Source organism: Musca vetustissima, unplaced genomic scaffold (genome assembly GCF_032173495.1).
Source record: "Musca vetustissima isolate MV318-11 ecotype Yass unplaced genomic scaffold, APGP_CSIRO_Mvet_v1 utg12896, whole genome shotgun sequence".
Lineage (NCBI taxonomy): Eukaryota > Metazoa > Arthropoda > Insecta > Diptera > Muscidae > Musca > Musca vetustissima.
Window position 1 is genome coordinate 44,747 of NW_026881031.1, and position 119,376 is coordinate 164,122.

Sequence of the window (119,376 nt, forward strand, 5' to 3'; positions counted from 1 at the left end):
CCAATATTTCGCGGCGTTACAAACTTTTGGGGCTGCACAAAGCTATAATACCCTGACAACATAGTTGTGTAGGGTATAACTATCGTACTCATAAGTATTTATGCACTTGTGGTACACTGTGGTACAGGATATTTGTAACAGGCAAAGGGAAACGAGATATACACATGGTACCTTTTGAAAATAAGCATAGAATCATTTTTTAAGCCGATTAATGCATGTCCGTCCGTCTATCTGTCCATTTTAAATTGTAAACAAAGTACAGGTCGCAATTATGATCCGAATTGGATGAAATTTGTCACAGGCCACTTATTCCGCCTAAGGACGAACCCTATTAAAATTGGGAGAAATCGGTTTAGATTTATATATAGCTCGCATATATATATTTGGCCAATTTAATGTAAACGGCCCCTATATATCTTTCGATTTGCACGAAATTTGGTACATCATAATGATTTAGTATAGAATGATGTGTGTTAAGTTTCCCGAAAATCGGTTCAGATTTAGATAAAGCTCCCATATATATATTCGTCCGATTTAATGTAATTGGTGTACCAAAGTCCATATATATCTTTCGATTTGCACGAAATTTTGTATATCGTACTGAATAAAGTCTAGAATGATGTGTGTTAAATTTCCTGAAAATTGGTTCAGATTTAAATATAGCTTCTATATATATTTTTGTCCGATTTAAGGTAAATGGTGCACCAAAGTCACTATATATCTCTCGATTTGCACGAAATTTGGCACAGCGTAATGAATTAGGTTTAGAATGATGTGTGTTAAGTTTCCTGAAAATCGGTTCATATTTAGATATAGCTCCCATATATATTTTCGCCCGATTTAATGTAAATGGTGCACCAAAGTCCATATCTATCTTTCGATTTGCATGAAATTTGACATAGCGTAATGAATTAGGTATAGAATGATGTCTGTTAAGTTTCCTGAAAATCGGTTCGGATTTAGATATAGCTCCCATATATATGTTCGTCCGATTTGAGGAATATGTTGTACCAAAGTTCCTTAATACCTTTTAGTTTGCAAGAAATTTGGCACTGCGTAATGAATTGCAGAATGACATGTTTATGGATCCAGTTTCATTTTACTGGTCCTTTAAAAATGCGCCGTCTGTTAGGATTCATCTGTTGAATATACACAAAGTGGTGAAGGGTATCATATAGTCGGCTCCGTCCGACTTTACTACTTTCCTTACTGGTTTTTTTCATTAAAAAGAAATCTTCGAACATTTTCTATAGAATTGGAGACTCTAGTTTTTGTTTCTGTAGAAAAATATTCCGCAGACTTCAGTTCTACAACTAATGTTAATTTTTTATGTAGATAAGAATTCGAAAGACATCAGTTGTACAATTCAGGGTAATTGTGTGTTATAGAAAGAAATTTCTCAGGCCTTAGTTCTGAACGCAACTTTTTCTATAGAAAAAAATTCGGCTGACTTCAGTTGCACGGAGGAATTTTTTTTCTATTGAAAAAAAGTCGGCAGACCTCAACAATTTGAGATCAATATTTTCTATATATTCGACAAACCACAGTTCTACAACATAGGCCGATATTTACAAATGATGGATTTTTTCAATAGAAAACTAGATTCGCCATTTACCACTGAGATCAATTTTTATAGTAAAAAATCGTCATACCTGTTTTACAAATTAAACAAATTTTTCTATATAGAAGAGCATATTGAGACCTCAGTTACTACGGATGCAATTGTTTATGAAAAAATGTTTGACCCCAATATCCCTGCGTATATTCATAAATAAAGCAATTATTATAAGTAAATATTCTATATTTTCGTATTTATAAAGCAGTTGACAATAACAAAACAATTCCTCCATTACGAATAGTAAAATTATTCACATTTCAAATCAAATAACAAACATAATTGTTGTTTGTCACAACACTTGCTGGCAAATAGAAAATCTCGTTTCAGGAGTGAGGGAAGGCAATGAATATAGAATGCAAATAAAACCTAAATCAATTGCCAATAGCCATGAATCGTAAAACTACAACAACTACAATAAATTCAATAAAATTCCAATTTCTGATACAATGTCCTTTACCATCGTTTCTCCCTTTTGATTCATATACCCGTTAAGCGAATAATCTACTCGACGACATAACAACAACCCCTGGTATTAACATACAACAACAACTAAATCTAACACCAACAAAACCAAAATCGTTGCGTTCTTAATGCAAAACCACAGTTAGCTCTGAACAACATTCCAAATCGAAATTCAGTTACAGTTAGTTACATGGTGTTGTTGTAACAAAAACATGTTACAGTGGTTGCGTTCACTGATTGCCAGCGATAGAGGGGAGTGAGGGTGAAAGTGATTCGTGTGTTTCATTGTTGTTGTATTTTTTTATAACCAAGTTGTTGTTTTTTCTTTTTTTCAAAACTGATAACGAGCCATCAAATCGTTTAACAGCAAACCCATAACAAAATTTAGATAGGGGAGGAGGGTAGGGGGTTGTAAAGGGATTTGTTGGCCACTCTTGATGGAAAACTCAAGGACAGCAAAACACACACGAGATGATGACATACAAATGGCATTGTCTGATTGCTGGCTGGCTGGATGGGTTGGATAACTGCCTGACTGCGTGATGGCTGCGATGAAGAGGGTTTTACTTTGTCAAAGGACTTAATCAAAAACACTCACACCGTTTTTGTTGCTGTCGTGGTGGTTGTTGTTTATATTATGACATTTGTTGCAGTTCCCTTAACTCGGCTAACAACTGCTGGGTTTTACTGCTGCTGCTGTTGTTGTTTTTTGTAATTGTGGTTTGTCATAAAAATCACCTACCCTTCTTGTTGTTAACATAATTCGTTGGGATGTGTGCAAAAAAAAAAATATGGTGATACGAAAATTAATGATTACTCGATGGGACATTTGCTTTCATTACCACGGAGGACCATTGTCGCCGTGCCAATAAAACAACAAAAATATTCTGCATTGACATTTTTATCATTACGAGTATGTTTTTGTGCTCTGCAGAAAAAAACTGGCAATGAATTTATTTCAGTTTCAATGGAAAAATATTAACGAGAAAAAATAGCCACGTTAACATCTGTTTTTATTAACAGAAAAAATTGTTGTTGTTCTTTGTATTGAAGGAGATTAAAAGTTTAAACATAGAAAGCCTTTATTGAGGTTAGAAGTTACAGAAATAGACACAATTTAAAAAAAAAATTAGGCGATGTTGCCGACAGATATATAACCGCGCCCTCTAACATATGCAGTTTAGGCGTATTCTGATTTGTGTATTTTATATTGGTATGAGAAGGTCAACTCAGTCTAGTGTCTAGAGTCTTATACATATACACATTTCTTCGACTCAGCAAATGGTTAATATAAATATTAAGGTGCCTCATATTTATACCTCACATGATTCACTTTTGATTCTGAGATGACATACGTGTTGAGGCACCAGAAGAAGTGGACTATATAGACCCCATCTTCGGATTAAACGAAGGTAAATTAATATTGTTTTATATTGAATGGAACATAAGGGATACACCTGGGTTCGGTCTTGATCTTATTTAATTTATAGAATTTTGAAAAGTCGACACTTTGTGATGAGGGATCCCATCTTCAGACTTCATATAGATTTCGTAAAAATATTTCAATGAGCATTCAGTGGATCAAATCGAATACTCAGTTCACTTCGTATGAAATTTATAACATTTTAAAATGTTGGCCCTCAAAAATATTGATATTGGATTTACAAATTTTCAAAATGTTGACACTGTGTGGGAGAGTAAGGGAGGAATGGTCCAATGGGTCTCTCCTCGGACTTGATATAGGCTTGGTAAACATATTAATATGTGTTTTGTCCAAATTGGATAATCCATCCTCTTGATAATGGATTCAGAAATTTAGAAACATTTTTGCACATTGTGGAGGAGTAACAAGAAGGAGTGGACCGATGGGTTCCCTTTTCGGTCTTGATCTATGTTTGGGAAAAATGTTACGACGTGCAATTTTGGGATTACACGTATAAAGTGTATATATGAGATTAACGCATATTCCCTCATTACCCACAAAGCTGAGGGTATAAAATTGATCTCAATGTGGTAACTGAGGTCTGACGATTTTTTATTCTAGAGAATATATTGCCCTGAATGTGGTAAAAATCTGACAACTTCAGAAAAATAAAAATAATGAGAAAAATTCTATTAAAAAACCTGTAGAAATTTTTTTTTGTATAGAAAAATTGGCCTCAGTTTGGTAACTAAGGCCTTACAAAAGGGGCCCTATAGAAAAAAATTGACCTTATTGTGGTAACTGAAAAATGTTAGTTTCAGTATAGCAGATAACTAAGGTATAGCGATGTTTTAATAGAATACAAAATTGTGGTAACAGATTGACATCATTGTGATAGTAGAGATCTGATGATATTTTGTATACCCTTCACCACACTGTGGTACAGGGTATTATGTCTTTGTGCATATGTTTGTATCAGGCAAAAGGAAACGAGATTCCTTTTGAGAATATGCATAGAATCACTTTTTAAGTCGATTTATGCATGTCCGTCCGTCGTCCGTCTGTCCCTCCGTCTGTCTGTCCATGTTAAATTGTAAACAAAGTACAGGCCGCATTTATGATCCGAATTCGATAAAATTTGGCATAGGTCACTTATTTGGCCCAAGGACGAACCCTATTGAAATTGGGAAAAATCGGTTCAGATTTAGATATAGCTCCAATATATATTTTCGTCCGATTTAATGTAAATGGTGTACCAAAGTCCCTATCTTTCGATTTGCACGATATTTGACACAGCGTAATGAATTAGGTCTAGAATAATGTGTGTTAAATTTCCTGAAAATCGGTCCAGATTTAGATATAGCTCCCATATATATTTTCGTCCGATTTAATGTAAATGGTGCACCAAAGTCCCAATATATCTTTCGATTTGCACGAAATTTGGCACGGCGTAATGAATTAGATCTAGAATGATGTGTGTTAAATTTTGTGAAAATCGGTTCAGATTTAGATATAGCTTCTATATCTGACCAAATGAAAAATTGAGTATCGGTTGCAGAATGACATGTCTATGGATCCAATTTCATTTTACTGATCCTTTAAAATGCGACGTCTGTTAGGATTCATCTGTTGAATATACCTAAAGTGGTGAATGGTATCATATAGTCGACCCCGTCCGACTTTACTACTTTCCTTACTTGTTTTTTTCTATAGAAATCATTGGTCTCAATGTTATAACTGAGGTCCGACTAATAGTTTTCAATAAAAAAACACAAATTAGTTTTCTTTAAAATTTTCCACAAATTTGTTCCTTTAAAAAATTACCTTCTCTGTTCTTAAAAGGTTTATATTTTTTCCTGTAGAAAAAATTGCCAAATTAACTGACAAATATTTTTCATTAGAAAACAAAATAAAAACAAAAATGCGCTCTCTGTTTTAAACAGGCTTGTAGAATTTTTTTTTTCTGTAAAAAAATGGTCACAGTGTGGTAGTACAGAGGTCGATGATTTTTTTTCTATAGAATAAAATTAAATGTGATGGAACTGAGGTTTGACGATTTTTTCTATAGATAAAAATATGTCAACTCTATTATCATTATTTATTGATGAGAAAAACATTTTTCAATATTGCCTAAAAGTTTGTGAATTGCTCACTTTCCATCCTTACAATGATGTTTAACATTTAGCAACACTGTTACACCACTTGCCACATCATGCATATTTTATAGAGTTTAGTCATCAATTTTATTTATTGATTTTTTTTTTTGTATTATACTCCCTGTCTAGACTTATTTTGTGTCTTTATTATTTATAGCAGAAGCACACACACTCTCACACTTGTTCAACGGCATGAGATGAATGAATTTTTAAACATGGTTTTTATTACTTTCTTATCCTTAAAGAATTAGTATCAACTGCCAATTTTGAGGCGACTTATGATGCAGATGCTGCCACCACACCACTACATATCATAAAACGCTCGAGATTTTATGATTGCAACGAAATAATGTTTTTTTACATATATACATATAAAATTGTAGACATAAATAATGTCGATAAAGCATTTCTTTAATATTTTAAGATGTAAACACTTTTATTGGTGACCTATGGAAAGGAGGTCTTTGGTAGATTTTCTGTGGGCTGGACATTTTTAGTTACACTTCCATTGGAAGTAGACCACTTCAATTGGTCTACTTCCATTGGTCTAGTATGGATTGGTAATCATTAAAAGTTTACTTTTTAAATAGAAAGCCTTCTGTAAATCTTCTGTAGACTCCTTTTACAATAAATAGAATACCCTCTGACTTCAGTTTTCTATTTTTTACATATATCCTACACTGGAAAAATTTAATTAATTCGATTTCAAAAAATCTTTTTTTTACTTTTTATTATGAACCTACAACTTCTCAGGAATCTCTCATTTAAATTTCAAGTGGAAATCTGAACTATTCTTGTATATATAGCCGAGTTATTGTGTCAGCAATAAGTGACGCCAAGAGTGCTTCTCAAACTTTAAAGGCGTATTTCTCGAAATAGTGTGTTGATTGGCGGTACTATAACTCAAAAATTAATTACCCAATCGGCGAAGATCTTCCCAATTTCCCAGCTTGGGTTTTGGTAAAAAATAATAGGCGGTTTTTCAACAAATAATTTTCCTAGGTCCGCCATTTTGCATATTTTTGAGTGAAGTCGATAATCCTAGTTCAAACCAGAGCCAGATATGTTCTCGAGAATGGTTGGGTTCTCTAACATCTTTGAATGATGATGAAACATCATTCTACAGTGAAAATGAGTTTAATGAATTATAGGCTCATACGCATCTAATACCCTCTGACTTTTATTTTTCGACATTTGGTAGACATTTCACCTGCTGGTATATTCCCCAATACATCATATGCGTGACTTTTGTCACCAGACTACTTATCCAAAAAAACATAAATTTTAAAAAATAAATTCTCTGACACATTTTCCAAACTCCAGCGGGACACCAAAATAAAAAAGAACGTGCCCAAATAGCTAATTATAAAGATTTAGATTTTCCCGCACATCTATCTTCCCTAAAATAAGCCAGATAAATGACCAATGCCTATTACCAAAAAATTGAGATTTCAAAAATACCCACCCTTCTCATATCCAGCACTGAAAAGTCATTGTGGACGTGAGCTATCTTAAAATTTAAAAACACACACACACCCCAAACATAATCCCGAAAAATTATAAATCTATAAACAGCCACGTGACAATGGTGGTGTTGGTGATAATTTTTCTAATGCCATTATTTATTGTAATAATAATTTTGAGGTTAGAATGAAAAGGAAAAAAAAACAACATCTATCATCATCCCCTAACACTGTTGTTATCCTATTATACCATAACTTCAATAATAGTTATATGTATTTCGAATATGAAAATGCAGTCGGTTGGCATCAGTGGCAAACCACAGTAATGTCTATCATGACCCCACGGCTTCTGCACAATTCAATTTTCCAAATCTTAAACCAAAAAATTACAATTTATCACGTTTGTAAATTTTCCCCCTCTCACCTTCCTTCTCTGTGGGTAATAACACCGCTCACCGTTCGTTACAACCCTCCAAAAACTGGAAATAGTTTTTCCCTTAGAAAGAAGTCAAAACCTAAAATCACACAATTCATGTCTAAAAGCCATAAAGTAGTTGTTTTTCCTTTCATACGTATTTGTCCCCTTTCCACTGTGAAAAACTTCCTTCCCTCCTTCAGATTCCTATTTTTGCTTCTTTGTGCATCCATAATCTCGATAACATTCATACTCATAAATTGTCGGAATTGTTATATTTACCAACTGTTATTGGGTGGTTTGGTAAGTACTTCTCCCACTTGGCATTGTGGAGTGTTACCAATTTTTCAAAAAATATTCGCCACAATAAAGGGATTTTGATAATCTCAACCCTCCCGCCTTCATCCTTTCAAATGTTCCTTATATTTTTGGAATTTCGTAGGTAGTTGTTTTCGTTTACCACAAACGAGTCCTTTATAAAAAAGAAAAACAAAATTGAATTCTTGTGCCAAGAATTATTGTTTGTTGAAATGGAAAAATTATACACAATTTACGTTATGATTTCCTCGACCGCACTCCCCTTGTTTTCCCTTTTCAAGGATATATGGCATTTTCCAAACGGATATTCAATTTTCAATAACAGTTTTTTTGTGGTTGTTGATGACGATGCTACCGCTACTGCCATTGAAGTTTGTTTTGAGTAGGCGTTTAAGATTACCATCAAAGGGGATTGGAGGGGGAATATTCATCAATTCAAAGTGATTTGTTTTGGCTTTGTCGCCGACACGCATACTTATATTTCGTGTGCCGGACTGCCGACCATTTTGTGATCGGGGGGTTTGGATTTCAGCGACTTAACGAATTTAAGATGACATTCAGCGGCAAATAGTGTATGCAAATGTCGGGCTTATTGTGTGTAAATGTATGTGAGTTAGTGTGCGGGTGTGTTTGTGTGGGCTCTTAAATATATTATCATAATTTTGCAATTATGATTTTTAATTGGTGACTATAACGCTACCAACCATGATGAAATGTATGTCACAATTGAATTACTCGCATTTAGATGTTGACGGAATAATTCATGGCATTCTTTGATGTATTTATGTTGGATTTTCGAATTGAATTGGAAGATTCTATGGTGAAATTGGGCACAAGGTTTTCGGGTTGGATTAAGACGTTTTAGGGTATTAAAGCAGAACATTTGTCGCTTTGAAGAAGAAAACCTTCGAAGGTCTATAAAAGATCATCTATGGATTATAGACATATATATGGACTTTTACTCATTGGAGACCTCTGGAAGGACTTCTACTTATTGGAAAGACCTGATAAAGATCTACTATCTACAGACAAATGATAAGAGGTGTTTAGGTATGTAAGTCCGACCTATAGAAAATATTTTATCTATAGAAGACATTATATTTAAAGAAAGTGCCAGACCCACTTTTTAGTATGCCGATGTAGATCAATCACGGATGTAGATCAATCGTCACAAAATTTTGCATGTAGATCGGGTTCTGACCAAAGAATACTCTTATTATTGGTAATGATCGGTTAATAATATTAACCAAAAACTGATCGCTCTAGAGGATACAATTATAACAACATTTTACACGAAAAAGGCAATATGGACAAAGAAAAATCATGAATGTTTTGATTAAGGTCAGTCAATACTTAGCGGGTCAATACACCTAATCCGTATATATTTACTCCTGGATGACATACATCCGAGAAATTGATAGTAAATCCAAGAGGAGTGGTAGACCTTTAAATTGATACCAATTATACGTAAATATTACAGAAGTCTACATATTCTGATATTGTTTAGTATTACCACTTACTTGAGGCAGGAAATATAGCGTTGATATTGTTTGTATTACCATTACCACACTTGAGTGCGAAAATATAGAGCTGACAGCGAGGAAATTTTTCATAAAGTTCTGGTTATGGTCGAGAACGTCGCCTATTATTTTCGATGATGATCAGATGATTTTTCGGGGATGAAATGGACAGATAACATTGTTTTTTCTGGGCAAAGTCGATTTTACCAACTAATCCGAATGGCTATCTTGACGTTCAATATTTAGGTGGTCAAATGAACAAAAACTTTTTTGTGTAACATAGTGCTAGTTTTGTAGGGTATCATATGGTCTGGTTCGTCCGACTAAATGGCTCCGCTCAAAAATAAATTCTCTAACAACCTCTGGCGACCAAAAGAGGAGATAATACAATTTCTATAAAAAATCATTTTCTTTGTGACTATTTTCTTTAGAAAGAAATCAAGAATAGTTTTTCTATAAAAGGACTGTTATAAAAAGTACTGTTACACATAACGGATTTTTTTCTGTAGAATAAAATCACCTCTATAGAATAAAATCACCGTCCCACAGGACAGGGTTTTTCTATAGAAAAAAAAAAATACGTTGTCCCACAGTACTGATTTTTTCTTTAGAAAAATCCACTGTCTCACTGGACCGATTTAATTATATAGAAATAAAACAATTTATTTATTTTTTTTGTCTAGATTCCTATAATCTGACATAACCAGATACTGATATTTTTTATAAAAAAAACACATACCTAATCCAAATAAACAGATAATGTCCGTACCTTAACACTGATATTTTCGATAAAAAAAATTGTGTTAAGTTTTTTTTATAGAACAAACAATTTAAAAGGCTGGCCAACATTTTTTTGTAAATACCTAAAATCGATCGGTATATCTGATATTGGTGCTAGGCCATGCCCTATTTTTGGTAAGACAATTCGATACCCAATGGGAGATACCATTATGTGCGTGCTATCCTTAAAAGTAGACCCAACTAAAACACACAGTAACCAAATTACAGACAATTTGGTTGAAAACGTGCCCAAAATACCGAATATGTTGGAGGTATCGGTTTTCGCATTTTCGTGTACCGATAATCGCATTTTCAGTGCCAAACATCCTAGAATTAGTAGTAATGTGTGTCTGCAAAAATTATAATCTACACCTTAAGTATTTGTGATATCTATTGTAAGTCCAACGCAACGTGGATATAGAATTTTATTCTGATCGAGAATATACTCTATGGGCTCTACATCGACAATTTTGAAACGTTGCAAACTTTATAGGGGAGAATATAAAAATATTTAAACACCTTATCCTGTGTAAAAGTAAAAGTTGCATATTTTTTTCTTTTGGGCATGAAGCGTTGCACACCATTTGTATATGACACAGTAACACCAACCCAAACAAAACTGGAACTTATTTCAGTACATGTGATCAATTTTATATATTTGGGTTAGCAATTTTATTTTCTATGCCCTGTGTGTTTTTTCTATTTTTTTTTTCTTTTTTGCATTTTATGTTTTTCACAAATTTTGTGTGTAGTATCAAGTAAATTTTACGTGTTACAATTGTGGTGCATGTTATTTGCAATATGTGGCTGTATACGTATATATGTACGTGTGTGTATTTTTTAAAGTTATTGCACTGCGGTAAATGTTGCAGAACACTGCAAAAAAGTGGAGGTTGTATAAAAATTAAGGTAGACATTTTTATCTATTCGTTTACTTTACAAAAAAAAATCAGTGAAAACCCAAGGCCGTGTGACAAAAATTAGGACAGACCCGCCCTTTGGGTATGCGAATTTTTTATAGAAAAAAAATCAGTACTGAGGTTTTGCAATTTTTTTTCTATAAAAAAAAAACAGTTCTGAGGCTCTGTGATTTGTTTTTATAGGAAATAAGCAGTTCTGCGATTTTTCAATAGAAAAAAAACAGTCCTTAAGTTATGTAATTTTTTCTGAGAGTCTGCGATTTTTTTTATAGAAAAAAACAGTACTGAGGTTTTGCAAATTTTTTTTCTATAAAAAAAAACAGTTCTGAGGCTCTGCGATTTTTTTATAGAAAAAAGCAGTTCTGCGATTTTTCTATAGAACAAAAACAATCCTTAAGTTCTGTAATTTTTTCTGCGGGTCTGCGATTTTTTTATAGAAAAAAGCAGTACTGAGGTTTTGCAATTTTTTTTTCTATCAAAAGAAAACAGTTCTGAGGCTCTGTAATTTTTTCTATAGAGAAGCAAACAGTCCTGTCGGTCTGCGAATTTGTTCTATAGAATAATACAATCCTGTTTACTGTGAATAGAAAACAGTACTGTGAGCCTGTTTATTTTGTTATTTATTTCTATAAAAAAAGGCTGTAGGAAAAAAACAGACCTGTCGGCCTTTTCTATATAAAAAGAGGACAGTCCTGTGAATCTATTTATTTCGTTCTAAAAAACTCACAGGAGCCTATGTACCCTCAGGAATAGGCAGTCTTTTAGGTCTGTGAGTTTTTTTATGAAAAAAGGCTGTCCGGTGGGCTTGTGATTTTTTTTCTATTGAAAAAGGCAACCCTGTTGGTCAGTGATTTTTTTTCAGTAAAAAAAGTTTTGCGGGCCTATGATTTTGTTTTTCTATAGGAAAAAGTCATTCCTGTGGATTTGTGAATTTTTCTGTAGAAAAAAGACAATCCTGTTGATCTGTTTATTCTTAAATTAGTCCCTTCTGGTAATTATCGACCCTACCTTCCTATATCTGCCACACAAATTTTATTGCTTACACAACTAATGGTTATTTCTCCCCCCAAGGGAAGTGGTTAACATAATTTTTTCAACTACAATTTCTTCCTCGTGAAGGGAGGGAGGGAGAGAGTAAGGAGGATATTTTGTGGTAACAACAGTTGTAAGAGGCAAACAAAAAATAGAGAGGGGCCCAGGGCTGGCTGGCTTACACACTTCTTTAACTGTTCCTGGTGTAATAACACTACCACTACAAGTACAAATTGTGTTGTGTGTTGTTTGTTATTGTGTTAGGTGACACTATCTCTGTTACATTAGCTGCAAACAAAAGGACATCTCAACGAATTTGTTTAGTGCTAACACTTCTGCCCTGCCACATCCTAGTTCCTTGTCATTGTTGTTGTTCTGATACGACCGGAAGAAAACATACAATAACGAAAAAATCAAAAATTGTTCACCACAAGAAATGTTGCAAAACTAAATAGGTTCGTGCCATAAAAATGGGTTAAAATACATTCCAACAACCACAACAACAATGGAAAATACCAAACACTTCACCACACAACAACAAACAATTGCATGGATGTAAGGCACCAGAACATTAAAGTGGTAAATTTTCTTCGTCTTGTTCGGCTGCTTCATATTGACGAAAAATAACCATCCATCTATACACGACCCACCTCACCTCAGACACCAAGATCCTGCAGCTGAGGATAATGGCGATGATGATATTGAGAACAGTTTTGGTCCTGTTTTTTATGGCAGAACTTTTATTTTGGCTGATGTTTATATTGTTGTCATCGTCGTTGTCAATGCTTGGATGAATGCTACCTAGGCCTCCCTCCCTTGCTTTTGGCTGGTCATGGTATGCTGGTTGCTTGCCTTGTCGTCTGCCTGCTTCACTTCAAAATCCAAACCACTTCTTAGTTTTTCATTTGAAAATGTTTTCAATTCGTAGTTGTTGTTTTTTAGGATGAGATGGCTTTTTCTTCCCATCTTTGCCATTCATATCCTTTTTACACAAGGTACATAAAGGAATTGTAAGATTGTTAGTGACACTAAGTGCTGCCCTAAAAAACAGCAACAACACCGACAGCACAACAGCTGTTAGGCAGCAAATGTAAAACAAAAAACAACAAACCATAAACAATATAAAATCGAGAACAACTTAAAACTGCTTTTAACAACAAAAAAAATTATAACAACTTGAGAGTATTTTTTCTTCAGCTTTTATTCTTCTGTTTCACAAAAATCACTTATGTTGTGGTTGTAATGGGAGAGTGACAGCCCGTGCGTACATTATCAATGTTTTAAAATAACAAAATTTTTAAAATCTGGAACACATTTTCGATAAAAAAATTGCTCGCGAACTGAATATTATTTTCCGAATGAAATAATCACATCCGGGACCTGTGCTTTTTTTGTATGGAGAATGTTAATCGATAGAAAATATAATTTTTTACTGAAAAAAAAAACCTACACACCTGAGAGTCTGAGAATTTTTTGCTGTTGAAAAAATATAGTCCTGAGGATCTGTGATTTTTTCCTATAGAAAAAAGACAGATCTGAGGGTCTGTGAATTTTTTTCTATAGAAAAAAGACAGATGTGAGGGTCTGGGAATTTTTTTCTATAGAAAAAAACCGACCTGAGTGGTGGATTTTTCAAAGAATATTTTCTAAGGCCTACTTTAAGGTGTGGATTTTTCAAAGAATATTTTCTAAGGCCTACTATAAGGCGTGGATTTTTGAAAGAATATTTTCTAAGGCCTACTATAAGGCGTGGATTTTTGAAAGAATATTTTCTAAAGCCTACTATAAGGCGTGGATTTTTGAAAGAATATTTTCTAAGGCCTACTATAAGGCGTGGATTTTTGAAAGAATATTTTCTAAGGCCTACTATAAGGCGTGGATTTTTGAAAGAATATTTTCTAAGGCCTACTATAAGGCGTGGAGTTTTGAAAGAATACTTTCTAAGGCCTACTGTAAGGCGTGGATTTTTTAAAGAATATTTTTCTAAGGCCTACTATAAGGCTTGGGTTTTTAAAAAAATATTTTCTAAGGCCTACTTTAAGGTGTGGATTTTTGAAAGAATATTTTCTAAGGCCTACTATAAGGTGTGGATTTTTGAAAGAATATTTTCTAAGGCCTACTATAAGGCGTGGATTTTTGAAAGAATATTTTCTAAGGCCTACTATAAGGCGTGGATTTTTGAAGAATAATTTTTCAAGGACTACTATAAGGCGTGGATTTTTTAAAGAATATTTTTCTAAGGCCTACTATTAAGGCCTACTTTAAGGTGTGGATTTTTGAAAGAATATTTTCTAAGGCCTACTATAAGGTGTGGATTTTTGAAAGAATATTTTCTAAGGCCTACTATAAGGCGTGGATTTTTTAAAGAATATTTTCTAAGGCCTTCTATAAGGCGTGGATTTTTTAAAGAATATTTTCTAAGGCCTACTATAAGGCGTGGATTTTTAAAGAATATTTTCTAAGGCCTACTATAAGGCGTGGATTTTTAAAGAATATTTTCTAAGGCCTACTATAAGGCGTGGATTTTTGAATGAATATTTTCTAAGGCCTGCGTGTTATGCCCGATATTTATTATTTGTTGTGATATGAATATTATTAAAGGAAGGTGGTTTGGGTAGGGTTGACTTCAATATATTACTCTTGTGGAGTCATGCATAAAATTACTAAAATAACGTTACGGTTGATTTCATTGTTATGTTAACGCCAAAACAGCTGCTACTCTATTCTTATTATTGGAGTGTGGTGGGGTGGTATGGGTAATAGGTTTTTCCTTTCACTTGTATAGCATAAAAATAATGCATAACATTATGTTTGCTTCTTCTTCATCGTCGTCGATGTCGTATTCTTTTTCTGATTACAATGTAAATGATACTTTTAGAAGGCTTCTCATCGTTGTTGTGGCTGTTGTCGTCGTTTCATTTGCAATACAAAATGCATTTTATGTCTTTTTAAAAGGTAAGCTCAAGAAGTTGAAAGCAGCGTACCACCACTCTTGGCTTGAGGAAACCGAAAACGATAAAGTGTGGCAGACCCTGTTTTTTGTGGCAAACAATTTTAGGGTGAGGTAGTAGCGTTCCATTTTGAATTTTAAGTAGCTGCCAAAGAATACCAGAATTTCAGTAGGGAAGGAGGATGATGATGAGGGTGATGAGTGAACGGGTAAGTGAGTAAGTGACACATGGCTGCTGAACATTGATGGCTAGGCACTAGAACTACTGAGTAAATGCACTTACCATTTAGTTCAGGTTCACAACATATGGTTTCCTTTATGATGATAATGTAAGCGTACCCATTTCTCTGGAGTACATGGGAACATACATAATTGATTGGGGAATGAATGACATGCAGCAGCAAATGAAAAAAGGGGTATTGTCTTTCATCAGCATTATTGGGTGCTGTCATCATCATTAAAACATTAGCAACTGCATCAGAGAAGATGGGGCTCCTGGTTTTATATTTAATTTCAAAAACCTTTTAAAAGTGTATGGCTGCCGGTTTTCGGCAATTTTTGTAATGGATATTGCCGTAGCATTTTAGATGTTGCATGGAGTTTATGAGTGTTGTGGATGTAAGGATTATTTTCTAAGTGGTGTTGAGATGGCAATATGTGGTTTTGGAGGAAAATGAAATTTTATGAAAATTGGATACCAACAAAAATAATAATTAAATATGATAATAATGATATTAAAAAGTAGTTGAAACAGAGGAAATGTTTTAATTTCCTGTTTTGAGTACTAATAATGGAAACAAATAATTGTTTTTATGACCCCAAAATTACTTGAGAAATATAGGTTCTCCTGGAGGATCACTTCAGAAGATTCAAATGTATCCGAACTATAAGACCTACAGGCAGCAAACAATTGAGAACTATATTTAACCCTAAAAATATATATTTTTTAATTTCCAATAACTATGTTACTTTGTTGCCTAGTGTAATTAATAATTTTAATACATATTTATGTATATCAACATACATACTGTCTCTTATTGAAATTAAATATTTTATGAAACCTAATATCCTCTTTTTTGCGACCCCTTCCAGTTGTGAACTTATTATTGTTACCAAGCCAACCAAGCAACTAACATTTGCAAAACAAGTCCTATTTACGTATGTGTGTGTGTGTGTGTGAGAATATATTTAATGCAGGTTATGTCGTAAGGACATACATATTCTGTTAATATTTATTATATTCAAAGACAATAGTATACACAGACTGCTGTTATGTTGTAGAGACCTTATACTTGAATTATTTGCAAATAATTTAAGTCACAACATTATTTTAATTAATTCTACTAGAATAAAAAGGATCATGGAGGGAACAAACAGCAGGCAAACAACTACATACATCAGGTGAACATTTTGTTTCTGAAGAAAATAACAAAATAATAATTTAAGGAATTAATATTATGGATATCAGAATGTTACAGAAACAACTAAAACGGCTTAAAGTTCTTCCCATCAACGGCTTAAAGTTCCCATCACTAGGTGTTGATGCGAACACAGGGTCTACCCCGAAACTTGATCCAATGTTGATAATTTTTGGTAGGTAGATTTTATACCCAATTTTAATTCAAAATATATAGGTAGAAAGATTTTTTATTCAATAAGATTCCAATATATTAAATACCAGCCTATTTGGTTGACTAAATATCGAAATTTAGGAGGTTTCATGTTTTAAGTTGGTTATCCTAACATATGGTCTGATTTGGATACTTATTGGAATTTTTATGGCGAGAAAATCGAAGGATAACGACAAACTCACAGTCTAAAAAACTAATTTTTTATACGACTATAGCAAAAATTCGGAAGCTTACAGCACAGGTTTTGTTGTCATAGAAAAATTTTAGATATGTGTTTGTTTCTACAAAAAAAAAAAAAAAAAAAACATTAACATTCCCATAGTATCTAAGTACCACACCAAAAAAATAATATTTAAAGCACCTAAGCTTAATGTTTAGGCTCTGATAAATAATCGCATTAAAAATATTAAAAAAATGCACGCCTTTCTAGAGAAATAAATAAATTCGCTTTCTATAAATCCACACATTATAGTAAAACTTGAAAAATATTCTTTATAACATCCACACTTTATAGTAGGGGTTGAAAAATATTCTTTACAAAATTCACGCCTTTAGGTGGACAAAAATATACTTAAACCAGTAAGGAAAGTAGTAAAGTCGGACGGGGCCGACTATATGATACTCTTCACCACTTTGGGTATATTCAACAGATGAATCCTAACAGACGTCACATTTTTGAAGCACCAGTAAAATGAAATTGGATCCATAAGCATGTGATTCTGAACCGATGATTGAAACATTTAGTTCAATTGGTCAGATATAGAAGGTATATCTAAATCTTAACGAATTTCAGGAAACTTACCGCACATCATTCTAGACCTAATTCATTACGCTGTGCTAAATTTCGTGCAAACCGAAGGATATCAAGGGACTTTGGTACACAATTTACCTTAAATCGGACGAAAATATATATGGAAGCTATATCTAAATCGAAACCGATTTTCAGGAAACTTACCACACATCATTCTAGACCTAATTCATTACGCTGTGCCAAATTTCGTGCAAATCGAAAGATATTAAGGGACTTTGGTACACAATTTACCTTAAATCGGACGAAAATATATATGGGAGCTATATCTAAATCGAAACCGATTTTCAGGAAACTTAACATACATCATTCTTGACCGAATTCATTACGCTGTGCGAAATTTCGTGCAAATCGAGAGATATAGAGGGACTTTGGTTCACCATTTACCTTAAATCGGACGAAAATGTATATGGGAACTATATCTAAATTTGAACCGATTGTTCCCAATTCAATAGGGTTCGTCCTTGAGCCAAATAAGTGACCTATGCTAAATTTCATCTAAATTGGATCAAAAATTCGACCTGTACTTTGTTCAGAAAAGTACATAGACGGCCAGACGGACGGACATGCGTAAATTTACTTAGAATGTGATTCTATGCATATTCCCAAAAGGAACCATGTGCCTATCTCCTTTCCTTTTCCCTGTTACAAACATATGCACAAAGACATAATACCCTGTAATACAGTGTGGTGAAGGGTATAAAAATGCAGATTTAATAATAGGCCTTTAAAAATATTCTCTAATAATAGACCTTGTAAAATAATCTTTAAATAAAAATCCACACCTAAAATCAGGCCTCGAAAAGAATCCGCATGTACAATTAGGTCTTAAATAATAATCTTTAACAAATCCCGGCCTAAAATTAGGTTTTGAAAATTAATCTTTAAAAAATCCACGCCTAAAGTCAGGCCTTGAAAATAATCTTTAAAAAATTCGCACATACAATTAGGTCTTGAATAATAATCTTTAACAAATCCAGGCCTAAAATTAGGTCTTGAAAAATAATCTTTAACAAATAATCTTTTAAAAAATCCACGCCTTATACTAGGCCTTTGAAAATATTCTTTGAAAATCCACGTCATAAAAACAGTTTTTCATTTATAATATGCCTTAGAAAATAGTATTTAAAAAATCCACGCCCTGTAAGAGGCCTTAGAAAATATTCTTTAAAAAATTCACGCCCTGTAGCAGGCCTTATAAAATATTCTTCAAAAATTCTAGGCCTTATTGAAGGTCTAAGAAAATATTCCTTAAAAAATATAGGCCTTATTGAAGGCCACAGCAAATATTCTTTAATAAAATCTATTCTTAGAAAATATTCCTTAAAAAATATAGGCCTTAGAAAATATTCTTTAAAAATTCCACGCCTTATAGTACGTCTTAGAAAATATTCTTTAAAAAATCCACACCCTGCAACAGATTTTGAAAGACTGCTTTCTGTCTTTCCGAGCATTTTTATACCCTACACAACTATGCTTTGTGCAGCCCCAAATGTTTGTAACGCCGCGAAATATTGGTCCTCTCGACTAGCTGAGTCGAGCCTATCTCGACTAGCTGAGTCGATCTAGACATGTGTGTCCGTCCGTCCGTCCGTCCGTCCGTCTGTCCATTATAATTTGTAAACACGATACAGGCCACAGTTATGGACCAATCTTCACGAAATTTTGCATGTAGGATGGGTTCTGGCCAATGAAGACCCCTATTGTTTTTGGAAAAGATCGGTTAATATTTAGGGGATGAAATGGACCAAATACTAAATTTTTGTCGGATTTTCTGGTCGCTCCAGAGGCCGCAATTATGGCCCAAACACCGCGAATTTTTGCATGGAGAAAGGGATCGGGCCAGAGAATAAGCATGCATGTTTTGATAAAGATCGGTCAATATTTAGCGGGTCAAATGGACCCTGACTTTTGTGTGAAAAATTACAAAATTTGTATTCTATGGCATATATATTTACTCCTGGAGGATGTAGACCCCAGGAGTTGATAGCATATCCAAGAGGAGTGGTTGGCCTTTAAATTGATACCAAATATAGTGATGTATCTACTCAGATGTGGGAGTTACAGTCAAATATTTACAGGTGCTTACGTATTCAGATATTATTCAGTAACCCATTACCACATTAGAGGGAGAAATATCGCGCTGATGGCTTTGAAATTTTTCATGAAGTTCCAGTTATGGTCAAGAACAACGCCTATAATTTTCGGTGATGATCAGATTAAAATTTTGGGATGAAATTTTGAAATGTCTACAACGAAAAATAAAATGTTTTACTCGTAATTAACCTTAGTATACGAATAAACCTCCTGATGACAGTAAATTTAATCGAAACCTAAACTGGCCTTTATAATTGAACAATTTTCTTTAGAATGGTCTAAAAAGAGAAAACCCTTCAATGGAATGAATGAAATGAAATCCGCAGAAATTAGATTTCCGTGATAGTTGTGTAGGGTATCGTATGGTCGGCCCCGTCCGACTATACTGCTCCGCTCACTGGTTTTATTTTAAATTTTTGTTGTTCATTTTTATGTTTTATTTAACATGTCTACAAAATGTTTATTTGTATCATAAAACGTAAAGTGTTTCCAAATACAAAATAAAAATAATTTGAATTTTATGTAAAAAAATTGCGGACCAATTGTTTATTTCTTAATGAACTACTTTTATTTGTTGTTGTTATTTTTCTTCTTTTTTGCAGATGGTCAACAGCTACAACCGCCACGTTTTACCACACAGCCATCATCGTCTGGGTCCATAGTCAGTGAAGGACGAACGAAAATTCTACAGTGTCATGCCTTAGGTAAGTCTGAGTGTGTTCTTTTATTTATTTCATTTTTTGTTTGTTTTTTTTTTCTGGAGATTTTTTTCCGAAAGGTTTGTTGGGCATACATTTCCATAGTCCGCAACAAAGGTATTGATTTGATATTATTTTGGCATTTTTTGGTTTTATGACTCTTGGGAGGCATAGAAAGCCAAGGAAAAAAGGCACCGGCCCAAATATTCATTGATTTGAAAAGTGATACTGAGAATGTGCCTGCATTCAGTACACCAGTAAATCCTCAAATTCCATTGCTTGATAATGAACTGGAAAAAATAATACGACCTTTTTGATGTCGCCTATGTTTTTTCCTACTTCTTTGGAAATTTCATGTTTTTTTCATGGGTATTTTTTGTAGAAAATAACTACCTTATTTCCCTTGTGTAGATGCCTTTTTTCGTTGTTGTTTGTTTGTTATTCTGTTTTTTGTTATTATTGGAGGTTTGATTTTCATACCTTTGGAGAGTTCGGGTGGATGATTTTTCCCATTTGAGGTTTTTATAAGGATCACAATTTGTGATATATGGGCTATAAGATTTCATACAGTCTTAGCCCTCTTTATTATACCGATAGATGGCGCCCATTCCTTTTAATATTGATTTTTTTTTCATATTCCACCCAGTAAAATCTTACTTTAATTAAAACCGAAGAAAGAAATCAACCAAAGAGGTAAACAACAGCAAAAGTCATCATCGACGTTAAAAAAGGCCAGTCAGCCGTAGTATTTTTATTTACAACTTCTCGATGCATTGCCTTAAGGTCCTTTCATTACTCTGCCATATATATCCACATTTCTCATAGAAGTCCTGTTTCATTCCCTTAATGAAATTTTCTTTCATTCATGTTTTCATTTCTTCTTCGTTGCACTTCTTTATTTACTTTTTCATCAATTTGTCCCCTTTGCCTCGTCGCCATTCCAAAAGAAGCCAAACATCGAACAGAAAAAATATTTCAATCATAAACTTTGTATTGGAAATTTCCTTTTAATTAGAAATGTCTTAGAAATGTTGAAACCTAAAGGACATTAGTCGTATTTTCATTTTGTAAGGCGACAAAATCTCTTATTAAATGACATAGACGAACTCTATGCCAATGGAACTTCTACTTGATGAAGGTCGTTGTAGTCGTGTGGGTGCAAAGGAGAAAGCTAAATGCAATGCTGATGACCCTTGGGCAGTGCTAATTCAATTAAATGTAATTTTATATGCCAGCTTTTTGGAATGACTTTTAATGTAATTAAATTTCGTTAGAGATTATTTATGGTTGTTGCAAATTTGGTTCTTTTTATGAGGCCTTAGAAAATATTCTTTTAAAAATCCACGCCTTGTTATGAGGCCTTAGAAAATATTCTTTTAAAAATCCACGCCTTGTTAAGAGGCCCTGAAAAAATATTCTTTTAAAAAATCCATGCCTTGTTAAGAGGCCTTAAAAATATTCTTTTAAACCAGTGAGCGGAGCAGAATAGTCGGACGGAGCCGACCATACGATACCCTACACAACTTCCATGAAAATCTAACTTTCGGTGGTTCTATATTCTGAGATTGGGCAATATTTCGCGATATTTGCACACTTTTGACTGACTAGAGGTCAGCAAATGTTACTAATAACACTGTGCAGCACTAAAATCTTGAACCAATCGAGACCCCCAAAATCTTGAAGCTTGTGATGGTGAAAGAAAATCCCTAGCTGGGTTTTGCATTATTAGCTAAGGTTTTCTTTTAAATTAATTTTTAAAATATTCGACTGGAGGTGGATTTTAACACAATTTTCGAATAATACGTACTTATTATTGAGTCTATATCTCGTGAACTATTCGAAATATTGCTTTTCTCTCTTAAGCAATATTCATCCTCTTAATTAGAACTGAAAATTTGTTCTTGAGATAAAATCAATAAAACATCACCATCATACTGAAAATAGCACAACTGCAAAAAAAAAATTAAAATTTCGACATACTTTTTCCATGTTTTTTCACACTTATTTCAGAAACTGCTACTGACTCGACCAAACAATATATGACAAACTTTGTTTACAATTTAACATGGACAGACAGACGGACGGACATGCATAAATCGACTTAGAAAGTGATTCTATGCATATTCTAAAAAGGACCCATGTGTCTATCTCGTTCCCTTTTGCCTGCTACAAACATATGCACAAAGACATAATACCCTGTACCACAGTGTGGTGAAGGGTATAAATATAAGTGACATATTGTTGCCACCGCTGCATATTACCCTGTGCATATATGGCAGCGACATGTCTTCGAAAAAAACCAAAGGCCCAAACATTTTAATTTTTACTTTAATTTTGTACCTATTTATTGAAAAAGCATAGCAATTTTTATTTCTATAAACATACAATTGGGAGTGAATTTCTTTGGTTCATTTTGATGAATTTGTGAGGCTATAACTATGTGAAGGAGTCAACCAATGAAATCGGGGTTTTAAGAAGAGTTGTTTGATTTGCTATTGGCTATCTTCTTGTCATGTATTGTTTGATCGAGTCAGTAGCAGTTTCTGAAATAAGTGTGAAAAAAACATGGAAAAAGTATGTAATTAATTTTAATTTTTTTTTATTGATTTTATCTCAAGAAAAAAAATTTAGATCTAATTAAGAGGAAGAATATTGCTTATGAGAGAAAAGCAATATTTCGAATAGTTCACGAGATATAGACTCAATAATAAGTACGTATTATTCGAAAATTGTGTTAAAATCCACCTCCAGTCGAATATTTTAAAAATTAATTTAAAAGAAAACCTTAGCTAATAATGCAAAACCCAGCTAGGGATTTTCTTCCACCATCACAAGCTTCAAGATTTTGGGGGTCTCGATTGGTTCAAGATTTTAAAGTTGAAAAATGTGTCACTGTGTAATAATCAGTACAGCCCCTCTAATTATATGTCCAGATTTCCTTCACCGTGGGTTGTGTTGTGATGTTCGGCTTTCGATACGAAAAGTACAAATAATTAAGTCCACTTCATCCGAAAAATTATTATCTGATCATCCCCTAAAATTTTAGGCGTTGTCCTTGACCATGACTGGAACCTCATGGAACATTTCAAAGCGATCCGAGCTATATTTCCGCCCTCCAGTGTGGTAATAGCTTACTAAATAATATATGAATACGTAAGTACCTGTAAATATGTAAGTGTAACTCCCGCATCCGAGTACCTACGACTATATAATTGGTATCAATTTAAAGGTCAACCACTCCTCTTGGATATACTATCAACTTCTCGGGTCTATGTCCTTCAGTGGTAAATATATACGCTATAGAATACAAATTTTGTCATTTTTCACACAAAAGTTAGGGTCCATTTGACCCGCTAAATATTGACCGATCTTCATCAAAACAGGCATGCTTATTCTTTGGCCCGATCCCCTTCCCCATGCAAAAATACGCGGTGATTGGGCCATAACTGAGGCCTCTGGAGCGACCAGAAAAACCGACAAAAATAAAGTTTTTGGTCCATTTCATTCCTTAAATATTAACCGATCTTTTCCAAAAACAATAGGGGTCTTCATTGGCCAGATCCTATCCTACATGCAAAATTTCGTGAAGATTGGTCCATAACTGTGGCCTGTTTTGTGTTTACAAATTATAATGGACAGACGGACGGACACACATGTTTAGATCGACTCAGCTAGTCGAGATACGACGATCGGTATACTTAAAGGTGGGTCCAGGATCAATATTTCGAGGCGTTACAAACTTTTGGGGCTGCACAAAGCTATAATACCCTGACAACATAGTTGTGTAGGGTATAAAAATCCATGCCTTGTTAAGAGGCCTTGAAAAAATATTCTTTTAAAAAATCCACGCCTTGTTAGGAGGCCTTGAAAAAATATTCTTATAAAAAATCCACGCCTTGTTAAGAGGCCTTAGAAAATATTCTTTTAAAAATCCACGCCTTGTTAAGAGGCCTAAAAGATATTTTAAAATCCACGCCTTGTTAAGAGGTCTTGAAAAAATATTCTTTTAGAAAATTCACGTCTTGTTAAGAGGCCTTGAAAAAATATTCTTTTAAGAATCCACGCCTTGTTAAGAGGCCTTAGAAAACATTATTTAAAAAATATCACACCTTATATTTTTTAATCCGCGCTTGTAGCTCTTGATTCAGACAATTAGTTTTGTTGATGTTTTTTTTTTTAATCCTAGCTTGTAAATTATTTTCTCAATTTACGAATAAAATACCAATCATAATGGAAATTCCATTTAATACCTAACCTAAGCAACAACTTCATTACACATATTACAAATACCAATTTCAATTACCGTAATTTGTGGCATATCACAAACATACACCGCCACACACACACATATGTACATATTTGCCATGATAAATAAATATTTTTAATTGCAGGATGTAAAATATAACAAATATTCGAATTTAATTGTAGCAACTAGTTTTAGAGATAGAGCAAAAAAAAATGGAAATGCAATTTTTTTAATCCGACAATTATCACACGTTAAACACATGTTTGTCCACAATATGGACACCTGGTTTGAGCGATTTTTTTATAGTGCAAAAGGATGTTGTGTATTCAATGACAGGAAGTTATTTGAAAAATTACTTTAAAAAATATATAAAAAGTGAAATGTACCGGATTTAACATATTTAGGCCTACAGTATCAGAAAATTGAGATTTGGTTAATGTTTATTTATATTATTTAATTTTATATTATATTATATTTATTTATTATTTTGAAAAAAATTTTAAATATTTTGACATAGAACATTTCAGCCCATATGTTACACACACATATACAAAATAGCTCTGGCTTTCCATTATAAACTCAATTTATAAATTGTTTCCAGTTAAATAAATAAATGTTGTTTCTGATTTTCTCCAATGGCCGATAAATCCACATTGAAGCCACAAATGAGGTTTAAATGAAATACCTCCGACTCTCCTCTCTCTCTCTCTCTCTCTCTCTCTCTCTTCGCATCAGTGTAATTGTGTTATAACAAATTTCTATAATTAAGTCAACATTAAATCAATGTACAATTGTAAACTGTATTTATCATCTCGACACTATTATTTGTGGAATTTTTCACATAAAAACACATACACATGTGTGGTTGGAGCATTCGCTCTGCCGGAAAACTTAACAGGTGGTAGCGCAACAAATTCGATGTGTGTCTGTGAAATATACAATTTTTCAAAAATAATAGGTCTGATGTGGACAAAAAATGGGAACTCAATTATTATGATGAAAATGTGTCAATGGAATAAACCAGCATTCTACTGCTTTGTTGCTTCGGTCCGCTTTTACTTTAATATCGGGATTTTATTGTTTTGGAATTCAGGCGCTTCGGATGATAGCATAAATGACAGAAGTTGTCGACAATATTTTCTTCACAATTATTGTCAACATAATACAAGAATAGAAAACAGTAAAACACTTTTTGTTGGTGTTATCATTGTAAACAGAAAATATTTTCTTTGCAACAGAAATGACAGGAGGTGGATGGAATAATATAGAATTCGTTAAAAATAATTTTTAAGACCCATTCTAAGGCATTAATGTTTATATCATATAAAGCGTAGAATTTTTTAAAAATATTTTTTTAATTTCACTCCTTATAATAGGCACTGAAAACATTCTTTAAAAAATCTACGCCTTATAGTAGGCCATAAATAAAACTATTCTTTAAAAAATCCACGCGTTGTAATAAGCCTGGAAAAAAATTATAAAAATATGACCTTAAAAATATTCTTTAGAAAATGCAAGCCTTGTGGTAGGCCTTGAAATAATACCCTTTAAAAATCTAAGCCTTGTAACGGCCATTAGTAATTTTTTAAAAGACCTGATTTAAGGGGACCTTCCCCATTCTCGGGGTCAAAATTTTTGTTGAAATAATTCGAATCTACACTGATTAAAGAATGTCTCTACAAAATTTCAAGTGAAAATCTCAAGAACTCTTGAAGATATAGCCGATTTATTGTGTCAGCATCAAGTGACGGCTGAAGGGCTTCTCAAACTTTAAACGTGTTTTTCTCTAAACATTTTTTTGCGAATGGCGGGCACGATAACTCAAAAACTAATAATCCAATCGGCTCCAAATTTTGCAACGTTTCTCTGGGAGTATATAGCTCTCGTATGAACTAGGATAAAGCCAATCGGTGAAGATCTTCCTTATTTTTTAACTTGGCTTTTGGTAAAAAATCGGCGATTTTCCAAAAATATTTTTTCAAAGGTCCACCATTTTGTTAATTTTAGAGCGAAGTCAATAATCCTAGTTCATACGAGAGCCAGACATGTACTCTTTCTAACACCGTTGGAATTTTCGGATTCCGATGTTCAGTGAGGAGTTATCATGCCCGCCATCAAAAATAAGGACTTTTTTTTAATTACAAAAAACAACAACAAAACAAAAAATAACAAAATTGTTTGTAAATTATTTTTTTTCTCTTTTAAGTCTTCAATTATATATGTGCAAAGTTACAAACCTTAACAAGCATTTGTATTCATTTACCAGCCCTTTGAAAATCTTGAAAAATTAAAATCGAGAATGGGTGGGGTTCCCTTAAGGCCTGGATTTTTAAAGAATATTTTTCAAGGCCTATTATAAGTCGTAGATTTTTTAAAAAAAATATTTTTCAAGGCCTAGATTTTTTGAAGAAAAATTTTCATAGCCTTTTATAAGGCGTAGATTTTTTAAAGAATATTTTTCAAGGGCTATTATAAGGCGTAGATTTTTTAATGAATATTTTCCAAGGTCTATCACAAGGCGTAGATTTTTTAATGAATATTTTCCAAGGTCTATCACAAGGCGTAGATTTTTTAATGAATATTTTCCAAGGTCTATCACAAAGCGTAGATTTTTTGTAGAATATTTTTCAAGGGCTATTATAAGGCGCAGATTTTTTAAAGAATATTTTTCAAGGGCTATTATAAGGCGCAGATTTTTTAATGAATATGTACAAGTTCCGATACAGGCGTATACACAAAGACGAACAACAATAAATATGAATATTAGACAACACAACAAGTATACAGGCGATACTTACGTGTTGCTAATTAGGAACTGGTGGTGGTTTGTAAAAATAAAACACTTATTTAAATATTTAGACGCTGGCGGTCTGAATTATGTTTTCTTTATTTAAACAACAATTCTTTATTGTGTTTGCGGCAAAGTATTTTATTTTCTGCTTCTTCTTTCTTAGCTATTGGTATTCTCTGATGACTTGAATTGATAGTTGAGGTATCGATTATTGGTTTACCGCTGGCATTATCGATGGAACCTCAACAGAATATTTTCCAAGGTCTATCACAAAGCGTAGATTTTTTAAAGAATATTTTTCAAGGGCTATTATAAGGCGTAGATTTTTTAATGAATATTTTCCAAGGTCTATCACAAGGCGTAGATTTTTAATGTATATTTTCCAAGGTCTATCACAAGGCGTAGATTTTTTAAAGAATATTTTTCAAGGGCTATTATAAGACGTAGATTTTTTAATGAATATTTTCCAAGGTCTAGCACAAGGCGTAGATTTTTTAATGAATATTTTCCAAGGTCTATTTTCCAAGGTAGATTTTTTAATGAATATTTTCCAAGGCCTATTACAATGCGTAGAATGAATACTTTTAAAGCCAATTATAAATCATAGATTTTTTAATGAATATTTTCAAAGCCTATTTATAAGGCGCGGATTTTTAAAAGTTTTAAATAGTTTTCAATGCCTATATTAAGACGAACATTTTTAAAAGAATACTTTTCAATGCCTATATTTAGGCGTGTATTTTTAAAAGAATACTTTTCAATGCCTATGTTTAGGCGTGCATTTTTAAAAGAATATTTTTCAGTGCCTATGTTTAGGCGTGTATTTTTAAAATAATACTTTTCAATGCCTATGTTTAGGCATGTATTTTTAAGAGAAAAATTTTCAATGTCTATTTTTAACAATATTTTGTAGGGCTATTTTTAGACTGTATTTTTAAAAGAATATTTCTTCAATTCCTTGATGTTTTTAAGATTTTTCTTTTTGTTTTTTGTTTGCAATTCCTACCGCAATGCATTAATTTTTTAAATGCCTAATTAATGTCAATTATTAGGCATTGTTGTTTTAAAGAATACTTTTTTGAAGTAATAGTTTTCATGCTATAAGCCATATAATTTTTAAGTAACATTTTTCAAGACCTTCTTTTTAGTATTATAACCAGGGCGTTTTATTTTTATTAACTATCCTTTACACCCTAATGTTTATGTTTTTTATATACAAATTTAATTTTTCAATAAAATATTTATTTTAAAATAGTTTAAATATCAACACAGTTTTAAATCCATAGATTATAGTTTTACAACATTACAAAACTTTACAAACGAAGGACACACACAAAATCTTATTATTATTTTTTTTTAAGAAATAAATGAATAAATTCTCAATAAACATTCTTAAATTCCAACAGATATCCTTTGTGAATAAAATTTAAATGTATATGTGTATGTCTGTGTTGCAATAATTGTTTATAAACTTATTTCTTTGTGTAAGAATTGTGTGTCCCTCCCTTTCCTTGGGATACAAATATAGACACATAGTGTCAACATTTGTAGCTTAGAACACCAACTGGAAAATACGATATGCAAAGCCATTGCCTTGGATGAGTCTTCAAGGAATTGTGCAATCTTGTATTTAATATGCTTACATCAAAACTTTTTGCTTCTACTCAGCATGAAAATGATTTGAGATAGTAGTTACCTCTGGGGAGGGAGAAGGATAACTGCCACTTCCTCTTCCGTTTTTTCGATTTTTTTCAATTTTTTTCAATTTTGTTTTCTACCCTTTGAAAATGATCAAATAGTGAATGTCAAATAACAAATCCAATAGCTTCTCGGGCACATTAAATTTAAAATAATTTTCCTCTCTTCTCTTCATCCTTTTTTAACCTTCAACACATTTTCTCGATTTCAATTGATTTAAGGATCTCGTTTTAAGTTACCAACACATTTCAATATCTTGGGAACTATTCTGATGCAATATAAACTTTTACTTTGAGGACATTTGATACACACATTCACATCTAGTATTTCGGCTAGTGTGTCCCTATGTGTGTTGCAGTTGAAGCACTCGGTTCAGCACACATGATGCTTGCATCATCAAATTCATAAAGTTATTTTCTTCTTAAGTTTAGTTTGGCAACATTTGTCATGGGAATAACTTAAAAATAAGTTAATACTCTTGCATAGATAATTCGAATTTATTTACTACTTTATATGCAGAAGAAATTCTTTGGGGAAGAATGTACGTTAAGTAGGTCGATTTGGAAAAAAATTAGGAAAACAAAAACACGGATGTTTTCCAATGATTTTTAAAAAAAATATATATCTTAAAGCGTATACGCAAGGCGCGGAAGTGGATTTGTTAAAGAATATTTTTTTTTCAAAGCCTACTATAAGGCATGATTTTTTTTTTTCAAAATATTTTTTCAAGTCCTATCATAAGGCGTCGTTTTTTAGGAATAGTTTTTCAAGGCCTAATTTACGACGTGGATTTTTAGGGAATATTTTCATGTCTATTACAAAGCGCTGATTTCTTAGCGAATATTTTTCAAGGCATACCCTAAGGCGTGTATGTTTTTTTTAAATATTTTTTCAGGGACTACCGTAACACGAGCATTTTTTAAGAATATTTTTATGGCCTATACTAGGACGTGGATTTTTTAAAGAATATTTTATTGTCAATCCTACGGCGTGGATTTTTAAAGAATATTTGTATTGCCAATCTTAAGGCGTGGATTTTAAAAACAATATTTGTATTGCCTATCCTTAGGCGTGAATTTTTTAAAGAATACTTTTTAAGGCCTACCCTATGACGTGGATTTTAAAAGAATATTTTTCAAGTCCTACCCTAAGGCTTGGATTTTAAAAGAATATTGTTCAAGGCCTACACTAAGGCGTGGATTTTAAAAGAATATTTTCAAGGCCTACCCTAAGGCTTGGATTAAAAAAAATATTTCAAGGCCTACCCTAAGGCGTCGATTTTAAAATAGTATTTTTCAAGGCCTACCCTAGGGCTTAGATTTTAAAAGAATATTTTTCAAGGCCTACACTAAGGCGTGGATTTTACAAAAAATATTTTTCAAGGCCTACCCTAAGGTTTAGATTTTAAAGAAATATTTTTCAAGGCCCACACTAAGTCGTGGATTTTAAAAAAATATTTTCCAAGGCCTACCCTAAGGCGTGGATTTTAAAATAGCATTTTTCAAGGCCTACCCTAAGGCATGGATTTTAAAAGAATGTTTTTCAAGACCTACCCTAAGGCGTGACTTTAAAAAAATGTTTTTCAAAGTCTACCCTAAGGCAAAATCCACGTCTTAGGGTAGACTCTGAAAAGAATGTTTTTAATTTCTACTTTAAGAAGTGGATTTTAAAAGAATATTTTTCAATGCATACTATAAGCTGTAGATTTTGAAAATTTTTAGGGCCTTCTATATGACACGAATTTTTTAAAGCTTACCAGAAGACTCGGATTTTAATAAAATATTTTTTAGTTCAGTATGGCGAAATTTTTTTTACAAATATTTCTTTAAAAAATATTTTTGCCTCTTTCCTTATTGCATTAATAGTTTTCTTTTGACACATCAATAATTCAATTTCCAAAAATTATTTTTTAACTTACACTTGAATGAGTTATACACAAATTCTCGTAGCTGTCATCATTTCAAACATTTTGTTTTTATGTTACCTACCTCAAATATTTTCGCCTTGCGAAAAAATGGAGGTTTGTTTTTTCACGAGCAATGTTGATAAACAACTTTAGATTGCCAACAAATTTCAAAGAATGACAGTTTTTATGTTATTCAAATTTTCGAGATTTTCATTTTGTTGTTCACAATCAAGCCAAAAAAAAAATAAATTCCTCCTGTATTTCCATGAAAAATGCAAGTGTTAAAATCCAACAAAGTCATACCACGAATGGTGTTGATTTGACAGACACCTGTCTATGTGCATGTTATTTAAAAAAATAAAAATTGCACAGATTTTTCTATGCAATTCTAATAAATCACCAACACCAAAAAACTAAAAGAAATTCTATTCACATTTTATTAAGTTTTTGTCGGGTTTAACATGCATGCATTTTTTTCGCTTTCAATTTCCTCTTTTTCCTTTCGATTTGGATTTTTTCCAATCACTGCACTACACAAAGTAACCTGTCTGTAGATCACAAAAAATGAAAATCAACAACAAATATTCAATCCTAACACCTTTCAACATGGCATCGAAATCGAATCGAACCGATTGTTGAGAAAAAATCGTTGTCGTACCAAGCCAGCGGCAAATTTTATAAAGAATACCAGCAGCAGCAATGGCAAAGGATTTAGTGAAAATGTGTCACTACTTTGTTATTGTTATCCTTTTAACAATTTATTTTCCTCTTTTTTCTCCCGGTGTGAAAGTGTTGTACTAGACAAAAAAATCCAGCTTGTTTTCATGGAGACAATTCGTGATTTCATTTTCTATTCCAACAGATATTGGATACATTACTAAATGCATGACAAATATTGATTTAATACTCGATACCTTTTTCTCACAGGGTTCATAGTCTGGCAAAAAGTAAGACAAAATACTTCACAATTTTTTAGAGAAAATTAAAAAAAATCCACACCTTATAAGAGGCCTAAGAAGATATTCTTTTTAAAATCCACACCTTATAAGAGGCCTAAGAAGATATTCTTTTAAAAATTCACACCTTATAAGAGGCCTAAGAAGATATTCTTTTAAAAATCGATGCCTTATAAGAGGCCTAAGAAGATATTCTTTTAAAAATCGATGCCTTATAAGAGGCCTAAGAAGATATTCTTTTAAAAATCGATGCCTTATAAGAGGCCTAAGAAGATATTCTTTTAAAAATCGATGCCTTATAAGAGGCCTAAGAAAATATTCTTTAAAAAATCCACGTCTTATGGTAGGCCTTAGAAAACATTCTTTAAAAAATCCACGCCTTATCGTAGGCCTTAGAAAATATTCTTTAAAAAATCCACGCCTTATGGTAGGCCTTAGAAAATATTCTTTAAAAAATCCACGCCTTATGGTAGGCCTTAGAAAATATTCTTTAAAAAATCCACGCCTTATGGTAGGCCTTAGAAAATATTCTTTAAAAAATCCACGCCTTATGGTAGGCCTTAGAAAATATTCTTTAAAAAATCCACGCCTTATGGTAGGCCTTAGAAAATATTCTTTAAAAAATCCACGCCTTATGGTAGGCCTTAGAAAATATTCTTTAACAAATCCACGCCTTATGGTAGGCCTTAGAAAATATTCTTTAAAAAATCCATGCCTTATAAGAGGCCTAAGAAAATATTCTTTAAAAAATCCAAGCCTTATGGTAGGCTTTAGAAAATATTCTTTAAAAAATCCACGCCTTATGGTAGGCTTTAGAAAATATTCTTTAAAAAATCCATGCCTTAAAAGAGGCCTAAGAAAATATTCTTTAAAAAATCCACGCCTTATGGTAGGCCTTAGAAAATATTCTTTAAAAAATCCACGCCTTAATGTAGGCCTTAGAAAATATTCTTTAAAAATCCACGCCTTAGAAAATATTTTTTAAAAATCAACGCCGTATTTAAAAAAATGTCAGTCTTGTCCAGCAGTGCATTTTTATTCTCAGACTCCTCCAGGACTTTAGGATTTCCTTACGACATTTTCTTGCATAGGATTTAAATTGTCTGTTATCTTGACATTTTTTCTTAGTTTCTTTATTACAAAAGCAATAAAAATGGGAACAAAATCTAATATGCCAGTAATAACTCTCATCTAAAAGTTCAACTTTAACATTTTGTTTCCGGTCCTGAACTCGGCATATGTGAATGCATGCATGTGTGGGTGAGTATTAAAATAAAAAGCATACCGCTTCCAGTTTTAAAATGAAAATGTTAAAATAAGAAAGTTTTATTGCAAACTTTCATACAGTATTACCAGGGCGCATCATATTATGCAAACGAATGGTAAAAATGTGGAAGCTGCTGGCTTTGGTGAATAGTGCATCCTGAGCCAACATCCTATCCCAAAAAAATAGGTAGAAAAAAAATCAACTGCATGAAGAAAAGTAAAATTGTGCCACTGAAACACATTTTAGTAATTCCAGGCAAAGATGTAGGAGATGAGCAGCAGAGATCTACCTTCCAGCATAGATTCTTGTCTCCCGACCATATCACTTGTAGTTTTGTTGTTGCAAAGCGACACTCAGTTAGTTATTCATTCCTTCGACTTAGGCAAGTCTCATTTTTTATTCATACCTTCATTAGGCGACTACAATAATATATTCCCACAAGTGCGGGCACTCCACCTCCCCTCCCCCGCGAACAAACAAAAAAGGATAACGTTTTCTTTAAAAAGGAAATCCCCATGGTTTATTATTCGTGTAAATGAATAGAAACAACCGCACACATAGACACATATGTTGATACGAATGCAACCCAAGATTGAATTTTTTGCTTGCACGGTATGCCGATGCTTCTGTGTGTGTGTGTGTGTGTGTGTGTGTGTGTGTGTGTGAGTTGAGTTTGTGCAAGGATAAAGAGGAAGTTATCGTGTGAAAAACTTCACTTCAGGTTTGTGTGTCTAACTAAATGCGTGAAAACTATTTATTTTCTTTTTCCACACGTTACATAGGAACTAACATGCAAGCAGATAGAGCTGGGTAGGTAGGGGTAACGATGACGTGGCTTTCATGCATTGCCTGCTCCTATTCCGCCCTCTCACCATTTCTTGTCGTGTGCGGTATGCTTATCTTTCTCTTATACATTTGCCCTAGAGTTTGGCAGCATACCCTTCCTTTTATGCATTGATGCTCTGGCACAGTGAGAGCGAGAGGAGGAATCCCTACCATTCATTGAATAAAAAATGAACACCCAACCAAGCCAAATGGGTAGTTGAACTCTTGATGGAGTGGAACGAAATTATTTCGTGTAAAGAAAAAGAAAAAATGTGCAAGGAGGATTTGAGGGGCCAGTCAGTGGGTTAGCACAATAGCTTCCAGCTTCATATAAAAAGCGAGAGTTCAGAGCACTCAAAACGTGTTAAATAGATGAAATGAAAATAAGCAGCAACAAAAACAACAAAAAATGAAATTGAATGCACTGCTGGGTGCAACATTTCAATGGTTGTTATCAGAGATTTATGTTTGCGTATTTCGCACTCACAAGCATACCCATAGGCTTCTTGGGGAATTAACTAATGGCAAAATGAAGTAACCATTTTTTGGCAGAGTGTAAAGAAAATTTCCAATTAAGTGATTTTAAATCAAAACCTTGTTAATATTAATGACTACATGACACTTTTCAAATGAGGTCTTAATTAAAGTCGTGTGCGTGGAGAAAAAAATTACTGAGGAACACATTTATACCAAAACGAGGCTTTATATAACGCATGGATTTGTTAAAAGGCGTGGATTTTTAACAAATATTTTCTAAGGCCTACCATAAAACGCGGATTTATTAACAAGTATTTCTAAGGCCTACTATAAGGCGTGGATTTAAAAAAATCCAAAGGGTACTATAAGTCGTGGATCTAAAAAAATAATTTCTAAAACTTACTATAAGGAGTGGATTTTTTTTAAAAATAATTTTCTAAGGCCTACCACAAGGCATGGATTTTTTAGATAATATTTTCTAAGGCCTACCACAAGGCATGGATTTTTTAGATAATATTTTCTAAGGCCTACCATGGCCTACTATTAGGCCTGAATTTTTTAAAGAATATTCTTCTTTTTCCTCCTTTCAACTTTAAACATTTTAAGTAATTCCTTCACATGCCATTATATTTATAGAATATTTTCTAAGGCCTACCATAAGGCGTGGATTGTTTAAAGAATATTTTCTTAGGCCTACCATGAGGCGTGGATTTTTTAGAGAATTTTTTCTATGGCCTACTATAAGGCCTGAATTTTTTAAATAATATTCTTCTTTTTCCTCCTTTCAACTTTAAGCATTTTAAGTAATTCCTTCACATGCCATTATTGAATCTGCCACAATGTTGTTGTTGATCTTCCACCAAGATTTCTTGTTTTACTGCATTTAACCTGTCATTGGAATAAAAACAGACTAAAGTGCATTCGACACTCAAGTCGTAGATGAAAACACACGCACGCACACTGAGACACTCACACACCATCCAATAAAACTGTAATTCTTATAGCTTCTGTTTCTTGTGGCTTCTATGGATTTTTATCTTCACATTCATGATGGGATATTCTTTGAACCCGCTTAATAGAATTGACATAGACACTCTGTATGGCTGGCTGTGTGTTTGTTTTTCGCTTAGTTGTTTTTTTGTATAGCAAAGCAAAGTTGATTACCACAAAGCGATAAACGGTTAAAACTGCAACATAACATCCTCTTAAATGAAAATCGTCTTAGATGGTGATTGTTGCATCTTCTCCTCCGCCGAAGACAAGCGGCATTTCTAAGATAGTTGGCATCCTTCATAACAATTATTGTTTATATTTTTTTTAACATTATTTAAATGATAATAATAGACATTAATAATAGAAGATAGGGATATACAATTTCCTACGAATTTTCTGAATTTCTATGCATTCATTCTTCATATGAATATTAACCCTTTAGCCACTATAGGTCATAACATCCAAGGAGATCCTTGCAACTATTAATTTTTGCTATTTTCTAACAGTTCAATATTTCACCTAATTTTCAAAAGCAATTTCGATTTCAAATCCCCATATATAAATTTCCATTTCATTTACGAAATCCTTCAATATTAATTTTCAACTGAAATGGGTTTCCCCAAATATTGTTATTAAAATTGAAAATACATTTTCCTGATCATTGGACCAAAAATATTCACATGAAGCTAATCAACCTTTCTCGTAAGTTTTCTCATTTGCCCTTTTTTCATGAAGTTTCATTTCCTTATGTCAAACAACAACTAAACAGGACAACTTACATTTATCAAATAAACTCATTTGAACTTTATGACCGGAATTAAAATGAAGTTTATAACAGACATATCCTTAAAGGGTTTGTTGGTGACTAGGGGAGGGAGATCCTGATTGTTAGTTTAACGATATAACTAACTGACCATCATAGCCTACTCCAATCCAGTCCCCTGCCTATTTGATGTTTTTCTCATTTTTTCTTCTTCCTTTGCATGCCTTTTAATACAAAAAGGATATTTTTTTTTTTTTTGTCACATCTGTCTTCTTTCGTTGTGCCGGCTGAATATCCATTTTACATAAATACGGGTAGTTATTTTCCAATAGTACTTTATGTCAGTCCTTGTTGTAGTTTTTTCCAGTATGGAGGGTAATACTGATTTTGTGTGGTACAGATGAAAAGATACTGATACTCTGAAATAATATCCGCATTGCATGAATGAATGAATTAGATTGTGGATATATGAATGTAGCTCTGTATATATGGGAAACAACCCAGTGAAGCATTTTAGAGCAATTACGTCTCCGCTTTCAGAGAATTTGTTGCTATTGGAAAAATAGTCCTGTGAAGGACTGTGCATCTATTTTATAGGAAACTGTTTTCCTATAGGGACTATACTAAATAAAAAAAATCACAGGCCACTAGGACTGTCTTTTTTCCTATAGACAAAAACAGTCCTATGGGACTTTGATTTTTTTTTTATAGAAAAAATACGGTCCTGTAGGATTTGAATTTTTCTATAGGAAAAATATATTCCTGAGATGGACTGTGATTTTTTTCCTATAAAAACGTCCTTTGATGGACTGTGATTTTTTTCTATAGAGAAAAAACAGTCCAGTGGGGGACTATAGAAACAAAGACAGCCCTTGGGGATCTGTGAATGTTTTTCTATGAATATAAAACATTCCTGTGGGGGATTGTGTAAATTTTTGTGCAGAATACAACAACAGCCATATAGCGGACTGTGATTTTTTTCTATTGGAAAAAGACAGTCTTAGGCGAATATGTGTGAATTTTGTTTTTCTATAGAAAAAAAAAGAAAGTCCTGGGGTCTGTTAATTCTGTTAATTAAACCTGTGGGGTTATGTGATTTTTTCTATAGTCCCACAAAAAGACCGTCTTGGGGTCTGTAATTTTTTTTGTCTGTGAATTTTTTTTTTCTATAGAAAAAGTACTATCCTGGAATCTGTGAAAAGAGTCCTGTAGGTCTGTGAATTTTTACTATAGAAAAAAACATAGTACTGGGTCTTTAAATTATTTCTATATAAGACATTCCGGAGGGTGTGGGATTTTTTTTCTATAGAAAAAAAATACTCAGTCCCGAGGGTCTGCGAATTTTTTTTCTATAGGAAAAAAAACAGTCCTGAGGGTTTGGGATTTTTTTCTCTATAGAAAAAAACACAGTCCTGGAGATCTGTACATTTTCTAGAAAAAGAAAAACAGTCCAGGAATGAGAATTTTCTCTATAAAAAGGCACGAGGCCTGTATTTTTTTCTATAAAAAAATACTTGGGTTCAGTCAATTCTTCTATAGAAAAAAAGAGTCCTGGTGGTCTGTGAGGGGGACAGTGAGTTTTTTCTTCAGAAAAAATAGTGTATCAATTTTCTTTAGAATAAGGCTGTTACTGTGGGTTTGTTAATTTTTGTTTTATAGCAAAAATACATTTTTTAGGAGATTGTGATTTTTATGATTTAAGACAATCCTCCTGTGGGATTGTGATTTTTTTCTATTTTTTCATAGAAAATGTTTGTTGTACTTCTAAACTCTCTCCCTTCTTTGTATTTTATCATATGAAAACATCGAAGGAGAAAAAAAACTATTCTGCATACGCTGTCAGTTTTTTTTTCGTCTCCCTTTTCTATTTCTTCTATTTTCTAATAGTGTTTAACTTTACAGGAAACATACTCCAATTGAGTATGTGTGTGTGTGTGTGAAGAGGGAAAGAAAGGACAGCTACAGGAAAGGACTTTTCATATCGGGTACGCCTGTTTTGAATGGTTTTGTTGTTCGAAACGATACATGGTTTCAAGAAGGAGACATCCTCATTGTATGCGCAGCAACAAGGTTCTTCCTGCCTGACTGCCGGCCTGCATTACTGCCGATTTGATGACTTGGCACACAATTTGCAAAAGTGTTGGTCACACTTACATACATATGAGAGTGTCTGATTCAAATGTCCTTAACTGTGGCTCCTCGTTCTTTTAGTTTTTGTTTTGTACTCTGTCTAATGGGACATTGCTTTTGTGGTTATTGTATGCATGTTGTTGTTGATGTCCTTTTGAATTAGAATAACATAAACTTACATGAGTATGTATAGGTGTTCGTATTTTTCTTCTGTTTTGAAAACAAAAGGACAACAAGTTGGAATAGGGCTGTTGCTGTTTTTTTTTACTTCGTATAGTATTCTAGGATTCATTTAATTGATACTATCGATTTGTTGGCAGGAGAAAGTATCCTTATCCTTGTGTGAATATTAATGGCCAGTAATGATTGCCTGCAGTAATTCCGATACAATTGTAAATCGAAACAATATCAGTTAATAAATATGCATATGCAGCATTCAATATGTTCAATACTTTTTTCATTCCTGAAGAAACACTTGAATTTCGGAATTAATGAAATTTAATTTGTTTTATTTTTGTTTCCAATATCCTTTCACATCCTTTTATCGCATAATTCTCAATTTGCTATTTTTTAATATATTTTTTTAATATATATTTTTTTTCATTCTGTCTTTCTCTTCCCCAGGTTATCCCCAGCCCACATATCGTTGGATAAAAAATGGTATACCAGTTGGTGATTTTTCACCCAGTCAGTATATGCGTATCCTGAATACTCAGCGCGATGATGCTGGCAGTTATAAATGTATTGCAAAAAACGAAGCTGGCTCAATATTTAGTGAAACGATTGACGTTGTCGTTGCCTGTGAGTATAAAATCCCAAACGAATTAAATCATTTTTCAAAAAACTGTCGAATTTTTCCTTTTTTTTTTTTTATTTGAAATTGAACAAAAATATTCATAACCAAAAATTCGCATGGACACACACACATTCATACATAAATATGAAAACGACAATGATGATGATGACGACAACGACAGTATTTAAATGTGAATGGGTCCAGTATTTTTTTCATTTTTTTATCTGCAACTGCAGAGTGAGTCCGTTTATAAAGTTTCACATTCTGTGCACTATCTGTAAATGTGAAATACTTCAGATATATATTTTTTGGAATTGTGGAGAAGTATTTTTTTTTTTTTTTTGAATAATTTACATATTAAAATATTTGTGAGAAATTTTTTATTGTTTTTGGTTGCTGGTGGAATCCTAACAGATGGTTACCATGGACTTTTTTTTACAAAATAGGATTAATACTTTTTTTGATATTCACGAAATATGGCAATTGTAGTGAAAGTGACAGAAGGAGGGAGTCTCGAGGGGGGACGAAAATTTGGGTCAATAGCAGACAAGGCTACTGTGGTAGTTATTTAATGGAGAGGAAATTATTTACTGAATTCAAGTGAGTTCGACTTACATTTCCTACAGAAAAAATCTACAGACCCACAGGACTGTGTTTTTTCTATAGAGAATATTACAAACCCACAAGAATGTCAATTTTCTGTAGAAACAAATCACAGACCCACAGTACTGTGTTTTTTCTATAAAAAAAATCACAGCTCCCCAGGACTGTGTTTTACTATGGAAACAAATTCACTGATCCACAGGACTCCATTTGTCCCATAAACAATTCACAATCCCCGCAGGACTGTCTTTAAACCCTTTACCACACTATGGTACAGGGTATTATGCTTTTGTGCATATGTTTGTAACAGGCAAAAGGAAACGAGATAGGCACATGGTTCCTTTTGAGAATATGCATAGAATCATTTTCTAAGTCGATTTATGCATGTCCGTCCGTCCGTAGATGTTAAGTTGTAAACAAAGTACAGATCGCACTTATGATCCAATTTGGATGAACTTTGGCACAGCTCATTTGTTTGGCCCAACGACGTACTCTATTGAAATTGGAAAAAATCGGGTTAGATTTAGATATAGCTCCCATATATATTTTCGTCCGATTTTAGGTAAAAAGTGCACCAAAGTCCCTACATATTCTTCGGTTTTCACGAAATTTGGCATAGCGCAAAGTAAGTTCCGAGAAAATCGGTTCAGATTTCGATGTAGCTCCCATATATATTTTCGTCCGATTTAATGTAAATAGTGGACCAAAGTCCCTATATATATTTCGATTTGCACGAAATTTGGCATAGTGTTCTAAATTGAGCCTGGAATGGTGTGTGCAAAGTTCCGTGAAAATTGGTTCAGATTTAGATATAGCTCTCATACATATTTTCGTCCGATTTAATGTAAAAGACGCACCAAAGTCCCTATATATCTTCCGATTGATACGAAATTTGGCATAGCGTACTGAATTGCACCTGAAATGATGTGTAAAAATTTCGTGAAAATCGGTTCAGATTTAGATAAAGCTCCCCATATATATTTTCGTCCGATGTAATGTAAATGGTGCACTAAAGTCCCTATGTATCTTTCGATTTGCCGAAATTTGAAACGGCGTACTGAAGTGAGTTTGGAATGATGTGTGCTGAGTGAAAATCGGTTCAGAACTATATATATATATATTCTTATTGTGCATAGCATACAGAATTTAGTCTAGAATGATGTAGTTGATGTTTCTTAGTTCGACAGGACTCATTTTTGTACCCTTTACCACACTGTGGTACAGGGAATTATTTTCTATAGGATGATTTGTTTTTTTTTTTTTTTTTTTTTTGCCGAATAATTTTAAAACATCCCCCAATATTCCCATAGGATATGGATCAATATCTTTAGTTACAATCCCATTTAATTAGGCAGACTTAAGTTCTGTTGAATTTCGGATGTTTCAGAATTATGGGAATTAGTTACATGCCACCATCGAACTCTCTCACTCACTTCCACTTGCCTCCCAGCATCCATCATCGTTTCATCGTATTTATTTGTTCTGTTTGACCAGATCTTGAATTTATTAATCAATTTGATGCAGTCGTTAAATGACACTTAATTAAAGCATTTAAACATTTCTTAGCTCTTGCTTATGACCAAGACATAACACACTAAGACGAAAACCCTCTGCTCCACTTTGATTAGCCACCCACCCATTCTGTTTTTAAAAAGCTTAACGCAGTTACTTTTTCTGCGTCAAGCCATAAAACACCAACAAAAACAACACAATGACTGACTGACTTTATTAAGTATTACGATGGAGATGCGGAATTTAATACCCACACTAATTAAACGGAATTAACAGGGAATGGGCCATGGTGAATTTTAGTACACCCTGCGTAACTAATTGTAAATTAGTAAAGAATTGGAATATATATATATATATATAAACCCCAACTATTCTCTAATATTTTCCATATTGTTACATGAAGGCTTCCATTTTATGTTCCAATAAAAATTACAAACTAAATTATCTCTCATTGTGTCACATATCCTCCTTTGAATAAATAACTCTTTTAAATACCCCTTTGAGATTTCCTTTTTCTTCTTATCGCTATTATTTTTTCTCTTTTGTGTGTCATAAGGAATAATTAAATGTCATATGTCCCCAACCAGAAAAAAAAGAAATAAGGTCGCTCTAGGTCTTGTACGAATGTAAGAAAGACATTTTTTGTTCTACTTCAACGTCTTCGAATCGAGCGCGATGGCGATGAAGATAACAGTGACTCATTGACTTCAACGAGTAACAATTAAGTGGCAGTTAGTTAAATTAATTGGCTACTCTTTGGCTTCGTATTCTGCTATTCTTCTTCACTATATTACTTTGTGCGTATCAACTTGAACAAAAGTGGGCAGATATACTGAGAAAAATTAAAACAGGTTTTAAGAACAAATTATTCTGTGAAAAAAACACGCCTGAAAGTAGGCCTTGAAAAATTATTCTGTAAGCAAATCCATGCCTGAAAGTATGTCTTGAAAAATTATTCTGTAAAAAATCCACACCTAAAAGTAGGCATTGAAAAATGATTCTGTAAAAAATCCACACCTAAAAGTAGGCCTTGAAAAAATATTCCGTAAAAAAATCACACAAATATCCACGCTTAAAAGTAGGCATTGAAAAATGATTCTGTAAAAAATCAACGTCTAAAAGTTGTCCTTAAAAAATTATTCAGTAAAAAATTCACGCCTAAAAGTAGGCCTGGAAAAAAATCCACGCCTAAAAGTAGGCATTGAAAAATGATTCTGTAAAAATCAACGCTTAAAAGTAGCCCTTGAAAAGTTATTCTTTAAAAAAAATCCACGTCTAATAGTTGTCCTTGAAAAATTATTCTTTAAAAAATCCGCACCTAAAAGTTGGCTTTGAAAAATTATTCTTTAAAAAATCTACGCCTAAAAGTAGGCCTTGGAGTATTATTCTATAAAAAATCCAACGCTAAAAGTAGGGCTTGAAAAAGTAGTCTTTAAAAAATTCAGGCCCAAAATCATTGCTTAATATTTTGTTTAATTATACACGCCTAAAAGTAGACCTAAAATGTGTTCTTGATATTTTAAGAAGGTCTTGACGTGTTTTCTTTTGTTTAAAAAAACACGCCTAAAAGTTGGCCTTGAAAGAAGTAGTAGGCCTTGACATTTCTACTTAAAAAAATCACGCCTAAAAGTAGGCCTTGATTTTTTCTTTACAAAATCCACTCCTAAAAGTAGGACTTCATTTTTTAAAAATCCACGCCTAAAAGTATGCCTTGAAAAATATTCTCTAAACGTTTACCACAAGACTGATTTTTCAGTAGAAAAAATAAATTACTTCAGGACGGATTTCTAAATAGAAAAAATTACAGTCCCTACACAAATTTCTCCCAGTTTCTTTTATATAGGTTGCTTACATCAATGCGTAAAGAATGATAGTTGTAGGTGTGAGTGTGTGTGTGTGTGGGTGTGTGTGGGTGCGTGCATGTCTTCATTTATGTGGCCATATTTTGCGTTGAGCATTGCGTGAGTATTCGCAATGCCATGCAATTTTTTTTGTTATTTTTGTGCAAGCACAGCACGTCCAATGAATTGTTGGACTCGAATGGTCTGAATGATGGTTTTTAATCTTTGACTCTTTCCGGACATGAATGACTTAACGAAGTAGAATGAAGTAACAATAAAAGCGACATAACCAGAACAACACAGAGACGGGATACGAAAGTCAGCCAGTCATTATTTACTGGACAAATGGTGGCAACTAAGAAGGGATAATGCGAAACACAAAATGCAAACGCCTCCGCCATGACATACCAGTCCACACTGTGGACTAGAAATCATGCAATTCATTCATTGACATGGAAATAACAAATAAATGGTTCATAATTTGTTAATTTTATTCCGCCACAAATGAATTTTTATTTGAATGAATTAATTTTGGTTGTTTGTTCTGCCAGTCATTGTTATGCAGCCTAATTGTTATTGTTTGACATTCATTGATTCTTGGTTTCCCTTTCTTTTTGTTCCAGATATGGGCACATTCAACAACGTCACCGAGGGCCGTTTAAATGTCATATCAGGCCATCCGGCCATATTGGATTTGCCCGATATCGATTCAGTTCCTGCGCCATCGGTCATCTGGCAAACTGTCGATGGACCGCTCAATTATGACATCAAATACGCATTCACCAAATCGAATCAATTGATTATCCTCAACACCGACGAAGTGGATCGTCAGGCATATCGGGCACGTGCCATCAACACCCAGCTGGGCAAGGAGGAGACCAGCAGTTTTATACACGTGAATGTGAGCGGTGATCCGTACATTGAAGTGCCACCGGAAATTATTGTCCATCCGCAGGATATGAAATTGAAACGTGGCGAACAAGTTGCCGAACTGCAATGCATTGCCAATGCACGACCATTGCATGAGCTGGAAACACTGTGGTTCAAGGATGGCATTCCCATTGAAAATGCTGAAATTGCCCACACGCTAAATGATCCATGGAATCGTTCGCTGGCTTTGTTGTCGGTAAATTTAACACATTCCGGTGAATATTCGTGTCAGGTGCGTCTGCGCAGTGGTGGCCATCCGACACTGATAGCGAAGGCGAAAATTGAAATACTCGAACCGCCAACATTTTTTACACCAATGCGTCAGGAAACTTTCGGGGATTTGGGCGTGTTGGTATCACTGCCCTGTGATGTGGTGGGAGATCCACAGCCAACGGTGACATGGTTTCGTAATGCCGAACCTATCGATTTGAATAATGAAAAGTAAGTATTTCAGAAACACTTTTTAAAATCTGGGGATTTTTTAAAGAATATTTTTTAAAGGCTACCACAATGCAAGTTTTTTAATGAAAATTTTTTTTAAAGTCTACTTCTAGTCTTCTATATTTTAATGCATATTCAAGTCCTATCACAAGGCATAGATTTTTAAAGAATATTTTTGAAGGCCTATTATTAGGCGTGGACTTTGAACAAAATATTTTTCAATGGCTACTATTAGGCGTGGACTTTTTAAAAATTATTTTTCAATGGCTACTATTAGGCGTGGACTTTTTAAAAATTATTTTTCAATGCCTACTATTAGGCGTGGACTTTTTAAAAGTTATTTTTCATAAATATAAACAATTAATTTTGTTATTCCCTTTTAGATATTCAATTGCTGAAGATAATGCCTTGCATATTAAGAAATTGGAACTGGAGGATTCCGCCATGTATCAATGTTTGGCCATTAATGAAGCTGGTGAAAAATCTGCCTACACTTGGCTGAGAGTGAAAAGTAAGTCAAATCCTATATCTACTCTATAATCCTCGTTTAAATGCAATATATTTATAAGTACATGTAGTATACATACTCATCTAAAAACTACATATATGTATGCAGTTGATAATATTAATATTAAATCCCATCTTTTTTGAAATTTTCCATTTTCCAATACAAAAAAATTGCGGTTATGCCATTCACAGCTATTAAATTACCATACAATAGTGGTGGTTTGGTGGAATACAGTGCTTCAGCTACTACAACTACTACTAATAACCATAAAATATCAGCTACTAATTACAAACATAAAACCACAAAATTCATTAACCATCGTTTTAATATACCTTATAATGGCGGTGGTGACGCTCAAAGAACAACTGCTGCTGCTGGCTCAGCATTAACGCCAGCGCCTATAGTTACAACAATCAATGATGGTATCGATAATGTCATAACAACCTCCTCCTACAACGCCTTTTTGGGCGCGACGGCGCCGCCATCATCAAACCGTAATCGTCATGAGAGTCAGAACCATCGACACAGTCATCGTCATCATTCTCCTCATAGATTTAATAACAATCACTTGAAGAAGGTGTATGCAAAATCGAATGTAGATCTAACTAACGTTACTGCTAATGCTAACAACTACAACAACAATAATGCTTCATCTGCAATTTCCCCATCCATCGTCATCATTAATACCACAACTACTACTAGATGTGCTGCTCAACAGGCCACCACCACCACCACCTCAAACACCAAAACAAAACATCCTTCTAGTACCACAACTAGCAGTAGTCGTGGTACTATTATGGATATCCTTGGTGCTGGTGTAGGTGTTGGTGGTGCTGATTTCGCTGTTGGTGCTGGTACTGGTAATTGTGCATTCGTTAGTGATTTATTAAAACGCATTAAGCGTTTGGCTCAACCGCGCATTTTACGTGTTAAATCTTCGCATGCTGGTGCCACCACAACGGGTTCAGGACACAATAACAATAGACGCAAGGACTTTCGCTTTGGTAATAAATACTTTATCATCATTATGATTGTTAACTTAGTTTTGTTTCTTCCGTAAAACAATGAAAATAAATCTTAGTTTGTGGTTTAGTTTCTTTTGTTATCCGCAAATTCATTTCATTTATCTCAACGCACTACCACACACACAAATGCACATTTTGCACGTAGAGCTTTAGTATATTTTATGCAAAGCTTAAAGTTTAGAATTTTGTTACACATTTTATCCAAATTTTAGTTATTTTTAAACCACCTATAGTTGTAGCCGAGAACACTGTAGTAATTGCATAGCTGATTATTTAGATACATTTTTATATTTTATTTAATATTAATTTTTTTAAAAAATTTTTTATTATTTATTGGTCAATTTATATAGTTATTTTATTAAAAAATAAAAAAGATAATTTTTTTATACAAATTATCTAAAAATTTTCAGATGATATCTTATCTAACGTCATTATTTACGTATATTGATTAGTGATATTCAAAAAAAAATTATCTGAGTTATCCACTCTGTAAATCAACGATGGAGATATTTTATTTGAATTACTTTAAAACCGATATTCACTTCAATTAATAATTTCGGATCTGAACCATTTAATCCAGTGTAAAGTGGATTTAATCCAGTTAATATGGATAAATTGTCTGTTGCCTAATCGATGGTCTAAATATTGAGCTAAATGTATCTGTGCAATCTAATCGATTTTAAACCGATATCCACAGCAGTTACTGGGGTTAGATAACTTATCTGATCATTTTACAATCACCTTATCCTTTTGTGTGTTTGGATAATTTGGATATCTATGTTATCTTATTTCTATAAATACAACATTCAATATATTTTCGATGTAGATAATTTATCTGCGTTATTAAATTTAAAAAAATGTATATTTTATATAAGATTTAGATGCATTTTATGTGGTATCAATGTTATGCAAAAATATGGATAATTTATCTGAATTATCTATTTTGTGATGTGTATGTTAACGACGCAGATAACTTTTCTGAGTCACTAAATTTATTAAAAATTTGTTTTTTTAAATATGGATAATATTTCGATAATTTATCTGAGTTATCTATATCTAAAAAATGCTACCTTCGCATAATTTTAATGTACAAAATGTATCTGCCCTATTAAATTAAATCTAAAATTATGTATTGTTATCTATAAAATTTAGATACATTAAGATATAAATTATAAGATAAAATATTCAAAAATATGGATAATTTATCTTAGATATCTATTGGATATAAAAGCGAAGTTCGGGTTATATAACCAATTCCCATAATTTGCTATAACTTCTATGATAATAATTTATCTGAATTATATAATTTCTATAAATGCAACCTTCAAAATATATTTGTAATGTAGGTAATTTATCTGAGCTATTTAATTATTTTGATACATTGTCTGAGGTATCGATGTTATCCAAAAATATGGACAATTTATTTATGTTATTTAAATAACGCGGATAACTTTTCTGAGTCAGTAAAAATAAGATTTTAATGATTTTTTTTTTAAATACGGATAACTTATCTGAGTTATCTATTGGTTATAAGTGTAATATTTATATTATCTAGATGACGCAGATAACTTTTCTGAGTCACTAAATTTATTACAAAATGGTTTTAATGTTGTTTTTTTCAATATGGATAACTTATCTGAGTTAACTATTGAACTAACACAGATAACTTATCTAAGTTATTTAAAGCTATTTTAATGTTATCTAAAAATATGGATAATTTATCTGAGTTGTCTATTGGGTATAAAGGCGAAGTTTGGTTTATCTAAATAACGCGCATATTTTTCTGCAAGTCCTAGAAATTGGTGTTGATTGATATATTGCTCCAAGTTTTGTCCGCATATAGCCTCGGTATCCCCTCCGTATCCGTATTTTGGGCAAGATTTTCAACGACATGGGCTGTAATTTGATATTTTGGGTAACACCAAACTACCAAAAATGTTCAATATTGGTTCACTTTTTAGTATCTCTCAAATTTTCGGCATTTTGAGAAGTTTGGGCACGACTTTCAATCGAATTGATTGTAATTTAGTATTTCTCATTGGGTATACAATATCTCTACCAAAAATTACCAGTATAGGTCCAAATTTCAGGTTTATTTTCATATAACATTCCCTCCCATTATTCGGTATTTTGAGCACGTTTTAACTTGGTTCTCTCATTTGGGTAGATAATCTTACTGCACTCCATTATCAATATTGACCAAAATTTCAGGGTACAGTCCGTATAAGGATACATCCAATTATTTTGTATTTTAGGCACATTTTTCAACCATATTGGCAGGTAACTTGGTATTTTTGGTTCTCATTGAGTAGCAAATCCTCTTACCAAAAATTTTCAATATTGGCTTTAGTTTCGGGATATGTCCAATATAACGGAACCTTCAATATTTAATATGTTAGAGTCTCATAGAGTAGAAAATCTTCCTACCAAAAGTTATCAATTATGGCTAAAATTTCACATTAGACTCCTTATAATACCTCACATTATTGTGTTCAAAATCCTCATAGAACACGCTTAATTTTCTTTATTTTGGGTCCTTGTTCGATGCCATTTTTTCGATACCTACAAAAAATGATAAATATCGCATTTCAATTTCTGGGTCGCTTGAAAATCTTTCCAAAAAAATTGCATTGTATTCTCATCTTTATATTTCAGGTTTTTATATATTTCATTGTCTTTTGGTATTATCATTCAGTGGGACGTCCTTGAAGATTTTGATTTAATTTTTTTTGCTAGTTCCAATTTTTAGGATGTATTTCCTGAATGTAACATTTTTTGAGATTTTCATATACCGCTGCACAAGAATATATACATTATTTTAATTTCCTCCTCATAAATCGAATGTTTACTTTAAATTCTTTAAACCTCCCCTCCTTCCAGTTGCCTCGCTGTACTACCACATAAACCAAATATTATTTTTTGGGGGATTATTCCTTCTAATATTAATTATTATTATGATCATACATGCATATCAGCTTATTATGGTATATGGCTCATAATGTAAATTTCCATCCAAAACATGTTTGAAGTACAAAAACCAACAAAAGCCACAACAACCTCGAAAAAAGTAAAAGTAATTTTCTTGTATGTTAATTACAACGATAACTATGTAAGAAGGTTCACTTAAATTTTACATATTACAGAAAGGACATGTAGCTGAAGATGTGTGCGAGTGTGTGTTTGAGTATGGAGAGTGTTCAAGTGTTGAATCAATGTTTTATAGGTTCGTGTTACACGTTCGTTTCACTATGCTTGTTGAACACTACTAACCCATAGACCCCGTAAGGCAGCAACAACAACGACGATACAGAAGTAAAGTTGTCGATTTCGTGTCGACATGTGAAAAGGAGCAGTCCTTCCTTTCTTCCTGCCAGCCAGTCATTCATTCATACATATCATTAACTTTATTGCACTTAAAAGAAACGTATACGAGCAACCGTGAAGAACACACACTCCCACGAAACTAAAACACACACACACACATACAGCTATATGAACAGCCAAAATTATAGTTCTGTCACCATTAAGGTATCAGAACGTTGCTGGCTCCACCGTCAACTAGGTTTACCATTTGTAGTAGCTGCCTTCTAGGCTACTAGCTGCTTGCTGTTCACCGTGTTTTACTCCAAGTACAGGTGCTCCTGTTGTTGCTTCGTGTTATTAATACAACAACACGACGAAGCATATGTTGAAAAGTGGCTTCGTTACGAGACGTGGCAGTTAGGCACGATAACGCTGAAATATATGCAATGGCGCTATAACTTTAATGTTGCATTTTCTTCCGAGCCTGTTTTGTATGCCAGTAGTCCTTTCAGGTTGTTGTGTTGTTCCTGTTTCTTTTTTGGCAACGACAACTACATCGAAATTTTTTATTATTTAAAATAGTTTTCAACACAGCACATTAACGTTTCCAGATGAATGATAGTGTTTCGGAACACATACATACATTCTTGTGTATGTGTGTACTTTGGTATCTGCTCATTTACTTAAATACCATTACAAAAGCCTTGGTAATTATTTACTTTAATGACTATATAGATATATGTGTGAGAGAGTGCCTAGTAGGTGGTATATTTATGGACTAGGCCACCACCACCTGCATGTTTAGCCCATAATGTTTTTTGCGATAGTGTCAACAAAAGATATTATCTTCTTCGAATACAGTGACATAAACTCGGGCAAAATTTAGGGCGCAATTTTCGAAATGCAACAATAATACGTAGACACAAACTGGGAAATGCCTATAGCCAGGATTGATTTTGGAAATTAAAGAAATAAAAATATAAGTTCTAAGTGTTAAGTTCCGGCGGGGCCCTTTACGATGAGGATGACATTTGAAATGCCTAAAAATCGTGTTTTGACTTTTAGATGAGAGCTATGTCATGAAAAATTGCTGCCAGGAGAATACGATATATCAGACTACTGACATTCAGGTCGAATAAATGGGCAAGGTCCTTGAACATACTATGTTGAAACACGGTTGGAGAATAGGCCATCAAAATACGTATAAAGAGGCTGAATATTTATATGGCGACTATATCCAAAGAACCACCGATTTATATAATTTTTGGTAAGAAGGATTGCCACCCAGTGATTAATTATATTATTGAAAAACATCCATGACACCTAAAAATCAATCGGAACTTCTATATGTGGCCCATGTCGTCATGGTAAATTGGTGCCATGGCAGAAAACGAAATGCTACCCGATATATAAAATTACAGCCAATTATTTTATATATCTTGCAAAAAACTACGAATATTGGTGGGTACCTATATATATTTGGAACCTAACATAACCTAACAAAGCACACTGTGCTATCACGGTTAAACATATTCATGCCTTCATATATAGAGATGTAAATCTCATTATTTTAACATATTAAATATGAAAATGAAGAAAAGTTTTACACCACCAACCAACCAACCCGACTCTATGAAAGATAAAAAAAAAACAAAATAATGTAATTATAGCCATACCACAACTATGTTAACTTTCGAGGTTGTTCGGGAAACATGAAAATAAGAATAAAGTTACGGGTATGAAATGAAACTTGGCAATAAATTTAATATTTCATAAACAAGGAAATATGACTAAAGTTGGACGGAGCCAGAGCGAGCTGCTGGGAGTGTATTATCTCGACATCATATCACTTAAAGTTTTGATAAATATGTTAACACAACCACTTATATATGTATGGAAGTATTATAATACTAAAGTGTTGGGAGAATATAAATTGCATTATTTAAAAACAGGTGTGGGATGCTGAAAATTTGTTGAAAAAAAAAAACGAATAAGAAAATTTACAGAATAAACAAAATTATTGAATTTTCATAACCTCCAACATAAGGAAGCACAAAATTTTATATATACCCCTTTAATCCTCCCGTTTGCACCTCCAAATATTCACAGGGGACCTATAAAGTATATAATTTTGATTAGAATAAAATTCAATATCGATTAACACATGCCCGTTTGTTGACATCACGATAGAGATCGATAACGTTTAGAAAAAATTGTACCTAAATTGCTACTTCTCAAGGTTTGTTATTTAAAATGGGATATGTCGGTCCACATTTTGCTATAACCCCATATAAATTATGCCTTTGGACATGTTTTTTAAGCAAATGGGGGCTCAATAGAGATATGTTGAGTTCTTATAGGGATTAACCGATTTTACCCAAACTTTGCACATCGTAATATTTCCTCCAAACATTGTTTAAATTTGAAAAGGTGGAGTATCGGTACACTCCTTCCGGTACCTTCCCCACTAAATGTTGCTGAAAATGAAATTTACAATATCATACCAATTGACTATCTAATATTAATCAAATTTTGCAAAACTTCGTATCTTTACCAAGCCTAGATCAAGTCCAAAGATGCTACAAGATGCCTCTGGCATTTGACATTTTTGTACCCTATACAATTATGTTGTCAGAGTATTATAGCTTTTTGTATCGCCGCGAAATATTGGTCCTAGACCCACCTTTAAGTATACCGATCATATCTCAACTCGCTAAGTTCGATCTAGAAATGTTGCATGATGAAGGGGATCAGGCCAAAGAATAAGCATGGCATGATGAAGATCGGTCAATATTTAGCGGGTCAAATTTACTATTTACTGCTGAAGGACGTAGGGGGGAATGTCGCGCTGATCGCTTCGAAGTTATACATGAAGTTTCGGTAATGGACAAAGACAACGCTTATAATTTTCGGTGATGTTGAGATGTCCTAAATGGTGCAATGTCGCTATAGAAGCCATTATTATATGCAGAACATCTGACCAAATACTTAGAACGGCTGATTACAATATTATCGATCAATATTCCGAGGGTAAAATCAACCAAAACCTAAAGTGACCAAATGTTTAATTGGTTACGGGAAGCAAGATTTGGATAATATGCCAGGGTTAGGAAGTGGAGCTGTTGGTTTTAATTCGGTCACAAGAGTGCAAATGTCGCAACATATTGCCCATGGTCAGAAAATAGAAACGCAGAAAGTAAGATTTTCGTGATAGTTGTGTAGGGCATCATTTGGTCGGCCCCGTCTGACTATAATGCTCGGCTTACGGCTTTTTCTTGTTTTAATAGCAGTAGTCTCAATTTTCATTATTTCATTGGCAAATGATTCTTAATAAAATTTACACATCTTCATCGATCTATGGATACAGCCCTCATATAAATATCCAGCCAATTTATATGTATTTTGATTTCCAACCATATGCACTATATTTTAGGATTACGAAGGATCTGTAATTTGGTATTATTTGGACCTTGATAGGAAAAAACTTCTTGTGAGAAAATTGTCCAAGGTCACGCGTAATTTCCGTTTTGTTCGAGATCCGAGCCCAATTTTCAAAACATAGTTTCTGCAGTTTGGTATTTAATTTTCAATTGGGAACAATTTATCGGAGCATAGCTCTCATATAACATGTTCGGTTCGTCCAAACTTATTTACTTGTTATAATTGTATCCTTCTCAGAAACACATTCTAAAGATAATGCTTAGGAGGTCGATACATTTTTGGCATTTAAATTTATATCTAACTCATTTGATAAATATCAATAAAAATTACGACCTTCAGAATTGTTTTTCAAATACCTTCCCTTATAAAGTAGGGTATAACATATCGTCTAGAGGGGTTTATATATTTCAAAAAAAAAAAATCATACAATCACTTTCTCCTCATATCCTTCCCTAAATCCCTCATTAAGTTTAGACATTAAAAATTCCCTTCGCCTTTTCATACGACTTCTCCTCCTCGCCCTCCTGCACCAACATTCTTTTGTGTGCATTATCTACTCAACAAACAAAAAGCTTTATAAGCGTGATGATGACAATAATGAGCTTGGCAAACTTTTTTCTTTATTCTTAAATTATTTCGTTGTCTTATCCCAGTTTCTTTATTTTTTAGGAAAATTTGTTCATAACAACTGTGCTATTATATTTCAAGTTTTTAAATACGATACCACCACCCATAACTGCTGGAGCTTTTGATAAATAATAATGCTACTTATTCTTTCCCTCTCATTGTTTATTAAGCTACGAAGCTGCTTATCAACACTCTGAACGACAACGATACACGTAGCTCATTCCGAATATCCTTTGGCATGAAATTACCACGAAGACAAAAAATAAGAAGAAGACATTATTTTGTAGCCTTAAAGCATATGTGTGTGTGCATAGAGTTGTTTTGTAGGTGAAATGTGTGTAAGCAGATTGGTCACAATAAAAAGAAGCACACAAGTAGGGTAATTTCCTAATATTATGAATTATGTATGGGGGAGTGAACTGAAAGTTTGCATTCTCAAGAAATAATATTTCTTTGCAACAGGAATGACCATATTTTTGTTATTGGGATAATATATATATATATATATATATATTCATTGCCAAAAACATGTTTTTGAAAGCTATTGCAGCAATTTCTGGTGAAGAATTTGGCCTAAATTGGTTGAAAATCGTATTTTTTTATGGGCAGTAGTAAAAGGGAGTCATTGATGGGATGCCAAGTCGGGTTTGTACTGTGGGTGACCAATAAATTCCACGTTTAGGTCGAATGGCACCTGTTTCTTGCAACTTTTTAAGTGGAGAAAATTTACATGTGGCATATGGCAACCCTGAAAGTGCTATACTCACAATCAAAGGGGCATAGCATTATGAAAGTTGTTCTCAGTGTCCTTATAATGCCATGTGATTTTTGGAGAAAGTTAATTTAGGTGTGTGTGTGTGTGTGAGTTTGTGTGCATATACGCCGAGATTCTTAGCAATATATTAGCGTACGTGTTTAACGAAAATGATGTGACGCGACGACGAAGACATGTATACGACACCATTAAAAGTTTGTGATTTTGGAAATATGCAACATCCATACGTACATATACACAAATATCTTTCTCTGAACATGTTCGTTATGTGAACGTGTGAATTTATAAGTTTTTCAAAGAATAATATTCTTAATTTTGTATTTTCGTTGAAAATCCATTAGAAATTGAAACCCAGAAGCCATTAAGGACGAAATTTGTTCTCTCTTTATCTTGTCTTGTGGCAAGGTATCAAATGATATACCTACCACCCCAAAACTTAGCACAACTTTAATGTTTTCAATTAAAACACTTTGTTGTGCTCCATTAGATGCATTTAAATTGATTTCAATTTCCACAATCACCACCACCACTACTACCACAGCTCCCAAACTAGTATTCAAAACATTTTTAAAGAGATTTGTGGCCATTCTTTGTTAATTACTTTCGGTTCACATCATCCAAGTCATGCAAACAAAATTTAACTTTTTAATCGAAAGAAAACTTTATTCCACATCATTAAATTTATAAGGAGATTCAGGAAATGCAAAGTGGTGGGAGGTGAAAGGGGGTTTGGTAGGCGATTAAAAAGAACTATTAACAACTGGGAAACTTATCTGTACATAAATAATAAAACTGATTTGTTAGATTATTTTGAAGGTTCAGGAAAGGATGGGAATATAAAACTATTTTTCAAATTGAAATATAAAGCCTATTGTTGGGCCCACACTTAGGTTGTTAAAAAAATATTAAAGCTTTCAGATTAAAAAAATATTTTTTATAGGCATTAAATCAGGCGTAGATTTTTAAAAAAATATTTTTGAAATTATAGTCTAAAGCGTAGATTTTTAAAAAATATTTTTAAAGGTCTTTATTAATCGGCAGGTACCAAGGCGTAGATTTCTTAAAGTCTATGCCAAGGCATAGATTTCTTAAAGTCTATGCCAAGGCATAGATTTCTTAAAGTCTATGCCAAGGCAGAGATTTCTTAAAGTAGATTTCTTAAAGTCTATGCCAAGGCATAGATTTCTTAAAGTCTATGCCAAGACGTAGATTTTTTAAAGTCTATGCCAAGGCGTAGATTTTTTAAAGTCTATGCCAAGGCGTAGATTTTTTAAAGTCTATGCCAAGGCGTAGATTTTTTAAAGTCTATGCCAAGGCGTAGATTTTTTAAAGTCTATGCCAAGGCGTAGATTTTTTAAAGTCTATGCCAAGGCGTAGATTTTTTAAAGTCTATGCCAAGGCGTAGATTTTTAAAGTCTATGCCAAGGCGTAGATTTTTTAAAGTCTATGCCAAGGCGTAGATTTTTTAAAGTCTATGCCAAGGCGTAGATTTTTTAAAGTCTATGCCAAGGCGTAGATTTTTTAAAGTCTATGCCAAGGCGTAGATTGTTTTAAAGTCTATGCCAAGGCGTAGATTTTTTAAAGTCTATGCCAAGGCGTAGATTTTTTAAAGTCTATGCCAAGGCGTAGATTTTTTAAAGTCTATGCCAAGGCGTAGATTTTTTAAAGTCTATGCCAAGGCGTAGATTTTTTAAAGTCTATGCCAAGGCGTAGATTTTTTAAAGTCTATGCCAAGGCGTAGATTTTTTAAAGTCTATGCCAAGGCGTAGATTTTTTAAAGTCTATGCCAAGGCGTAGATTTTTTAAAGTCTATGCCAAGGCGTAGATTTTTTAAAGTCTATGCCAAGGCGTAGATTTTTTAAAGTCTATGCCAAGGCGTAGATTTTTTAAAGTCTATGCCAAGGCGTAGATTTTTTAAAGTCTATGCCAAGGCGTAGATTTTTTAAAGTCTATGCCAAGGCGTAGATTTTTTAAAGTCTATGCCAAGGCGTAGATTTTTTAAAGTCTATGCCAAGGCGTAGACTTTTTCAAAATTATTTTTTAAAGTCTATGCCAAGGCGTAGACTTTTTCAAAATTATTTTTTAAAGTCTATGCCAAGGCGTAGACTTTTTCAAAATTATTTTTTAAAGTCTATGCCAAGGCGTAGACTTTTTCAAAATTATTTTTTAAAGTCTATGCCGAGGCGTAGACTTTTTCAAAATTATTTTTTAAAGTCTATGACAAGGCGTAGGCTTTTTAAAATTTGTTTAAGTCTATGTCAAGGCGTTGATTTTTAAAAAAATATGTTTTGATGTAGATTTTTAGGTGTTTTAAATTTTAAAGTCTATACCAAGTGATTATTCACAACATGTTCCAAATCATAGATTTTTAAATATTTCCAATTGTTTTATTTTTTTAATTCTATTAAAATTGTAATTAAAAATTATTTTATATATATGACTAAATTTCAGCCATATTTATTTTACTTATAGTCCTCCACCAGCCCGGAGGCATGAAATGGCAAAAAATCTATATAAAAAATGCATTTAACACGAACTACATACATGCATGAAATTACTGTTGTTATTGTTGATGTTATCAATTTATGCATTTTATTTTACACAAAAAGGTTGTACTATTTACAATTGACTGGGTTGTTGTTACAACAGTTGTCCGTTATCGCAGGCCAGCAATCGCGTAGTGCCTAAGTGCTGGTGCTGTAACACAACTGCCTTGTACTTTTTTGGGTCAATAAAATACTAATCGTTTGTTTATTTATGAACTATAAAAAATAACTGCATGTTATTGTTAAGCGTTTTTATTACAAACAAAAAAAATCAAAAGCTTCAGAACGCCCAAAACAAAATATTTAAAAAAGGTGTACGATTAAATCGTGAATAAAAGGGCTCGATATATTTTAACAGCATTACAAGAAAAGGGACTTGTACTCGCATTTGTGTTTAACTAGATTTGAAGAAAATTTTCTTTACTATTAGCGGACAATATTATTCAGATTTAAAAAAATCGCATCTTCCATGCGCTTCATAAGTGCATCTTTCCAGTCGTTTTTTTTTTCCCTCTTCAATCATTCCATTCTAAAATTATAAAGATATCTAACACACACATTCACACAATCATTAAATTGTTAGTGATAGTTGTTGGTCTGTTCCTTCTTTCATTGTATTCAATGCGATGAAGTTGCGACTTCTTCCCTTTTGATTGAGGGAGTGATAATAATCACTTTAAATTAATATAATTTTCAGCTTACAAAAGTTATATGTTTTTCGTAAAGATGCTTTCAATATAACAAAGGAACCTCCGGGCAAAGTGGAAACTTTTAACTGATCATACACATAAGGGAAGGAAGGAATAAAACGCTAAACGTAAAAAGTGAAGACTGTGGAAAATTCAAAGTTCTTCTAAAAAAGAAAAAAACGAAGGAATGAATGAACAATTAACATTGCAAAATGAAAATTAAACAGCAGCCATATAAAATGCCAGTGTTGCAGTTTTAACTAGGAAAAAATTGGCACAGTGGTGGAAAATGCCAATAAATTTGAAATAATAAGGACTTTGGAAAATATATTCTTAAAAAATAGGCCTTGGGTAAAACAATTATTTTGAAAAATCTACGCAAAGTTATAGAACTTGAAATGTATTGCAAAAAACCTACACCACCATGCTGTAATCTTAGAAATTAAAAAAATCTACACTTTATTAGAGTCCTTGAAATTAGTTTTAAACAAATCTACGACGTGTTAGGATATTAAAAATCTTTATCTTTAATCTACGACATTTTGGGGTGCTTGAAAATTATTTTGGAAAAAATCTACGAATTGCTAGGGTCCTTGAAAATTATTTAAAAACCAGTAAGGAAAGTAGTAAATTCGGACTGGGCCGACAATATGATACCCTTCCCCACTTTGGGTAACTGTTCTCTTGAAGGAACATGATCATGTCTTTCTGCAACCTATGATAAATTTAATTTCACTCGGGCAAATTTAGAGTCGTCTGCGTACCATGGGACAAATTTATGGAAAACGATTTATAGCAAAATTGATTCACTATTCGGTACGCCGCACTGTTAATTTCAATCAGGCACCCGTTTGAAATACATATGGAAGCTATGGCTGCATCTGCACCAATTTCAACAAAACGCAATAACGCAATTTCAACAAAAACGCATTCAAGTCTCAATTTGATACGTTGTGCAATATTTCGTGTTAATCGAACAAACATTAGGAATTTGGTGCACCATTTATGAAAAATCGAAATCTAAGCCGATTTTCCCAAAACGTACCACACTTCATTACAGACTCAATTCATTACACTATGCCAAATTTCGTGCAAATCGAAGGATATATAGGGACTTTATTGCACCATTCACATAAAATCGGACGAATATATATATATATATATATGGGAGCTATATCTAAATCTGAGCCGATTTTCACGAAAGTCATTCTAGACCTAATTCATTACTCTGTTCCAAATTTTGTGCAAATCGAATGATACTAAGGCACTTTAGTGCACCATTTACATCAAATCGAACGAAAATATATATGGGAGCTATATCCAAATCTGAACGGATTTTCACGAAACTTAACACACATCATTCTAGGCCTAATTCATTACACTGTGCCAAATCGAGTGATATATAGGGGCTTTGGTGCACTATTTACCTAAAATCGGACGAAAATATATATGGGAGCTATATCTAAATGTGAACCGATTTTCACGAAATTCAACACACGTCCTTCTACACTTAATTCAGTGCGATATGCCAAATTTCATACAAAATCGATGTATATATATGGAATTTGGTGCACCATTTACCTTAAATCTGACGAAAATATATATGGTAGATATATCAAAATCTAAACCGATTATTCCCAATTTCAATAGGGTTCGTCCTTAGGCCAAATAAATGAGCTGTGCCAAATTTCATCCAATTCGAATCAAAACTGCGACCAGTACTTTGTATACAATTTAACATGGACAGACGACGGACAGACGGACATTCATAAATACTCAGAAAGTGATTCTATGCATATTCTCAAAAAGAACCATGGGTATATCTCGATTCCTTTTGCCTGTTACAAACATATGCACAAAGACATAATACCTTGTACCACAGTGTGGTGAAGGATATAAACACGTTTTTTAAAAAATCTACGACTTATTGGACACCAAAATAATATTTTTTGAAAAATATACGTCTCATTGTAAACCAAAAAATATTTTTTTAAAAACCCTACTCCTAATTGAAGTCCAAAATTTTTTTTAACATTTTTGAAAAATATTTCTTTAAATATTTACGCTTGATACGGGCTTTTGAAAATATATTTTCTTTAAAATTTGTTTTAATCTCCCCACTGTGCCGATTATCTTAAGTACTATTAGGGGCAAGAGAAACTATGAAGACCCTGATGAAGGCACCTTAAACTGTGTGGCGGATGTTGCAAACGGAAGGCAAACAAGTGGCGGCAATGGCGTTAGCGGTTAGCCCGAGTAAACTAAACGCAGCAACTCAAGTTATCATTGCAAGTTTGAATGTAAAACGCAAACGTTTATTCAGTGGCAATGTGCAGTTTGGTGTAGTTCCGCAATTCTCATTGTAGATTTCATAGCCATAGTTCCTTGCTTACGATTGTGCACATAGTGTTCAGGTTCTGTACCAAGGAGAGCGATAGGGGGCGATCAGTGTAGCAACAATGTTTTAATTACAATTTCAAGTACATGATAAAGACATTGCCAAGCAGATGACTATGATTTGCCATCTCCGCCGGTATACCGCATGCCTGCCTGTCTTTCTTCTTCGTCTTGTTGTTGTCGGCAAGGAAGTGGATACTTGAAAAGGCATGTACTTTTGTTTCTACTACTTGAACTTTGAACTTCAAATAGTTATGCTGTTTTTTTTCTTTTTTGGTTTTTGTTCTCTTAGATTGTTTGTTTTGCCATTCGCTTATAGCTGCTACTTCCATCTACACTTCAGTTGAAGGAGCTGCACATAATTGCTATTGCCGCCACCACTTCTTCTTCTTCTCGTTGTGAGACCAAGCTAGGAGATTGTGCATCTTGGGAAAATGTTCCATTTGCTATTTGTTTTTATTTGTTATTGTTGTTCTGTTTTCCATATGTCAGATTGTTTATCTCAACAAGTCAACGAGATTGCTAAAGGAAGATATATTTGTTTATGTGTGGGTGAGAGAGAGAGTGGTAACAAAAACAAACTTTGCAATGTTATTGAAAAACAGTTTGGTTTGTGGGTTGCCTTCTACACTTTCACATCATTGGGGAAAAATAACAAAAGAATAAGGAAATAAATCCCATCAAGACAATGGTGAGAAAACTATTGAATAACAAATGTGTGTAAGAAAACAAAAAAAATACATTGGATTAATTTGTTTCAAATTAAAACAATTACCAATGTGAAAGAGTGGCTAGAGAAAAGCGGAAGAAGACATTGCAAAAACCAATGCTACGCGAAATGGTTTTCTGAAAATTTTCTCCTATTTTTATTCGATTGTTCTGGTTGTAATTTAATTGTTTGTGCAGGTTATAATACTTGCATAGCTTGTGGAAAATAGAACCATGTGAAAAACTGCATCTGTTAACACACAAATATTTCGTGGAATTGGAATTATAGTTGGAGTTTTTATTTGTTCTAAATATGTTCTTAACATTAACATAAACTTTAAAAAATATACGCATTGGCATAGACATTAAAAAATCTACGCCTTGGCATAGACTTTAAAAAATCTACGCCTTGGCATAGACTTTAAAAAATCTACGCCTTGGCATAGACTTTAAAAAATCTACGCCTTGGCATAGACTTTAAAAAATCTACGCCTTGGCATAGACTTTAAAAAATCTACGCCTTGGCATAGACTTTAAAAAATCTACGCCTTGGCATAGACTTTAAAAAATCTACGCCTTGGTATAGACTTTGAAAAAATCTACGCCTTGGCATAGTCTTTAAAAAATCTACGCCTTGCCATAGACTTTAAAAAATCTACGCCTTGGCATAGACTTAAAAAAATCTACGCTTTGGCATAGATTTTAAAAAATCTACGCTTTGGCATAGATTTTAAAAAATCTACGCTTTGGCATAGATTTTAAAAAATCTACCCTTTGGCATAGATTTTAAAAAATCTACGCTTTGGCATAGATTTTAAAAAATCTACGCCTTGGCATAGATTTTAAAAAATCTACGCCTTGGCATAGATTTTAAAAAATCTACGCCTTGGCATAGATTTTAAAAAATCTACGCCTTGGCATAGATTTTAAAAAATCTACGCCTTGGCATAGATTTTAAAAAATACGCCTTGGCATAGATTTTAAAAAATCTACGCCTTGGCATAGATTTTAAAAAATCTACGCCTTGGCATAGATTTTAAAAAATCTACGCCTTGGCATAGATTTTAAAAAATCTACGCCTTGGCATAGATTTTAAAAAATCTACGCCTTGGCATAGACTTTAAAAAATCTACGCCTTGGCATAGACTTTAAAAAATCTACGCCTTGGCATAGACTTTAAAAAATCTACGCCTTGGCATAGACTTTAAAAAATCTACGCCTTGGCATAGACTTTAAAAAATCTACGCCTTGGCATAGACTTTAAGAAATCTAAGCCTTGGCATAGACTTTAAGAAATCTATGCCTTGGCATAGACTTTAAAAAATCTACGCCTTGGCATAGACTTTAAAAAATCTACGCCTTGGCATAGACTTTAAAAAATCTACGCCTTGGCATAGACTTTAAGGAATCTGCACCTTGGTATAGATTTTAAAGAATCTACACCTTGGCATAGACTTTAAAGAATCTACACCTTGGCATAGACTTTAAAAAATTATTTAAAAAAAATTTACGCCCTGACATATTTCTTATATTATTTAATTACCAATCTAATACTTGTCCCGAATCCATCACCGTCACCTGAGATGCCCTCTACTGTATTAACCCTTAAACAAAATCCACCATATGTAAAAATAAGAATAACACTAATGAACGTTGTAGATTTTATAGTGCTGGTCGTCAGGACACCACACTTTCATGACATGATTTTCGAATATGAAAAAAACAATATTACTTCGTTATATCAACCGGTTACAGTCAGTCACCATGACATTAGAGTTAGATGACAGGTGGGCTGGCTGAAATGTTAAAAGCTAAAAATTAAAATGTAATGTCCTTTAACATTTTATACATACATATTGGTCATTTACTTCCTCACTCAAAATGAACTTTGATATCAAAAAGTGGAAAATTTAAACACGCACACACACACTCTTACATAAATCCTGCGTGCCATAATTCAGGATATTTGATTACAAGTCATATTTGTTTGGACAAGGAAACACAAAACCATGGACAATATTATAGAGGAGGGTTATTGGTTAGGGTAATTTTATAAATTAACAAAAATATATTTTTTTGAATTTTCTAAACAATTTAAAAATTATAATTTTTTTGTGTTCTTAATTTAATTTTAAATTTATTGTCCTTGATACCCTAAACGACATTTTTTGTTAATTTTGATATTGTCAATATTCCCAAGGATGGAGTCCTTTTATTCAGGTTTCCAATAAATATTAAACAAAAGCCTAAATTCCTATTATTATCCTTCCCCAATCCACCTCCCACCTACCCTTAATCAAACTCATCAAATTGTAACCACCCACCTCACCTTCCCATTTTTCTTCTTCTCCGCTATTTTTTGATAGTGTACCAATGAATAGGCGTAATTAAATTTCCAACTATACAAGTATGCTGATGATGTTGATGTTGCGCCACAACACTGTAGCAATGCCAACGACAACAAAAAAAACGTGTATCCTTTGGAGCACAACTACAGCTTATACATAGAGATCCCGCGTGACCTCATTATTTTCATTTAAAACACACTTGGTTTTTATACACGCATCTAAAAATCGCCAACCACTACAACCCACCATGTTCACACAAACCCAAACACACACACACACTTGATCAACCCTTTTACCCACTCTCCTCATTGAGGAGGATATGGAAAAATAATCAAAGAGTCCTTTGTAATCCAATTGTATAACACATGCTATTACATGCTGACCACGTTCATGACCATGTCCACACCAAAGTGTGTTGCCTGTGTGCATATGTATGAATGTGTGTGCGTTTTAATGCTCGGTGGCTTGTGGGGGCGTATTAAGAAGGAAATAGGCCGGTTAAAACCCCTCCTGCTTTTTGATGGATGTATATCACGATATGTGTTTGGTGTTTTCCTTAACGCCTACTTCTATTGCCTCAATAGCCGAATAGCTTGGATGGTTGACTGGCTGGCTGCTTCGCATAGTTTCATAATGGTAATTATTGGCCTTCTTATTATGCCACCATCACTAACTTGCAGCAGTAGCAGCTCCCAATTGTTTAGTGTAATTGATGAACATACTTCCACCATCGTCGTTGTTGCAATGAGCCAAACTTGGCCAACTGACCGACCAACCAACCGGCCAGCGGGCAGTCAGGCAATATGCTGCTGATTACAATTCATGTTCATATCCTGTATGACCATTGCACTTTGCTGCTGCTGCTACTTTTGCTACTGGGTCATTTGATGATATGATGATTGGTGTTCAAAGTGTTGCTGTTTGCTGCTATTCTCGAATAGGGGATGGTGCGTGCCAATGAGTTTTGTAATCTAACCACAAATTCCGGAAACAAATGTTATGACATGGTCCAGTGACCAAAAACACAACAATTTGTGTATGTGTGTGGTTAGGAGGTGGTAGCATGAAAAGGGAAAGTCGAGTCTCTCTTTAAATTTTGGGTAGAAGAGAATTTATATGTCTGAAGTTGAAATTAAATTTGGTGGGCTCCATTATAATTTGTAAATACCATACAGCCACAGTTATGTACCAATCTTCACGATATTTTGCATGTAGGATAAGTTCTGGTCAATGAAGGCCCCTATTGTTTTTAGTAAAGATCGGTAAATATTTAGGCAATGACATGGACAAATACTTTAATTTTTGTGTGATTTTCTGGTCGCTCCAGATGCCGCAATTTTGGCCCAAACATCGCGAATGTTTACATGGAGAAGGGGATCGGGCCAAAGAATAAGCATGCCTGTTTTGATAAAGACCGGTCAATATTTAGCGGGTCAAATGGACCCTGACTTTTGTGTGAACAATTACAAAATTTGTATTCTGGGGCGTATATATTTACCCCTGAAGGACGGAGAAGTTGATAGTATATCCAAGAAGAGTGGTTGACCTTTAAATTGATACCAATTATATTGCCGTATGTAGTCGGATTTGGGAGTTACACCTAAATATTTACAGGTGCATACGTATTCAGTTATTATTTAGTAAGCCATTACAACACTGCAGGGCGGAAATATAAGGCTGAACGCTTGTATTGTTCCAGAATTGTTCAAGAACAACGCCTATAATTTTCGGTGATGATAAGATAATAATTTTGGGATGAAATGGACCGAAAACATAATTTTTGGTGTTTTTTCGAGTTGATCTATAGGCCACAATTGAAAGCCGAACATCACAACACAACCCATGGTAAAGGGAATCTGGGAAAGTAATTAGAAGAGCTCTACTAAATATTAGTAATATTGCCCAAGCTCAGCTTGCGGTACCACAAAAAATTAGATTTTGATGGAAGTTGTGTAGGGTATCACATGGTCGGTCCCGTCCGACTATACTGCTCCGCTCACTGGTTTAAAAATATGTTTAAAGACTATTTTAAGGTGTACATTTTTTAGAAACTATTTTTAAGGGCTATTCCACCACGTAGATTTTTTTTAAATATTTTTAAGGACTATTACAAGGCGTAAATTTTGAAAAAGAAATATTTTCTCAATTTTCTATTTTTGAAGTTTTTCTATTGAACGAAATTTTTGATCTTAAATTAAAAAAAAAATTTCCGCCGAATGAATGGCATTCAGCGTATAATTTTTATTCCACTTCATGGAAATAAAAAAGTACAGAAATAAATCAAACCATCGAATGCAAAGAAAATCCTTTCCAAGAATAATGAATTGGTAAATATTTGCATAATTGTGTTCATGTTTTGTTTTTTTTCTCTCAGGCATATAATGAATAGCAGAAATACATATACCTGAATTTATAGTAAAACAATTGTTATGCAAATGAAATTCAGAATAACAACAGATTTTCCACCTTTTACATACTACCTCAAGGTATTGAGAATGGTTTTTCTTTTGTATATAACAAAAAAATGTAAGTAAATATGTATGTCATTCAGGTGAATATTGCATATTCATGTTTTTTTACGACATCGGCCATTATAATATTAATCAGATATAATAATTAAAGATTACCAATAATAGGTTTATACAGTGGTTTTTATTCAATTATTCTGTTACTTCAATGGGTTTTTTTTTCGTGTAAAAAATTACAACTCAATATCACAGTATGTCCTTGTTTACATACACCCAAGCCAGGCCTTTTATAAAATTAAAGTTAAGAAAACATAAAATTGCTATACATTTAAAAGTAATTATTTTTCATAAAATCACCCCAGTCGGATTCTTTAATCAAAATTAAAAATGTACGTAAAAAATCTATAAAGAATTGATTTATTTCCAATTGCAATTTTCCTGCCAATCAATGGCCATCTCCGCATTCACACAATTAAGAAGTTAGTACAGAAAAAATGTATTTGAATATTCATAAATATAAATTGCACATATTCTACTTGTTTTTGTTTCGTTTTTTTTTCTAATTAAATTGAAAAACTTTAGCAATCAACATTCTGCCAAGGCATTTTTTTCTCCCAACACAGTCATAACAACAACACAAAACGAATTGCTTCAATTGAAATGAATAAATAAATGTTATACAAAATATATATATTTATTTTTTTTTAAATTAGGAAAGTTTCGATATATGATTTTATTCAATGTCAGTTATATTTGAACCACCAACAAAAAGAGATTTATTTGAATTTAATAGCAGAATATGTACAACTACAAATTTGAGATTTTATTAACTACAGCCATGGTGGCGCATAAGTATTGATGTAAACATTACTTATTGTTATACATACGCATGGACGGACTTTATAGCTGTGATCAATATTTTTTTAATCTAAAACTTTATTTAAAATGTTGTATTCAAGTCTCGAAATATATATAAAAATTTGAAATTATATATATATATATATATATAGACACATTGGTTGAAAAATTCGTAATAGGCCTTCCATATACGTAAAAATTATTCCGGATCTTTATATGTTAATCCATATTTTCCCTATTGCATCACTATACCCTTCACCACACTGTGGTACATGGTATTATGTCTTTGTGCAAATGTTTGTAACAAGCAAAAGGAAACGACATATACACATGGTTACTTTTGAGAATATTCATAAAATCACTTTCTAAGTCGATTTATGCATGCCAGTCCTTCTGTCTGTCCATGTTAAATTGTATACAATAGCGCACTGAATTAAATCTTGAATGATGTGTGTAAAGTTTCGTGAAAATCGGTTCAGATTTAGATATAGTTCCCATACATATTTTCGCCCGATTTTAGGTAAATGGTGTACCAAAGTCCCTATATATTTATCGATTTGCACGAAATTTGAAATAAGTCTTGAATGATGTATCTAAAATTTCCTGAAAATCGGTTCAGATTTAGATATAACTCTCATATATAGTTACGTCCGATTTTATATAAATGGTGTACCACAGTCCTTATATATATTTTGATTTTCACGAAATTTGGCATAGCGTTCCTAATAAGGTCTAGAATTATGAGGGTTATGTTACCTTTAATCGGTTCAGATATAGATATAGCTCCCATATATATTGCACATCCGATTTTATGAAAATTGTGCAACATACTGAAGTTAATGTAAATTAATCTCTAGCAAGTTTCGTTGAAATCGGTTCAGATTTAGATATAGTTCCCGATTTTAGCGGCATTCCGAATATTGTGTATCAAATGTGCTGTAAATTGATTTACAGGTATGTCCCATTATACGTAAATAACTATAAATCTGCCCGAATGGAATAAAATTGAGCATCGGTTACAGAAAGGCATGTGTATGGATTGATATTAGTCGGTTCACTTACAGATAAATATCACATATTTAAATTCATTCAATTCCCTCGAAGGAACATTGACCTGAAATTGTTAGGATTCATATGCAGAATATACCCAATGTGGTGAAGGGTGTCATATAGTCGGCCCAGTCCAACTTCACTACTTTCCTAACTGGTTTTATTTCTTCCCTTGGTATTTCCAACAAATTCATTTCATTTATTTGCTGCAGAGTGTTGACCTCGGTAATGTCGATGTATTTGAATGGAATTATTAAAAATGTCAATAATAATTTATTTTTTTAGCCTCTGACTAACGGCCAATCAGTTAATACAAATGTCCGGCACGGCACTCTGTACACTTTTCATTATGATATTAAATCGATAAATATTAAAATTTATTAATGTGGTGCGAACAAAATGAAGAGGCAGGAATAAATATTGAAAAATTAAGGGGATCCATGAAATACATTTTATGGTCGATATATTAGACCTGCGAATATTTCTTGGGGAAATTTTAAATTTCTAAGTTTCTTTCGGAGAAAGAGGGTAGATAAAGGAAAGGGATCATAAATTCGATCTTTACTCCGTTTAAAATAGTAATCAACATATACAACTATGGGTCAATCTACCTTGGCGTGTTAGAATCATTTGAACTAAAACATTGCACCACAGTCTAGTGTAGGGTATACTGACCATTAAAATTCTAAAACCAAAATGTTACAACACCACTTACCACGTTCACCTAATTCACATATCTTCATCATTTTTGTCCAACACCATTTCTGGCCACTCCATATTAGCTCCGTGTAATATTCTTATGGTGGACACACACACACATACTCAGCCATACATACACATATGGTTTATTTATGGTTGATTAAAATTAAAAAGTTTTTTTTTTTTGGAAATTTTTTCCTTCATGGAAAAAGCCAACATACGAACTCATAATTATGAGTTTTTTATGGCTTTCAATGGAACAACCGGGACGGCGGACTCGGAGCCATCTGATACATTAAAATTTACCATATTGGCTAGTTTGGTCGGACGGTTGGTCGGTCAATAATGGTTTGCAATTCATCAATAAACCAAACCGATATCCGTTAAATTAATGAATGAATTTCACTGTAAATATTGGTTGGTTATATTCAATAAAAATAACAACAATACCAACAGCAGCAACCATACAACAATTAAATGATAAATATATGTGTGTATATGGGAATTAAAACCATTGAAATTAATATATACAAGCATACACAACCTATAATACAAACATATTTCAATATTATATGGTATATTGGCAATATGTATAATTTTAAGTTCTAGGTTTTGGGTAGGGTTTATTTGGAAATACCGATCGGTAACTTGCTTTCCACATGTCCATTTATTCAAAGTGTGAACAGTTGGATATTTTTTTGTTATTTAATTAAATTGATGTCCAGAGAATTATTATCAACGAGAGTATTGAAATATTTTTTTTTTATTTCAATAACTCAAGGAATGATATGCATACCATTTATTAAACTGTTGATTTATGCCAATTAATTAATGGTTCTTATGTCATCTTTACTATATCAACAGTTTATTAAATAAATATAAAGATAATGAAGATAAAACATATCTGATTAATTGCGGGATTGGCATTGATGAAGAAGGGTATTGAAAGCATATGCTTTTTGGGGAAAATGGAGCAAGGGGACAATTTTTCACAAATTATTGAATTTGTTTAATCTAAGCGTTATATAGTTGACATTTAAAAATAATTTTTAAGAAATCTGCAGCCAATAGTAGGCCTAGAAAATAATTTGTAACAAATCGACGCAAAAATCGACAACTTATTCCTAAAAGAATCCACGCCTTGTAGAAGACCTTGAAAAAATATTCCTTAAAGAATCCACGCCTTGTAGAAGACCTTGAAAAAATATTCCTTAAAGAATCCACGCCTTGTAGAAGACCTTGAAAAAATATTCCTTAAAGAATCCACGCCTTGTAGAAGACCTTGAAAAAATATTCCTTAATGAATCCACGCCTTGTAGAAGACCTTGAAAAAAAAGAATCCACGCCTTGTAGAAGACCTTAAAGAATCCACGCCTTGTAGAAGACCTTGAAAAAAAAATATTCCTTTAAAGAATCCACGCCTTGTAGAAGACCTTGAAAAAATATTCCTTAAAGAATCCACGCCTTGTAGAAGACCTTGAAAAAATATTCCTTAAAGAATCCACGCCTTGTAGAAGACCTTGAAAAAATATTCCTTAAAGAATCCACGCCTTGTAGAAGACCTTGAAAAAATATTCCTTAAAGAATCCACGCCTTTAGAAGAAAAAAAATCCACGCCTTGTAGAAGACCTTAAAAACTATGTTTAATAAATCCACGCCTTGTAGAAGACCTTGAAAAAATATTCCTTAAGAGAAAAAATATTCATTAAAAAAACCACGCCTTTGATGGACCTTGAAAAAATATTCCTTAAAGAATCCACGCCTTGTAGAAGACCTTGAAAAAATATTCTTTAAAAATCCACGCCTTGAAAAAATATTCCTTAAAGAATCCACGCCTTGTAGAAGACCTTGAAAAAATATTCTTTAATAAATCCTTGTAGAAGACCTTGAAAAAATATTCTTTAATAAATCCACGCCTTGGGAAGGTCTTGAAAAAATATTCTTTAATAAATCCTTGTAGAAGACCTTGAAAAAATATTCTTTAATAAATCCACGCCTTGTAGAAGACCTTGAAAAAATATTCCTTAAAAAATCCACGCCTTGTAGAAGACCTTGAAAAATATATCCACGCCTTGTAAAAAATCCACGCCTAATACGCCTTGTAGAAGACCTTGAAAAATATTAGTTAAGAAATTCACGCATTTTAGAAGGCCTTGAAAAATATTAGCTAAGAAATCCACGCCTAACAGTAGACCTTGAAAAATATGATTTAAAAAATCCACGCCTAACAGTAGGCCTTGAAAAATGATTTCTTACCAAATATAATATTTGTTTTAAATTACCAAATATTACATAGACTCATGATATGTTCTTATATGAAATAATATTAATGTCATTTCATGAAATTAACTACCACACATAATGAATACCAAAATAAAATGCATGCATACGTATGTACATACAAATATATTGTTAAATATTTGACAAAATTTAAATCTTTATAAAATACAAACATTCTTAGCACACCTATGAGATTTTCTAATTAAATTTGAAATTTTATTATTTAGATTTGACTTTATTAGAAATTCCACAAAATATATACGAAGAAATATATCGACTAAGAGACCAATAGGATTTCTTTGTATTATTATTATATATTGACATAGCACACTTTCATTGTTAGTCTTCGGGGCAGTAAATATAAATTTATACGCATTTATTTATACATATGCACATGTGTTGCATACTACCACACACACATACGTATTAATTTATCCTAGAATTATATGACATGAAATCGCTTTCAACCTGATTGTTATTTATAAATGTATGTATATCACCCGAAATTCTGTATGGATGATATCCTTGGGTATAACTGTGAGCTGATTTCCTTGTGGTGATGTGATTAATCTACAAACAGGATTTACCATAATAATATGTTACTTATTCATATATGCGTACATGCATACATACAAGTATATCCTGACACAGATGTCAGTTGCATACATTCCCATACTTTTCTTCTCCATCTTCAACATTATTATTCTCACCAAAAATGTATATGGGATGTCCAGAAGGAATGTGTGTGAAATATTCAAAAGTACTACCGGACATCTGCAGTTGGTAGTTAAATAATGGGGAGATATTGGTCGGTTGGTTGGAAAACTGGATGGTTGGTTGGATAGCTGACTGGCTTGTTGATAATTAAAATTTAAGAGTATGGAAGCACGATGAACGTAAATTTTATACATAAATATACTGTGTATATTGAATGGTTAAACTTGGCACAAGATTTACCATTAAAGATACTTTCAACAATGACCAGTGGTTTCCAATAAAGAAACAGTTTCTTCGATTGGATATGGTTTAAGTTTGTAGGTATTATCATAATTTAAGGAAGGATTTAAAAAATAATAATTTTAGAAGTCTAACAAAATGCGCCTATTTTCTGTATTTTTAAAACAAAAATTATCGATGTATAGCGTGATTTTTTTGGAAAAACATTTCCCTGCCTACTTTTAGGCGTAGATATTTCAATAAATATTTTACAAGGTCTTCTATTAAGCGTAAATTAAAAAAATATATTTTTCAATGCCTACTATTAGGCGTGGATTTTTGAAATAAAATTTTCAGAGCCTGCTATTAGGCGTGGATTTAAAAAAATGGTTTTCAAGTAAAAAAGTATTTTCAAGGCCTATTTATAGACGTGGATTAAAAAAAATGGTTTTCAAGTAAAAAAGTATTTTCAAGGCCTATTTATAGGCGTGGATTAAAAAAAATGGTTTTCAAGTAAAAAAGTATTTTCAAGGCCTATTTATAGGCGTGGATTTGAAAAAATGGTTTTCAAGTAAAAAAGTATTTTCAAGGCCTATTTATAGGCGTGGATTTTTAAAATATAATTTTCAGAGCCTGCTATTAGGCGTGGATTTAAAAAAATGGTTTTCAAGTAAAAAAGTATTTTCAAGGCCTATTTATAGGCGTGGATTTTTAAAAGTATTTTCAATGCCTACTTATAGGTTTGGGGCCTACTATTAGGCGTGGGCCTACTATTAGGCGTGGATTCTTAAAATCTATTTTTCAGGGCCTACTATTAGGCGTGGATTCTTAAAATCTATTTTTCAGGGCCTACTATTAGGCGTGGATTCTTAAAATCTATTTTTCAGGGCCTACTATTAGGCGTGGATTCTTAAAATCTATTTTTCAGGGCCTACTATTAGGCGTAGATTCATAAAATCTATTTTTACGGGCCTACAATTAGGCGTGCATTCTTAAAATGTATTTTTCAGGGCATACAATTAGGCGTGGATTCTTAAAATGTATTTTTCAGGGCCTACAATTAGGCGTGAATTCTTAAAATCTATTTTCAAGGCTTTTTTAAAAAAATTTAAAAAATATTTTTCAAGGCCTACTATTTGGCGAGTATTTTTGTACACATCTGTTTCAAGATCTTCATTTTTCGGAGTGCATTTTTCGTATTTTTTTTTAAGAAATAATATTTGTTCTTCCTGCATACTTCCTTATAATTTGAAGAATACACAAATCCACATTTAAAGTTTCTGTGTAATTTATGGCATTGCATTTAAATTTTCAAAATTTTTCATTTTTTTGGTTTTTTGCGAAGATGCCGTCATCGCATAGATAGAAGAAGAACAATAATAAAATCCATGTTTACTGTTTTTTTTCTTCATCTTGCTTCGTTTCAAAGTAAAATATTTCTTTTGTATATTTTTGAATAACATATTTCTTTTGTCGTTGGCGTTGTTGTTGTCATTTCTCTTCGCACAGATTGTATTCAATTGAATTTGTTGTGTTTTCATGTTGTTTTTTGTCCATAAACAATTCTTTGACAAATGGTGTACTTTTTCAACATTTTTGTTTAACAAATCACCAGATTTTCAATTGTTGGTCTGATGTTTTTGTTGCTGTTTGATGCTGGTTGGTTGGTCTTTGGTTTGTCGGTCCTCTCATCTCCAAAACCCTTTGTGGAGTTTGGAATTTAATAATAACAATGACATAAAACAAAACTATAAAATTTGTAGTTATTTGTCTCTTGTTGAGAGGAAAAGATGTTGTGAAAATTTGTCCAAAGGACCAATGTCATTATTTATCAAATTCTTTTTAAAATGAAATATGAATGCAACAATAAAAATGTGATTTTGAGGAAATAAAGAAATACAAATTTTCGAGGAAATTTGAAACAAGAAATGGAATAGAAAATATAATTGCAAGGATATTAATCAGAATTCTTATTACCACAAAATAATAAATATTTTCAAAATAATATTTAACATTTTTAAAATCCAATTTAAAGATTGGAAACATTGGGTCTTTAGCAATTGTTTATTTCAACTATTATTACATAAACCCGATTTTATAATTTATAATGAATTCTTTATTAAAAAAAAAGACATGCAAATAATGTTTACAAAAAATAAATAATTAAAAAGGAAACAATAATTAACATATTTTGTTGGCAGAAAAAATATTCCAAAATTACTAAGTGATGCCTTCCTCCTAATGTCTGACCACATTGAGAATCTTCAACATTGAAAATCCCAAGGGAAATTTACTGGGTATAGGTGGCGGTGTTGCTGGCAAAAGTAAATAAATAAACCAGTGTAGGAAGTGGAAAGAATTTCGGGAATAGGATCCAAATTGATGGAGGATATTTTTAACACGATTTCTGAAAGATTGATTCAAGTACAATTCCAAGCGAGCAATTTGCTTTTGTAGTTTTTCTATTTCGTCCTGCATTTGTTGTTCCTTAACCGTGGCCTTCGATATTATTTCCTCGTTGTGTCTAAGAAGGGAAATGCAGAACACAAATATGTATTAGAATTTATTATTAACTCAAAAAATTACTTCATAATTTTCTGGGCATCCTCCAGTTGTTTTGTGACATCACTGAGCTCTTCTGTCTTCAAATTAAGTTTTTCCTCAAGAAGACATATTTCAAAATCAGATTTGCAGATCTAAAATGAAAAATATAAAAGAAATTATTTTTCAAGACCTAATATTCAGCGTGGATTTTTTTTAAAATTAATTTTCAAGGCATACAATTAGGCGTAGATTTATTAAAAATATTTTTCAAAGCCTATAATTAGGCTTGGATTTATTAAAAATGTTTTTCAAGGCGTTTATTAGGCGTGCAGTTATTAAAAATAGTTTTCAAGGCCTACTATTAAGCTTGGATTTAAAAAAAAATTAAAGGATTTAAAAAAAATCAATGCCTACTTTTAGGCGTGAATTTATTTAAAATATTTTTCAATGTCCACTATTAGGAGTGGATTTATTAAAAATATGTTTCTTCTATTTCGCAAGGATTTTTTTAAAAAATATTTTTCAAAGGCTTACAATTATTTTTCAAGGCCTACTATTAGTCGTGAATTTATTAAAAATCTTTTTCAAAGCCTACTATTAGGAGTGCATTTACTAAACATACTTTTCAAAGCCTATTATTAAGCTTGCATTTTAAAATATATTTTTCAAAGCCTTATATTAAGTTTGAATTGGGCGTGGATTTTTTAAAAAATATATATCAAGGTCTACTACTAAGTGTGATCTTTTGAAGAATATGTTGTAAAGCTTACTTTTAGGGGCGGATTTAAAAAAATTCATGGCCTTCTATTAGAGTTGGATTTTTTTTTAATATTTTTCAAAGCCTTCTATTAGTCGTGCATTTTTAAATATTTTCAAATCCTTTTATTAGGCGTGGATTGTTTTAAAATAATGTTTAGGCCCTCTTTTAGGTGAGGATTTTTAAAATTATTTTTAAGGCCTTCTTTTAGGCGAGAATTTTTTAAAATAAGTTTTTACGTCTTCTTTTAGGTCAGGATTTTTAAAAAGATTTTTTAGGACTTCTTTTATGCGAGGATTTTTTAAATTATTTTTTCAGAGCCTACTATTAGGAGATAATTTTTTAAGGCCTCCTTTTAGGCGAGGATTTTTTAAATTATTTTTTTAAAGCCTATTATTAGGTGTGTTGTTTTTTAAGAATAGTTTTGACGAATTAGAAATGCTAAAAAACCATTACCTTACTGTAAAGTTGATTTTTCTCATTTTCCAATGACTGCACCTTCCTCTGTTCCCCAGACAAATTTGCTTGCAATTGCCGTTGTTCCGCCATAACCTTAAAAAGATTTGAATTTATTTGTGATATCATAGCATTTAGATTTTCGATTTCTTGATCTTTGGCCGAATTTTGTTGTTCTAGCAATTCTTTATCGGCCCTAAGACTCATCAAAGATGTCGTCAGAATTTCACAAGATGACTTGACATTGGTTATATCTTCCAGTGATCGCTTCAGCTGGCAATTGAGTTCATCGTTACGTTTTTGTTCCATCCGGAATAACGAATTGAATACATGCAGTTGATTGCGGGCCTTAATTGCCTAAAAACGAAAACAAACAAAATCAAAATTCGAAAATTTTGAAATAATTTAAAAACAATGTTTTTAAGAACTTACACAACGTTTTAGTTCGGTAACTTCCTGCTGCAGACGTTTCACCTCTTCACGGCGTTTACGCCAGGCATTTAACATGATAATGGAAAAAATTCTCAACCCAGCCATTTGTGATTCCAGTTGGTTATTATGATTCGTGTAACCGATTACATGATTACCATAGCCATACATTTTGTGTATAATCGATGAGGACTGCTCATTAGTTGCCCCGGTATAATAAGGTATACCCTGACATTCCACAACTCCACCATGACTTTTAACTATCATTGATTTTGGCGGAACTTCATTGTTCTTTGCGGAATAATTCGAATTTCGACAAAAATGTTTCATATCCATTTGTGATATTGATTTTCGTGAACGATATGCCAAAATCAGACCAGTTTTTTGACGTTGCAATACGGCCGTGGTTATAGTTTCTTCCTGTGTTGTTATAGATCTGCTATTTAAATCACTGGTTACAGAATTTAATGATTTATTTGAAGACGATGGCGTTAACAACAAAGATCTGGGAATTTGAGATTTGCTTAATGATTTTTTTAACTGCGTGCTATTTGTCGAAGAAGAAGAATTTTGTAATTTTTAAGAAATGTATGAACTATATATTATTCGCGATATAAAACAAGGAAAATTTCAGGAAAAACATTTTAAAAGAATGAAATAACAACTATTTTTTTATAAAAACTTCAAACAAAAAGCAGTTCGACAACAATAAAATTTCGAAATGTTGAAAATGACACATTTTGAAATTTCAGGAAAACTGTATATAATGGAATGTAACGAAAAATTTGTGAATCGAAAAAACAGAGGATTAAAAAAAAATAATTTCATGTAGGGACACTCACAGAGAAACGTGTAAAGATTTGGAATCGATTGGGTTATTAGTTTTTTAGTTATCGTGCCTGCCATTCGCCAAAGAGAAAAACGCGTTTAAAGTTTGAGAAGCTCTTTAGCCGTCACTTGATGCTGACACAATAAATCGGCTATATCTTCAAGAGTTCTTGAGATTTTCACTTGAAATTTTGTACTCTAGAATTAGAGTAGATTCGAATTAAATCAAAAAAATTTTGACACCGAGAATGTACACTGTGCCAAATTTCATGCAAACGAAAGCTGTAGGGGACTTTGGTGCCCCATTTACCTTACATCGGACGAATACATATATAGGAGCTATATCTAAACCTGAACCGATTTCCACGAAACTTAACACACATCGTTCTAGACTTAATTCAGTACGCTATGCCAAATCTCGTGCAAATCGAAGGATATATAGGGACTTTGGTGCACCATTTACATAAAATCGGACGAATATATACATGGGACCTATATCTAAATCTGAACCGATTTTCACGAAACTTAACACACATCGTTCTAGACTTAATTCAGTACGCTATGCCAAATTTCGTGCAAATCGAAGGATGTATAGGGACTTTTGTGCACCATTTACATAAAATCGGACGAATATATACATGGGAGCTATATCTAAATCTGAACCGATCTTCTCGAAACATGACACACGTCATTCTAGACACAATTCTGTATACTATGCCAAATTTCGGCCAAATCGAAACATATATAGGGGCTTTGGTGCCCCATTTACCTTAAATCGGACGAAAATATATGTAGGAGCTATATCTAAATCTGAACCGATCTTCTCGAAACTTGACACACTTCATTCTAGACACAATTCAGTGTACTATGCCAAATTTAGTGCAAATCGAAACATATATAGGGGCTTTGGTGCACCATTTACATAAAATCGGACAAAACTATATATGGGAGCTAAATCTGAACCGATTTTCACGAAACTTAGCACACATCATTCTGTACCTAATTTAGAACTCTATGCCAAATTTCATGCAAATCGAAAGATATATAGGGACTTTGAAGTTCCATTGATCTTAAATCGGACGATACTATAACGGGAGCTATATCTAAATCTGAACCGATTTTTCTCAATTTCAATGGGGTTCGTCCTTGAGCCAAATAAGTGACTTGTGCCAAAGTTTATCCCAATCGGATCATAAATGCGACCTGTACTTTGTTTACAATTTAACATCTACAGACGGACGGACGAACGGACATGAATAAATCGACTCAGAAAGTGATTCTATGCATATTCTCAAAAGGAACCACATGTCAATCTCCTTTCCTTTTGCCTGTTACAAACATATGCACAAAATATTGTCAGGGGCGTTTACAATGCGTAAATTTATGAAAGAAAATATTCTTACGGTATGTTACAAGGCGTGGAATTTGAGATCCTTTAACAAAGCGTGGATTTTGAAGGAAAATATTCTCAGCCTATTTCAAGGCGTGCATTTTCAAGGCCTTTTACAATGCGGTGATTTTTTTTAATATTTTTTAATCACCTATTGCAAGACCCGGATTTCAAACAAATATATTTTAAGGGATATTACAATGCCTGGATTTGGCCTATTTGAATGGCTATTAAAAAGCCTGGTTTGAAATTAGAATGTTCAATTCCGTTTTCAAGGCATGAATTTAAAAAATATTATTATTTATTTTTAAAAAAATATAAATAAATTTACTTACTTTGCATTTGCTATGGATTTCCTGGAAACACGTTTTGAATTCGATTTGCGAATTTTATTTTTTCCCTGCGAACCAATACTTGGACGACCATGTTTCGGATTTTTCAATAGTATTTCTTTTTGATTTTGTGCATTTGAAGACGATGCTGGGGAGGACGAACGATCGGTACTCCTTCTAGTGTCCGAAGCTGATGTATGAGTATCAGCTTCACTGCTGTTATCTGGTGTTATTTCCAATGGTGGTATGGCGGTCAAGACAACTTCGGGCATTTCGATTGTTGCTTTTCTTTATTTTATCGGTAGTAAAATGAGGATATTAATTCTTTTAGTTTTGAAAAATTGTGTTTTTTTGTATTTATATTTATTGTTCAATATAATGACAGTGCAAGCATTGAAGTAGTAGAAGTTTTTAAAAAAATTATGTACAGTGAAAATTGTCGAAACCAAGGTCAAAACACATATATGGGAAGTGTCAGCAAGAAATTTTAAGGATTGGATATGTTAGAATATTTTTTTAAACAAAAAATAACAAAAAAATAACAAAAAAAATAACAACAAAAGCGCGATTTTTTAACCGATTTTTAAGTATTTTTTCAAGAACTTCCATTGTTTTTAATATGACATTTTTTTAATATTTCCAAGAACTATCAAAAGAGTAGCCTTAAGGACTATCAAGGATAATCAGGAAACATGATGTTTGTAAAACTTGTTTTAATGAAATTCAGAATTTTTTAGAAGTATTTCTGGATTTTTTAAGGACTATCAGAGAAGCGTGATATTGCTAAATAATTTTTCAATGACACTCTGGAAATCAATTTATTGATATCTTCTCAAGGATTATCGAAAAGCATGAAATTTGTAAACAATTTTTAAATAATTGTTTCCATACAACTAATTCTTGTGGTTTAAATTTAATTTTTAAAATATATTTTTAAAGACATACCGTTAATAAACTTCACTTCAGGCCAGACAATTAATAGAGAATTTTTAAAATCTACTCATCTACTAGACAACTTGAATACAATTGTTTTTTTTTCCATTCAAAAAAAAAAAACTAACAACAGCAACAAAAACCACAACCATGATGAAATATGAAATTAAAACCTCTAATAGCTTTAAAGTGGTCTAGAGCAAATACTTCAGCATAAACGAAGCAATTACCACAATTTAATACAAATTGTGGTGGTGGCCAACTATATTATGTGGCTAAGCTACCTTCAGGGCGATTATATGTGTTGTTCCACCTATTTTTTCGGTTGCATCCAAAAACCAACACTTGTCCATTTTTTAACATTTTATTTTATTCTCGAGGAAAATGTTTTATAGAACAAAGATAATTGGGGTTTTTTGTTAAATTGTTGTATATACGAGAACATACATACCTTCACATATTTGTTTTTTTTTAGTTGCAATTTATATATATTTTTAAAAAAATTTTAGTATCACATCAAATCACTGGTTTACCTCATACACCCTTGCAAATTTTTACAACATAATTTTTTCTAGCTAAACTATTTTCTACCCCACTTTTTTGTTGTAGTTGCAATTTTTTATTATTTTTGCTATTCTTTTTTTGTGTGTAAAGAATTTAATTCCATTCACATTGTTAATTGTTGTATGTTTTTTTTTTCGTTCTTTCTCCTCTCTCTAGCCTCGGCCCCTGTCATGGAGGTGCCACCACAAAACGTAACCGCTTTAGATGGTAAAGATGCAACTATTTCCTGTCGTGCTGTCGGTGCTCCCAATCCAAACATCACTTGGATTTACAACGGTAAGTGTTGTTGTCGTGAAACTTAACTAACCAAAAAAGCGAAAAACAAAAAACTGAAGCAGAAACAACAAAAAAATTAACAGACAGAACATTTTTTTCGGAAAAAATCTGCAAAATAACTTTTTTGGTGGGTTTTGAAAAACCCCATGAATTTTTTGTTCATTTTTGGTCCACCGACACTTTGCTTCTGTCGTTTTGCCACTCTCCACATGAAAGAGGCGAAATAACACTAATGTTATTTAACAGCAGTGGATAAATTCATAATTTATGTTTTTTCGAGTGCGAAATTGCTTTGCGGCCACGAAAACAAAATATTTTTTTCTGGGGTGGTGGAAACAAATTAGATTTAGAGGTTTATTTGTTTGAGGTTCAGAGAGAATGAAAAATATAAAAAAAATATTAAAGAAGACAAAACTGGAGATGATTCACAGAATAAGAGATTGGATACCTTGAACTTATTTCTTAAGGACCATATAAAATATTTAAAAAAATATTTTTCAAGGACTATCTACAACCTTGGATTTTTTAGATAATATTTTGAAGGGGAAGAAAATATATAAAAATGTAGATGTTAAAAAATATATTTTTAAGGATTAGAAACAGATCACGAATTTTTTAAACCAATTTTTCAAGGATTATCATAGCGTGGATTTTTAAAATATAATTTTCAGTGACAATCTTTTCACCGTTGTCAAATTTTTAAAGGACTACCATACTATTATGTATTTGTGCATATGTTTGTAATAGGCAAAAGGAATCGAGATAGACCCAGGGTTCCTTTTGAGAATATGCATAGAATCACTTTCTGAGTCGATGTATGCATGTCCGTCCGTCTGTCTGTTGATGTTAAATTGTAAACAAAGGACAGGTCGCATTTATAATCCGATTTGGATGAAATTTGGTACAGCTCATTTATTTGGCCCACGGAAGAGCCCTATTGAAATTTGTGAAAATCGGTTCAGATTTAGATATAGCTCCCATATAAAATTTCATCCGATTTAATGTAAATAGTGTACCAAAGTCCCAATATATGATGCGATATGCACGAATTTTGGCACAGCGTACTGAATTCAGTCTAGAATGATGTTTGTTAAATTTCGTGAATATCGGTTGAGATTCAGATATAGCTCCCATATATAATTTCGTCGGATTTTATGTAAATGCGATATGCACGAATTTTGGTATTGCGTACTGAATTAAGTCTAGAACGATGTTTGTAAAATTTCGTGAATATCGGTTCAGATTCAGATATAGCTCTCATATATAGTTTCGCCCGATTTTATTTAAATGGTGTACCAAAGTCCCTATATATATATATATATATATATATCTTTCGATTAGCTCGAAATTTGGCATAGCGGACTGAATTAAGTCTACAGTGATGTGTGTTAATTGTTGTGAATATCAGTTCAGATTTATATATAACTCCCATATATATGTTCGTCCAATTTAAGATAAATGGTGTACCAAAGTCCCTATATATCTTCCGATATGCACGAAATTTGGCATAGCGTACTGAATTGAGTCTATAATGATGTGTGCTAATTTTCGATTCAGATTTCAATATAGCTCCCATATATATTTTCGTCCGATTTAATAGAAATGGTGCGCCAAAGTTCTTATATATCTTTCTTCAATTTCATGCCAATGTTATTTCGAAAAGGCGACGTCTGTTATGAGACTATGTAGAATATACCCAAAGTGGTGAAGGGTATCATATAGTCGGCCTAGTTCGAATTTACTACTTTCCCCACTGGTTATTATTGAAGAACATAGCATTTTATGTAATAATTTGGCGTTATATTCAAATTTTATATATGTACGAAAAAAGAGTACAAAAATTGTACCAAACGAAAACTTTTAATCGCAAAAAATTAATACAAAAATATTTGGAAGTATGAAAAATTCTTGCGGTACGTAAAATACCAATGTTTACGACCAAAACAATTTTTACAAACAAAAGTTTTTAAGTATAATGAAGATTATATTAGTGCAAAAAATACAAAAGTGTTACAAACAAATTTTAACAATATTTAAAAAAAATTTTTAAAATAATTTTCTACTACAATTTGAAAAATTTCGACAAAAAATAGAAGGCATATCTCTGAGCTAAATCTTTTGAAAAATTTCTGCTCTTTTTTTTACAAAATTAAATATCAAAAAATTTTATAAAAAATGGCATGATTTAAGATATTATTGTTGTTTATTTAAGTTATAAATATTTTTATATGTACTAATCACCAATTGTTTTTCTTTATTTTTTCTCTCTCCTCTCTTTTTTTGCTACTGCAAATAAATTAAATGTTTAACCAACAAATCAACTTACCAAACTGCGCTTACTAACCAAAATTCAAACTGCAATCAATTAAATCAATTGGTTTGAATAATTGCTAAATAATAACAACAACAACCAAAAATCTCCCTCCAACAACAACAACGAACAACCGATCCGAAACAAAAATCACAAAACCCCAAACTGCAATAAAAACTTCACTTAAAATGTCATTTAAAAATGGATTACTTTATGGCGCCATTACCATCATCATCATATATCCCTATATTGCACACCCACCCATGGATTATTGGATATATTCCCTTTGCAAAACTCTTGTATATATATGCAAATAAAAAAACCCCAATGAACACCAAACAAACAACCATGCAACCAACAAAATGTGAAAAACAATAATTATCATGGCTCTTTCTCTCTATTTGATAACAAAAATAACAACAACAAAACCCATCATTTAATGTCCAATCTAAAAATTCTAAATGACTTTAATTGGCGGACCAAATACCAACATCACCACTGTGTAATATGCCATCATGCTTGACATGCATCGTGCGGCGGGGTGCAATGGTGCAAATAAATATTTGATGCAACATTAATATATGTGTGTGCATTACATGGTGTCTGTATCACTGTATGTGTGCGCGTTTGTGTTGTCTATAAAAACATTACTGTCATCATCGTCATCGTCATACCATAATGCCATTGAAAACACTTTGGCTATGTTTGGCGTCATAATATCCACTTAACTTGGCGAAAAATACCTTATACAACATTGCTGGTGTCATCGTTGTTATGCTGTGGTGCAATGTGGCATGCCACAAATGGCACAAACCATTGACGGTAATATTTAATATTTACACCATTGCTTGCAATTGTTGGGCGCCACAACCATATATAATTTTTTTCTCTCGTCGCTCGCACCCCACTCTTCTGCTGTTTTTGGTAAAAAAAACACCGAACTGCGTAACGCATTACCAACCAACGAACCGGAAATACATGGGTTTGGAAAACAACATACATGTATTGTGTGTGTATGTGCCTTTGCCTGTGTGTGGGTGTGAAAACTTACATTTACTGCACCGAAACCCACCGAAAAAAAAACGATCAATTGACACACACACCAACACCATTCACCATATTTACATGCTGATGACAACACCATTTATCCTGGCGGTGGGATCCTCCCTGCTCGTTCTCACCATGCATTTTATCGGTGTCTGTGTGCTGGTTTCTCTCTATATGGACTTAATGGTTGCTTTTACCACAAACGACGACGACAACAACAACATCATCATTAACAACACCATTATCGCCATGATGTGACGATGATGGTTGGATGTGTCGGCGGGATTCACATGGTGGTGGCCAACAATTAAATGGAACGCACAAAAACACGACAACCTGTACTTCTTTTTTGGATCCTGCTTGTGTGTGTAAAATGCAAATTCTTGCCAATTTTACAAAATTTGCATATTGTCGAACTCCCTCCCTCCCGCACAACATGGTTGTTTGGGGTTTCAACGACAACATTTCTACTTACACCATTTTTCGGACGCGCTACATTATATTGACAAAACCCCTACACCGCCTCCTAAAAAACTTCGATTCGATTGCGTTTCGATTAACAGAAACTCACCTTGTTGAAATTTCAAGCCGCATACAAATTTTGGAATCTGGAGATTTATTAATTTCAAATGTACGCGAATCGGATGCTGGTCTCTATACCTGTGTACGTTCGAATGAAGCTGGCACCGTTAATGGTGAGGCGTATTTAGGTGTTTTGGGTAAGTACATAGAAAATCAAATGCACATAATTGCACTGAAAACCTTTGATGGGATTTTGCTACCCTCCCAGATAGACTAACTGACTAACAAACACAAAAAATTAACATAATGCTACATAAACATAACTCTGCATATCTACATACCAACAAGCAAACATTTTTATTTTCATAACATTAACTTGCATCATGATGTTGCATGCATGTTTACATATACATTTTTTTTTTTTTGTTTACAACATTGTTTTTGACAGCTCATTTCACTTTAGCGGAATTTTAAAACTGGGAATCCTCTTTTTAGAGGCAACGATTTTGACATTAAACGGGATTAATCGTATTTTTTGAAAATTATGAATTGTATACTTAATTTTAAGAAATTTGTTCATATATTTTAGCTGCTCGAAAAATGTTCGGAAGAAAATATTTGGAAATTCCCATTTTTAGGGCTTTTTGACATTAAATTGATAAATTGTATTTTTTTCAAGTATTAGGTATAATGTACTTATATTTTAGGTACTTATTCGTATAATAAACTTGCTCCCAAATTCTGAATATTCACATTGAATATTATTAATATACATTTTAAAGCAATTAGGAATTTTGGTACTTAAAATTCATATTATTGTTCAAATATTTCACTTGCTATAGAAATTAGTAGAATTGGATGGACGTTTATTGAATTAACATTAGGAATTTTATACTTAAATTCCGGGTACTTGTTTATATATTACACTTTATTACAAATTATTATTTTTAAGGGGAAAGATATTGCCCTTATATGGTACAAATGGAAATGTTTTAAACAATTATGAATTATATTCTTAAATTTCATGTACTTGTTCATACATTTCAAAAACTGGTGAAATTAGCAGAATTACAATTATAAGGACATTTCATTATTTCTTTAAATTTTTTAAAAATAACCATAGCGAAATAATAATTAATAATTTTTTATGTACATTCTATGAAAATGTTTCATAAAATTAGGACATGTTTTTAAAAATGTTCGGTAGTTATGAAAATTTATCATTATTCCTATTGTTTTTTATTTAATTTTTATATTTTCTATTTATTGAATATTTCTAGCTATTGCGGAATCATCTGCATACATTTTAGGAATTGTTCATAGATTTAGGATGTGTGTTTAGGAATTTTCGGTTGTTATGAAAATTTGCTATTATTCCTATTTTTTTATTAATTTTTATATTTCCTTTTATTTTTTGGTTTATCACATATTTCGAATATCTAAATATTTCGAATAATAGGAATGTCTGGCTATTGCAAAGTATATAGTAGGAATTTTCTATGGACATTTTAGGAAATTTGTTCAGATTTAGGATGTGTGTTTAGGAATTTTCGGTTGTTAAAACATTTACAATAAATCCTAAGGTTATTTTTTAATTTTTATATTTTCTTTTATTAAATATTTCTAGTCATTGCGAAGTAAAAATAAGAAATTTTCTATATACATTTTAGGAAATTTGTTCATAGAATTAGCAATTTCCTATTCCTATAAATTAATTTTTTTAACATTTTTTTCTGATTCATTGAAAATTTGCAGTTATTGTGAAATAAATATTAGAAATGTTCTATGTAATGTTTAGGAAAATTGTTCTTAGACTTTGGTCATATTTTTAGAAATTTTCGGTTGTTATGAACATTTACCATTGTTCCTGTTTTTTTTTTCAAGTTTTACAGTTTGTTTTATTTTTGATATATCTAGCCGTTGCAAAATAAACATTAGGAATTTTCTATGTACATATTAGGAATATTGTTCATAGAATTAGGACATGTTTTTAAGTATTTTCGTTTGTTATAAAAGTTTACCATAATTCCTATTGTAATTTCCTTTATTTATTTTATTTATTTATTTTATTTTTTTTTGCATATTATATGTTTATTAAATATTCATAACTTTATAATTATTATCATTATTATTAAGCAATTAGGAATTGTATTTTATGTAATTTATATTTTTTTATGTTATATTTTTTATAATTTAAAAAAATCCTCATTTCAAAGTGAATATATTAACATTTAAATTATGTGGTTTAAAAATAATTAGAAATTGTATATATACATTTTAGGAAATAGTTCATAGATTTAAAACCGGTTTTAAGAATGTTTGGAAGTTATGGTAGCCTAACATTATTAGTCGAGGGGATTAGAACCCGGAAACCATTGCTTTATGGTCCAGCACACAATAGGCTCCATTTAGAATCATTTTTTATACCTCAGTCTTGTTACCGTCGTAACATTATATTTTAGATCACAAGTTTCTTTGGAACAAATCCGTTTAGGAATTTTTGGAGTCGATTTGTGACTGATGCGACAAATAAATCCTGAAGGGAGTAGCCTGCTCGATCTTAACTTTGTCCATCGCAATTTTAAATCTTGAAAAAATTACACAAAAGGTTCGACATTTAAAAAATTTGTACATCATATAAGAAGCTGATGGAGTACTTGATTTGATCCTAACCTAGCTTATTGAAACATAGTTTTCCAAATCCATGTATGGTCCTTCAAAGGTTCACAACTTGGAAAAGTGAGTAAATCTCATACGAAACGGGTATATCAAATTTTATCCAAACTTCTCACAGTTTTGTTAGACAGATTGTAACAAACCTTCGCCTTGTTTGAAGCTTCAAATTCGTATATCTCATTAGAAGCGATTGATTTGATCAAAACCTTGCACATCGTAATATTTTTTCAAACTTAGTTCAGAAGCGAAAATGGGCGAAAATGGGATACATGTAGCCTAAAGGTCTACTCCTTCCCAACAAAATTCTATATTTTTCATATAACATAGGCTGACTAATTATATTTCTTATTTTAATTTATATTTGGGATTTCAATAAATAATATTTATTTTTATTGTTATTGTTATTTATAATTTTTTTATAATTTGTATATTTTATAATTATTTATATAATACTTTTTATCGTGTGGAAAATACACTTTCTTAAACTGTAGCGTGACATATGAACATTGTATAAAACCCAACTCCATTTTAGTTATGACCTTCTTCTTCTTCTTTAGATAATCTTAATGGTTTGATGGTTGGCGGACACTTTACCCAGTGTCAAACTCAAATGCTAGAATTTTTACAACTTCATTAACTCTAATGTAATTAGAAACAGCAAAAAAAAAAATAAAACGATCACGTGTGAAATTTAAATAAAGTTATATCACTTAAACTCACTTTGGCTCACTTGGCCAAAAACTAACAGTTGACCAAACTTCTCATAATGATTGCAAAATGGACGAAAAAAAGTCCAATTACTATTGTTATTGCAATGCTGATGTTCATTTGGCGTGCCAGTTAACACTAGATTGCCGAGAGCAGTCATTTTGACGGTTTTTAAATTTCAAGTACAAAAACAATTGTGTATATTATGACTCAGCTTTTTAAAATTTGGTGACTTTTTCTACCACATAGAACTACGTTTATTAATCATAGTAGCTGCTTCCTCCCCTCTTTCATTCCCCGTATTCACATGTGCTATACCTAAATAGCCTAAAAGCGGTCATTTTGACCTTTTTGAAATATTAAATAATCAAACTACTTTTATTACTGTATAAAGTAAATTTATTATATGACCAGATCGGTACAACAACATCGAAACCCGTTTGCTACTCTAGAAACACATACGAACACACAAATCGGGAAAAATTAATTTTATATTTCCAGTCGATTTCACTCTTAGAGTAAAGTCTTCCTCTTTTTTCGAACGTTTTGTCCGCGCTCTTATTTTTCAAAAGGGGAAACCCGAGAGCCCTACCACCGAAAACAAATAATAACAACGTTTTGTATGATTGTAAATAATGTAACAAATATTAAAAAAATAGTTTAAAAAAATTTATTTACACAATAAAAAATTTTTCAGAATGAAGTCATTTTGACCGATTTTAGGCAATATAGGTATATACAAAATTCCCGTCTTTCTAGTGTTAAACATATAACGTTTGAAACGTTTCAAATGCTATTAGAAGTCATCGTCACACACACATACACATGTATGAGGTGAATAGTTTAGCTATCTAATCAGCAAATGTTTCATTCTAACCAAATATTGTCCTGGCAAACAAAATAACAATTTTTAATACTATTTTTCATATTTGCTTCCCTTGGTCATTTGAAAATTTAAGTGATTTTGTTGATGTTAGTTTTTTTCACCCTTATGTGGTTAATCACCAGGACTGCAGTGCTTGCTACCGCTGTTCCTGCTGATTGCATGGCTTTTGTATGCGCTATGATTTTAATTGGATCATATCCAGGTTATTATAACTGGCTTTTCGCAGTTTCCTTTATTGTTTTGTTGTTTGTCGTCCTTCCTTGATTGGCTACCCGTTTGGCCAACAACAACAAAAAAATGACATTATGATTAGACTTTTGTTTGGCGCAAAACTAATTTGCAGATTTCCAAAAAGCTAATTACATTTTGGCCAGTATCATTCACACGCATACTCATACATATATTTGTCCTCGTGTAGTGGAACGTGTCATGGATATGCAAAACATTGTTTGGTAATCTGCCAATAGTAGTCAACACAATAAAAACGGTGGCAATAAAATGCATTGTCATTTTGGCGCCCAACATAACTGGTTAATGTCTTCAAATGAAATATTATTACAATTGTTTTTGGAAGAAGAAATATTTGGAAAAATTAAATTAATTTTAATATTTTAATTAAATTTCCTCCTTATATGCTATACTTTTGGTATCCTTGCTTATTTAATGGTGTCATTCTCCTATGGGTTTGGTTAATAGAATATCAGGGGGTTTCGAATACATTTTATTTGGATAGGTGTAAACCTTATTTCCAAATAAGGGGCTGTCATCTATCGTTGCCTAGAAACAAAGTCTGCTTTGTTTTTGTGTGTAGCAGTTGGGGTCCTTGCTTATTTAATGCTGTCCTTCTCCTATTGATGCCGCTATGTCCTGGCTCTAAGTTTGGTTAATAGAATGTCGAGGGGCTTCGAATAAATTTTATCTGGAGGAGTGTAAACTTTTTCGGTATATACATTATATATACAGATTTCTCTTGTTCAGTGACTTATGCTAAAAATTGCACATGGAGACTTATTTTTGGCAAATGATACATAAATCACTTCTAAAACCACATTTTGTGGGAAAATTGTTAAAAATGTAATAAAATCGATTATTAACCCTAAAATGAGTTTTTTTAAAAAGATTTTTGACGTTTAGGCTGATTTATGGGAGAGGTTTTAGTGCATTTAAAATGATACAAATCATACAACAAAACATATTCCAAAATCGAACATTAAAGTGCTATGGTTCATAAAAAATAATGGATTTCTTTTCCCTTACCTAATTTATACACCGTTTTGAATGAGTTTTCAATCACTCCTGGAAAAGGGGAGCCAACTTGAAACTTTTCCCTTTAATGAGTCGGTTGAGGTTTAAAGTTGCATACCAAAATATTCCTCGATATTTTATCAGTAATATTTACGAAGTTTCATACGAAACGGATATAATAAATTTGATTCAAACTTCTTCTTCTAGCTTACGTTGGCCATGTTTGAAGTTGAGCCCTATGGGTCCACTCCTTCCCCACAAAAGATGTGAAGCGATTGATTTGATCACAACCGTGCGCATCGTATTATTTAATTCCAAACCTAGCTCAGAACCGAAAATGGGACTCATCGATTCACTCCTTTCAAGAAAAAAAATGTAATTTTAATTTAGGTCGGAAAATGGAATCTATAGGTACTCTATAGGGGGCCTGCGTTAAAAAGTTCTAAAAGTTTGAAATTTTGTACATGTCATAAGAAATTAGTACTTTTTAAGCCTATATCGAGTCCGAAGATTTATTGGAATTGATTCAAACCTTGCTCATCGCAGCCTCATAAGGACCCTATGAAACACCCAATTTATTGCAAACTTTATAATTTTTTTTTTTCTGAACATATCTCCGAACCGAAGATTGCCCGAAGATGGAATATATCTGTCCACTCTTTCAAGTTCGAATGTGGAGCCCATCGGTCAACCTTTCTGTTACTTTCCCACAGATATTCATCATTTTGAACTCGATTTTGACCGAGCTATGAGCCCCGATTTGAAAAAAACAAACTCTATTCCGACTACTTAGTAGGACAATTCGGTATACATGTATATTGCCATACCCTGAGTTTTATGCCTGCCGACCAAAACTTTCTATGTAAAGCCAGTTAGCGGAATAGTATAGTCGGACGGGCCGACTGTATGATACCCTACATTACTACCACTGAAATCTATGTTTCCAGCATTATATATTTCCATCACGATATTTGCATTCTCTTCATCGATTGTAGGTCATGAGCTCCACTTTCTAACCCTGACATATTTTCCAAATCTTGTTTTCCCGATGTGAATATATACGCCATAAAATACAAATTTGGTCACTTTAGGTTCTGGTTGATTTGACCCTCGGAATATTGACCGATCATAATCCCCTTCACCATGTGAAATATGTGATGTTCTGCATATAGTAATGACCTCTAGGGGCGACTAGAAAATCTGAAAAAATAAAGTTTTTGGTTCATTGCACCCCCTAAATATCATCTCAACTTCACTTTGACCAAAATCCGAATTTATGTAAAATTTCAAGGCGATCAGCGCGAAAGTAATACTAAACAATATCAGAATACTCTGACCCTTGTAATTATTTATGTAAAACTCCAACATCCCAGTACATGCAACAATCGATTTAAAGGCCAACCACTTCTTTTGGATATACTATCAACTTCTCGGGTCTTTGTCCTTCAGGAGTAAATATATATTCCTCAGAATACATAAAAATTGACCGCTAAAAATTGGCCATTCCTCATCAATCATTATGCTTATTCTATGGCTAGAAACTTCTATCTATGTAAAACTTCGTGGGTGAAAAACAGACAAAAATAAACGGTCATTACCAAAAACAAATAGGGGTCCTCTTTGGCCAGAACCCATCCTACATGCAAAATTTCGTGACGATTTTCGTCTGTATATGACCGGTATACTTAAAGGTGGATCTATGACCAATATTTTGCAGTGTTACAAACTCTTGGGGCTGCACAAAGTTATAATACCCTGACAACATGGTTGTGTATGGTATAAAATCGTCGTCTTCCTAAAAATTTTTAAATTTTTTTCCTCCGTAGAAATCTCTTACGATTTTCTCTATCCTATTATTCCGACAATGTAGCTTCTTTTGTTAAATTTAAATTCGTACATCATCAATCATATGTTAGTTCGTTTCTACCAGTTATACCATACACACATACATAGTTTGATGCAGTGACTTTGTAGTTCATAAATACCATCATCATCTTCATCATCAGCAGCATTGTCATTGTGGAACTAACAAAATCTCAAATCAAACCAAAGCAAAAAAATCCGAAACATAACAATGGAAAAATATTCAAACGATTGCATTGATTCTTCATACACCACCAGTATTTCAAAACAATTCTCCAAAATCATGTTCATATATCATTCGTGTCATGCCAACAAAAAAAACCGAAACAGAAACAAACATTCATACAATCATCACAGAATGCGGAATGCTGGGAAAAAAATTCCTTTCATTTCTCACAAAAGAAAAATTTCTCACTCTCTCTCCTTCCATCCTCTCATCGTAGTGTTATCTGATCCTTTTTTGCAATACAATTTCATTTGTTTTTTTTACTAATATTTTTTCTTCTCTCCATTCTTCTAGTTCGCACACAAATCATTCAGCCACCAGTTGACACCACTGTTCTGCTGGGCCTTACCGCATCGTTGCAGTGTAAGGTCTCCAGTGATCCAACAGTGCCATACAATATCGATTGGTATCGTGAAGGTCATCCATCGCCCATAAGCAATTCACAACGCATTGGTGTCCAATCGGATGGCACACTGGAAATACAAGCGGTACGAGCCTCTGATGTTGGCACCTATGCCTGTGTTGTAACATCGCCGGGTGGCAATGAGACACGGTCGGCACATTTAAGTGTCATTGAACTGCCATTCCCGCCGAGCAATGTAAAGGCAACACGTTTAGATGGTGCCAATCAACGTGCCATAAATGTATCCTGGACACCCGGTTTCGATGGCAATAGTCCAATATCGAAGTTTATTATACAGAGGCGTGAAGTGTCGGAATTAGGTAAGTTCGTTTGAATGTGTTTGTGTTTCTTTATATTATTTTTAGGTGTGTGTATGTTTAAGGTTTTTGTCTATTATTTCCTAATGGAATTTTTTGCATGAGTGTATTGTTTGTGTGACATACAAACACACATGTTTTTTTTATTTCGCATTATGATTAAAGAATTTCTTTATCATGTTTTCGGGGTGTTATCGTTATTCTATGTTATGTATTCGTATATTTATTTTTATAATGTTTTACACGAAATATAAACATAAAGTGACATTTTTTATCGCTCTATTATCGTGAAAATATTCATGTTAGTATTTTTTATGTATGTATGCCACTCGAAGTAAATGGCAATACGAAAAGTAGGACAATATTTTTTTGCAGGAAAACATTTGTTTTAAATGAAATCAATAATATATTAACATTTTTAAATTAAAACATTTTTTAAATATTTTGTTTTCAACCAAAAAAACAGGTTGATTTTAGATAAAATGTTCATGCCCTCAGATCAAAGTTTTTCGCATTGTCCTTATATTATGCACCCGACTGATTATAGCTCCTAACCACTTCTTCCAAACGAAATCGCTGCAGTTTGGTATTTCAATATCAGGTTAGACATGGACCCATATAGTTTAAGTTAGATTGAGAGGAGAGTTGTCTACCAACAACACCAGAATTTAACATACCCTTTAGGTTATTAGAAATAGTTAGAAAAACTTGAGGCTGGACTCCCTTACCTTCTACGAGTTTTGTGTTCTTATGGAAGTTCTTCAGTTTTTCCCATTCACATCCCCTCATGACATTTAGATCATGAAAAGTGTCATTTACCAAGAAGGTTTCCAAAAGCTGAATAGTGACATAAGAAGTTTTATAGTTTTCCGCGCATGCTCTGCACTTGCTGTTTCCTTCGCATCCCATCACGAGCAAATATGCCTACAGGTTTTTGTTTCTGCCGCACTGCGGCGAGTACATTTTTATTGCCCCAAATATCAGATTATTCTGATTTTATGCATTTGGAATTTCTATCCCAATTTTCCTTCTCTGAGAATTCAATTCGGATTCATTGTTTAACCTAGCCCCTGCCTATAGATTTCGTCCTATTTTAATTATTTCAATGATCCTGATGCTGCAATAAATTGGCATAATTGGCATAAGGTATTGAAACATTCGTTTCTAAAATATAGAGGTATAAACATGGATCTAACACAGGGGCAACACTTTGGTTTGTGGTATTTAAGTTAATTATTTTAAGATTTCGGTTCCTTTGAAGAATTTCATGTGCTTCCTTGAATCAACTTTTCTGTAAGCAACCCTGGCATTTATGTCGCATTCGGTTTATATAGAAAGAGCTGGTCTATAAGTACAAGCTTGTAAATAATATGGAATACCGACTCTCCTCTGGCATTTATGCATCTTCAAAAATTTTCTCATTTGAGTTTAATCTCTTTTTACTTCTGATATTTCTTTAGATTTAAAAATAGTAATTTAACCCAATCCATGCAATATCCTCCATGGGAAGATGCATGTGTAAATTGTTCTTCATGTCTGGAAGACAAAAAAAGCTGAATACATATTTAAAAAATTTTTATAAATTTAACTTTCTTTATTATCAAAACAACTTCAAAGTATTCCAAGATTCTTATTAAACCCTTCTCTACAATTCTGCAAGAAAAAAAAACAACATAATTAATTATACAACTTTTTTTGAATTTTTACAAAATATAACTTTGAAGCCAAACCACATCTAGTTGAATATTTTCACGGTACATATAGCGATAAAAATATACTTTATATTATGTATGTATGAGTGTGTGTGTGTGTGAATGAGTGTTTAAGATATGCATGTCTACAGCAAAGTTACAAAACATTTTAAGAGAAATATGGAAAAAACAATAAGATGTAAATACAGTCGACTCCATGTATATGGAAAGGAAAATAATATTATGAAACTATGTCTGTCCAATTGACACGAAATTTTGCATGGGCTTTACACTTAAATATCCTTAAAATACTGTGTTAAGATTTAGATATAACTAAGCCAGAATGTCTTTTGTCAAGTTTGCTTTAATCGGTTCAAATGTCAATATAGCTTCCATATATCGTCCGATTTTTCATAAATGATAAAGCAAACACGCTTAGGATTTTTCGAAACATTTGAATTTTAGGTAAACCTAAAATGCAAGGTTTTCGAAAAATCCTAATCCGAATATTTTCAAATCTCTTAAAATGCGGGAATATTGCCTCGCCCTATTTAGCTTACCTCCCGACGTATACTTTCAAAACGCCGATACACGTATTATCTATTAGGTTGGGGAAAAATAAATCCATTATTTTTATATGAATTATATGACTATATTTAACATGCTTCGGAATGTCGGATTTTGGCCAAATATGCACCGTTTTGTTGTATTATTTGTTGCCATTTCAAAGCTAACATCCTAATGCCTCTCTCATAGAAGTCCTGCTCTCTATTTGCAAAAACGCTAGTAGTCGATTTTCACAATCCTCCCTAAATACCGAGAGAATATTCCTTTGAGAATATGCGTAGAATCACTTTCTGAGTCGATTTATGCATGTCCGTCCGTCCAAGTATTTTTGTGAGCAAAGTACAGGTCGCATTTATGATCCCATTTGGATGAAATTTGGCACAGGTCATTATTTGGCCCAAGAACGAACCCTATTGAAATTAAAGAAATTCGGTTCAGATTTAGATTCGTCCGATTTTAGGTAAATTGTGCACCAAACTCGCAAAATTTGTCCGATTGAGACAACATTTTGCCCAGCGTACTGAATTCAGTCCAGTCTGATGTCAGCTAAGTTTTGTTGAAATCGGTTCAGATTCAGATATAGCTCCCATATATAGTTTCGTCCGATTTGATGTAAATAGTGCACCAAGCTCCCAATATTTGTGCGATTAAGTCAACATTTTGCACATCGTACTGAATTAAGTCCAGATTGATATATGTGCAGTTTCATTGAAATCGGTTCAGATTTACATATAGCACCCATATATAGTTTCGTACGATTTTAGGTAAATGGTGCACCAAAATTTTGCACAGCGTACTGAATAATGAAGTTTTGTTAAAATCGGTACAGATTTACATATAGCTCCACATACATTGTTTTGCTTGCTTTCATACAAATGGTATACAAAAGAATCCGATTGACATACAATTTTTCACAGATTTCCAAATGGTATTCACATACCATTTGACATTGTATGTCATAGATTTCCGTATGGTATGTGAATGGGTTTTTTAATTGGTTCAAATCACACATTTAGTTTCGGCCCATTCCATTTCAATGGTCCTCAAAAGATTATATGTCTGTTCTATCTACACGATATTGTATATATTAGCATCTCTTGTATGTATCCGAAGTGGTGAAGGGTATCATATAGTCCGCCCGTCCGATTTTCGTCACCCTTCCAACGAGAATACATCTGAAATTGTTTGATCAATACTTTACGAAAAATCTATCAGTACAGCCATCTGGCGAAATAATGGATTTCTTTTCCCCAACCTAATATTTTTAATTCCTCTTTCATTATTCGGTGGAATTTACCTGTTATTTTTTTTGTGTTACACTGTGTTATATATTATAGGTTATACAAATATTTTTGAGAGTACATACCCAAAGCGCTGTAGGGTATCATATAGTCAGCCCAGTTCGTTCTGGGTCCTTCCCTTATTGCTTACTTATATATCATTATATTTTTATTCCTTAACATTTCCATTTATATGGACTCGACTGTATTACATTATGAATATATTTGTAATATTTTTGTTGTTAAGATTTCGCTTTTTAAACAGCCCAAACATAATAATAATAGAAGCACGCCTGCCTGCATTGTTCAAATACTTTTTTTTGTTAAAACACACAAACAAAAAAAACTTTTCTCAACATAACAACAAAAATAATGGTTTTTATGTTTTATTATTTCTTCTTCTTTTTCCCTTTTCATTATATATGTGTGTGTGTTTTGTTAAAACTTTGGCTTTTGAAAAACACCAACATCAACAACAACACGAACAACAACAACAACAATATCACACATAAAAACAATGCAAAACAATTTTCATACACATAATCGCAAACACACATGGAAACGGATGTGCTGGCTCCTACGGTTATTCAATTCACCAAACCAAACACCCTCCCTAACACTCAACCACCCACCAACCATACCCATCATATGTTTCCAACTCTTCACGACTTTTTTTATTCGGTTTTTTGGGAAACAACTTTCTGCTATCACCAACAACAACCATTGTCGTTATCACACTACGTCATCATCATCACCAACATCCTCGTCATTGCTGTTGTTACCACCACTCTCTTTATCCTCCAACTGACAATCACCTAAACAAAAATGCCTCAAAACCTTAAAACTAAAAACTTATTTATATTTTTTGTTGTTGTATTTTTTTAATCTGCATTTCATTGTTTCCGAATTGCATTGGTTGACTGGCGGCCGTTTGCTTTGTTTCTATTCTTTTTTTCATTTCAAAATTTTTTTCATCGATTTCCGTTTATTTTTCCATTTGATTGCTTTTTATTTACAAAAATTGCTTCTATTTTTACAAATTTTTTTTTTTTTTAATTTTCGTTTCATTGTTGTGACGCATCTTTGCTCTATTCATCTGTGTTTTGTAATGAAAATACAAAAACAATGCATTTTTATATACCTTTGAAAAACAATTTGGTTTATTATTCTTGCTCCCAATGACCTTCATTTCCCTCACCTCTTCCGCCTTTTAAAAAATTTTATTAATTTTTTATAATTTTCATTTTACACTTCATTTATTTTCCTACCTCCAATTTCCCCACTTCACATTCTCTAACATTTCCCCAATCCCCCCCTAACATTTTTCATTTTTATTTTGTATTCGTTTTCTTAAACCTTCGTTCAAATTCATTAACGCCATTAGAAAAATTCGTAGGTCCCGTACCAGATCCCTTTCTTAATTGGATAACCGAACTTAGTAATGTTTCGGCGGAAAATCGTTGGATTTTATTGGAATCCTTAAAGGCGGCCACCGTTTATCAGTTTCGTGTCAGCGCTGTCAATCAAGTTGGAGAAGGTTCGCCTTCGGAGCCGAGTAATGTTGTGGAATTGCCACAAGAAGGTAAGTCATTGAAATATAACTCTGATTTTTTTTTTAAAAATTAAGACCTTTTGCTTTTTTTAATTTATCAAAAATATTTTTTAAAAAATTAAAATTAATATTGTTTGAATATTTTATAATTAATTATTTTGAATTAAAACATATATAAAACATTATTTTTAATTTAATTAGCAAAAGGTCTTACATTGTATTTATATTATTTTTTAAAATTATTTTTTGTATTTATATTATAATTTAAGAATATTTTTTTTTAATTTTAATTTAAATTTGTAAAGGCCTATTTTTTTGTTAATATTTGTTATTATGTACTTCCTAAAAAAATAGTTTTTAATTTAATTTTATATTATTTTAGTATGGTGTATAAAAATAATTTAGTATATTATTATTATTTTTTTTTTTGTATAATAGGTTAGGTTAATCTTATCGTAGCATGAGCTTTTTAATATAGGTTCTACCTTTGAAAACATATTTTTCTTCCTCCAAAAGACAAAAGTTTCATTTGAAAAAAAATAGTTTTTTTGGAAGACAGGAAGAGAAAAAGATATTTCTCAAATTATTCTCAGCCAAACTTTTATAAAAAAAATATTTTGAAAAGTCTACAGGATGATACACTGACTATACCTACACTCCCATAACCTCAACTTTTGATCCAATTAAAAATCTGTTTCATACAATTTGGAGTTGATTCCAAAAATGACCGCCTAACTTCCGCACACAACAACTCTAAATGGGAGTTACCGATTTGGTCGATAATAAGTTTTCAAAACATTAGATAATTTTGAAAATGGATTCTGCTACTTCTTTCATCCTTACATGCACATCATGATATAAATACGAGAGCAGTTCGGAAAGCTCTTAGCCTAACACAAAAAGAAAACTTCCATTTCTGTCATGAACTCATGTTAAATTTTGTTTCGATCTGGCAACTCCTTCATATATATACAGGTGTCAAAAAAAAGCATCCCCAATTTTTTACAATGGAAAAATTAGAAATGCTTGCTTGCATTGTAAAAAAATTGAAGGAGTTGCCAAATTGAAACAAAATTTAACATGTCTTCACTAGGATAGCCATTAGTTAATCACATTGGTGTCCATAACGTCTTCCTCTTCTGTCAATGGTGAGTAATCCCAGAGATGAATCGGGATAATCCCCTGACTAAGGCGGAAGTAGCCGGCTTCATCGGGACCCTGACTGCAAATTGTGAACACTGATGGGAACGAGGTATCCTAACACCCCACCGTTAGACTGTCACTATGGAAGGGAATGACCTAATATCTGAAAATGGATATTTAGGGGCGCTATTCTCGCCCTGTCAGTCCTGGGATCATAAGCACACGGTCATTTCCTCCTAAATCATCTATCAAATTCAAGTTTTGACATTTACACGTCTTGGAGATGAGGCCTTGAGTTGTCCACCGGTGAAGGTACAAACATTTGAAGATATTCCAGGGGCTTGCTCAAACGTTTTCTTCCCTGATGTTACATTTTCCACGGCTCGCATTATTTGGAATGTCCCCGAAAATCAAAGTGGTAAAATGTTGGCCCATCAAGTGACGTATTCTCTTAATGAAACCTCCAGCTTGAACTATAGTAGTAAATTTTTATCATCAGATAGTACATTCCGTGCTACACAACTTTTGGCGTAGCGTTAATACATTTTCAGTGTTTCTGTTTGGGTTTGGAGCAAGACAGTTTCGGTGTTGATCTATACCACCAATATTCATGAACGACCCCAACCATCCTTAATGCGTCAGATATTCAGACATCAAATTCAGGATCATCAAGTTATTTTCAATTTGACACCGGATAGAGATCGATTTGCTGCCTTGAGAGTTGATCCCCCTTTGACTTCTTATACCGCAACAAATTTAAAACCTCACACCACATATCAATTATATACAACGTAACCTATTATCAAATGGGAAGTTATGTTTATACCCAAAATGTTTTTTAGACCTCCTTGAATAATCTAACCAAAAGTGCGTAGATCTTGGGAATGTGATTATGAGGTTGCCATCGACTTTTTAAATTGGGGTAACCAGTTTCGATTTTAATTTACAAAATGTATAATATATAATAATTTTATGTTTGTATATAATAATAATAGTTTTAAAAAATCTCCGCAGCTAGAGAACAAGCACCGTAGTATTACGCTATCAGAAGTAATGATAAAAGTCTATATATTATTTTATTTTCATTATTTTCAAAATGATCCTTTTCAAAATTCTCCCAAAATAGTAAAATTTACTACAATTTCATTTAATTTTGATACCATTTTTAATACTTTTTATTATTATTATTATTTATTTTTTCTTAATTTCAAATATTCTGTTTCAATGCAAAGCTTTTTATTTTCAAAATTTCCAACAAAAATAGTCAAAACAAAAATGCTAAATATTGATAAACACCTATTAAATGCCAAATTAATCATTGCTAAACATTTTTCTCTTACCCTTCACTGCATCTGTGTGATTGAAACAAAAATAAATCGTAGAATTACCGCTACATCGAGGTATATATATTGTAAAAATAAATTGTATAAGCTTTTTTATATATATACATATATAATTCTAATAATGAATCCCTCTAAAATGCAAAACCACCATTTATTAATATACATTCTTCTCTTATCACCACCACCATCTCTAGCACCCTCTGGCCCACCCGTTGGATTTGTTGGTTCAGCTCGTTCACAATCGGAAATTATAACACAATGGCAACCGCCATTAGAGGAACATCGAAATGGACAAATCTTAGGTTACATTATACGATATCGCCTCTATGGTTACAACAATGTACCCTGGATGTATCAGAATATAACCAATGAAGCTCAACGGAATTATCTCATACAGGAACTCATCACCTGGAAAGATTATATAGTACAAATTGCTGCCTATAATAATATGGGTGTTGGTGTCTATACTGAAGGTGCTAAAATAAAAACCAAAGAAGGTGTACCCGAAGCACCGCCCACCAATGTTAAGGTACAGGCCATTAATTCCACTGCCATTAAGGTGACATGGACACCACCCAATCCCCAACAGATAAATGGTATAAATCAAGGCTATAAGATACAGGCATGGCGTACGCAACGTATCGATGGTGAAGATCGTGAAGTGGAAGAGAAAATGATGACAGTGCCACCAAGCTTGCTAGATCCTTTGGCTGAACAGTCGGCCGTATTGGGTGGTTTGGAAAAATTCCAAGATTACAATATTACGGTATTGTGTTTCACCGACCCCGGTGATGGTGTTCGTAGTTTCCGTATACCCGTCAAGACCAAAGAAGATGTACCCGATGAAATAACAGCCTTACATTTTGATGATGTATCGGATCGTTCGGTAACCGTGCTATGGGCTCCACCCAAAAATATAAATGGTATTTTGACAGGCTACACGGTGCGTCACCAGGTCAAGGATCGCCCTGAGACAATGAAATCTGTCAATCTAACTGCCGAAGATACCCAGCTTGTGGTTAATCAATTGCAAGCCACAACACATTATTGGTTTGAAATAAGAGCATGGACTCGAGTTGGAGGTGGTCCGCCCAAAACAGCAACCATACAATCTGGGGTTGAGCCAGTGCTTCCCCATCCTCCCACAAATTTGGCCCTCTCCAACATCGAGGCCTTTTCGGTGGTTCTACAATTTACACCAGGTTTTGATGGTAACTCTTCAATAACAAAATGGAAAGTTGAGGCTCAAACTGCTCGCAATATAACCTGGTTCACCGTCTGTGAAATATCCGATCCAGATGCTGAGACATTGACGGTGACTGGTCTAACACCATTTACCCAATATCGTTTGCGGCTAAGTGCCACAAATGTGGTTGGTACATCTAAACCCTCCGAACCCACAAAGGATTTCCAAACCATCCAAGCCAGACCCATGCATCCACCATTCAATGTGACAGTTCGTGCCATGTCGGCCACACAATTGCGAGTGCGATGGATTCCCTTGCAACAAACCGAATGGTATGGCAATCCTCGCGGCTATAACATTACCTATCGCCAGGTGGAAAGTGATAATCGCATTACACCCAAAAGTGTTCTCATCGAAGACCACACCGCCAACTCACATGTCCTAGAAAATCTCGAAGAATGGACTGTCTACGAAGTTTCAATGACAGCCTGTAATGATGTGGGCCAATCACGTGAAAGTGTCATTGCTGTGGAACGGACCAGAGAAGCTGTACCCTCCTACGGTCCGCTAGATGTACAAGCCAATGCCACATCTTCCACAACAATTGTCGTCAAATGGGGTGAGGTGCCGAAACAGCATCGCAATGGACAAATCGATGGCTACAAAGTTTTCTATGCGGCCACAAATCGTGGAGGTCAGGTGTTACACAAGACCATACCAAATAACAGCTCCTTCACCACCACCTTGACAGAACTTAAGAAATTTGTTATCTATCACATTCAAGTATTGGCATTTACACGTCTGGGGGATGGTGCCCTGAGCACTCCACCGGTGAGGGTACAAACATTTGAAGATACTCCGGGAGCTCCCTCAAACGTTAGCTTCCCCGATGTGTCGTTTTCCACAGCCCGCATCATTTGGGATGTTCCCGAAGATCCAAATGGCGAAATCTTGGCATACCAAGTGACATATTCCCTTAATGGAACCTCCAGCCTGAACTATAGTCGAGAATTCTCGCCATCAGATCGTACATTCCGTGCTACACAGCTTTTGGCAGAGCGTTATTACATATTCAGTGTTACCGCTCAGACACGTTTGGGTTGGGGTAAGACGGCATCGGTGTTGGTCTATACCACCAATAATCGTGAACGACCCCAACCACCCTCAATGCCCCAAATATCCAGAAGTCAAATTCAGGCTCATCAAATAACCTTCAATTGGACACCGGGTAGAGATGGATTTGCACCCTTGAGATATTATACCGTGCAAATGCGTGAGAATGAGGGACCCTGGACTTTACTGCCAGAACGAGTAGACCCCTCTTTGACTTCTTATACCGCAACAAATTTAAAACCACACACCACATATCAATTCCGTATACAAGCCACTAATGATTTGGGACCCTCGGCATTTAGTAGAGAAAGCATTATTGTGAGGACACTGCCAGCAGCTCCCTCAGTACCGGTTACCAATCTTAAAGTTGTACCCATTACCACCACCTCAGTGAGAGTGAAATGGAATGCCTTGGAAACCTCGATGTGGAATGGTGATGCCACAACTGGAGGTTATCGCATTTTGTATCAACAGTTATCCGATTTCCCCACCGCCCTGCAGGCAACACCCAAAACCGATGTAATGGGTATTAATATTGATTCAGTGGTATTATCCGATCTACAACAGGATCGTAATTATGAAATTGTTGTGCTGCCCTTCAATTCCCAAGGGCCTGGTCCCGCAACACCTCCTGTCGCAGTTTACGTTGGAGAAGCCGTTCCCACAGGAGAACCTAGAGCGGTTGATGCCGCACCCATATCTAGTACCGAGGTACGTTTACGCTGGAAACCACCAAAGCAAAGTATGCAAAATGGTGATCTATTGGGTTATAAAATTTTCTATTTGGTAACCGATTCACCGCAAGAGCTCGAGGAGGGTAAATCGTGGGAAGAAGAAATTGAGGTTGTCTCAGCAACTGCCACATCACACAGTTTGGTGTTTTTGGATAAATTCACCGAATATCGTATACAAATATTGGCCTTCAATCCAGCCGGTGATGGGCCACGTTCAGCACCCATAACTGTCAAAACGCTTCAAGGCCTGCCGAGTGCACCACAAAATCTCCGCTTTGAAGACATCACAATGCAATCGCTGAAGGTGTCATGGGATCCACCGAAATTCAAAAATGGTGAAATATTGGGGTATTTGGTTACCTATGAGACCACCGAAGAAAATGAAAGTAAGTTCAATAGTTCATTATTTTAGGAAATTGTATTAAAATTTGATTATTTTTTGTTTATATTTTTCCAGAATTCAGTAAACAAGTCAAACAAAAAGTCTCTGGTACCAGTTTATTGGTACAAAATCTGGAGGAAGAAGTCACTTACACTTTCACCGTAAGGGCTCAAACAATTGACTATGGCCCAGCGGTTAGTGAAAACGTTACAACCGGACCCCAGGATGGTTCCCCAGTGGCACCCAGAGATTTAATTCTATCCAAAACATTATCCAGTGTAGAAATGCATTGGCTGAATGGACCATCAGGACGTGGACCCATCTTGGGTTATTATATTGAAGCCAAGAAGCGAGGTGAGTATCTACAATAAATATGGGTTCGGGAAGTGGATAATTTTTTTTCATTCTTTAATGGATTTGGTTTTTGAATACTTCATAAATTAAAATAATGGTGGAAGGATTGTTTCGATATTTAGTTTTAAGTTTTTAAAATAAACTACTCATTAAATGGAGTGGATGGAATGCATGAATTTAAATTAAGATACGGATTTGTTTATGCTATTTTCAAATTCATATTTAAAAATATTTTTAAATTACTATCAGACCCAATATTTTGATTTAATTTTAAATAATTTTCGAATGAGATGTAAGCCTTTTTTAAATATGTTTTGAAGGGCATATAAGTCTTGGATTAGAACAAATATTTTTTGAAGGAATGTCAGACATATTAGGGCTCAGTTTTTAAAATATTTCTTAAATGCTTTAAAAAATATTTTTGAAAGTAATAACCGCATTACACCAAAAATTGTAATCATCGTAGACCAGACTGCCAATTTATATATTCTGGAAAATCTATCTATGAGTTTTAAATGACAGTCTGTAGTGAAAGTGACATTGCTGTGGACGGACCCGGAAACTGTACCCTTCTAGGTTTGCCGGATATACAAGCCAACGCCACAACAATTTTCGTCAAATGGGCGATCGTGGAAGGTCTAATAGACATATACGGGACGTTCTTTTAAATATTTTTGAAGGACAAATTAGCCCTTCATAATCCAGGCTAACAAATCCACCTAAGACAAGATATTCACACTGGGTAAAATCCTGAAATGATTCCCTATCGAGCAGGTCTGAATAGCATTCAGAAATAATGCAGAAACAATGCCGTACAGAAGGTCTTCATCCGTTGGAAGATACACACATGGTCTGTCTGATATTGGGGTCCTTTAGAAGACTATCTATGTACAGATATTATTTCAAACAATATATATATATATATACTCCTGAACTTTTTATAAATATTGAAAATAGTCTAGCTCAATTTAAGATTGATTTGAATGCTAAATATCAAACACAATCCCTCCTATCATTCTATTTCAAAATAATCAAAAACCCTGGTTGTTGGAAATATTATTTATTTTATACAATTCTTTCTCTTTTAAAAAATCTTCTTCTTCAACTAAATCCCAAAAAAAATTACTTTTGCTATGCTGGTGTTAAAATTAAATCTGCTTTTGTAGAACGAGGCGAACCATCATTTATTTGTAAGTATTGGCCGGTAGAAACAGAAACTTAAATATTTACATATATAATATTCTCTATACGCTGTAGTTATCCCAAATCATATAAACTTTTTTGTAGATAACATAAATATATAGTAACATTAAAACCCTTTAACTAATGCTGTCTTTTTAAAGCCCATCCCTAGATAATGCTAACAACCCTATATTTTAAAATATTATAGAAACCTAAACAGAAAAAAATTATTTAAAACGTATGCTAATAAATTTCGTTTCGTTTTTTTTAATAGACGACTCCCGTTGGGAGACAATAACGAAAACCACCACCGGTACAATACAAGACTTTACAGTTAGTTATCAAAGTCTATTACCCTCAACTGCCTATACATTCCGGGTTATTGCCTATAATCGCTATGGCATCTCATTTCCCGTCTATTCAAAGGACTCGATATTGACACCCTCCAAACTGCATTTGGAATATGGTTATCTACAGCACAAACCATTCTATCGTCAAACATGGTTTATGGTGGCATTGGCTGCCACCTCAATTGTCATTATAATAATGGTAATTGCGGTGTTGTGTGTTAAAAGTAAAAGCTATAAATATAAACGTAAGTACGGCATTTTTTAATAAACAATTTAAATATTAATTTTTGTTGTTTTTGTTTTTTACAGAGGAAGCTCAAAAAACACTTGAAGAATCAATGGCCATGTCCATTGATGAACGCCAAGAATTAGCCTTAGAATTATATCGTTCACGTCATGGTGTTGGCACGGGCACTCTCAACAGTGTGGGTACCCTGAGTCGTGGTACTTTAGGTACTTTGGGTCGTAAAAATAATAATCGTCCGCCAAATAATGTTCAATTGGGTAAAAGTCCGCCACGACCATCCCCAGCATCGGTGGCATATCACAGCGATGAGGAAAGCCTAAAATGTTACGATGAAAATCCCGACGATAGCAGTGTAACAGAAAAGCCATCAGAAGTTAGCTCATCGGAGGCGTCACAGGTAGGTTGAAAAGCAATAAGAACACAAGATATAAATTTCGAATGCTACTATTCCTAGGATGATTGGTATTAAAAATGAGTTATAATAGTCCACATTTTCGTTCAGGCCCTATATACAATTATGCCTTATTTTTGTTATTTTGAACGCTTTTAGAGGTAATTTTCAACAGAAGTGGCGGTATTTTGGTATTCCTGGCTCTTAGAGGTCGGTAAATTGAGTTGTTCTTTTCGGAGCAAACTCGTTCAAAGGAACTATTAAAAACCAGGAATGGAACACATGTTAAATTCTATTTCGATATGGCAACTCCTTCATATAGAAACAGGTGTTCAAAAACGACGCATACGCATTTTTTTACAAATGACACCTGTTTCTATATGCAGGAGTTGCCAGATCGAAACAAAAATTAACATGTGTTCATAACAGAAATGGAAGGTTCCGAAATTCTGTTTATACCGCGCTTTTTGTGCTAGGCTAAGAACTTTCCGAAAAGCCCTCGTAATGAGAGCTATAGAAATAACGAAAAAATGGCCCAGTTCCTTTAGCGGAGCGTATTGAAAAAGGTCGAACCGTTACAGAAAAGAGATTGCTCAACTCGAATACTCATATAAAGTTCTGTATTTATATTCTGTGGTACAGGGTATTATGTCCATATGTGATTCGAGATAGTCCCATGGTTCCTTTTGAGAGTATGCGTAGAATCACTTTCTAAGTCTATTTATGCATGTCCATACGTTCATGTATTTTTGGGCAAAGTATAGGTCGCATTTATGATCCGAATTATATGAAATTTATCACGGCTCATTTATTTGGCCCAAGAACGAACCCTATTGAAATTGGGAAAAATCTTTTCGGAATTAGATATAGCTCCCATATATATTTTCGTCCGATTTTAGGTAAATAGTGCACCATAGTCCCTATATATCATTCGATTTGCACGAAATTTGACATAGCGTACTGAATTAAGTTTAGAATAATGTGTACTAACTTTCGAGAAAATCATTTCAGATTTAGATAGAGCTCCCATATATTTTCGTCGGATTTAATGTAAATGGTGCAGCAAATTCCCTATATATCCTTCGATTTGCACGAATTTTTGCATAGTGTACTGAATTGAGTCTTGAATGATGTGTGTTAAGTTTCGAGAAAATCGTTTCAGATTTAGATATAGCTGCCATATATATTTTCGTCGGATTTTATGTAAATGGTGTACCATATCTTTCGATTTGCACGAAATTTGGCATGGCGTACTGAATTGAGTCTAGAATGACGAGTGCTAAGTGTCATGGAAATCGGTTCATATTTAGATATAGCTCCCATATATATTTTCGTCCGATTTTATGTAAATGGAGTACCAAAGCTCCTATATATCTTTCGATTTGTACGAAATTTGGTATATCGTTCTGAATTGAGCTGAAAAGTGAATGAGTTTTGAAAAGTTTCGTGAAATTCGGTTCAGATTTAGATATATCTCCCATATATATATATATATATATATATCTTTTGATTTACTAAAAAAACTTGGCGAGGCTTACTGAATTAAGTCTAAAATCATGCGTGTTAAGTTGCGTGAAAATCGGTTCCGATTTAGATATAGCTCCCAAATATAATGTAAATCGGCCAACAAGGTACTAAATAGAGTGTAGAATGATGTGTGATAAGTTTCGTGAAAATCGATTCGGATTTAGATATAGCTCCCTATATATTTTTTTTATGTAAATGATGCACCAAAGCCCATATATATCTTTCTATGAAGCCACTCTGAAACTTGTGACTAAGCGGAGAAAAAATATCTTGACTATATACATTTCATATTTTCTAATATAACATTTTTCATTTGCAGCATTCGGAGAGTGAAAATGAGAGCGTACGCTCCGATCCACATTCCTTTGTCAATCATTATGCCAATGTCAACGATTCACTGCGACAATCATGGAAGAAAACGAAACCGGTACGCAACTATTCAAGCTATACCGATTCAGAACCCGAAGGCAGTGCAGTGATGAGTCTCAATGGTGGTCAAATTATTGTTAATAATATGGCCAGATCGAGAGCACCATTGCCTGGTTTCTCATCTTTTGTCTGACAATCTACAGAATTGTAAGATTTAGTTTCAATTAACAATTTTATTGTCCTTCTCCTGCCCCCGTTATCTCTCATTATACCTCTTCATCATAACTGAAACAAACAATCACATCATCAATACATTTATTAACATTACAACTACTACTACTGCTGCTTACACCGTAAGCACACAGTAACTACTTACAAATCATACAAAGAACATATTTTTACTTTCGAAACGAAAACAAAAAGGATAACAAAAAACAAACCGCGAAATATGAAACAAACACAAAAGATGATGAAAACAAATGTCTGCCTATATATATATATATATATATATATATTTATTTATTTTTATTAGTAATTAAATATTGTATGTAGATCATAAGTAAGAGACCGATTCTAATGAAATTTATTAGATAATTAAGCTAAAGATGAAATAATGAACAAGAAAGAACTTTATTTATATTTAGTGAACGAGACAACTAGGTATAGTGCGGTACCAGAGATGCATTAATTTTGTAATTTTTTTCTTTTCCATATTTTTTTCGTTTTGTGTTTTCATATACCACATTTCATTTCATATAATTTATTAGACAAATTGTATGTTATTTTTTTTTAGTTTATTTTGTGTTTATTGTCTATGACAACCACTGTGCTGCAGCCAAAAATAAAAACTTTATAAGTGATACAGATTCTAATGTTAACTTTAGCGGTTCTATATAAAATCAAAAATTGTTACTTCGAAACCTCGGCAATTTTTCATTAATGAAACTTGAGTTATATGGAAATTGTATTTGAGTCAATTGTCAGTTTGCGGGCGATAGATGTTAAGGCCTGTCATTCTCTTCGGCTCTCTCACCTACCATGTACTAAATTGAGGCAATTAAAATTTCTAATGGAAATCATTACTTAATTGAAAATATGAAGATGAAAATGAATATTTCCTTTCCTTAAAAATCCTTTTTTAAGTCTTATATTTCGGCAATATCCTAAAATTTTAAACCATTTGATATTCCACATTTAAATTTGCACTTTAAGCTTGTTTACATTACAGACGATATCACTTGTAAAGTATATATATGAACATATTTTTTTTTGTAGCCATGTGTAATTTTTTAGAGCTTAAGATATCTATTGTTGAGATTTTAGACAACAAAACACATACAAATTGTTTTGTATGTTATGACATTTTGTTTTTTTAAAAGCTATTTCAAATGAATCATTATTAAGTATTATTCTGTTAATAGAATAATTTGCTTTATATAAAATTTAAAAAAGAGCTTCATTTAATAGCTTTTAAATCGAAACTAAAATCAAACGAAATTTCACCCCCTAACTACTTAACCTGACCCCTATCCTGTCATCCTTGTGAACTATAACAAATTTGAATTGTAAGAAAGAAAAAAACCAAAACGAAACAAAATTGTAACTAATTGTAAAACTTATATTTTTTCCTTGTTAACTATTATAAAAAATTAGTTATTTTATCGATTGCAAAAAAATATTCAGAAATGAAAACAGATACCATAGTTGGATAATTTATTTCGAATTTGAAAAATTGTTTGGCAATTCCATACAAATTCTCCAGAAACAGACTTACAAAAATCCTCCTCAGACATACCTTTTCTATTGCCATATCTTTTCATTATCGACACTTTCATATAAATGCTAAATATGGACGTGTTAAAATATGGATTGAATAAATAGTTTTTGAGTTAATGCGCCCGCCAATCGCGAAAACACTGTTTCGAGAAAAAACCCATTAAAGTGTTGAGAAAGGCTCTCTCTCTATATCTCTGGCACTTATCGCTTACACAATATATCGATTATATCTTCAGGAGGTTTTGAAATTTTTAAGCATCATTTTGGAGTTATAGGTTCAAATTAAAAAATAAAAAAAATCGAATTTTTGAAACTGAGAATGCGTAGCTCCCATGGAATACTTCGTTATCTTTCGACTTTAAATCAGTAAATTACATTTCACAGTTAAATATAAATTTCAATATTGAAACTATTAGCCCAAATTTAAAAGACGAGGGTTAATGGACAACTCAGTCTTAGGGACAAAATACCCTGAAACTTTTATACACATATACTCTGAGACTTTTATAGGAAATATCCGTCTTCAGGATTATTGCTCGCATATAATTTTGATTTTCCTATTTATAACCAATCCATCTCGCTGATAAATCTCAACATTGATTTAAGGTCCTATTCATTTTTTCTTATAGTATCAACTCTTTCTAATTTTTTTTTTTTTTTAAATTTTTGAAACAGCCTTATTTCTTAGTTTGGATTATTTCATTAAGTACAATTTCCACCAAAGACGGCAAAAATCCATACCAAACCTTATTTTTAAACCTCTTCGCCGAAGATTTTTTTAAATTGGGGACCAGAATCGCTAAGTAATTTCCAACTAGCAATGCTGTGTAGAAAGCCCTACAGTATTCCTGTGAAACCTTATTATTGAAACTTATACCCGAATATTTATTCCCTACCCTATACCCAACATAGTTGTTGTCAGGGTATTATAGCTTTGTGCAGCCCCAAGAGTTTGTAACGTCGCGAAATATTGGTCATAGACCCACCTTTAAGTATACCGATAGTCATTTCTCTACCAGCTGAGTCGATCTAGACATGTATGTCCGTCCGTCCCTCTGTCCTGACTTTTGCGTGAAAAAGAACAAACATTTTATTCAATAGCGTACATATTTACCCCTGAGGGAAATGGACCCGAGAAGTTGAAAGTTTATCCAAGAGGAGTGGTTGACCTTTTAATTGATACCAATTATATTGTCGTATGTACTCGAATGTGGGAGTTACACTTAAATATTGCTGAAGAATTCCGTTATTATTTAGTAACCCATTACCACGTAGAAGGCAGAAATATTGCGCTGATCGCTTTAAAATGTTCCATGTGGTTCCAGTTATTGCCAAGGACAACGCCTATAATTTTCGGTGATGATCAGATAATTATTTTGGGATGAAATCGACCGAAATTTTATTTTTTTGGTTTTTTTTTTTCGAGTCGATCTGGCCACAATTTAAAACCGACATCACAACACAACTCACGGTGAAGGGAATCTGGACAAGTACCAGTAAATTAGAAGGACTGTACTGAATATTAGTAAAATTTGTTGACCTCTAGTCGGTCAAGAGGGTGTAAATATCGCGAATATTACCCAATCTTAGAATATAGAACCACAGAAAGTTAGATTTTTGTAGGATATCATATGGTCGGCCCCGTCCGACTATACTGCTCCGCTCACTGGTTTTAAAATTGTACATAGTTTCTGTACCAGTAGTCGTCAATTCTGTTCACGTACATCAGTTCATTTCACACAACCATAAAACTGTCAATATTTATCAAAACATTTTCGGTCATTTTTGGTCCTATATATCACAAAAATTCTGGTGTATTTTATTAGAAGTAAATTAACTACTTGTTGCGGTAAAAATTCAATTCTAACGAATCCCAGTGTATTGTTAATCGAAGCCCCTCTTTACATAAAAATCATTTGATGTATTTTAAATAATAAATCAGATCTAAGGGTAAAGGGAAGTAAAAGGAGAAACACATGAGCTTGAATTTTCTATGTTTAATTTTTTTCAAGGGGATTCGATTTTTTTATTAAATTCAAGAATTTAATAAAACCTTAGGGAGGGTCTCCTTTTATGCCAATCTACAAACAGTCATAATAAATTATTTTCATATACCAGTCTCTCTTGAAATTATGATTTTAACAAATGCCTAGGAATTTTAGGTAAAAAATTCACTCGAATTCGTTCAAATCGAAATTTTACAGGTTTCCCATTTATTGTTAATGAACAAAAAAAATTAAATAACCTAACTATGGTATCATTTTATTTATATTAAAGAAATATATCAAATAATATATTTGTTTGAATCTAGATTTTCAAACTTGTGATAATAAGACTTTTTCAATAAGAACTCAAAACAAACAAACAAAAATCACATCCAACGACTATACATTTCATTCTGTTGTTTGTATGTAATTTGCTATTTATTTCATAAACGAAATAAAAAGTTTAATTGATTTTTAGTTATTTTTTCGTGTATTCAAATTTCAGTTATTAATTAATTGTACAACCACAAAATACAAATTATTCGAACAATTGAAACAAACAAAAAAGAGTTACAAAACTCGTATAATTCACGGCCAGTTCTGTCAAAATGTTTAGTGCAATTCTGTAGCCTTTAGCCGAATTTATACAGCAAAAAATCGTCTTCTAATTGGATGTTGAATTTGTTTTGAAGCTTTACATCTTTTTTACTAATAAAATAACATAAAGATCTATTTTATTATTATTACTATTAAAAATGTAAAGAAAAATAATATCCACAGAATCGTGCTACTGAAACTACAATAAATTTTGAATAATTTGTAAATCACCATCGAAATCCCAAACAAAATACGAAATCATGTTTTTTATTTTTTCTTTTTTTTATCGAATTTTAATTTTATTAATTTGTGTCATTTCATTATCAGTTTTTTATTTTCTTATATTTCCCCCTTCTTTTATAATTGTATATTAAATAATTTATTAGCTTTTAAGATAACACTACAAATGACCAGACAAATCTCATAACAATTACAAAAAAAATAAATATATATTTTATCATTGTTCTCTCTGTAACTGTAATCATTAATAAAAAATAATAAAAAAGAAATGTGTAAATAATAACTATCAGCGAAAAACAACAAAAATAAATATTTAAAATTTATTAATTTTTTTACCGACAACTTTTTTATATAGACTTGTAAAATCCATTTAAATATCATTGTAATGTCATAGTTTCACTAAATAAGTATTTATATTTAAAAATAATTTATATGCAAGTCCTTTTTTAAATTGTAAATGAATTGCCTTTTTTAGTTAATTTTTTATTAATTTGTGTGTTAATTTAAGATGAAAAAATTAAAATAGATACAATCTATTTTTTATAATTTCCTCTTTTATGGCAAACTCTCTTTCTCCATAATTTAAGTTTTTCAAATAGGCCATATATGACATATATAAAAAAAACTGAAATGCAATTATTTTAATTAATTGATAAAGAAAAATTAATATAACATAATTAATTTCTTAATTAATGTATCACCTTAATTGAATAATGTTTTTATTTTCGTCGTCTACAGAGATTACAAAAAATGAGTCTACAGACTGATTATTGTATTTTATATATATAAAAAAAATGTGTAAATAATATTATAAAGTGCAACTTTAGCATAATTTTTAATTTTGTTTTCTTTTATTTTATTTTCGAAAATTTACTTGAAATAAATATGATTTTTTTTATTATTTTAACATTTTATATATGTATAACATATAGCTATGTTATACATATATAATTAATAAATTGCTCAAATGTTTATATTTTAAGGTTGCTTTTATTTTTTTCAAATTTTATTTTATTTTTAATATTTTTTTATGTGAACATACTATAAATATATATTTTTTTAAATAGATTTAGAATCTTTAGCATCTAAATAATAAAAAAAAACCAACCATACATTCATATATATTAAATATAAGAGAAAAAGTATTACACTGAAAACAAAACTGTACTTGATGACAAAACAAACAAACAACAAATAAAATGAAACTTATATATCAAATAAAAATAAATGTATTATAATGTGTTTTTATTGTGGAGGCATATCATAATGGTTTTGAGACTTGTATGCATCATCAGCCCAATCGTCAAAAATAATTCCGTGTGGAATTTCTTTCTTCTCCCCTTTCCCCAATCGTAAAGAAAATTCCGCGCGGAGTTCCCTTTTTCTACATCTTATATTTTCATACTATTTTTATGCAACAGTGTAAAATAGGAGTTAAAGGGAGAAAAAGTAGACATCATAAGTGACGGAATTACATCCTGATATTGCATGTGGATTCTATAAAGTTTCGGTTTTGAAAAAAAGGAAAATGAGATCAATTCGATGGCACCACCAAATAAGGCATCGCCGAATGAAAAAAGGTTTAGTACTACATTTTTCACATTCATTTGTATAAAATAATCCATTCATTCTTCAAAATTACAAAAAAATATGTATGGCAAAAAGCTGCACAGAATTTAAAAACAAAACAGGAACAGGAGGCTTTGGGCCGCCTCCTGTTCCTGTTTTGTTTTGAGCAAAAATTATCAAGCACCGAAGAAGTTATCTATAATCTTATTGAAATGAAATTGTCTGCAGAGGGTGTTGCAGTAAACTCTGTTGGTCTTGGCGATGATGAAGAGACTGCCTGTGCAAAAACAGGATCAAATCGGCGATGAAAAAAAAGACGAAGAAATCATCAAAAAATGTGACGAGACATAATTAAAAGTGAATTGGATGTCCAAAAACAATTTTTGGAATCCATAAAAAATTGAGGAGGATAAAAAACCCCGAAATGAGTATCAAAAGCGAATATACAGAGCAATTGCGTATAATACTTCCAATGGAAATCATGCAATCCAATGGAAATCTTATTACTCAATTTCAGAATTCCAGCTCAATCGGTAAGCTTTTAATCCAAACTGTATCAAAGTTAGTGTCATTTAGTACACATTAGGAGACATTTCCAAAACTTCCAACATAGGCCAATCCTACACCCCAATTGTAACCCTAACTACAAATTCCAGGTTTATTGATTCACCCAAAATTTAAATTTTACAAAATTTAGTACACATTAGTACGAACTTCCTGCATAGTCCAATCCTACATTCCAATAGTGATCCTACCACCAAATTTCATGATTCCAGCTCTATCGGTTCATCCAAATCCAAATTTGGTACCATTTAGTATTGGTTCACCCAAATTTAAATTGTACAAAATTTAGTACACATTAGTACGAATTTCCAGAACTTCCTACCAAGCCCAATCCTACACTCCTAACACCAACTTTTAAGAATCCAGCTCTATCAATTCACCCAAATCCACATTTGGTACCATTTTGTACACATTAGTACGAATTTCCAAAACTTTCAACATAGCTCAATACTACATACCAACGAAGATCGTAACTCCAAATTGCAGGATTCCAGCTCTATCAGTTCACACAAAATTCAAATAGTACCAAATTTAGTACAATTTAGTATCTATAAGTATGAATTTCCAAAACTACATCCATATCCCAATCCTACACTCTAACAGTATTTTCAAATTTCAAGGTTTCCAGCTATATTGGTTCACCCAAAATTTAAATTGTACAAAATTTAGTACACATTAGTAAGAATTTCCAGAACTTCCTACAAAGCCCAATCCTACACTCCAACAGTGATCCTAACACCAAATTTTAAGATTCCTGCTCAACGGTTCACCCAAATCCACATTTGGTACCATTTAGAACAAATTTCCAAAACTTCATCGCATCGGTACTCCCAAAATTTAAATTGTGTAAAATTTAGTTCACATTAGTAGGAATTTCCTAAATAGCTCAATTCTACCAAAACAATGATCCTAACTCCAAATGTAAAGCTTCCAGCTCTATCGGTTCACCCAAAACCGAATTTGGTACATACAACTAATTTTTTTTCACAAGAAATTATACGATTGAACCTTCCACATGACACCACTTTTATTTTAATAAACCCATCGTCCGCGCCATCTATTAGTGTCTGTAAGACGTAAGACGTTGCCCATCATCATACAAGACCCTACATGAACGCCATCTATTGAAAGGAATATCGGTAACAGCAAAATATTTTGCTTCAGAAATGTCTTTCGTGGCCTGTAACTAGCTCTATTAACACAAATAAAAGGATAAATATTGGTCTTTGCCATAGAATCGGCAAATTGTATTTTGAAAGCTTTTGAAAGGCAATAACATACTAATTTATCCTCCTACATAATTTTTTAAATAAAATATTTCACATTTTCTAAATTTTGAATAGATCACGAAATAGTCAGACTTCCTACCTTTCATATCACATTAATTTTATTACAATACCTCCAGTAGTTCCAATGTTATGAGACCAAAACCAGGACATTAAATTGTACATTTATGAAATTTCCAGTTACGGCATCAATATATGGCGCTCCGTTCGCCATTTGAATTTCATAACGCATTTTGGTTATGAAATTCAATGATTTGAAATCGTTGATCGTTTGTATGACGATTCATCGTTAAAACAGTGTTGCCAAAATGATAATACATAGCTAAAAAAATCACCTTTATAGGTGTAATAAATATAAAATGTATCGTTGTGTAATAAAACTGCAGAATTCCCTCTAACCATTACAGCAAAATTCATAAAAATCGGTTAAGTATTTCCGGAGTTATTCGAATTTCAATTCGACCATGCTCCGAAATATACTTTCTGTTCGATGCTGGGCGTCTATTACCAAAAATGAAAAAAAAAAAACACCACAAAAATCGATCTTGCAAAAATGGAAAGAAATGTTTTCTTCATACAGCTACATTGTATGTATGTGTAAGCAAATATATTTTACATTGCATATGTGCATAAATCACATACAATCAGCTGCACTTACTGGATAACCTTTATATATAGACCTTGATTTTATGTATGTCGATTGGCATATTTTCAATAAATTATTTATTTTATTTATTGAAATTCATTCCTTAACACTAAAGCCTCCAAGGCCAATAAATAGTGTTAACAATATATCTTATATCATCTAATTAGAACTAAAAATTTAAAATAAAGTAATAATTAAAGTATTTATGTATACATACATTTGGCTCCCCAGCCATAACTAAAAAGAAAATAGAAAGTGATGACCATGTTAACAACAAAATATAAATTGAGCAAATCAAAAACATTCAAAGTGCAGAACATCTCATGCGATAATATATGAAAAGTATAGCATCAGATAAAACACATTTGATTATGAAAATAGGGTAAAAAAGCAAATAAAAATTGTAACATCTCACCGTCAACAAAAGTATCTCAAAAGTTTCAACCGAAATGCATTGTTGGATTGAGAAAATTGTCTCAATTCAACTGGTAAAAAGTTCCATAATCTTGCAACGCGTATTATAAATGACTTTTCAAATATGCTATTATAAATTCTGGGTATAAAAATCTGTGTATTCCTTGAGGACATACAAAATCTGAACATATTAGCCAATATAACAGGAATACCACTCTTAACTATTTTATAAAAAGTGCATAAAATCCTAGAGGAAATAAAAACATCAAAGTCAACTGCCAGGAAATTTTTAACATAACCCGAAATATGGTCTCTACTTCTAATACCATAAACATAACGGACAATAGAATTTACAATACGATTAACTCTCGATAAATTCCGATTAGTAGTGCCAGATGTAACCTCCAGACCATAATAAACATGAGGCATCAGTAGTGCATAAGCCAACCTCTTTTTAACATACCATGGTAGAAATAAATTCGTAGAGTACAATTTACAAATAACACCAAACATTTTTCTCTGAACAAAATCAATGTGGCTTTCAAATGTAAGTTTATCATCAATATAAATACCCAGCATTTTATGGGAGCTTACAAAATTAAACAAAATATATTTTTTAAAGCTGAACATTGCTCTCAATATGGTTGTTAAATCTTATATTTATAAGTTTTAGAGGCAGTGGACTTCAAAATATTTATATATATATAAATTATTTAGTAGAAGACATTTTCATTTAAATTTTGAAAGCTGAATACTGTCAAAGGCAAATTTATGAAAAAAAAAATTGGAAACATATGACTGCATGAGACGACTACCTTGTGTAATTATGCCATGAGTTGCACTGTAAATTTCAACATTAGTTCTGTTCTGCGGCGATTTCGAGTATAATTAAATTCTGTGTACAATATGACCATTGCTTATAGTCTCTGCAATATCCTCTTTCAGAGCACGAATGTCGCTACCTTATTTCAAATCTAAAGAGAATAAAAATGCATTTTTAAACTTTTACTTCAAAATATTTTCCACATCCTAAATTGTTATTTAACACTTACTTACAGGATAATAAGGTGACGAAAATCATTAACCACTTCTTATTTTCTTGCTGTATGGGAATAAAAAGAAGCCATTCCGTGTTTTGGCCGATCAAATATGCGGTTTTAGTTTGAGCCGATGTGCGCCATCGATCTTTCTTGGATCAATCTTCGTTTCTTTTCTACAAACGAAACTAATTCCTTCGCTCCACACATTCCCAACTCTATATAGTTAATTTGGATTAGTGTAGATTTGTGGGCGATATACAACAATGTCGCTGCATCTGAAAAATTGCCGGTAGAGAACGACAAATTTGTGAATAAAGGAAAAATTAAAAAATGGAAATATATATCAAATAAAGGGGCTAGAAAAACTAAATGAGCTAAAGATTGAACTATTTACTAGTATTTTATCCGTTGATTACAATAGATTCTATCCGGATGTAAGCGTTGCCAATAATTAAATACTTTTTGATTATAATCCCTCTGGTGGTAACAAAACAAAATTATAACGATTTGCCATATTCTCATAGATGACAATATGTATGCGTTGCCAATCGTTTTAACATTGCCAACAAGCAAATTTATGTTATAGGGTTTTTACTACTTTATGGTAGATGGCAGTATCGCATACAACAGCTGAAAGCTATAATTGCTAATTCACTAGAAATTTCATTAGAAAACCAAATTTGAAAAAATAAACAAGTGACGAATGCCAGTAAGTACGACCCATGGCACAATAAATAGGTAGTCCATTTAGCGCAGCTGATGTCTCGATTAACTGTCAAAGTGCGTAATTTCTACTAGAATTCGATGTGCAACGTTGCGAAACATGTGAAATATTATAAGGAAACATTTGACAGATGATCGAGACAAAAAGGATGGTTGTTGTTGTGATACATCACCTTATTATTGCATCATGGCGCGACCGGACCGGTCTGCGCTTAGGAAACTCGCCGAGGAAATGTCCGTGGTGTCAATCAGTATACGTGATTGACTGAGTTCGGAAAGTTGAGTCAGAATGTATCAAACTTATAAAGAGGCAATAACGTGACGTTAACATTGACGCGCTTGGAAATTTTTTTAAGCTCGGTTTGACGACGTAAGTGCAAGAATTTCCAACTATTTAGCCACCATCAACAACTTCTCCCGGGAGCGCAATCTAAAATTATCCACTGCAGAGTCCTCCTTCATTTCTTCTCGCATTCCAATTACATCAACCAGAAGGTGAAAGCTAGGAATAAAGTACTGAAAGCTTTGGCTGGCATCTCCTGGGGCAAGGATAATGAAACGTTGGTAACGACCATAAGGTCATAGGACGTTCCATACTGAATTATGCTGCTCCAGTCTGGACTTCTTTCCTTAGTGGCACACAATGGAGATCCTTGCAAACAACTCAAAATAATGCACACCGAATTGCAACCGGCTGTGTCCAGATGACGAGAATCGATCACATCCATGAGGAGACCAGGATGCTGTCAGTCAAGCAACATAATGTGTTGTTGGCTAGACAGTTCCTGCTGGCATGCTATCTGCAGTGTCATCCCAACCATCAGATAGTAATGGCAGATCCACCACTGCGACACATCCGCCAGGACTTCAGGCGCTATCGTGATGGCATCCATTTCATCGGACGTCAACAGTGAGAGGCTTCTTCCTAGGCAAACACGTTCAATTCTGGCACAACTAAGGTCCGGATACAGCAATGTTCTTAACTCGTATCGAGAGCGCATTGTCCCTGCCAGCAAAGCTCTCACGACACTCACCATTTATTCAATTGTATATGGCTAAAGCCAATAGAAGTGGCACAATTTCTCCGGCTACCCTCTTCATATGTGATTAATTTATATATTCTCCTTTTCCTTCGTCCGTTTTTCTTTCAATACTTTCAGGAAAGAACTTTCATCAACAGTCAACCTGTTACAACAATAACAGATGTGAATACTAGTTTAAATATATTTATTGTTCTGTTCCCGGAACTGCATGTTCTATTATTCATTATTATTAATTTTATCGTTTT

The 119,376-nt window shown here is 32.9% G+C and overlaps 1 protein-coding gene across 1 annotated transcript; it reads left to right on the plus strand.

Annotated features, from left to right (window-relative positions):
• Positions 1 to 20,149: 20,149 nt before the first annotated feature.
• Positions 20,150 to 107,491, plus strand: LOC133327100 (protein sidekick). Its single transcript, XM_061535675.1, has 15 exons — positions 20,150 to 20,297; positions 38,968 to 39,144; positions 43,719 to 44,466; positions 44,850 to 44,977; positions 45,166 to 45,978; positions 79,514 to 79,633; positions 83,555 to 83,710; positions 91,412 to 91,840; positions 96,760 to 96,957; positions 99,608 to 102,832; positions 102,904 to 103,182; positions 104,349 to 104,372; positions 104,639 to 104,959; positions 105,024 to 105,358; positions 107,199 to 107,491. Exons 1-15 carry the CDS (start codon positions 20,150 to 20,152, stop codon positions 107,439 to 107,441), a joined length of 7,344 nt encoding a protein of 2,447 aa, XP_061391659.1. The 3' UTR covers positions 107,442 to 107,491.
• The last annotated feature ends 11,885 nt before the right edge of the window (positions 107,492 to 119,376 follow it).

Excerpts from the sequence above, each read along its gene's own strand:
- LOC133327100 (XM_061535675.1), top strand. The coding sequence starts at position 20,150 with ATGAACTACTTTTATTTGTTGTTGTTATTTTTCTTCTTTTTTGCAGAT. Across the intron at positions 44,978-45,165 it reads CACTTGGCTGAGAGTGAAAA|CTATTAAATTACCATACAAT; the intron begins GTAAGTCAAATC and ends TGCCATTCACAG. Across the intron at positions 102,833-102,903 it reads GACCACCGAAGAAAATGAAA|AATTCAGTAAACAAGTCAAA; the intron begins GTAAGTTCAATA and ends ATATTTTTCCAG.